At 47.4% G+C, this 126,357-nt stretch overlaps 1 long non-coding RNA gene across 2 annotated transcripts; it reads left to right on the top strand.

Moving 5' to 3' along the window:
• Window positions 1–16,161: 16,161 nt before the first annotated feature.
• LOC116148958 (uncharacterized) lies at window positions 16,162–47,344 on the top strand. Of its 2 annotated transcripts, XR_004132597.2 has the most exons (8): window positions 16,162–16,475; window positions 35,689–35,789; window positions 37,348–38,282; window positions 38,642–38,729; window positions 40,132–40,307; window positions 41,113–41,360; window positions 42,025–43,708; window positions 47,121–47,344. It is a non-coding gene; the product is annotated as an uncharacterized LOC116148958 (long non-coding RNA). The 2 variants fall into 2 exon arrangements; XR_010377008.1 differs by having other exon boundaries at window positions 37,348–38,729.
• The last annotated feature ends 79,013 nt before the right edge of the window (window positions 47,345–126,357 follow it).

The raw sequence follows: 126,357 nt of genomic DNA, 5'->3' as shown, positions 1-126,357 counted from the left end.
AAATGCAGTAGTCTACTTTTTTTGTATATATTTAAATTTTTTAAAATTATGTGCCCTCAATAATGATAAATCCTAGTAATGAACTTTTTTCACCTCACTATGCTCCAAATTAGCAATCCTTTGAGACAGTTCCTTGAGATTAAAGAAAAAAGAAAACTGAAAACATTTCTTTTAATATCATAACTTCAATCTTCATTTTTACTCATTTGTTCAATAGAGTAAGAGCCTATACTAAAAAAAAAATCAATGGCATCATTCAAGCTGTTCCCTCAATTTTTATAATATTCAATTATGCTAAGAGGACTAAAACTGCCTATTATCCCAAAGTTGGACACTCAACCCACATAAAGCAGGAAAATATTTTCTTGCTTTCTCTCTAACGCACGAGAACAAAACAAAAAAACTATTAAAGTCCTCAAAAGATACTCTGAACACTCAAATACGTGCACACTTAGTTTTTCTCCTTTAAATTCCTTCCTTAAAAGTGGGGAGAAGGGGTGTCATCCTTACAAAGCCAGGCATAAACAGCATAACGCAAAGTACATCTGATTATTTATTCTTAAGTTTGTGCCCAATTCCTCCCTTTCCCCTTATCCCAACATAAAGTTTGAGCTAAGCCATAAGCAAGTTCTACTCATACTAACTCAAATTCTTTTTTTTTCCACATCATCAGAGCAAAATCAGAATGAAAACTTCCCAAGTCCTTCATTCAATATCTCCTGTGATGCCAAATAAACCCAACTGCACTAACAAGAAGAGAAGAGATCTCCCTTGGAAGTTTAAAGAATATGCAGATATTCTTTTCTCAAAACAGATTTTTCACAAGTGACCCAAATAGAATTATAGCTTAGGAAAATCAAGCCTTTAATTATGAAGAATAATTTGCACCTACAGAAGAATTCAAGGTAATGCTTTTCACTGCATGTGGACTTTATACCAAATCCATTTATTCTGATTTTGCTGAAGTCTAGGTATAACCACTTGTTGGCCTACACTGCAGGACCTCTGTCCTAGTGAGAGCATCTTAGAACAAGCTGCTTTTGATACCTTAGTAACTACCCTGGATGGGGATCCAGACAAACCTGACCATAATTGGCATTTTAATTAGGTTTCAATGAACCCTGTAAATGGTACAGCACAAATCAGATGGCAATTTTTCCATTGAGTTAAAACACTAACAGGTAGCAGATAAGTGGCACAACTTTGAATTTAGGAAACCCATAAATATTAACTCTACCCCCAAACACTTTGGGGAAAGAGATAACTCAAGGAACACACCGATAAATCTTATTATGCCAAAAATCTGTTCCTAACTTGTCATATGACAACTGACTTCTTACATATCAAATCATATTTGAGAAGTATATAAAAGGGATTATTTGAAGGTACTTTCAGCGAATACTTTTTGTAAAATACAGAATTCTCATATAACATAACCAACCACTACTTGTTTTGTAAGCTTATACCTGTAAATATCAAATGTCTTGAAGTAGAGCACAACTACTTTCACAGGCCAAATTCATGCCAACATCACTGTCCTTCCATTTCTCAAGTTTTAAAAGCATCACCGGAAAAACCAGCTGTCCATCTGCAGTAAAATATACAATACTAGAAAAGTTGGGAAAAAAAATTAAGTGCTTTCTTAAAACTGTAAAATAGAAATACATGTGCTTCCAAAAACAGGTCAATGAATTATTCTTGGCAAAGATCACAATAAATGCCCAATAAAAATGATTTTGTTAAAAAAAAAAATCAAGAGATGCATATTTCAAATCACTTTCCCATGAGCCTTTATCAGCTGGAGGAAACTGTTCAGACTGTTTATCTCCATGAACACATGACCTCCATGATGGCACCAAGGTCAACGAGACATACAGGAGGGGGATACGCTGAGTAAGTGCTGATTTGCCCAGTTCTACAGTTCCCTTTAAAAAGAGAGAAGGAAAAAACAATAAAAACAAAAAATGCATTTCTATAGTACAAGAAATGATGTTTTAGGTTGTAACATTCAAATACCCCATTACAGGATTATATATAGACACATGCCAGTAACAGCCATAGGAGCAAAATGTAAAAGGGCCGTCAGAGCACAGAACGAGGTACAAAACTGCTGCACAGAAAGAATTAGCAAGACGCCAAACTGAGTAATTCTCCCTTACATGTTGTACTGAAAACCTGTGGTACCCTGGCTACATGCTACAATGACTCAAAGTGAGGAGTTCTCTGTTGACAAAACTTTTTGAAAATAACCAAAGATCCGTAAACAACTGAAGAAGCACCCACTTTTCAGAAAGGCTTAGGCAAGTGGTAAGTTTGTATATGCTGAGCCTGGCAGGTAACATGAAGTTCACCAGGTGTCCTAGTGTTTGTTCTCTCCTTTTATCAGACTCTTTCAGACAATACCTCAGCTGTCACAACCCTGCACCTTTCACAAATGGGAAGTTTTCTTGGATGAGATTTAAACTTTAAAACACATTACCCACTTGGTATAATCTGTTTAAGCTAGACTTATACTCAAAAAATCCTTATCATTTGAAATGACTATATTTGAAATTTCCAATTTTCAAATATGAAAAAAGACTAGTAAGTCAGAGCTAGCACCTGGTAACTTAAAAGTGACTTGGTGAAAAGAAGTTTAACTGTGGATAAATTCATTCTAACGTTTGATAAATAGGTTGCAAGTATTGTAACAGTGAGAAATTAAAGAGGGGGAAAAATCAGCAGAAGCACTGGTTATTCACATCAGCAGCGTTCTAGGCTGACAGCCGTCTTCCAAGTTACTTTCCGGGAAGCTCCTGATTGGTAGGTGGCACTGAGTCAATGTGATTACTTAACCCTGGCAGTTATAACTAAACTCACTTTGATGGGCTCCAAAGCTTACTGCAAAAAGAAGACTGCTTGAGCATATCAAATACTTCGGTGCCCTGCTTCTCACAGAACCAGGAGCCTGCCACCTGAAACTCAGCAGACAAACATTCCCTAGATTCCGGGCTTTAGAGTTTTGTATTTATTATTTTTAAAGTCCACTGGGCATAGATTCAGTTGGGGGTGGTAGTGTAAAGATTAACCCATTTCCTGCATTCACAGGGAAGAACGCATGACCATCCAAGCAGTTCCCTCTCTCCCAAGTAACTTTTTTTTTTTCAATCATTTGGTCCTAAAATAACCAAAAGCAACAAACATCTAACATTGGCATGGCAACGTCCACACATCATGCCCTAGTGCTACCCACGGGCAGATCTGTTCATCTCTGGTCCCCACCAGGCGGGTCCTCCCGGTCTCTCCTCCTTCCGTCCGGTCCAGCCAGAATTGCCCCGAGTTTTGCTGTAAAATCCGCCACTTTCACTGGCCCGGGCAAAAGCAAGGCACCTCATCCCCTGGGCAGAGTTTCTCCCAACTGCCCAATAAACACTTCCAGAGAGCTTCCCGCGGGCCCCCCGTGCGCACCTGGCCCGGCCCCTCGCCCCCTCCCCGCACTTTACCAAGCCCCAGAGAGGGGCCCACCTGCCTCCCGTTGCCGGTCCGACGCCCGGGTCGTCCGGCCAACTCCTGCCCGGCGGCAGCACCCACCCGGGTCCCGAGCCCCCCACCACACTGGGGGTCGACTCTGAGGGGCAGGGACGCCAAAAAATGCCCCCCGACCGGCTGACCCCGCGACGCCCCCCAGAGGCCGGGTCCCGCGCGCCTGTCAGCGCCCCCGGAAGGGGTCAGCCAGGGGGATGAGCTCGCCAGGTACCCTGGCTACTCCTGACACCCTCTCCCCACCACCGCACTCACCTGGCGGGCTCTCACCGACGGGCCGGGCCAGGGGGTCGGGGGTCGCTGAGGAGGCCGCCCGCCGCGGCCCCCATCCTCCCGCGCCCGCTCCGGCCGGCGCGCGCCCCGGGCCCGGCGCGCGCCTGGAGCGCCGTGGGGAGGGGGCGCGGGGACGCGCGAGCGCCAGGGGGAGGGGGCGCGAGGGGCGGGGGCAGGGGGCGCGGCGAGAGCAGCGGCTCGGCGGCGTCGGCGGAGAGAAAGCAGCCTCAGCCGCGTCCGTCATGGCGCGCGGCGGGGACGGCGGCGGCTCCGTCCGGCCTCCCGGCTCCCTCGCCTTTAGTTTGACCTTTCCCTCCAGTGTGTCTGAGGGAGAGCGGCGGTGCGCGCGCGTGTGCATGTCTCTGTGAGTGTGCGCGCGCGCGCGTGGGGAAGGGGCCGGGTTCGCTCCCCGACGCCTGACGTCACTGCCATGGCAACGGCGGCCCCGCCCCTCTCCTCCCGTTTCCTGCCCCGCCTCTGAGCACGTTCCGGGGCCTCACGTGCTCACTCACACGCACGCACGCACGCACGCACGCTCGGAGCGCGCGCGCCCAGAGCGTTGCGGGGTTGGGAGGTCGTCTGGGCCTGCTCGTTGCCTCCCTGAGTTCGACCAATCCAGTGGGGAGAAACTGTGGGCGGAGCGGGCTCGGCAGCCAGAACAGCGTGAAAAATTTCCCAAGGCAGGACGAAAAGCCGTCCTGCGTGACTGAGCATGCCCGTTGTTGAAAGGGGCGCGTTGTCCGGGAGTTTAGGGAGGAGGAGGGGGAGGCGGTCCAGTAGTCAAAGGAAGGGAACCCGGGGTCCCAATATAGGGGAGGTTAACTGGTATGGAATTGGGACCGTGTAGCGTTAGAATCGGGCAACCCGGTATTGCAGTCTGGCCCCGCCGCTGTTGCTGTGTGACCTTGGACGAGTTACTTAAACACTCTGAACTGAGTGTCTTGAGTAAAATGGGGTTAGTAACAGCTATCATGGTGGTTGTGAGGATTAAAAGAGAACGTGGAAAACTCTTCACCTAACATAGATCCTAAATACTTAGTATGAAGCCCACAACCTCCTTCTTTTACTAATGGGGACACCGGATGCAGATTAAGAGATTAGGGGACGTGTTCAATGTCAGGTAGTGGCAGAGACTTGGGCTTCAATTCAGTACTCCCTCCTACATGGCCTTACCTCAGGGAGAGGGAAAAACACGGCCGAAAAACATGTAAAGAGTTTCCTTTGTTATCTATGGGTCCCTTCTTAATCTACACCCATCCTTTTCGCATCCCCCAAAAGGTTTAGAACTTGAGACAGAAGGGCTGGACAGTTATTTGGCTCTTGATTTGCTCCTAAACAAGCAACAGAATGGAGCTTTCCTCAGTTTCCTTGGGGAGCCTAAGTTTCTCCCAAAGTTTTGTTTAAAGTGTAAACCCAGTAGCAGGGAGCTCCACATCCTCCATAATTTCTAGCTACCTGAGGAAAGATTAACTCGGTTAACCAACATTTACCCAGTGTCCACTGAGTAGGTAAGAATGCTTTTCCAGCGCACAAGGGGCCTGTGACCTCAGGGCTGTGCAGACATCTTATGATTCAGACACAGCGATGACCTCATCATTCTTCAAATTTGTGCTTCTAGTCCTTTCCTCTGACTTAGCTCTTAATCACTTACTGTCTTGTGATATTTCTTGAATGCTGTAGTAGTATTTAACTCTAGATTTGCTGTCAACTTTTTAAAAAATAAATGTCGGTTTCCCTCCCTGTATTTTGGTCTCCCTGCCCCCGAATACCTAAATCTGTTGTTGGTAAAGGACATCACCCAGCTCCTGAAACATGCCCTTATAGTTCCCACTTTGTTTCCAGGAATAAATTCACTTGAGCCTTTCTAATTCCAACTAAAATATAGTCTCTTTCAAAAAGTCTTGCTGGATCTACTCAGAATGAATTTGTCCTGAGCACGTGGTACACACCTTCCTAGTAGACTTTGTGTTGTGTGATTTATGCACATCACCTAGAGGAAACTTCTCTGAAGCATCCATGTATGGGTTGGCTGTTCCTATTCCTTGTTCCCATAGCATCTTATGATCTAATATATCACTTACTACCCATTTCTTTAAGATTAGATTTATTTGCCTTCTCCATCAGATGTAAAACTCTAATGGCAGGAGACATGTTTAATTGCACTATGCATTCCAGCATCAACTTCAGTACCGCGACATATTGAACAACTAGCTACTGAATGGCTGAATAGGCTCCCTGCCTATTTCATAAAGTTCCTGGGGCAGACTTTACCTTATTTGTATTTATGTCTCAGAGCCAAAGATTTTCTGGGAAGTTATAAATCTTGGACTACTCTGAAATGCACCAGAAATTACATGGTCACACTCATGCAATGAAAGAAGGCTTTGACAGTAGAACAAGATACTGATCAGGGCAAGAAGTAGGAAATCCAGTGGAGAAGAGGTTGAGATTTCATAATAACTACTGCTGTGGACCTGGAATGAAAGATTTTCAGATGCTGTTAAGGATAACAGGCAGGTTCCTCCAAGGTGTATCAGTGATGTTTCTCCCAGAAAAGGGGGAAAATTATGCAAAGAGGAGTCTTGAAAAACAGATCAAGCAGTGTTTGCTTACTCTGAACTGGTAGCATTTGTTCCTTTGCCCGAATGGCTCAATAATCTAGACCTTGTGTGTGGTATTGTTCTCCCTTTAATATGCCATTTAACGCCCTGTGTGTGTGTGTGAGTTAATTCTTACCAAACCTAGTCCTCTTATTCCTGCTCACATTAATGGCACGGCTGAACACCCAGCAGCAGGAGTCGTTCTCAGTTTATCCCCATCTCCATTTGGTCAGTCTTTGAGTCCCATAAAGTCTCCCTATTAAATGGCGGCAGCCACGGACGGCTCCCCGTGCCCTCAGCCACTGCCTTCGTATGAGCTCTCACATCTCTCATCGGGACGAAACCCTCCTAAGTAGTCATTTATCCCATCTTGACTGGCCCAACCCAACTTCCACCACACCCCAGACTCCAGAGGGACCTTTCTGAAAGGCAGAAAATTGAACGTCTGCAAACAGCTTAAAAGTCTCCTGTGGCTCCTCCTTGCCTCCCCTGGAAAAAGACCAAACTTCCTCAATGATTTTTTTATGCGTCATCCTCAACCAACTTCTTCAGTCATGTCTCCCACTCCTTTTGTAAGAACTCTCGCTCTGCGGATGTTGAAAACTTGCACCTTCTTGTACATATCATGTTCTCTGTGCACACAGTTTCCCCTACCGAGAATTCCCTGCTCAGGCCCCCTCTGCCAGGTAAGGTTCATCTCTGCTTTCCAGCTCTATGAGGACAGCTACGCTTTATACCTCTGGCATAGCTCTTTATATTCTGTGCTGCGAGTATGCTCTGTGTGTTTACGTATCTTTCCTTCACTAGAATGTGAGCTCCTTGAGGGCCGGGGTCTTGGCATATTTTGTTCCTGTATGTAACTCTAACACCTACAGCACATAATAACACTCAAATAGTTGTTTATTGAATGAATGAATGTATTAAGCTCCATGAAGGAAAAGCAGCTATTACATGTCTTTGATTCTTCACAAAGCTGTGCCCAGTATTATGGAAGTAGTAAGTAGTTACTTAAAATAACAACAAATGAATGAAAGGGTAGTAATGAAGTATTCAAAACCTACTATATCTCAGGGACTAAACTTAATACTTTCCATTCACTAGCTCAGTTAATCTCCCAATAACCATATCCAGTAGATATTGGTATCTACAGTCTGCAGATAAGGAAATGGAAGCTTAAGGAGGGGACAAGAGTGTGCCAAGGTCACACAGTTGTTGACCAAGCCGGGATTTGATTTCAAGTTCCTCTAAATTGGAAGCATACTATTACGGAACATATTGTGATGGCAGTGGTGCTGCTGGTGAGGCTGACTTTTACATTTCCTCTTGTCTTCCCTGTTTTGTCATAACCAAGGGTTCCTACTTCTTATCAGAGCAATCAGTGCTCCTTTGCTCCAACAGGAAGGAATGTGATTGCCTCGCATGCAGTGAACACACACAAGTCAGGCTAAATGGAGAGGTCGCATTTTTCTTTTACTTTTTTTTTTTCAGAATTATTTTTCCATAACTGAAATAAAGATTACTTAGCTTGAGGATACAAAAATAAGGGTAAAATGTTTAATATTGGCCTTTGGGATGAAGGGCTCAGTTGAGGCCTTTGTGGAGGCTAGAAAATGAAAACTTAAAAAAAATTATTTTTTTTAACCGAAGTGTAGTCAGTTTATAATGTGTCCATTTCTGGTGTACAACATAATACATACATTTGTTTTCATATTCTTTCTTGAAAGCTTAAAAAATGTATTATTACTATTTTTTTAATGGAAGTACTGGGGATTGAACCCAGGACCTCATGTATGCTAAGCATGCACTCTACCACTGAGCTATACCCACCCCTGCAAAAAATGGTTTTGGATTAGTGACACTGTCAGTTCATGAAAAACTTAAGTGAATCTTGGTATTTAAAAAGCAATCTTTAAAAGGTTGGGTTAGAAAAATAGATTTATGCCACTTCACATATGAAGGTGGTCTCCAAATCACCTTTATTTCATAGAGACTCATACGCTAAAACCTAGAGATGACAGCTGGTTCTTGCATTTCAAACAGTACAATATACAAGGATGCCCCAGTGAATATAAAGCTTTTATATAAATTTTTTCTCCTCCTAGCTCTATCAAGAGAAGTGCCAGAAAGTCAAGTTGGCTGCTGTAAAGATCTCCTGGGAGTGTTAGGGAAACCACCTTTAGTAGAGCAGGTCCATGACTCCACTGTCTGGGAAGGAGCGTGTAATCAGGCTTGGATGCCTGGATCACTCTGTGGAAGAATGCTGATCTCCACCTAGATACATTTCATTTGGACTCTTAGATGAACAAGAAATAAATGAAAACTTGGGGTGGGGGGTTCATTTGTTTAAGCAGCAAGCTTTACTCAATGGCATAATTGGAAAAGTAAACAATATGGCCATATTTGCACCCCAAATATGTTGAGCTGCTCATATGAGTAACATTACATTCTTAATTTTGGAACCCAATTAAGTGTGGCTCTGTCTTCAGTCTTTATGAAATTGCTTCCAGGTTTTGATGGCCTAGCTATGTGTGATCATCACTGCTGGAAAATTATGTGCAGTTCCAGAAGCTGATAATTAGTTTTAAAAAAGCCACTTAGAAGGGACCAGCACACATATATATATACATAGAGTCACAAACACACACACACACAACACAGGACAGTACTGTGCAGACTTTCAGGCCACTTTTACCATTTTCACTATTATCATTGTTAGCACCGGCATCTTCCTTATTATTATAATTTTTTTAATCAAGAGATTCAAGTCTGAAATAATAATCTTGAATGTTCTCAGCAGCTCAGGAAGAGTGAATGAGTGAACGTGTGAGTCATCATCACAGTCTCTGTGCTGTTTGTCCTGTGACCTCGTGTGGCACGCAGCACTATGCCAGGCGTCTGTGTCTGAATGGCCCACCAGCTCCTCGGGAATCACTGTGGAGCTGGAGGTAGAATTTCCTCCTGATGTTTTATGTGGCCATCCATCTGAAAGCCTGCGGCACGGTGGAGTGAGCACTGCATTCTCCCTGAGGATGGGGCTCAGGATCCACCCCCTGCAGGCCACAATTTTACCCCGGGGCAAACCGTTCAGTCTTTCTGTTGGACGGGCAATTTGAACCAGGCTGGGGACCGGTAGACAAAATGGACTGAAAATGAGGGAGGTGAGTTTTGTTAAATTACAATAACACCCACGCTTCCAGGGAAGCTGCAAAAGTCATTCCTGTCAGATGTACTCAAAACCAACAGCCAAATTATTCCAGCCAAATGCTCTGAGGCTACTGAGTAGAGCCCTGCGCTATTTTAGTAGTAACTCAAACCTGCTAGTCCCATGCCTCTGCAATAATCATGAAGATTCCAACCAGTACCTCAGCAATGCATGGTAGTGAGTACTGATTGATTGACTACCACTTGCAAGGTACTCTTCTAGGTGCTTTATGTACACCAGATGTTAAAGTCTCATCACAGCCTTGCAAGGTTATGAGGAGCAGCAAGAAATAGGAGTTGTTATCTCATCTTATTGATGGGGAAACAGAAATTCAGGGCATGTGAGCAACTTGCTCAATGTCACCATGACGGTGATGTCAATGTGATTAAAGTGTGTTCTTTGAAAAAGAATAACTTAAGACTTAGGCATGAAAGAGCCAATTCCAAGCTCTGGGACACTTTAAACAATTTTTTACTGGAAAAAAGTTAATAGGGTAAATATTAAAAATAGAGAGATGTACTCATCAAGCAACTCCTATCATGAATAATTTGGAATTAAAGGGTTTTAAGTGATCTCTATGTTATTTTCCTTGGAGGAGAGTCAAGTTCTTAAAAAGAGTTTCTGCAAAAGAGGGACCTAGGGCTGAATCTTGTATATAGAGGCAGAAGATTATTTTTATTTCAGTCTCACATTCTTACTCTCCTCTTGAATTTGCCAGTTAATACAGGAATAGCAAATAATGTGAAGACTTAAGCCTGAGTTGTCTAGGTCCTACTCATCCGTACTGCAGATCTTTAGTTTAGGCTTAACGGCAGGTTTTTGCTGAGTTGTGTAATATGCATCTCCCTTGCTCTAGTCCATAGCAAAATTTCATGTTCATGCTGTGGAACAAGTTTAGCTAATTTATGTCTCATATAGTGGTCCTGCATTACCCCGGGGGATTGATTACAGGACTTTCATGGATGCCAAGATCCGAGAATGCGCAAGTCCCTTATAAAAAATGGTGTATCATTTGCTTATGACCTACACCAATCCTCCCACATACTTTAAATCATCTCTAGATTACTTATAATATCTAATACAATGTAAATGCTATGTAAATAGTTGCAAATACAATGTAAATGCTATGTATATAGTGCAGTGCACAGCAAATTCAACTTTCGCCTTTTGGAACTTTCTGGAATTAAAAAATATATTTTCAATCTGTGGATGGTTGAATCCATGGATTTGGAATCTGTGGATATGGAGATCTGGAGGGCTAACTGTAACTGATTTGATTAAAACGGGGTAGATCCTTTGCTGTGCTGTAGCCTGCTCCTACTCGCTCACAAGAGCTGGCTGCACTCAACACTTCCTAATTCTGCATTTAGTACCATCTCATTGGTATCTTGAAATCAGCCATTGTGGCAGTATTTACCCCATGTAAATGGGAAATGCTGCAAATCAGGGCTTTTATTCCCCAAGAGGCAGTTAAACATTTACCACCACACTATTGGGTAGATTGTATTATTTGTTCAAAAATATCCACCGTCTTCTCTGTGGGTCTGTAAGCTTCCCTTCCCTGTGGGAGGATGATATTTTTCACGCATTGAAGTCAGGCTTGACTATATGACTTGCTTTGGTTGATGGACTGTGACCAGAAGTACAGGTGCCATTTCTAAATAGAGAAACATGTGCCCATTTTTTTCTTTTCTTCTGCCACAAGCTGGCAAGCCCCGTATAGTGCCTGCATCTTTGATCTGAGCCCTGGAATAAAGAGGACTTGGAGAAAAATTACAACCAACCTGTAAAGGATGTGGACATAAGCAAGGAATAAATCTTTCCTGTTATAAAAATTGGGAGCTTTTTGTTACTTTAGCATTACTGAGGTTAAGCTGACTGATATAGCAGATGGGACTTATCATTGAGGCTGCCAGAGCAGAACCTAAATTGTTGGGCATTAACTCTGGGGCTTGGGAGTGAGAAGCAAAAAATATGCATTGAAGGATGGAAAAACAGCAACTCATGTTATCTAGTAGCAACATATTTGTAAAACTGTCTCCTATGATCAGTGGGAAGACAGATGTACTGAATGACCCTGTGACTTTAGAGAAAGAGGTTATGAAACAGAATGTTACTCACATGCCTAAGAAGCTATGGTCTACACATAATGAGGTACTATATGAAAATGTTGAGTTTAGGAAAGAATTGTTCATTTTGGAGAGATTGAAGGGAGTAGAAACGTCCAGAAATTTGAGGACTCACATGACTAGAGGATGTAATTGATTCTGATTTCCAAACAATAAAGGATAGCATTGAGGTCTTTAAGTGACAAAGGCTGATTAAAATTCAACCTTGTACCAAGAACCAATAGAAGGTATGGTCCTTCTATGAAAAACTCTGAATTGATTAAGGTGGCATCAGTTTAATCTTTTCAAATGGATGAAATGGCTCTGGGAAAAGAGATTATTAAGTGTGGTTCTCCCACTCAAGAAAAATAACCTCAAAATATCTGCAATTAAGTCTAGAGAGAATCATAACTAGAAAAGAATTGTGGATGTGACCGTTGGCTCATGACATTTGATTTGAGATTCTATCACTTGTAACTTAGAACATTCTCCAGAATAAACTACATCGCAGGGTTATTGACAAGCTAAACTGAGATTGTATATGTAAAGCATTTAGTAAAAGTTCTTGGCACATAGTAAGTGTTCTAATAAATAGAAAAAATTATGAAGTCTTATGAGCTGAGAGTAGTTCTTTTGACCAACATGGGCCAGAGAGCAGTTAAAATCAAGAAATCTCAGTTAAAAATTTTAATTCTAATAATTTTAGCAAGTAGAAATGATCCTGTACTGGATCAGTGTGGTGTGATGAAAAGAACATGGACATGTAGAATCTCGTAGAGTTGAGTCTGAAATCCACCTCTTCTACTTGACAGCTGAATGGCATTGAACAAATTGCATACAAAAAAATTCTGGGCCTTGGTTCTCTCATCTATAAAATGGGGATACTATTATCTCTTTGTAGTGATTAAACTAAATAAGTAATAAAGCATGATGCATCTTTTTTGGTGTCTAGACATTAAATAAATGCTAGCTACCTCTCTCCTTCTAAAGCACCTGCTAACACCACCAGCACATGCTGACCCTTCCTGACAAATTATAATTTTACCTGCCAAAGGAAAGCATGAGGGTTACTGCCCCAAAGCATCCTCCCCTGTGACGCCTCTGAAGAACAAGAAGGCTATTGAAGAGTTGGAAAGAGGGATTTATTGTTTATACCCAAGGTGCTTTCTAAGGAATATTTTATGATTTTCTTAGTATTTATTATTTTGCCAGGATCCAAACAAATAAAGGAACTTGATTTGCTTTAGAAGAAAAAGGAGAGAGAATCACAACAACTAATCATGGAGCCCATTTGTCCTGGGGGGAACACAGCCTGGTTTGCTGAGCCCACCTCTCACTGCAGGGTTAGCTTAGGTCTGGAGTAATCCATCCCAATCGACTTACAGCATTCTCACTGATGACCTTGGTTGTCTGATGACCTTGGTTGTCTAAGGATGGTCATTTGCCTACATGGGTACAATAAAACTGAGCTAAAGTGTATATATTCCAGTATATTCCATGCTTGGGGTGAAGATTTCTTTCTCTTGCTGGCCGTGAAAAGGAAAGCACCAAGCTTCAGGACTGTTGGCCGCCATCTTGGAACTATGAGGGGAACCCGCCTTAGGATGAATCCAGATACTGAGGACAGTAGCACATGGGAGGGGAAACTGTGTGTAGCTGTGATGCCATCTTTGAGCTGATAATCATGCTGCGCCTTGAGCCCCACTCAACCTCTGGACTTACAGTTATAGGAGGTAATGGATTTCCCTATTTTCATGCCAGGCTATCCATCCATAGAAACTGATTGGTACTGACAATGGGGCAGCACCAAAAGGTCAAGTATTCCAGGGAGGCTGAGGGTCACAGCCCTGGAGTCTAGTCCTGCTAGACTAGACTAGGTTCCTCCCCTGGGTTCCTCCCCTGCTTCCACCTTGTGCTAGCTGTGTGGCCTTGGGAGAATTACTCAGCCTCTCTTTGCTTCCATTTCTGCATCTGAGAAACAATGATAATAATAGCTCTTACCTCACAGAGTTCCTGAGGAGATATATTTGCATAACACACACAATACAGTGCCTGGCACGTAGTAAGTTTTAATATAATCTGATGCATTATCAAGATTACCTCCAGATGCAAAGATCATCCAAGGATTTACGGAGTGACCTTGAACTGGAGCCTCACTTCTCTCCCTCTCTGTCCTTGACTTGGCATATCTTCATTACTTTGGGTTTTGTTCTTATTCCTTTTCCTGATCTTCTCTCCTTCCCCTGTTTCTTTCACTAGCCATAAGTGGCATTGATTTATATCATTATTTGCTGTATTTTAAAATATGCAATTTTACATTTCTTCTTTTTAATTTAGGGAGTCAAAGATAGAACATTTTATATTTCCTTCAATAAAAAAGAACATTTTGGTTTGCTTTTTTTATATCCCTATTACATTCATCTACTTGGCTTTGGTCCAGGGTTCTACTCTGTCAAAATCACTTTAAATCTTGACACTGTCAGTTATTGCCTTTTCCATCTTTCCTGGCTTTGTATCAGCTGCCTTTTAAGCTTTCACCAAGTCCTTGACAAAGCCTGCAATTTAGGACTACTCTCTCAGTTATCAGGTTAGGTGTATGTGGTGGAAATCTCTAAATCAGTGCCTCTCAAGCTTTAGTGAGTATAAGAATCACCTAAGGAGCTTGTTGAAACACAGATTCCTGGGCCCCAGAGTAGCTCTGTAGTGGGGACTGAGAATTTGCATAGAAATGGTGCTGAATAGGGCTGCCCTAAACAGTGACTTAATCAAGTTAGTAGTTTATTTTCTCTTATGTTAAAGAAATTCAATGGCAGGTGGTCCCCGGCTGGTACCAAGGTAGCAGAACCTAGGCTCCTTCTGCCTTCTTTCTGCTGTACATGGCAGGTGATTTCCTATTCCAAAATGGTTGCTTGAGCACCAGCCATCATGTCCACATTCAAGCCAGTAAGAATGAGTAAGAGGGTAGGCTGTCCCTCTTTTAAAGAACATGTCTCAGAAGTTGTATGTAGCACTTCCCTTTATATCTTCTTGGGAAGAACTTGGTCATATAGCCAAATCACACTAGGTGGCAAAAAAAAAAAAAAAATCTGGGAAACTCAGCTCTATTTTGGGTGTCACATGCCCAGCTAAAAATCAGGGTTTTATGATATTAGAGGAGAATGCACTTCTGACATTATTGATTTTCAATGTAGTCCCAGCCTATCTCTTCCCAACTCTCCAGCTAGTGGTTTGTGATCTAAATCCCACTATGTGCTAGGCAGTTAACATCAAATTCTGAATTTCTAGTTCTGATCATCCACTGTTTTAGTCTGCTTAGGCTGCATAACAAAACACCACAGACTGGGTGGCTTAAACAATAGAAATTAATTTCTCACAGTTCCCGAGGTTAAAAATCCAAAAGCAGCAGCTTTCAGTTCCAGGTGAGAATCTGTTCCTGGCTTTTCACTGTCCTCATATGGCAGAAAGAGATAAAGAGAGGGGGAGGGAGGGGAGGGAAAGAAGGGGGAGAGAGGGAGAGAGAGGGAGAGAGATGGAGGGAGAGTAGGGAGAGGGAGTGGGGGGGAGGGAGAGAGGAGAGAAGAGAGAGAGAGAAGATAGATAGAGCACGCTTTGGTTTCTCTTCTTACAAGGACACTAATCCTATCAGATCAGGGCCCCACCCTTACGACTTCATTTAACCTTGATTACCTCCTTGTAGGCCTCGTATCCAAATATAGTCACATGGTGGGGATTAGGGCTTCAGTATGTAAATTTGGGGAGGGGGTCACAATTCAATCCATATAGCATCCCCTTATGGGTAAGTATTATTACTTTAATTTTAGAGTTCAGGAAATCAAGTCTCAGAGAGTTTTAATGATTTTCCTGAGTTCTCAAAGTAACCAAATGCCTAAACTAAGATTCAAATGAAAGTCAAAGTTCAGGATCCTTCTAATGCATCATTCTGCATCACAGGAATTAGACATCCTATACATCTGTTTGTAGGATGAGCCTTGACTCAGCCAACTACTAGTGTGTAATACGCAGCTACAAATAAAAAATCTCAGGGATAAGCATCTATTTCACTCCTGTGTCTGTGCATCGTCTGGGGACTGGCTGATCTAGGCTGCGCAAGACTGGGTGCCTGTAAGCTGGGTCAGGGTCTGCCCCACCAGCCTCTTATCTTCCTTGGACTTGTGAGTTTGTGAGACCATAGCCTTCTCATGCTCAACCATTCAAGCACATTTCAACCCGGGCTTGCAGTAGGTCTGCTTCTGTTTGAGGGCCAAAGAAAATCATATGAGCAAGACAAAAGTAAGCAAGATATTTGTCCCAGGAGGCAGTAAATATTTTTGAATGTTTTCTAATCTAGCCCAAGCCCATAGGCGGATGCACTGGAGTGGAAAGAGCACGAGACGGAGAATCAGGAGTCCCGAGGTCTGGTCCCAGGTCTGCTGCCCGTGGCTTGTGTGACCTTGGACACATTGCTAATCCTTTCCAAATTTCTAAGGCCTATTCAGGCTTTGGCTGTAAGAAGCTACAGCTTGAAAAAACAAATCACTGCCTCTCAAACTTCTAATCTCCTCTCAGTGTAGCTTAGTCTTTACTTATTCTGAGCGAAAAAACCACGGGGCTAATGGTCATGATTCTGTTAATGATCAAACTGGAGCATCGGGCAGCTGGTCCCGCTGGTCACATGAAGGTTCAGAAATAAATGAAGCCATTGGGAAGCCAGTGACACCGTGACCTTCTGCTCCCAGGGCCCCAGCGCAGGCTGAGCCTCTGCTCAGACAGGTGAGCTTTAATTTTGGTGATTTATGATAATGCCTCTGAGTGCGCGGGTAAACACGCCAGGGTTTATTCTGCAGAATTAATGAAGTCTGATTAATCTTTCAGTCCCCAGAAGACTCTGTTCTGAGAAATGAAGCGAGACTGTCAGGCTTTCTGTGTGAATTATGGAGGGAGGATTCGTGGCACGGGAATCATCTGGAATCCTCACAACGTGATCTTCTAAATCCCTTGCGTCTTTGGGTGGATGTTTGCCATTAGAGAGGATGACTGCCGACTAGGGAGAGACCCTTCTACCAGCACAGGGCGCAAGACAACAGCAGCAGTGACAGTTAATTGAGCCACTACCACGTGTCAGGTACTCTGTTTGGTCCTTCACACGCACTGTCCCAGTTATTGGAAGGAGCACACCCTTTGACTTGGATGGCTATGAGTTCAAATTCTGGTCTCACAGTGTACAAGCTGAGTAACCTTGGGGGTGCAGCGTGGGCATGGCTTTTGCCGCTCACCATATCTTCCACCCTCAGGTTCTCTGCCTACCCTAGGCCTACAGCATGCATAGTTTCAGCGTGTTGACACTTTGCTAGGAGAGAAAAATATGTAAACAGTGAATTACATTGAAAATAAAACTGTTGGACCCATGGATGGCTCTATGCTGCAGGCTGAAAAACTCAATTTATCTACAACACTGGGGCTGAACCTCTCTTAGAAAGAATATATATATATTCCAATATATATATATATTATATATATATACACACACACATATATAAAATTGAATCAATATGCGGTACACCAGAAATTAACACAACATTGTAAATCAACTCTACTATAATAAAAAAAAAATAAGAATTAAAAGAATTGGAGGTTATAAGACTTGCCTCGGAATGTATGGTTGCTGTTTTTGAAATACACAAATGGGATGGAGGAGGTTATGATGCAGTGGGAAGAGTGTGGTAATAGCAATTAGGGAGCTGAATCTGAGTCCTGATTCTGCTGAATAAAAACGTGTGATTTGAGGCAAAGTCACTTCTTGCATCTCAGTTTCCTCCCCTGTAAAGTGGGGAGTGTTAAGGCCTGTCCTGCCTGTTACACAGACTTCTTGCAGAGATCATAGGACATAAAAGCTGTCAGTGATTAGTAACTCCATTTTACAGATGGAAAAACAGGGGACAAAAATGCAAGAGATGGAACAGAAGAAACGTGGGTCTCCTAGCATTTCTCCAACTTCATCCTGTACCACTGTTCTTCCCACTCACTCTGCTCCGATTACATTGGCATTTGGTCCTTTTTATGAATAAACCAAGCTCGTTCCCACCTCAGGGCCTTTACCCTTGCTGTTGTCTCTCCCTAGAATGCTCTTCCCCTAATCTTCCGTTCTTTAAGAAGGGGATGTCTCCTTCCGGTCTTTCAGGTCTCAGCTCAAACGTCGCTTGCTCAAAGAAGCCTTCCATAGACACCCATCAAAGGTGGTCCCTCTCCCAGTCGCCCTTTGAGCACATCATCCTACTATATTTTCACATAGTATTTATCCCTTCCTGAGATTATCTTAGTTATTTGTTGGCTTGTTAATTGTCCCCACTACTCTTTCTCCTTGAGAAGAGAGATCCTACTCATTTTCTGCTGCATTTCCAGTGCCAAGAACAGGACTTGGCACATGGTAGACACACAATAGTTTATTTTTTAATAAACGAATTAGCATGTATAGACTTCACTTATTCTTTTTAATAGCTTTATCACACGCCATGGGGCTGTATCACAATTCACATAACCAGACCTTTAGAGGTGGATACTCCATTTGTTTTCTGTCTTTTCCACTTTTGTTTATTTTTATTTTTAATTTTTTTTTTGCTATAACAAACACATGGGTATAATCTGTGTACCTTTCAGGTTGTAGCCATAGAGCACGTCCTCAGCAGTGGGACTGCTGGATCAAAGGGCATGTGCATTTACTAATTGTGAGAGGCAATGACAAATTTCCCCATATAATTTTTCCATCAGTTCACACCCCCATCAACTGTGTATGATGACAGCAGAGTAGAGTTCCAAGTCCCTGCCGATAACACATTCTTACTAAGAAGATGTTATTGCCCCCTGCATGCCCTCCAAAGTGCTCCATCTACTTTACACCTTACCCGAGGAGGGGCTGTGTGCACTGCAACTCAGTGCACAATTTACATTCCCACCACCAAAGTACTTGTTATTTGTGGTCATTTTGATGCTGGTCATTCTGACAGGGGTGAGGCGATATCTCATTGTGGTTTTGATTTACGTTTCCCTGGTGATTAGTGATGTTGAGCATCTTTTCATGTGCCTGTTGGCCATCTGTATGTCTTCTTTGGAAAAATGTCTGTTCAGATCTTCTGCCCATTTTTTAGTTGGGTTGTTTGTTTTGACATTGAGCTGTTGTCAGTTTTTCTTTCTGATAGCTTTCTTCATTCTTTCCATCCCTAAACACCCACATAGAGCTTGGGCCATGGAGCTTGATATGCACAGAATATTTGTGTCCCCTCTCGAATTCATGTTGAAGCCCTAACATCCAGTGGGGCTGTATTTGAAGATGGAGCCCTTAGGGAAGTAATAAAGGTTAAATGAGGTCATAGAGTGGGGCCCTGATATGATAGGATCCATACTGTTTTGATTACAATAGCTTTGTAGTATAGTTTGAAATTAGGACGTGTGATGCCTCCAGCTTTGGTCTTCTTTCTCAGGATTGCTTTGGCTATTTGAGGTCTTTTACAGTTCCACACACATTTTAGGATTTTTTTCTTCTTCTGTGAAAAATTCCATTAGAATTTTGATTAAGTCTCTTGTAGGTAGCATATAGTTAGGTCTTTTTTTTTTTTTTTAATACACCCATCCACTCTATGTCTTTTGATTGGATAATTCAATCTGTTTACATTTAGAGTAATTATTTATAGGGAAGGACTTACTAATTAATGCTACCTTTTTAATTGCTTTCTGGCTATTTTGTAGTTTGCTTGTTCTTCTTGCTGCCTTCCTTTGTGAATTGATGATTTTCTGTAGTGATACGCTTTCATTCTTTTCTTTATCTTTTGTGAATCTACTGTAGATTTTTGCTGTGTGGTTACCTTGAGGCTTACATAAAACTTCTAACAGTTACAATAGTCTATTTTATGCAGATAGCAACTTAACTTCGTTCACACAAAAACTCTACACTTAAAGGGAATTTTTGTACATATACTCAAATGCTTTACATTTCCTACATGAGACTGTTTCAAACAGATTCAAACACTTAATTGTAATGTCTAAAGGGACTGTTTACTTAATTTGAGAGACCAAGAGAGAACTAGGTGACTGAGCGTTTGAAGGCAGAGCTGCCAAGAATTCCATTCTGTTGCAGATAAAATTAGCCCCCCCTCCTAATTTTTGATGGATGTATTTACTTCCTTTTGCAAAGAGATGAAGTGTTTTTCAGGGCAAGACCTATGTCTTTCAATTTTGCATCAACACCAAGTGAAATTCATGGGTAGAGTAAGATGTTTAACTTTATGTTAGTAAGGTATTTATTTAAGTTTATTAATAAGTATTGGACATATTGGGTTCTGTAAGTTTCACTGTTTTCACTGTTTTCAAGGCAGGAGTTCTCATCCTAACTGCACGTTAGAATCTTCCAGGGAGCTTTCTAAAATACTGGTGCTCAAATCTGCATCTCTAGATGTGCTGACTTACCTGTTCTAAGGGAGAGCCTGCATGTGGTGATGGTTATCAGCTCCCTAATGATTCTGAGTGGCCAGAGGTGAGCTCCATTGGAAGGAGGAAGATGTAAGGTTACAATGAGTCAGCAGAACTGAATTCTGGTCTGTGTTCTGTCTCCAACTTGATGTGTAACCTGAAGCAATTTACTCTTTCGACTTGTGTCTTCCTTCTTATCTGTAAAATGTGAGCATTGGAATAGAGTGGTAAGTTTTAATCTTTTTAGTTCAGGAACTCAGTATGAATACTGATCCTGTCTCTAAAATGCCTATGCACATTTGCAGAAAGTTTGCATACTATTTCAAGGAATTCATGAAGTCTCTTGTATTTGTCAGGGTTCTTTTGGTCACAAGTGACAGGGACCCAGCTGAAAATGGAATATTCCAAAAGGCAATGTCATGGTTTATAGTCCTCAAAAGTTTTGAAGAAGCTATAGTGTTAGGCATGGCTGGATCCAGGATCCCAAAAGATGCTCTTAGAGGGTTGGCTCTATCATTTGGCACTACTTTTCTTTTTCAGAAGGTAAATTTTAATAAGACTTTATTATCACTTTTATGAAAATTACATATGCTTGAGGTAAAAAAAATCGAGCAATACAGAGGAATATAAAGAATGAAATAACCCCACTGTCTAGAGATAACCATTTTGGTGACCAGCCTTCCACATATCACTTTCTGATAACATTTATCAGCTGCTTCCCACGTACCAGACACTGTGCTAATCAGTTTGTTTTCACACTACTTTTTGAGTTGTTGGCTTTCTGTTCAGGAAGGGTCTCCCCAAGTGACAGCAACTATGTCTGTCAGCAACGCAGGTTGACGTTCCACCACTTGAGCCATGCCAACATAAAGAGCACATCTTTTTCTCATAGTTCTGTCAAAAGTCCAGCCCAGGCCTGATGCCTTCCCCATGGATAAACGGATGGCTGCTGTATCAGCCACTTGCCTACCACTGTAACATGGGGTGGACGGGCTCCACTTGAACCATGCAGGGAGTGCAATGGTGTGGTCTCCCCCACCCCCTACACTACAAATTAGGGTATTGTTACCATGAGATGATGTGGTCTGGGAAGGCAGACCACATACAACCATCTCACATTTGAAGGCTGTATATCTGTGGAACCCTAGGGGTGCACTGCTCCAAGTTGAACACGTCCAGACTAATGAGCCCTGAGGTCCCTCTCAGCACTAACAATCTATAATGGTAGACAACATGGTGCTCTTAGAGTCCTATTTTTGTGAAAAAAATCTGTATCTAATCAAAGCTATTGATTTTTTTCCATCTGTGTTTAATTTCACATTTCACTTATTTTCCAGAGTGCCATTTTCTGGGGTGCTGGATCTGTTAGCCCTGTGTTTTCAGATGGCAATGATGAAGCTTAAGGAGGGTTGGGAAGTCACAAAAAACCTGTGGAGGAAGTACAAGAGCTTGGGATTTGAATCCTGGCCTCCCAGGTCCAAGCACAATGCTGTTTCCATGAAAATACTGCCTGATGAAAATACCGTCCATGTCACAATTCTGATACTCTTTTGTCTTCGAGGTCTTCAGAGTTCTGGATATTTACTATTCCTGCTCTTTCCATAACAGCTCACACACATTCTCTCCATCAGGGACCTGCGTTTGAGTCCCAGCTCCGGCACTTAGTAGGCTGAGTCAATTAACCGCTGTTAACATCTTGCGATGGTTCCTTCTAGTCTTTGTCTTATACATTTTGCTTTTTTTTAAAGTTTTTTTTTGGCGAGGGGAGGAGGAAGTTAGATTTATTTATTTATTTATTTTTAGAGGAGGTACTGGGGATTGAACCCAGGACCTTGTGCATGCTAAGCATGCACTCTGCCACTTGAGCTGTACCCACCCCTCCTCGTCTCCTACATTTTTAATTATTCAGATATTATTGCATAATTTTGCATCCTGCCTTTCTCACGTAAGTTAAGCTGTTCATTTCCTCATGTTATGAAAGCTTCTCTTTATGTTTTATTTTAAATGACCACTTATTGTACGTGTGTGTGTACATGTCCCTTCCTCTGTTACCAGGAGTTTCACACAGGGAGCGACATGATTAGATTTATGCTGGTAGCTCTCTGGAGGGCAGCTGGGGAAGGGCATTGATTGAGAGGGACCAGGGTAACTGAGAAGTAGTTTTTTTTTTCCACATGCAAAAATATTTATATATATCGATGTCTTGATGTTCAACCAAAAGGGACCAGTTACTCACCTGGTTAACATGTACAATGTAACTATATTCACCCCCTCAAAATAATATAGACCTACTTTTTTAATTTTTAAAATTTATTTATTTTTTGAGAAGTAGTTTCATTAAATGATTATTGAAAGTGGAGTCAGAGCAGCATTGCTGAAGAGGACTTTAAAGGTCTTTTAGTTCAACTCCCTCCTTTTATGGTTGAAGAATCAATCGGAGACTCAGACAGGTCAAATGACCTCACCAGGGTCTCCTAGCCTCACGTGGGGCTCCCTAACACTCAGTCCAGTACCCTTTCTACCCTAGGCCAACTTCTAGCCATGTGATGGCTGAACATCCCCTAAAACCCACTCCCAGGGGAATGTTTCATTAGCAAATAGAGATCTAGTCTTGAAATACATTTTGCAGTTCTTTCTTTTTCTTTTTTTTTTACAAATTATCAGTGTGATTAGTAATTACTGGCTGCTGGCTGCAAATAATTTCCTGCCTACCCAAACAAAGCAAATTAAGGGGAACAGATGATGTAACCCTGTTTAAAAAAAGCCATTGAAATGTTCTCCAAAGAGAAGAAGCTATTATTATCCCAGACTTATAAATGGGAAGATGAGAATAGGAAGGCTGGGCAACTTGTCCAAAGTGATCAGCCCAAATTAGAAGTCAGAATTCCTGATGTCCGCCCGAGGGCGAGAACTCTGCGGGCAGTTTGGCTTTGCTGGCCACAGGGAAGGCCAAGTTAAACAGGACATAATTAGGGACAAAATCCCATGCTTTCTCTTGCTCTGTGACCCCCCGACTAAGCAGCTCTTGCCAAATTTCTTGGCTGCTGTATCCGCTTTCTGACCCTCATGCAGTCAGCGAGATGAAGCCAAGACAATCGAGAGTGGACAGCTCCTCCACTGCCTCCTCTCCGGGCCCCGCTGGGCTGGTGGCTTCATCTCTCGGACCTCAGATGTCCCATCTGAAAAGGGGGATGAGCGCTAATTGCCCGCCCAGCTCAGTGATCCAAGAGGTAAATTGAGAGTACATTTCCAAAAGGCATTTGCTGGCAGGCGATAGAACGCCAGTCCGAAAGAGGTTAGGCAGAGGTTAGGAAAGGGAAATTTACAGCAAGAGCTTGGTGCCAGCAGCGATCACCTTTCCCTGACAAAGTTAGGGTCATAATAATAATAGGCCTTGCTTACAATCCTGACTGGACAGGAAGTCCAAGCCTTGTATGACTTACTAAATCCTTGCAAACTATGAGGTGCCTCATTTTACCAGCCTTGTTTGACATGCTGATGGGGCGGGGGGCAGACCAAGGCTTAAAGACCAGGAAGCCATCAGGCAGAGTTGCAAGGCTGGACTCTCTGAATCCAGACCCCAGGCTCCAGGCCTCCACACTCTGCTGCCTTCTGGGTTTGAGGAAGGAGAGACAGGCATGTGTAAAGTGTTTGTGTCCTGGCATTATGACAGGTTTTGAGGGAGATATAATTATCCCTGATTGGCAGCTGAGAAAAGCGAAGCTGCCTCTGCAAGAGAAAAGTATTTGTCTCACCCTAGGAGCTGGGATTTAAAGGAACAGGTGCCTTATTTATTTATTTTTTCCTTATGGTTTGGGTCCAAACCCAGACAGTGTCTGTGACTAAAAGGAAAGCAACTTGACCTTGGTTGGCTTACGCTGGGATCCTGCAAGCTGAGTACGGTGGCTCCTCCGGCATGAGTGTAACCGTGTGCATAATTAATAAATGAACATGTACTGAGCACGCCCCGGAGTGAGGCCCTGTGCTGATCAGGCACATTTGCACCTCAGTTAGAACTCACAGCAACTCCATGAGATGGTATTAGTTCCATTTTACAGATGAGGAAATTGAGGCTCAGAGAGGTTGTGACATGTCCTGGGTCACTGTAATGGCAGAGACAGAGTTTGGATCCACAAACGTCCGATTCTGGATTGAGGACACTTTCTATCATTCTTCAGTGGTTTCATTTGGAATCAGCACCAAAAAACTTCTAGGTCCCTGGTTAGTGAGAGCAAAACAAACCACAGAGATGCTTTATATCCCACTGAATTTCAGTGGAAGGGCTGTCCAGAGCCAGGAAATGCAGTGGTCCTTGAGTTTTGGTGAGGGAGAGTTCCAAAATTCTTTGACACTTTTCTCCAAAAAATGCACTAGCACAGATACACAAACTCTTGGCTAAAATCTGGGGAAAAAATGACCGTTTCCTTCATTTTCTTGTGCCTTCACATCAAATGTGAATTTAGTATGAAGAAAGGAAGCTATAGTATATTTCACACTAGACCATGAGTTCTTGTATTAGTCATGGTTCTCGAGAGAAACAGAACCAATAAGGTGTGTATGTTTATCAATCTATCCATCTATCTATCTATCCATCTATCTATCCATCTATCTATCTATCTATCTATCTATCTATCTATCTATCTATCTATCTATCTATCATCTATCTATCTAGAGGGAAGAGAGTTATTTTAATGAATTGGCATTTGTGATTGTGGAGGCCGACAAGTCCAAAGTCTGTGGGACAGGCTGGCAGGCTAGAGACCCAGGAAAGGGTCGATATTGTATCTTGAGTCCAAAGGCAGTCTAGAGGGAGAATATTTTCTTCTTCCAGGGACCTCAGTCTTTTCTCTCAAACTCTTCAACTGATTGGATGAAGCCCACCCACTTTATGGAGGGTCATCTGCCTTATTCAAAGTCGACAGATCTGAATAGTAAGCACATCTAAAAAACTACCTTCACAGCAACATCTGGATTGATGTTTCGCCAAACACCTGGGCACTATGGCCCAGCCAAGCTGACATGTGAAATTGATCTTCGCAGCTCTTCAAAGCAGAGCCTGGGTCTCATCTGACTCTGTCTCCCCAGGGCTGAACACTGTGCCCTGTACACTCTGGACGGATAGGTGCATGAATGACCTTAGAGGAAAACTCCCAGAATGACCTTGGAGGAAGTAAGATCAGAGAAAGAACATTGTGCTCATCCCAGAAGATCGGACATGAGTCCATGAAGCAATGGGGAATCACTGGAGGGTTGTGGGTTAGGGAGGTGTACGTGGCAGTGACGTGCAGGGACCTGGGTAAAGGCGTGGCTTTGCTGTGACCTTGCAGATGTGTCTCATCAGAGCAGCCTTGGCAAGGATCCATGCCTGCTGAGACCTGCAGAGCAAGGGCTGGACTGGAGCCTGGCCGTCTGGAGGTCCAGTCTCTGTGCCACTCTGCGACCAGCAAGCTGTGTGCCCTTGGTGGGTTGCCTCACCTCTCTGGATTCAAGTCTTGCTCCCATGGTTTGGTCATAAACTGGCCAGCTATAGGCAGGATCCATGCTCCAATGGGTTTTACAGATGCAAGTGACTTTTAAAAAGCAGTTTAAATAAACTGCCAATGTTAAAAAATGGGTGGGGGGAGGGTATAGATCAGTGGTAGAGTACATGCTTTTAAAAAACACCCAAAACCGAATTTACCACCCATCTCCTCAAAATACCAAACAAACAAACAACCGAATAGATTTCACAGAAAAGTAAGGACCTATGGCTTCTCTGAAGCATTGCAAAGGGCTGACTCCTCTGGGCCTGACATTACCGGGTAGACAGGGCAGCTGCTGCCTCTGGACAAAGCTCTCGGGCTCCCCCCTCCTAGACCCGCATTCCCTCCAGGGTCTCCCCGACACAGAGGCTGCAGGCAGCCGCTAGTCGGCACTGAGCCTGCATGGCTGTTGCCGGTGCTTCTGCATTACCCACCAGGCGTCTGCAGGCCTTGGAGGTTATGATCCTTGCTCTACATGCCCCTGAGGTCTTTCTACACTCATGCCGGTGCACCTGCTGACTGGCCCCACTGCGCGTCAGGCAAGGAGCGAGGCACTTTGTGTGCGTCTCAGAGGCAACACTCCAAGATGCTAAACAAAAGTTGAGCAGGCTGGGTATAGAGCGAGCACAGGGTGGGGCTGGCACGGGATTGGGAGCAAGCAGTGGGATGGACCTTCTCTGGCCAGTTGGATGGCTCACAGCTGGGACAGCGCTGAAATAATTTTCTCTCATTTTCTGACTGCTCTGGGAGTTCTTACATAACGTGATTTTTATTTAAATTTTTTTTAATTCTTATTTTTTAATTAAAGGGTAGTTGATTTACAATGTTAGTTTCAGGTATACAGCAGAGTGATTCAGTTATACATATACATACATATACGTATATTTTCAGATTCTTTTCCATTAAAGCTCATTACGAGAAGTTGAATATAGTTCCCTATGCTATACGGTAGGCCCTTGTTTATCTGTTTTATATACGGTAATGTGTATCTGTTAATCCTGCACAAAATGATTTAAAATTTTTTTTAATTCATTTGGGGGGTAGGTAATTATGTTTATTCATCGGCTTATTTAATGGAAGTACTGGGGCTTGAACCTGAGACCTCGTGCATGCTAGGCATGCAACTCAACCACTGAGTATACCCGCCCCACCTCAAAATGATTTTTAAATCCACATCTTGATACCTTAAAGAGTTTGGGAAAATTTTAGTTATTTCCCCAAATGATCCAAATTTGGGGAATCTGTACAGGAAATTTGCCCGCTTAGTCACAGTTACTCATTCCCCCCTGGGGGATGCCCAGGGTGTAGCCGTGGCTTTTTGAGCCCTGCCCTCAAGCATCTATACTTGCTCAGTGAGAAGTACATGTCCAAACGGCATTGTCTAGGATTCTTTTGGTGACAAGTGACAGAAAGCCAATTTAAAATGGATCAGGCACAGGGAAAATTTATTGGAAAGAGTTTTGCTAATATCCCGCAGGAAGAACTTTGGGGGGCACGGGATTATAAAACAGCCCTTGATCTGAAGGAATGCAGGCTCTTTCCCAAGGGCTAGGGGAGCCCATAAGAAAGATAATAATGTGATTTCTGCCTGGAAAGCACATGGTATTTGGAGCCAGGAAGCCCAGCTTTGTTGTCCACTAGCTTAGCAAATAGAATAAAGTCTCAGTTTCACCACCTCTAAGACAGGGACAGCTCCTTCCTTGCAGAATTGTTTTGAGGGTTAACACGATGCATGTAAAGTGCTTACTTGTGGCACACAGTAAGAGCTCAATTAATGCAACTGTGGTTGTTATTGTTCTAATAGCCAATTGGTTGTTCTGGAGTTGCTGAGATCCCCATGGTCTGGAGGAGGGTTCAGAAAAGAGATGGGCTTCCGCTGGGCCTTGCAGGCTAGGGAGGAGGCGGGTGGGCAGTCAGCAGGGTGGAGTCACCCGGGGAGGGCACAGTGTGCGCACGGGGTGGGGTCAGGAGCCAGCACTGCGTGTTCAGGGGACAGGGCAGGCTGACCTGGCTGGAGAGGAGGGTTCACACAGGGGCAGCTGGTTAGAACAATACTCAGCCCTTGTGACAGCTGGTTAGAACTGCCCGGTAATCCTCTCTGAAACGCCTGCCCCTTTGCCAAGTAGAAATTGGCATCCTTTGCTCTGGCCGGGGACTCTCTCTCCCCTGCCTGCGTCCATGCAGGCTTGGGCAGTGGACCCAATGAACTGTCCTCGTCCCTTGCCAAGTATCCAATTAAGAATTGCATACCTGGCATTTCTGTGGAGCTGGCCTTGGGAGTGTGTCCAGAGAACGGGTCAGCCAGGCTCAAGGAGGGCAAGGTTCAGTGACCACGGAGTGGCCAGGCTGGGGACCCTCTGACTTGGGATGACTTCTGCCCAGGCTCTCTCCCTCTCTCTGTGCAGTTAGGGACGGAAGTATCAGTGCAGGATTTAGACACTGTGGTATCCAGGACATTTTTCTTGGAAGAGCCCAGGGAAGCCACGCAGCCCCTACCAATGCCGAGTTCGACTATCACTGTGGGAAACGCAGCTGCAGCTCCTGTTTGCAAACCTCCCAGGAGGGGCTCACTGCCTCCCACAGCAGCCCTTCACTCTCCTGAAAGCCTTAGCAATTTGCAAGCTTTTCCTTACACTGAATTAGGTACCGACACTTACTCATTTCTTGTACCGATTTTGGTTTCATTTCTATGTGTCACATAGTTGCAAGGGTGGATAACGTGATCTGAATAGCTCTGAACAGGGCCCACAACCTAGAAGAGGAGATGTGTAAATAAACAATGTGATGAAGGGAGTGAGAAGGAAAGGAGGGCCGTAGGTTCTGGCTGAGAACAGAGCCACGCCCACCTCATGGCTCCAAACTGGACACTTGTCCCCAGGGGTCCCTTTGAGGCAAGGCCAAGAGGGAAAAGACCACTCAGGTCTTGGGACAGGAGGCTTGCTGGAGATGGCCCTTCTTAGAATCTCCCCCAGTAACAACCACCCTTTCGATTTTTACTCTCTGCGAAAGGATAAGCGAATCCTCTCATCAGTGACGGCCCTTCATTTCTTCTATGAGTTGAATAAGACAGTCCGTGCCCACAAGGAGATCACAGTTGGTGTAGTTGATTTGCAGTGTTAGTTTCAGGTGTACAGAAAGGTGTTCAGTTACACATATGCATATACATGTATTTTCTTTTCAGATTCTTTTCCATTATATGTTATTTCAAGGAATTGAGTATAGTTCTCCGTGCTATACAGTAGGTCCTTGATAAGTGCTCAGGCATCCGGCCGTGAGAACAACAGGCCTTCAGATGCCAGCCCCTGGCAGGGCCTGGCAGGTCCACACCAGGCTGAGGGATTCTCCCTGGGCTGTCTGGGTCTATCTGTGATCCCAGCGATTGGAAATCGTGGGGTCTGTTATTGACCCTGAGATACAGGAACCTGTGGATTCCTCAGTTCCGGTGCAGCCTCCTGGAAACCCAGGCACCTGTCTGTCTGCCTTTCTCTTTTTCTCAAAGGAAAATGAACCAGGGGAGGTCCCCTTCCAGAAGAGGACACTAGGAGCTTGCTGAAGTCTTTAGAAGGGTCACACACTCAGAAACTCCAGTGTCAGAGATGAATTACCCAGTAACTCAGTCTAGTATCCAATTTTACAGGTGAAACTGTGGTGCAGGGAGCAGACGGGGCTCACCACCCCCTAGAAGGGGCTGCCCCTGACTATGGGTTTAATGCCCTTTCTCCACCTTCTAGTGCTGGGCACTAACTTGTGTCCATCAGCCCTAAACCCACCTTTTCTACCCTGCTCTGAGATGCTTGGACTGATACTCTGAAACCACATTTCCATTCCCCCAACGAACTCTGCATTGATTTCTCCAGCAGCAGGTGTCAGAGGGAGTCTGTGAAGACACGGGGGAGTGCTCACTCTGTTCCTGCTTCGGAGCATGACCCCACAGCTCCTCCCACTGTTCACTACAGTGGACCCCGGCAGTCCTATGGGTTCAGGTGACAGTTTCCACGCCCCAGGATCAGCCTTATTATGCCCCCAACAAAGAAAGACCCCTCCCAGACAACTTCAATCCCTTCCTTAGACGTCTGTGTTCCAACTTCCTGGGGGCCCCTCCTCAGAGGTTCTAAATGTCAGTAATCCCAGCATCTCCTTCCGTTTCCCTGGGCTGGGGGCTGCTTCTGCAGTTGCTACTCTGTAATTTCCTAGCATCTCCCCCCACTTTTTTTTCTTTCCAGTTCTCGCCCACCTGGTAGATGGTTTTTTTTTTTTTTTACTAGCTTTTCTCTGTTCAAGTGACTGGCGGAGTTTCTATCTCCTGATGGGACCCTGACTGACGCACTACTCCTTCATTTCAAGTATAATTTAAAAAGCTCCATCGCATCCTTTTTCTCCTCTGGCCCTCATTTCCTTCTTGTGAAGCAGGGCTTATTCATGTTATTAGGGAAACTGAGGACTGGGTAGCTCAGGCCACGCTTCCAAGGCCCCTCAAGTCATAAGTGGTGGGGCCCAACTCGACTCCGGGTCCCCCTGCCACCAAGGGCATGCGCGTCCTTCCAAAGCCTGGCTGCTTGTTCTGGTTACGAGGGAAGAATCCAAGATCCCCACCTTGGCTGGTAAAGCTGAGGTTACTATGCACTCTGTTACAAGCGTTATAAACCCTGTGCTTTAGGGACTACAGTCCTTGGAAATAAGGAGGCAGGAACTAGGACTTGTTAGTGAGTGCCCATGATAAATTCCAGAAGGAAGAAGGCTTCTCAATAAAATCGGCTTATTGTATGAGGCTTATGCATTCTGAAAGGAAGATACTGTGAAAATGACGTACGTTCTTGCTTAGTTCTCGTTCTTCTCTCCGTGACATTATACTGGCTGCATGTTTTACCACAAGCATTTTGGTCGCACGTTTTTCTGTGGGTCTTGTATTTATGGGAGTTTTGGAGCATGTGAAGAAAATGTGTGTTTATCCATAGTATCAGGGATTAGGGTTTCCCCTTACTGGGGTATTCTGTTGGAGTGACCATAATCCTTACTTTGACTGACCATTTGAAAACAGAATAAGGTGGCAAACACTTGTGTGGTATTTACAAGGTCCCAGGCGCTGTTCTAAGTGCTTTCTGTATATTAACTGACATACTTTCCACAATAACCCTAAGACAGGACTGTTCTGTCTTTTTCATTGATGTCATTATGGCATAGGGAGGTTAAGGAACTTGTCCAGGGCTACACAGCTGGCAGGTATTAGAGCTGGGACTTGAACCCATGATATCTGGTTCCAGAATTCTTGGTCTAATCCAGGACACTGATCCTATTCCTGAGCTCACTCCTTTTTTTCTTTTTTCTTTTTGACATTTCTAGTTGCCAGCAGAGGCAGGTTATATGATCTCAAAAAAAAAAAAAAAAAAAATAGAAAGGCTGACCCAAGCTTGTAGGGTGTGCAGTAGGGTGGTGTAATGTTACTTTGACACAGAGCTGCCAGTGTTGGCCAGACCCCTCGGTGCTGGGGAGGGTGCCGGACTGACTGTGTTCATCATCCCGACTGTTCGTGCCTCTCTGTGCCCCACCCTTTGGAAGCGCTCTGCCTTGCTGAACCTGGGCTGGCTCTGTGACTTGTATTCAATTCCCATGTTGCATAACAAGTGGCCATAACCTTAGCAGCCCCAAACAACATACATTTATTACCTCACAGTGTCTGTGGGCCAAGAATCGGGGCATGGCTTGGATGTGCCCTTTACTTAATGGCTGCAATCAAGGAATTGGCTGGGCTGTCTTCCTTCCTGTAGCTCAGATTCTCTTCCATTCCCAAGGCTATTGGCAGAATTCAGTTCCTTGAGGTTGTAGGACTGAAGTCTCTGTTCTCTTGCTGGCTATCAGCTGGGGGCTACTCTCAGCTCTGAGAAGTCGCTCATGGTTCCCTGCCATGTGGTCCTCTTACAACATGACAACCCGCTTCTTCAAGGTCAGAGGGAGAAACTCTTATTCCAGCTGGCTAACATGTAATCTTGTATCACATAATAAAATCATGAGTATGACTATTGTACCTATGCCATAATCTATTGACCAGAAGCAAGTCACTGGTTCTGTCTGTATCCAGGAGCAGGGGCTTATGCAGGGTATGACTCACTGGGGCTCATCCTAAAATTCTGTCTAGCACAATTGTTTTGCCCAATGGGACAGTAGCAATCTTGACACAAGCAGAAGCTTGGAAATGTGCTTGCATGTTTCTGCTGGGCCCCTGGCATTACTCTGAGTTCATGCCTGGCTAATCTATTGGAAGGAAGAGATGTGTGAAGAAATGCTGAGACATCCCAATTGGAGCTTAGACCAATTTAGAACCAGTCCCACTCCAAGATCCCAGCCAAAATCAGTAGAGTTGCCTGTCAAACTGTAGCTGACTGTAGATGCATGAATGAGCCTAGTTAAGACCAGAACCATCAGCTGGCTGATAAATTCATAAACAATAATAAACAGTTGTGGTTTCAGCTGCTGAACACAGGCAATTTGTTACATAGCCCTGTTGTATCAATGGCTAACCGATACAGAATCACCATTTACTGCATATCCACTCCTTGCCAGATGCTGTGTTAGTTTTTCCATGTCTGTTTTCTCATTTAAGCCTCAAAACAGCCCTGCAGGAGAATTTGGATCTATTCAGTATTTTCATTATTGATGTAGGTGAGGATATCAAGATGATGAGTACTGATGGCCAACACGCACATGAGAAGATGCTCAACATCTCTAGTCATTAGGGAAATGCATATGGATACATTGAGATACCACCTCCCACCCCAGAGGATGGCTACTGTTAAAACAAACCCCATACAAACAGAAAATAACAAATATTGGCAAGGATAGGAAGAAATTGGAACCCTTGTGCACTCTTGGTGGGAATACAAAATGGTGCAGCTGTTATGTAAAACAGGGCGGCAATTCCTCAAAATATTAAACATAGAATTACCGTAAGATCCAGCAATTCCACTTCTGAGTGTGTACCAAAAAGAATTGAAAGCAGGGTCTCAAAGAGCTATTTGCACACCCGTGTTCACAGCAGCAATATTCACAAAAGCGAAAAGGTGAAAACAACCCAAGTGCTCATCAACGGATGAATAGATAAACAAAATTAAAAATATACATATATATACACACATGATAGGTATCCAGCCTTAAAATGGAGGGACATTCTGACACATGCCAAATTCTGCTTATGTAGACTTGCGCATTCTGACACATGCTGTGACCTGGATGGACCTTGAGGACATTATGCTGGGTCAAGTAAGCCAGTTACAAAAGGATGAATACTGTATGATTCCACTTGTATGACCCCTAGAGGGGTCAAATTCATAGAGACAGAAGATAGAATGATGGCTGCCAGGGGCTGGGGAGAGAAGGAAATGGGGAGTTAGTGTTTAATGGAGACAGAGTTTCAGTTCTGGAAGATGAAGAGAGTTCTGGAGATGGAAGGTGGTGATGGCTGCACAACAATGTGAATGTACTTAGCAGCACTGAATTGTACACTTAAAATGGCTAAGATGGTAAATTTTACATTGTGTGTATTTTACCAAAATTTAAGAAAAGATTATGATGACTCTGTCATCTACTTGCAGTGCAGATCCTCCTGTCAAGGGTAAACAATGCATGGAAGCCACCAAGTCCTTAAGCTCGTGGGCTCTGATGGGAGACTAGCTGGGTTCAGGTCTGGACCCTAGCTGTATGACACAGAGGTATGATCTCGGTGATGCTACTTAACCTCCAGATCGGCAGTTACCTCACTTGCAAAAATCAAGATAATAATAGTACCTCGACCCCAGCGTTGCTGGGAGGATTGAGTGATGGGACACAAGGAAGGTGCTGAGCACAGTCCCTGGAAAGAAGGAAGCGCTCAGTAAATGCAGCTGTTTTTGGTACCTGATAAAAGATAACACCTACCCCAGTTATCCTGGAAAAAAAAAAAAACAACACAATAGACACTCATCACAATGCAGAACATAAAGAACATAATTAAAAATCTTGGCAACTGAAAAACAGTGTATGGTTTCATACCTACTGTGTGATCCCAAGAACAAACTTGTTCTTTTCCCTTTGGGTTAGTATTCAAAATTAAGGGAAAATTGCCCACAATCAAGTCTGGGCATGATGAAAATGGGTCACAGTATAAAGGCTTTCAGAGTCAAATGATTCAATTAGTGTTGAAACGGCCTAGCCACAGCACTGGATTCCCTTCCCTGATCTCTCCAGCTTACAGACCCTTCTCCCCTCTGAGGCCCTGAGCCCCTCTTGAAGGTCTTGGTATGTGCTGTCTCAGGCCTTGCTAGCTCAAAACTGGTGGGCTCTTTGAGGGTTGAGGTTGCATCTGATTAACTCTCCAGTGCATCACTGTGCTGCTGACACAAAAAAGGCCTTTCTGAGCACCCAGATGATTGGGTCCATGTTGTTGTGAGCACTCAGGGACATAGTTCGATGTTCCCTAAGAACTTAGAGGTAAATTTACACTTGGAAAGTTCAACTTGAAAGCTCGCACATAATGGATCACAAAAGAGAGGCAAAATTTAAGCATGAAGACACCCAGGCCACCTAAGAACTCAGTATTATCCCCTAAAGAAAAAGTGTGTCTATGGCAGGAAAATAGGGTGTGAGAGGATGGCTGTGTCCCAGGTCCCAGGCGAGTCCCTGTGACGTGCCCTGCCAAGTGAGAGTCCTTGGTTTCATGCAGGAAAGAATTCAAGAGTGAGCCATAGTGGAGTGAAAGCAGATTTATTCAGGGAGATACACATTCCACAGACAGAGTGCGGGCTGCCTCAGAAGGCCAGAGGGAGGGATCGCGAGGTTCAGCGTTGTTAGTTTTTGTGGGCTCGGTAACTTCACGTGCTAACAAGCGGAAGGATTATTCCAACTACTCTGGGGAAGGGGCTGGGATTCCCAAGAATTGGGCCGTTGCCCACTTTTCGACGTCTTATGGTCAGCCTCAGAACTGTCCTGGCACCTGTGGGAGTGCCAATTAACATGCTAATATGTTACAGTGAGCACATAACGAGGCTCCAGGTCTCCTGGAGGTCAAATCTCCTGTCATCTTGGGCCTAGTCAGATTTTAACCAGTTTATATCCGATCTTCAGTTGCTGTGCCATTCTTCTGATGCTTGTACCCTGCCCCTTTCCCTCCCGTCTCATGTCCATGAGAAGGTGACCTTGGTGCCTGGTGGTGGCTGTGGTCACGCAGCCTTGGAGGAATGGAAAAGGGAGTCACAGAGGCAAATATCAGCAGGACCAGCCCAGCTCTCATCAGGGAAGGAGTCATACCTGGGTGCACTGGGTAAGCTGTGTCCACGGTGGAGGTGGGCACGCTGGGCTGTGTAAGCCATTGTGGTCCCGCTGAGCGTGCTGCATAGACCTGTCTACAGGGAAATAATGTGCTGGGTATAGGGACCCAGATATTCTTGTTCCTGTATGGGGGGCAGGATAATCCTCCACCCCACAAATATGTCCATGTCCTAATTCTTAGAACCTGTGACTATGTCATGTTACATGGCAAAGGCAAATTCAGGTTGCAAATGGTATTAAGGTTGCTAATCAGTTGCTCTTAAAACAGGGAGATTATCCTGGATTATCTGGGTGGGCTGCATGTAATCACAAGGGTCCTTAAACGTGGAAGAGGCAGGCGGCAGCAGAGTGAGGTCAGAGTGATGAGCTATGAGGATTCAACCCATGCTGCTGGCTTTGCAGATGGAGGAAGAGGGCAGAGAGCCAAGGAATGCAGCCTCCGCTAGGAGCTGGAAACGGCAAGGGAACAGATTCTCTCTTAGAGCCTCCATGGGAGCCCGGCCTGCCGACAGCTTGATGTTAGCCCAGCGAGACCGGTGCCAGACTTCTGGCCTACTGAACTATGGGATAATAAATTTCTGTTGTTTTAAGCCACTAAATTTGTGATGATTTGTTACAGCAGCCACAGGAAACTAATACAGCCTGGCAGTGATCTCTCAATGCAAATGAACAAATTGGCATTTTGATTTACGTTTCCGTTTCAGGGTATGTGGTTTCAACTCTCCATGGGCTGACAAAAATCAGATTTCTGACTCTGCAAAGCTAAGCCGACTCTGCTCCTGGAAGGCGTCTCCACTAACAGACAGTAAGAATTTCCGTATGTTGAGAACGTCCTTGTGTTGAGTGCTTTACGTGCATTTCCTAGCATTCTCTCCCCAGCCCTGTGAGCTAGGTATGCTTATGTCCATTTTGTAGATGAGGTGACTGTGGCCCAAGCTGTACCAAACCGATTCTTCTGGATTTACATCCCATCTGGGTGTCTCTGTCATTGATTGATTGATTGATTGAGTATAGTCAGTTTACAATGTTGCATCAATTTCTGGTGTACAGCACAGTATTTCAGTCATACTATATACATGCATATATGCCTTTTCATATTCTTTTTCATTATAGGTTACTACAGATACTGAATATAGTTCCCTGTGCTATACAGAAGAAATTTATTTATCCGCTTATTTTTAAAATTTTAATGAATGAGTGAATGAATTTTTTATTGAAGTATAGTCAGTAGTAATGTATCAATTTCTGGTGTCCAGCATAATGTTTCAGTCATACGTGTACATACATATATTCCTTTTCATACTCTTTTTCATTGTAGGGTACTACAAGATACTGAACATAGTTCCCTGTGCTGTACAGTAGGAACTTGTTGTTTATCTGTTTTACATATTGTAGTTAGTATCTGCAAACCTCGAACTCCCGTCTGGGTGTCTCAGTGCTCGTGCCTCACGGCAGTGCTGTCCCAGAAGCTCCATCTCACGGAGAACAGTCCATCTGGTCACGCCCCGTGAGAGCCGGAGCTGGATGGAAGCGGGAGAGCGAGTGTTCCTGCCTTGATGCTCAACTGGGGCTTTTACTAATCTGTAGGGAGAAGGGGCTGGAGTGCAACCCATACACATTCTCAATTATTTGCAAAATGTTGCCTGTATACTTCTGAACCCTCCCTGTTTGTTAACTGTTTTACCCACTATATATGGTTCATCTCACTATGTGTTCTGTTACTCTGAATTATTAATCTTATTATTTCTGTCTTAAGTATTTCTGGGTGAAAGCACTCTCATAGTTAACCTCAGCCAGGAATGTTCAACCTGAACCAGGAGTGGCTGCCCTGCACGCAGGGAAGGCAGCTGACAGACGGTCAGAGGAACCGACGAGGAGCCCAACGTCCTGCACAGCTGAGGGCCTCCTTTTTTTAACATAAATCCCGTGGTGGAAAGCTCAGAGATATAAAACCAGCACCAGCAAATCCATCTGATTTCCCCCGTGCCTCCAGGAATGTGGTTGGTCTGCAGAGCAGAGTTGAGAACAGATGTCATTTGACCACGCTCTGCTCCAGTGGGTCCATATGACCTGGAACATGTGACCACCACTCCCTGGGTCCTCCTGACTCACTGGGTCAAAAAGAGAACTGGCCCTGACGGTTGGGGTGACCTGCCCAAGGTCGTGCAACTGTCAGGTGGCAGGGCTGGGATTCACATCCAGACTCCAGGCTCCGACACTCACGGGTCTGGCTTTATCTCAGCCTCTGCTCTCCCTGCCGCGCTCAGCCTGGTGCCGCATGTCCGAGGAGCCCTGGAGTGCTTCCTGGATGACGCTGACGTCGTGCACGACAGAGCGAACTGGGGCCTCTCTTTGTCTTCCAGGGGTTCTGCTGGGTGGTTGCAGGAAGCACCTGCTCCCATCATTTGCTGACTGGGGATATTCACCTCTGGAAGTGAATCACTTACCTGCTCAACTGGCTCAAGATGTAGGCTGCAAGGGTCTCGCAGCTTTGCTCCAAATTTTCCCTCCAAGCAAGCACATAAGTGGAGAAGCCCCTGATTCCAACCAAACCCTAAATTGCTGCTCTTGTTCCCAAAGGGAAGAAGAAAATGTGTCCTGGAGGAACTCACACTGGGGCCCCAGGTCAGGTGCCTCCCTTGTTATCTGCACCGTCCTCGCTGTTCACCCCTCTGCAGACAGAAATTGAGGCTCAGACAGCGGCCAGACCACGGGAGGTGGCAGGTTCCCCAGGACCTGGTTTCCAACCAGTCCCGCCACCTCCTACTACTGTGACCTTGGGGGCTTTCCCCAGCTTCTCTGAGCCTCTGTTTGGTCGTCTGTAAATGCAAGGTCGTGTAAATGCAAAGTCCAGGAGGCTCAGTGTGAACCGCAGTCTCAGTGCTGGCATCCTCAGTGCTCCCCGGGGTGGGGGGGCAGAGCACAGGTGCTCTCTCCAGCTGTCTCCTAATTTCAAGAGTACATGGGTCCTGTCACCCCAGAGGAAATGCCTGCGTGGATCCCATAGGAATCGGTTTAGAGGCTGTGTTCTTCCTTATTAGCCTCCCTCAACGGATGTCTGCCTTGCCCACCTGGCAGGCTTGGGACTGATGGATGAGAGGAGGAGGGCAGATCCGCCCGATGGGTCTCCCCGCAGGAAGGAGCCTGGCCCTGGGGACAGCCACCCACACAGCTGCGGCCACACAGCTTTCCAGTCTCCTACCCTGCTCACGACTCCCGTCACCCTCACGGGAGGAGGTGGTTGGAAAACTCATTTGCCTGGACTCCAGGACACTGTCTGGTCCTGGGTTCAGGGAAGGTAGCAAGGGGCCCGCACGAGGGGCTATCTGTTGATTCGGTGGCTCTTCTTTTCCTGTCTTGTTGCTCTTATTTTGCTCCAGCAATGGCTTTCTTTGTGCTGCCTCTGAGAAGACCCTTGGGAGAGGCTGGCTCGGGGTCTTCCTCCCAAATGCATGTCTGGCTCAGGGCTGCTTTGATGGATAGAGGCAATTTTCCTTGGAAATCGGCTGCGGTATTGGCAGTTCCGTGGGACATCCGTTACTCTCCTCCCGGAGAGAGATTTTCCAGGGGGCGGCACGATGGAGCGATGCTCTTCATGAGGGGGTGGGGAAGCAGAAATAACCTAAAAGGAAAGGCATCTATTTAAATTTTTTGCAGAGCTGCGCCTCCTGCATGTGGGTCCAGCCCACTCCTGAGAAGCAGCTCCTTTTGGAAAACAAGGGGACTGGCAAACGGCTTGTTAAAGGTAAGGGAATGAAGAGGAGAGGAAAGAGAAGCCTGTGTGAGGAGAACCAGCATCTCCGGCTGGACTGACAGACCGACCCACTGAATCCAAGGACCCTTGGTTTTCAGTGGAGACCAGAGAGAGCGCGCTAATCGTCACAGGACGTGCCGCACAGCGTGGAAAGTGCTGGGTACCCAGGAAGAGGGGGGCAAATCAGCATCCTCACCCTCTCAGAGCTGACAGCTCTGCCAGGGAGACACACACAAAAATAGCCCTCTTGATATAAGAGCGCTAGCATTCCTGATACGTGCTTGCTGTTTGCTGGTGCTTCAGAAGCATCCAGTAATTTAAGTTCACCCAAACCTTGTGATATAGCTGTTATGATGATCATCTCCACTTTCCAGATGAGAAAACTGAGGCACCGGGCAGTGAGGTGACTGGTCCAAGGTCATGTCTAATAAGGGGAGGAGCTGGGATTCAGATCTTGCCTCTCCAGAACCCACGCCCACGCTCCTCACTGCCCCTCCTTTCTGTCTCTTGCCCACCCCAGGAAATACAGACAAATCCGAGAGTTTTAAGCGGTGCGTTTGCTGGCTCTTAAATCCCAGGTCCCGATTTGGTCAGCTCAGTGTGCTTTTCTCCAGATTCACTTCTTGAACCTTGGCCTTCCTGCTTCTTCTTGTGTGACTCACCTCCTTGCAGCTGAAGGGCAGAGTCTGGAGCCTGCAGGGGGCAGGATGGGAAAGCAGAGGGTCTGGGCCCCGGGGAGCTGCGGTCTTCATCCCTGAAGCCTCTGCTTGGCACCTGTGAGCTTGCTCTGTGCTGGGCACCGGGGGTGCGCCTGCTGTGCCTTCGGGATCTTGCTGTCTACCCAGGGAACCAGACATTAACAGATCGACACTAGAAACCCGGGTGAATGCCATGCAGAGCATTATAACCAGCTCGTGAGATGAAGTGTCTATTTTGAGCTAGATGACCAGATGAGGCCTCTCGGAGAAATGACATTGAAACTGAGATTTTAACCTCAAAGTGGAGCTGCCACAGGAGGACAAAAGGAGGGGCATTCCAGGGGGAGGGACCTGCAGGGGCCGGGGGGGGGCTGCCGCGTGGGCAGAGGCTGTGTCGCTGGAGTGTGCTGGGCCGGCAGTGTGGGCGAGGTGGGTCGGGGGCGGTGAGGGGCTGGGATGCGGGCCTCGCGGGTCATGGTGAGGGGTTAGGATTTCATTGAGGTGCGTTAGGAAGCCCTGGAGGCTGTGAGCAGGGGAGGGACATGATCGGAAGAGACACAGTCACTTTGCTGCCAGGTGCTCGTCATTTTAGCACGAATAAGCCTCCGAGGCCAGTAGTGTGGCCTGACGGTCAGAGCTCCGCCCTCGGGATGAGAGCCGCCATTTCACACGCACACTTGTTCTTCCTCTGGCAGATGTTCCCTGGGCACTGACCACGGCCCGGCGCTTTGCGTGGCACTGAGGATACAGAGGGGCCTGGGGCGTATGCCCGGCCTCCAGCATCTCCTGCGTGGGGGCAGAGTCAGCCTCCCAGCTGCGACAGGACTCAGGAAACAGCCCTCTGGTCCTTTGCAAGATGCACCTGAGACAAGTGAGAAACTAAGAGTAATTTTCTGACTCTTAAGAAGTCTTAATTAAAAGAACACAAATACTTACAAAGCAATAGGATAAAATATTAATGGAAACACCGTTTGTCTGGTCACGGCGACTCACGGAGTGGGTGGTCCTTGCAGGGGCGTAGGCGCTTGTCAGCAGGAGAAAGGGTGGGGGGATGCTCAGCAGAGGGACCAGGTTGCTCGGCCCCCCGTGTTCCAGATCCTCCTCCTGGGAGCACAAGGGCCACGAGGTCAAACTCGGGGGGGAAAAACCCTTGTCATCTCTCCTTCCAGTGGCCTCTCATTTCAGCCAACATCCTTTCACGTGCAGGGAGGGGCCTTGGGAAAGCTCAGAACTAGCCAAGTCCCCAGAAGCTAGAAACTCACAAGACCTTGCAGACCACTGGGCCTGGCAAAGAAAAACCAAAACCAAAACCAAAACCACCAAAACCACAACCTACTTTCTTCCCCCTAAATCCCAACGCCTGTTAAACCGCCATCTGGTGGCTCAGTGTGAAATGACAATCCATCCAGTCCCAAACAAACGTTCCGTTGTTCTCCACTCTGTGTTTACTTGGAAATAAATGTATTTACTGTTCTTCACTCCGTGTACCTACCATTCAGAGACCTGGCAAACGTCACCCTGTATTTCCATCCGCAAATAGCTTCTGCCTCCTTAGTAGTTATTCCTCACCCACGTGTTTTTCATTTATCTCTTGAGAAACTGCTATTATATCTGCTGGGCTTTTCAACACCTGCCTTGCATTCGAGGTATCTGTGAGTGTTTCCCTGTCTTCCCAGACACGCCACAAGCTTCCAGAAGGCAGAGAATCAGACTGATCCCCTTCTGGGTTTAACAGAGGGAAAGAGCATTAATTAGGACAAAGCCGATGGTGGCCACTTGTACCTTCGAGAGGAGTGTGTGGGACACAGTTCACACAAAAAGGGACATACATTTCTATTCATCTGTTTCCTTTGCTGAGCTTCGTGAGCGAAGAAGAAAACGTCATGAGTGGAGCCCCCGCTGCTGATGCAAAGCCAGCTAACAGGTACCGAGTGCATGGGAGACCTGCATGCTTAATCTTTCTGCATCTCAATTCCGTCCTCTGTCCGGTGGAGGTGATGGTGCTTACCGTGCAGACAGCGCAGTGAGCATTAGCTGAGTTCCTGCATATGATACGCAAGAAGCTTGCTTTTGGTTTTGGTTTTCTTTACTGGGCCCGGTGGTCTGCAAGGTCTTTTCATTTCCAGTTTCTGGGGAGGCAGCTAGCTCTGAGCTCTCCTGAGGCCCCTGCACACTGTGGGCCGAGCGGCTCTGACAGAGACCGGCTCGTGGGCATGCCGCAGGATGGTGGCCACCATATTGGTTTGTTGTGAAGATGAAGTCTGACAATGCCTGAGAAGTCCTGGCACCCGGCCTGACATCAGGAGGACAGTCAGCCCAGGCCAGTGTTGGGGGGAGAGAGGGAGGGAGAGCAGTTACAGAGTCAGAGACCTAAGAGAGGTGTCCGTCCGCCCGGATGGGGGTCCTGGACTCTGACTTGGACGTAACGACGGTCGAAACGCACTTGGAGACGTTTGGGGTTAACAGACTGCAGACTGGCTGTGAGATGACACGGGGGGAGAGGAAAGCAGCCCGTGACGCCCGGGAGCTGGCCTGGTCCGCCCGGCCTGGCCTGGATGTTGTCGTGATCTGTTCTTGGTCATTTGCAGCCACTGAAGTCTCGCTTGGTTCGCTTGGTGCGGTGCTGACAATCCGACAGATTTCCTGAAATGCCGGGTCCAGTGAGTCGCCCAGACGACGCCAAAGGGCTGTGTGTTGGCGCCTGCCTTCAACCCCCGCTCACACGGTCACAGCTCTGCCTGGGCCCTTCTTCCTGCTTGCACAGACCACACAGGCGGCCCGAGGGGACTGCTCAGGGCTTTCCTGTGGCTTTTCTGGGTGTGGGCACAGCCTTGTGTGGTGTGACCTTCTGGGTTCCTTAGGTCTAGAGGTTTGATCAGATTCGCTTGTACCATTACGGCAACATAAAATGACATTCTTTTCCACTTGGACCCATCCAGGTTTGGCACAGTACACAGCACTACACTGCATAGGGGACTCAGGAGAGAGGCTAGCTGAGGAGATGCTGCTGTGTTGATTACGAGGATGGGTTTGGCACAAGCAGGGGCTGAGGGCTGTCCCAGGCTAGTCATGCAGGGAAAGGCCAGGGCTTGCAGACCTGCCTGTGCAGAGGGAGCAGAATTAACTCATCTTGTTTTTCATCTGTGTCTTCTCATTGGACGTGTCTGCTCGCGGTCCTCTGCAGACTGACTGTACTGGGGAAACAGAGGCACCTTGGAATCCTGCATAGAAATCTCCAGCAATAATCAGGCCTCTGGATGATGACATTTACCCCAGAAGATCGTTCTGATGAAATAAAAGCTGTTACATAGATTCAGGAGCATGTGTTCATCGTCAGCTGAAAGTTCTCTTTGACTTCCTCCCAGTGCAGAGCCCGACCTTGCGTACATGCAGTTTACTTAGGAAAGTGGTCTTGAGGAAGCGGAATGTGGAAGTGAGAAGAGTAAACCAGGGAAGGAGAGGAAACCAAAGCAAGGAGGGAGCGAGCCAGTCGATGCTGCAGGTAATCAGAGCTCAGTTTGGCTGAGGACCCTCAAGACAACTGTGTTGAATGCACTCTGGAACTTTCCACCTGAGAGATGAGAATGAGGGTCTCCCTCCTTGGCTCTCACTCCCGTGCACGGAGAGTGGACACAGGGGATGTCCACGTGCATCTTCCAGGTGTGCGCCTGCATCAGAACGGCTGAGTTAGTCCTCACACGTGTCCGACAAGAAATTCACACGTCGGTGCTGATACAGGAGGTGGGAGTCACATGGTACGGTGGAGGCAATGCACTGTCCAGACGCACCTGTGTGCTGCTGTTTGCTACGGGAGTCAGAAGGCGGGCTAAGAGAATGCAGTGGGTGTGCTGGGGGTTCCCGAGGCCAGCCTTGGGTTTGATGAAACTCAGAAAAGCTGTTAGCGTCGCAGTTATGTTTACGACAGTGAAAGGAAGAATCAGCACAGGAAGGGGTGGAGGGCAGAGTCCAGGAGATGCCAGGCACAAGCTTCCAATGGTCCTCTTCCCGGGGCGTCCCATGGTCAGCATTTCATTCCCCCGGACAACATGTGATGTGTGACAACACACAGGAACTGTTGCAAATCAGAGAAGCTCATCTGAGCCCTGGTGCCCAGGGCATTCACCGGGGGCTCAGCCGGTGCCTGTACATCCGACCTCAGCTGCCCAATATCCAGGCGCCGTAGGCTAACCGGGCTCTGCCTGCTCTCAGATCTTCCTGGGCATCGTCTAGGTTTTCACATATTTTCCTGCTGGGCTGCAAGATGAATGCCAGGTAAGAGGAGACAGAGCCCCACGGTGCCAGGACCAGCCACCAGGCTGGGTGTGGAGGGGCTGCCAGCCCCCAGGGCTTTCCCCTTCCCTTCCAGCCGCTCTCCTCCACTGGCTTCAGAACCGAGGAGATTTGAAACAAGGCACATTCATTTCCCTCTCTTTCCTTTCTCTTCTCCAGCGAGTCACTAAGGCTTGCATTTTCTCTCCAAAATGCCTCCCTAGAGTTTCTCTTCCTCCTCACAGTCCACGTCGGGCCCTGGGGACATCCTCTAGATGGGTCTCCTGCCTCTCTAATCTCTCTTCCCTCAAACCGGCTTCCCTGTGGTCCCCAGGGGATCATTCTAAAACAAAGAGCGTCCTGTGGCCATCTGCATTTCTTCTTTTGGAAATATGTCTGTTCAGTTCTTCTGCTCGTATGTTAAATGGGTTGTTTGTTTGTTCGCTTTTTAATTGAAGTACAGTTGATTTAAAATATTGCATTAGTTTCTGGTGCACAGCGTGGCTGGGCTTGGAGGGCATGATGCTAAGTGCAGTGAGTCAGAGAAAGACAAACACTGTAAGACGTCATTTCCATGTGGAATCTAAAAAAAATACAACAAACTAGTGAATATCACAGAAAAGAAACAGACTCACAGATGTAGAGAAGGAACTAGTGCTTACCAGTGGGGAGGGGGAGGGGGAGGGGCAAGATGGAGGTGGGGGATTAAGAGCTATAAACTATCGGGTATAAAATAAGCTACAAGGATGTGCTGTACAACATGGGGAATGGAGCCCATATTTTATAATAACTATAAATGGAGCATAACCTTTAAAATTTCATGAATCACTATATTGTGTGCCTGCAACATGTAATACTGTACATCAACTATGAGGTCATAAAATAAATACATAGATTTAAAAAGACTTCGAAAAAAAACAACAAAAACAAATGAAAGTACGGCTCCTCTTCAAAAGTTGCAGCTGCCTTCCATGGTCACCACCTAACTTCAAGCTCTGGGGACGGTCCCCAAGCCCCCCGGGATCTGGCCTTACTCTGCATCTGAGGCCTCAGATTCAGTCGCTCTCAAGCGTCAGCTGCAGCAAGCTGCCCGTCATGTAAGGCCCACTCTGTACTGTCTGCACCGCCTCCCTTGACCACCACGTTCTGCAAAGCCTGGTTCAAAGACGGGGCGGTTCCTCTGGTGTCTCCATGTCAAACTAGGTTTCCTCCCGAGTGTCCCAGAAAATGCTAATAGTCTTTCTTTTTAGTACTGAATTTGCACTTAAAAAACAAATCGTCGTTAGTGTGGTTGTCCCCTCCCCAGATGGACCCTGTGCGGTGGGTGGCGTGCAGAGAGCAGAGTCCACTGATTTCACCAGACTCTCAGTATGTGGACTCCGAAAAGCTAAGAACAACTGCTTTAGGCAATTAAAACGGTCTCTATCAAGAATTATCCTGATAGATATGACTTACTCTTCAGAACTGCCAGAGAGAGGAAGTCCTTTTGAGGACGTGGCATAAAGGGGAGGCAGAACTGGTAAAGGGGTATCAACCGGATTCCGAACCTTCGGGCACCGTGGCTCTGTCTGTGAGCTTCTGTCGGATCCTGCTGAATCCTTCACGACTCTTCCCCATGAGACACGGTCTACTCAGCACCGAGTCTATGAAGCGTGGCTTGGTGTCTGGCACACAGCACGACTATGAAGATGTCAGTGGAACTGTGAGGCCTGGGGAGCAATGGGTCTTTCTCTGGAATTCGATTTCCCACCTAAGACGAGGTGGGTCTCTTTGTGAGTTCAGTCTGTGACTATGGGGAGATGAGGTTGCCGTCTTTTAATTTACCACTAGGCGGCGCTATTGGCCCGCCCTTGAGTTTCTCCATTGTCTCCGCCTGCGCGGTGACCATGCATTATTCAAAAGGATGATTGCTACCGACTGTTAGACTTACCGTGTATAACGGCACATAAAAGCGATCCATAACGAACGGGGTGGGGCGGATGATTAGCTACATCCGACTCCCTGGTACCTGCTTTTGCGCGGATGGTACCTGCGGGACCAACACCACCTTGCCTACACGCTCAAAGGTTCACTGGTTTCGTTGTGAAAACCCACAGGTTGCTGTCAATTATTTCAAAGGGATGTGCCTTCCTCGCTCCATGAGGAGGGTGGGAAATGATTCCTCTACTCTCGCCTGCACCTATTTCCAGCCTCAACTTTAGTTTAGCGACATTAAACTGTATACCTTACAGAAGTCCGCTCCCACCCCGAGGGATGTGCAGGAAGTTCTAAGCGTGTGGGCAGCAGTGGGAGGAGGAAGTGTGGCAGCCCCCAGCTAGGCTGGGCAGTAGACGAAAGTTGGAGGCTGCTCCCAGCATCCCTTCTTCCCTGCTGTGGTCCTGCCCTCCTGCCTTCCTCAGGCCCCCTTGCTCTAAGCTCTTGCCTCCAGGCGGCAGCACCCCATAACGCAAAGCCCTGGAGCCCGGGTCAGGGCAGCGGGGTTCTGGCCAGGGCTGGCTTTGCCTAGAACTTCGGCTGTGTGATTCTGGGCAAGTTGCTTCCTGTCCTATGTGCAGCCTTGTTTCCTCGTCTGCAAAATGAAGATGTTAATACCTGCTTTATCGGAGTATGTGAGGGATCTCCATTTACTGGGATATGCTCTCTCAGTGGGAGGCATTTAGAGAATTAGAAAACGCCAGGTTCCAGGTCTTGATTTGTTGTGTGGTCCTGGGCAAATCTCTCTGGGCCTGAAATTACTGATCTGCAACAGACAAGGTTGGAACAGCTGATGCTTAAAGTCTTTTCCATTCCAATCTTTTATAAAATGTACCTATCCTGTGTTCTACACCGTCACAGCCTTGACCTGGAAAGCGATCGGGTAAATTATAAAGAGTTACGGAAGCAAATATATGAATGGGCAATCAGGATGACCTGGTGTATTCCTCTTGCGTGATTCACTTTTTACCAGGGGACGGAAATGTCCAATACTCTCTTTTCCTGGTCTGCTGGTGTTACTGTTGCAGCTCAGAGACGACTCCCCTGCCCCCGAAGCCGTCTCTAACATCCCCAGGTGATGTCAAGGCTTTCTGATGCTGTTCTTGCAAAGCGGACCTCAAAACCCCCAAATTATATTGTTCATGTGTATGTCTTTGAATTGAGTCTTATTTTTTACCCCATTCTTACTGCTTTTGATAGCATGGTACAGATAAAACTTACTTCGTCTTGTGATGATACGCACGTGCTCACCTCTGTATCTGTAAAGCAGGTATCTGTGGTGGGGCGGTCAATAATTTCCGTACTCTCAACAGGTGATGCAGTGCTTGGCACATGGTAATCACTTGAGAAGAGATTTTTAGATGAATGAATGAGTGAAGAGAGTGGATGGGAGACAGAATGGATAAACAAATAAATGAATGACCTGTGTCTCTAATAACAGGTTTCAGGCTCCCTGGATGAGGATGGATTTTGAAGAACACAGATGAGAATAATCCTTTTTACGCTGCCTGAACAGAGGATGTCAAGGTCATACATTTGCAATCCCAGGCTCAGTCTTTTTTTTTTTTTTTTGTATTGTGTGTGTTCAAGTATAGACGTCATGTTCTCTTTTATTTTCCTTGAAGGTTAAACTTTTGCTTTTTTTCTTCTATAAAGATGTTTTAAAATCCCATCTTGAAGCTTTAAAGATTTTTTTTCTCGCAGCAGCTAGATACAGATCTATAAAATCCACCCACCTTACGAATGAAAATGATTGATATACATCAGAAAAGTTATCTGCCCCGGATAATAAAACCCAGCTCATGTCTCTCTTTACAACATCACTCCAGGAACTTAACTGAAAAGGGAGGTTCCTTGGAGACTCAGTGGTGGGGCATTTAGGAACGAGGACAGTCGGTGGTGGGAAGGGAAAGTCCTATTTGTGTAGGAGACACTGCTGAATCCTCCCCACTGGAGAACAGTCAGCATCAGCCCTAGTTTTGCACGGGAGGGAATCTGAGGCTCTGATATCTTAAGTAAATTGTCCAAAGATGCACACGCCAGCTGGTGGTACTGACCTCCAGTCAGATTCCTGGACGTGCAGATCCCACCCTCACAGTCTGACATCGCTGTCGTGAAACTCTGTGAAAAGAGACGTTGGCGGGATTTTTATGCAAAAACTGAGTTCACCTTGTGGCTGTAGGCAACTTCCAGTCCCTCCTTGCCCACGGCGGAGTCCTGGTGTGTTTTTATCATCCACAGAGATTCAGAGTCAGGGCTGGGCAGTCAGGCAGGGACAGTTTCAAATCCCAGCTCTTCCACTTAACTCATGTAATTTTGGAAAAATGACTTAACTAAATCTTGGGGATGATGATGTTGTCTAGTTCATAGGATCGTTTTGAAATTATGTGACATGATGAATACGAAGTACTTAGAGACATGTCTGGACATAGTAGGTGCTCAGTCAGTGTTCCCAGGATGAGGTATTGAGGCATTCATGGTGTTTTGACTTTTCCCCCTTTGCTTTGTGGCAGGTTCCTCTCAGCCCTGCCTCTAGCCCAAGAGAAAGTCCTCCCCTTCCTTAAGATATTTTATTTCAGTCTCCCAGCAGTGGTCTCAATAAATACTGAAATTTATGGTGCCCATTGCGATGAACAGCACCTCTTAGACTAACACAGTGGACAACATGCACACAGTTCCCGGTGGCCCTGGACCTCTTTCGGGGGGTGATGGTGGTGGTGAAGCAGTTTCCCCTTCCTAAGAGAGAGTGGAAGATTTCATGTCTGAGAGGATGGACCTCCCTTGCCCCAGGGAGGAACTGACCAGTGGATGAAGGCACAGTCCTTCAGGGTGGGGCTGGAGCTGGAGGCTGACATTCCAGAGCGTAAAGGAACAGGGGCAGAACCCCAGAGAAGGAAGAGGGAAATTCCTGGGCCACCAAGAAGAGGGGTGAGGGTGTTGCCAAGGTAGCAGGACCTTGAGCTGGGGAACAGTGGGAGGGAGCTGAGTGGACTAGATCCTCCTTTAACGGGGAACTTCGGCTGGAGGGCTCCCCATCAGCCTGGCCACAATTTTCTTAAGTTAACTTTCTCTCCTTTTCAAGTGTCAGACTGGCATGGTGGCTCTCCCTTCTGTCTCTTTCTCCCTTCCTTTACCCTTTACAAGTGCTTCCCCCAGTAAGTAATGGGAACACCTTATAGCATTTCCTGCTCAGAGGACGCGAACTAACACAGACACCATGATGACTTTGTAGATAATTTAAAACATTGAATTAAGTAATGCACTGTATTTTCCTATAATAAAAAAACCATTTCATGTATTTCATTTGTTTACCTTTATAAGGAGCTATGACTTACTTTTCCCCAAGGAACACACCATCACACATGTCCTCAGTCTGTTTTGTTTTCCTGAAGACCTCCCTCCAGGTGCCCTCTGGTCCCTTCCCAGCCTGGAGTGGGCGTCCTCGGGCCTGGACGCTGCTCTGTCTAGATTTCCCTTTGCCCTGTGTTAGATTTCCCATCTTCCTCTTGACTTACTTCCTTGTATCGCCGAAGCACAACCCTCCCAAGAAAGGGCACCCACACGGCAACTTTCTTATTCTGCCAACATCTGTGACCGTCTTTATTTAGCGCCTTTGGTTGGATGGCCTGACGGTGTTCTCATTCCAATTTCTTTGTATGGGGTCTCTTTTTTTTCCTTTCTATCTGGAAGTTGATAGGATCTCATAATAGTGTCTTCGTGTGGGTCTTATTTCCTTTCCCGTGCTGGGCATTCATGGCCCTTTTCCATCTGAAGATTCGAAAGTTATGAGGCGACAAATGATGAGAAGTCAGTCTCCTTCCTCACCCTGTCTGCTGGCCCCGCACTTTCTTTCCTCTGAGCACTGTTGTCATCAGCCGCCCCGTGCCCTCTGGAGATCAGCCATGGCGCAAGGACAGCTTCGTACCCTGACGTTACATTCACGCATTGACATTTCCTCAGTTCGTTCAGAAGTCTTTGAAAACATCTCTTTTAATAGCGTCTCAGGATTCTAATACATGGGTGCCATCAACTTGATTTAACCAATTCACTCTCGTGAAGTGTTAGGCTGTCTGCTTTTTATACTGTCAGTAGTGTTGTGATAAGCATGTCTACGCATCTTTGTGTACATGTCAAATTATTTCCTTGTGTTCTGTTTTATAAAGGCTGTTCCCATGGAGGATCTCAGTTTGGGGTTCAAGTGGATATGGTTTTGTGGGGTTTCATATTCTTTTTCTTCCCTGTGGACAGTTGAGAATGGGACCCCATTTTAACCGGTAATGAAGCATGAATGCCAGTGAACATTTGGTTGTCTGTTGCCCACACGCAGAGGACAGAAATTCCCTTCCTGCAAATCACTTTTTGTTAAAAGGAGGCTTTCTCCCTCATGCCAGATGACATCATCTCCAGGCCCAGCTGTCCACAGAAACTCAAAACTGTGAGCTCTGCAAGTCACGATTTCCCAATCCCTCTTTGAGCTTCTGAAGCAACAAGAAAAAATTGCACACCTATTTCTTCTCCACAAGTTCTGAATGCTTAGAGGATCAGCTGCTTTCAGAATTCTGCTCCCAGTGAGGTCTGACTCACACAGGAGAAGCACCACCTTATATTGGTTGGACAGTTTCCCCCTTGAAAGCATTTTTATATCTGGAAACACACCTGATCCCCCCTCCCACTCTGTAAGGTTTCAGAGCCAGGCTTGTGGCTCCTCCTGGTGATTAAATTGTCTCACAGGGGGTCACGGTCACTTCAGGGCAGATCCGAGTCTTAATCCCTGGCCTTCAAGCCAACCTAGAGCTGATTCCACCAGGCCACATAACTGGGGCGTTTTCAGAAAACAGAAAGAACCACCCGAGATTCAGAGCTGCGGAGTTACTAGTGAAAAGACTTAGGAACTCTTCAGTTGGGAGGACCTGGCTGTAAATCCTCCCGCTCTATCTCTAGTACTTTTGCAAAGTGGGGATAATGCTGCCTGCCTCGCCATGTTGTCACAAGCACTAAAACACGTCTGTGAAAATACTGATCATGGTGCCAGGTGCACAGCAAGTTTCCAAGCATATGAGTAGAATCATTATGTGAGTGATTTGAAATGCAAGTGAAAAACCTGGAGTCAAATTCTTTAGAACCCTGGACTGCCACGGTTAGGATGGACCTCCCAAATGGCCCCAGGAGAGGAAAAGAGACCCCTTAGGGGCAGGGCCAGGAATAGAACCAAGAGTCCAGCTTCCTGTCCATTGTTTTCTTTACCACTCCACTGAGATGGCCCAACCAAGGTCCCCCACGCCCTGCTTGTGGACAAACCCAACAGACACGGCCACCCATGTCTATCTCGAGATGCGTTCTTCCCTTGACGCCTGTGACTCTGCAGTGTAACTTCCCATCCTGCCACTCTGGCTGCTCAACTCAGTCTTTGTTGGATTCCTCTTCCTCAGTCCTCTTGTGATGTTGCCATCTTTGGGGTTGCCAGGTCCCCCATAAGCCTCCACTCTTCTCATCCCAGGTACCCTCCCTGGACGGCCCCATCCACATCCGTGGCTCTGGGTTTTGCAAACTCTGGTCTCTCAGCCTGGAATGCTTTTCCCCAGCCCTTCAAGTTTCAACTTAATTAATGGCCTTGTCCCTGAGAGACCTCCCCTGACCCTCCTATTGAGAAGCTCCATCTCGTCACCTGCTTTATTTCCTGTGTAGCACTTCGCACAATCAAGTCATTTTGATATTTTTGGCCATGCTCTTTTTGTTGTTGTTGCTGCCCCCTTGCTCTTAGAGTGTACACTGGGAGCACAGAAGCCTTGTCTGACCTGTTTGCCAGGGCCTAGCAGGGTCCGTGGCCAAGGTCCAGAGTCCAGCGCTGGGTGAGCTGCCCCCGCCCCACATCAGGTTATCCGCCTTGTCTCCTCCAGGGCATGGCGTCGGGAGCTGCCTAGGTCGGGAATGTAGGAGCACTTTTCAACTCTTAATCCCAGTCATTCACCAAGCCTTGAACATCATAGCATCCCGAGTGAGTGAGCCGGGTGGGAGCCATCCTGTCTACGTCCTGGTCTCGGAAATCAGGCACATGATGGTCGTGTCTCATCCTCCAATAGCCTGGCCTGGCCTGCTTCACTAGATTGGCAGAAGGTTCCTCAGGGTCAAGAAAGAGCAGGTCCCAACGCACATGTCTTTCAGTCTCAGCTTGCCTCACATTTACTAACGTCTTACTGGCAAAGCGAGGCACGTGGCCGTACTCAGCTACAAGGGTGGAGATATGAACCCCAGCGTTTGCCAGGAAGAGTGGCCAAGTCCCACTGCAAAGGGGCACGTGCACAGTGCGGGGAACCTGCGGCCACTTCGCAGTCTACCGTAGCCTGGATAGACAGGCCAAGGGCATTTGGAAGGATGTGGGGAGCAGGACAAGGTGACAGCCACCAATCTGGTCAACTGCAGAGGACAGGGCAGCATGCGTCTCTTTGTTTATCAAGCAGAGATCCAGACCTCACTTTATTCTCTGCTCTCTGCCAAGCACGGTCAATGCAGAGATGCCCATTGCCCTAAGGAGCTCTAGCCCAGTGAGGGAGGCCCAACTCACGCTAGGGAAGCTTTCAGAAACCCCGGAGGAACGGACCAGGGACAGCCAAGAGCTGCTGGGGCAGCAGGCATGTGGGAGGAGTGGACGGAAGGCAGAGCTGATCGGGAGGCCCAGAGATAACTCAGGCAATGGTTCAGCTTTGCCTTGGAGCATATCTGATCAGGGCTCAGAGAATGCTCAGATATTACAGCTCTCCGCCTGGAGGGGAGATTGGATTCCATTCTGTTCAGTCATCTTGTTTTATAGTGTCACAGCTTTTGTGATTTTTATATATTTTTTGAAGATGGTAGTCAGGGTAGGTTGACTGCTGTAACAAGCCAATCCCTGAATCTCAGTGTCTTAGCATGCTAAGTGTTTATTTCTCACTCACGCTGAGTGTGGCGCAGTTGCTCTTGGCCGGCCGTCGGTCTTCTACAGAGCCACTCAGAGGCCCTGGCTCCTCCTGTGTTGTGGCTCTGCCCTTCCCCAGGGCCCGCGAGCCCTCCGTTGGACATGGCAGTCAGCTGGCACCGCAGGATGAGGCTAGGGGAACATTTGTGGCCAGGCCTGGCAGTGGCCCCCATCACAAATATCCACTGGCCAGAACTCACTCATCCAGTTCACACTGCAAAGAAGCCAGGAAACAGATCAGCTCTGTGCTGTGAATGACGTAAGTGGGTCTGGGGACATGTGGCAGAACCGAGTGTGGACACCTCTTTGCCTGGAAAGCATGTTCTTTAGGAGGCTGGGGCTGGGTCACATGTGCCCCGTGGCCGAGGGCCTGGCTCAGTGTCTGCTGTAGGGAAGGTACTTGACGTGTAAGGGTTGAGGGCATGGAACCGTGACTCTGTACTTTGTCCTGACTTCGGGCTCTGTCCTCGCTCATCAGACTCAGTGACTAAACCCAGATTTCTGTCCCCCACCCCCTTCTCTGGGCTTCTGTTCCTGGCTTTTCCTGTTTCTGGCTTCCATCCTGGCCCTGGTCTCTTGGCCACAAACCTCTGCCCACCCATCTCCTGCAAGGGGCAGGAGGACCACAGGGACAGAAGGAACGCCTTCCTCCTGCCCTGCCCCTCAAGCCGCCTTGAATCCTTTAGCCACGCCAGCCTTCCAGTCTCGAACAGGCCCCCCACTTGAAATGACATGTCTGGAAACTTTCTCAGCAAGAAGACAAGCTGGCCCATGTCAGGGCTGTCTGTGTTAGACAAGAGACACACGGGCTGGGAACAGACCACGAGCCTGACCTGCAAAGCTGACAGGGACCCGGGGCCCCTGCGGCTGCACCCCAGGCCTGGGCAGAGAATGCCCGTCCCAGGGCAGCATGCACCAGTGGGCAGCCTCTCCCCGTGTCAGTCCCTTGTTGGCCTCAGACCCAGACAGGGCGAGTCCAGGGAGGAGGAGGAGGAGACAAACAACTCCCAGCACGCCTCCTGATGTTTCTCAGCTTGGGGGGAAGAGAAAAAAAAAACGCCGGTTCAAAGGGCTGCCCCAGTTTCCAGCAACAAGGTTTCCCCTGGGGAGGTAGGAGCCTGCTGCGTTGATGGAGCACGGGGGAATGATCAAAAGAGATGTTCTGGAGACAGAGAGGAGGCAGGCCTTTGAGAAAGAACGTTGGCTTCTTTTCTGAAAAGAGAAATCTGGAATAGAAAAAAAGATCAAGATGGCATTGGGGTAGAAAATCACGACCATTATTTTTGGTCTGCTCTATGCCAGGTACTTTATTTACTTTTTAGACCCTTGAGATAACCCCGTGAGGTGAGTGTATTACCGATTTTTTATAGATGAGGAAACAGAGGCTCAGAGAGCTTGAGTGACCTGATCGGGGTCACACAGCTCTGTGTTTGAGTCAGGAGTAAAGGACTTTTCTGATTCCACAACTGACTTCTCCCCCACTATTTCACTCCCCAGCTTCCAGATTTTCCAGACTATTTCCAGAAAACACTGCTGTTCTAACTTAGAATTTGTCATTTAGGGTATTTGTACCCGTCTTATATCTCAGTTAAGGCTTATAACAGTCCTATGGGAAGCACACTCTTGATTATTCCAGTTTTTTGAGGAGGAAACAAACCCAGAGACCTTGAATGGCTGGTCACGGTCTTGGGGCCAAGAAGCGGAGAGGCCAGACTGGAATGTGGCTGTGTGGCCCCAAACTCAGCGCTCGTTCCTCAGCACCAGGGGTCGGCAAACTCCCACCCCAGGGCCAAACCTGGCTGCCTGTCTTTTTTTGTATGGCCTGTGAGCCCAGTTTTTTAATTTCCTTTTCTTCTTTCCTTCCTTCCTTTCTTCTTTTTAAAAAAAAATGTTTTTACATTTGAAATGGTTGAAAAAAATCAAAACAGGCATACTATTTTGTGACATGTGGAAATTACTCTTATGAATTAAAATTTCAGTGTCTATAAATAAAGTTTTATTGAAACACGCCCATGTCTATTGTTTCGTTATTGTCTGCAGCTGCTTTTAAATGCCAATGGCCATATTGAGTCATCGTGGCAGAGAGTGTGTGGCCCATGAAGCCTAAGATGTTTACTCTCTGAGTCTTTACAAAAAACTTTGCTTTCCCCTGCTGTACAGTATCCTGCCGGGAGCCACTGAATTCAGAGAGGAAGGTGTCTGGCCTTGGGGAAGCAGGGCCAGGCCTGGGGAGCTTGGCCTTTTCTGCTGATGGTGCAGGGCAGGGTCGTCCCCCAGAGAAGCTGCATTAGGGAGCCCAGGTGGGCCAGCTTGGGGTTGCCAGCAGGGCTCAGTGCATGGGGAACGCCCGGATTCAGGTGCCTGGGGACTCAGCAGCCAGCTCGAGGTAAGAAACAAGGCAGTGGGGCGGTGAGAGGAGCTTGCAGGTGGATGTATTGCAGGAGTTGAGGAAGAGGCAGTTTGGAAGAGGTGCTTTGGTCCAGCAGGAGCACCAGACTGGAGCAGGTCCAGCCCAAGAGTCTGATTCGGGTGAGTGATGGGGTTAGGGAGCAGGCATTATACTATACTCTTCAAGGGGGTGGAGGAGAAAAGGCTGGAGATGAAGGTGTTAAGTCCAGGTGAAGAGAGTTTGGGGAAAGCTTTGTCCCTACACCTGCAGGGTTCCACTTGGCCCCACCAGGGCTTGGTGATCTGAACTCGGCCCCACTTCTGAAGGATGGAGGGAGGACCATGCTCATGGCAGGGCGGAGTGCTTGAGCGTCAGGGCTCCATTCTCAGAGGGTCGGCACGTGGTCCTCCCCTGCCCTTCCTCCACGTGCTGGACAGCGGGGCCACACAGAGTTCCCTCACCTCCTAGCAGGGGTGGAGATGACGTGCTCCTCACCCTCTAGGAAGGAGAAAATTTTTCTTTTCCTGTAAAAGGTTTAGGCTCTAGGTATAGCGCGTGATCAAAATCCATCATGAAAAACTAAGAGGGAGACTGGGGCATGAGGGAGGAGAACAGGTTTTGGAGCAGTAGGCAGTGTGGAGGGGATGTCTGCCAACCCAAAGGGCATTCCCCTGGGCAGGGTGGGGCGGGGACAGGAGAGACCTATGGGTCCAGGAGTTTTGAACGCTGGCCCTGTTCCATGGCAGGGCTTGCAGACAGAGTAGAGCAGAACGCCAAGGAAGAGGGCAGGAAGAGGGGCCCTGGGTCTCGGGGTGCAGGTGCTGTCAGAGGCTCCCCAGTGCCCAGGCTGTGTGGGTGCAGCCCCCAGACCATCAGGGGCCACGTGCTCTTGGAGGATGCGGATGACGTCAGCAACCAGGACTGAGTGGAGCCACGGGGGACCCCTGGGATTGCTGCCCCTCGGAAAGTGAAGGGGCCTCAACCACACGATCAAGAGGGAGTTGCCTGCCTGCCCACATGGGATGGGGGCACAAAGTAGAAATTAGGTCGACTGCAAAGACTAGAAGAGACTGACATTTCCTGAGCCTCTAAATCTTTGGGCAGTTGTGTCTGCGGCACATGTGAAGTGCTTACAGCCCGGCACGGGCTAGACACTCAGTGTTAGCGCCTCCCCGCCCTACCTTAGTGTTTCTTATGATTACTGAGACACGGCTGAGGGCTGTGAGCCAGGACCATTGATAGGGACCTCTACCCCTTACTGAACATGCAGAATGTGCCAAACCTGCTTCTAAGAGCTTTCATTCTAATAACTTGTGTTTTCCATGCAACACTACCCCCATTTTACAGAGAGGTAAAGTAAGAGCCGAGGGCTATACAGCCAGGCGTGGTGCCTCCGGGGTCAAACCCGTCGGCCTGTGTTCTTGACTGTTCTGCTCTGTTGCCTCTGGAGTGTTCTGGAAGGGAGCAGAGAGTCTAGGAAGCAAAGAGTCAAAAGGAGTCCTGTTCAGAGGGACTTGGGCCAGTTCTCAGGTGGGAAGGGGATCTCCCAACTGGGAGAAACGTGCCATTAGAACCCCCAGGTCAGCCGTGCCCCTGAGGGGCTGCTCCCAGGTTGCCGTCCTGCAACATACCAGGTGGGGCTCCCAGGGCCCATGAGGAATGCCCGGAAGATTCCGCTGGGTCTCAGAGACCTTCCAGAAATGCAGCAGCCGCCCTGGCCTTTATCATCCTGAGGCCCCGTCTGTCTCCTTCTGCTTCTGACTACTGAAGGCTTTTGCATGAAAACGGGATTTTCTCCGTTCTCCGTTCTCCGTTCTCCGAGGGCTTGGCTTCCTGCTGCTGATTCCCACCTGAAGCCATAATTCTCCATTTGTGGCTCAATAACCATCCTCCCAGGTGACTAATTGTGGACCATATGCTCCTGGGGCTGGTGGGCTGGAAAGGCAGATTGATGTGCTCCAACGTCTGTGTCGTGTTCCCACTTCTCTTTTGGGCTTGCTAGTTCCAAACCCATCCCCCAGCATGTCTCCCCAGGGCCTCAGGAGACTGCTTTCCTCCTCAGGTCAGGTTCTGTTTGGCAGGTGACCCCAGCTGGGCTTAACTGGGCATTCACTCATCTGTCTGCCCGCATCTCAGGGTTGACCAGTTGGCAAAAATCAACCAACGAGCAGATGATGTCTGCTGTTTAAATCCCCTGTGGGTGAAATGCTGGAGCAGGATGAGCTCTGACCTGGGATTCGGGGAAGTTGAGTTCTGCTCCTAGATGCGCTGGGAAATTGCTGTTATGACTTCGGAGACATCTTTTACCTTTCTGGTTCTTAGTTTTGTTTTTTTTAAAATACAACAGAAGAAATTTTGGTTAGATCGATGGTTTCCAAGCTGATTTCTCAATGTCTGAAAAGGTAGTGACGGGCATGGTGGGGAGTGGGGGCTTTCGGACCGCTCTGGACTCCCTTTAGTTGCAAAGTCTTAGAAGAGATTGCTGCCTGTTCAGCTTTGCGTCTCCGTCATCTAGGGGTGTGGGCTACAGAAGTGCCAGCAATGAATGTTTGTTGAAATATGAGGGCTTTTCAGAAAGTCCAACAAAAATTATTCTTTGGCCCTGATGGAGCTGGGCAGACTAACAAAAACCTTTGTTTCTTTAGTAATTAGCATTGCATTAACGATGTCTCTGCATAACTGACTCTGTGTCACTTTAGCAGGAAAGGAATCTTTGCAAAGGGCGCTAGCCAGAGATAAAGGACTTATAAAAAGGCTGGAAACCAGACTGGAAAAAAATGATGGGCCCCTCAGGAGCCAAGGCATTCGGGAACACAGGTGCGATTCCGTGTGGAAGATGGGAGGTCCAGCTGGATGAGCTGAGGCCACGTGACTGCCCAGCTACCCGGGGGGTGGGGGGAGTTGTTTGGCTTTGTCAGGTTTCCACAGACATTGTCCCCCACCGAGACTATCACAGTTTGGGAATTTCTGCCAAACAGGAAGGAAATTTGAGTTCTGGGTAGCCCAAAAAATGACAAAGGGCCACTGCACCTGTTCCTCTGGTCCTGCCGCGCTTACCTGGCGCTCTGCTCAGTAGTTTTGGGGTGGCTTTGGTGAAAGCAGGTGGGAACACAAACTGACACATGTATTTTGATGTAGAAAAACACCTATGTTCCTGGACTCCGTGTGAAAGAAATTATAACAGGATGTTTGTAGATGCTTCCAGCCTACAAAGATGAGACTTTCTACTAAGACGCGTAACGGGGAGTCCCCTGCAGAGAGGCAGGTGCAGGCACCAGGGGAGACTCACCTTCTGTATCCCTAGCTGTTTAGCGGAAGTGCCAGTGAATTGCCTTGTCTGTTCTCTCCATCTCTCTGAGCCACACAACCCCAAGCTGGTTGACTGCATTGGGATTTTGTGAGATCAAATGAGATAATGGATTCCAATAGTTACAACTCTAAGTGTACTCATGTTTCCTGTAACAATTAACAGCGTCGTCAACAATACCAATAACTGACTTGGTGTTTTTCTGGAGGGCGTGGGTGGGCAGCCCTTGATAGAAAACACCTTCCCTTTTCCTTCCCCTCCTTGTTAACGTAGATTCTTTGTGCTCTTGTCGTCTCTGCAGTTGACATATGTCATTTGCAGCTCTCTGGTGTCTTTTGAATAGCCTCTGTGTTTTTGAATTATTTTTCGCATTGTGACTCCTGCCTTCTCAAGGCAGAATCCAGAAAAGTTTTCATCCTGAGGCTTGCTTACAGCCAGGATAATAGCAGAGGACCTAGGTCCTGAGAGTCAGATGAACTTGTCTGAGACCTGGAATCAGAAGTGAGCAATACCAGGCTTCAGTCTGGCAAGGGAAGGCTCTCAACAAGAAAGTGTGGAGCTATTGGGGTCTCTGGGGGAGCAGGGGTGGACTTTCTGTCATCTTGTCCTGGTCATTACAGCTGCTATATAGTGACCACTGGGGTGTTTTTGCTAGAGGATCCCTACAAACGTGTCTGGACTTGGTAGATTCAGAGTCTGTTCTTCTCAAAATACCTTCTCAGAGGTATTTTGAGCTAATAGCCTTCACTATGTTCCGTTTGTGGGTATTACTGTTCTGAAAATATGTAGACAGATTAAAAACTAGTGGAGGAGACACAAGTGACTGAAGAAGAAATAAAGAAGAAGAGAGCAAGGACAATGAGAGACAGACAGAGACACAGAGAGAGACAGAGAGATAGAGAGAGACAGAGAGACAGAGGGACAGAGGGACAGAGAGACAGGAAAGGGCCCTGGCTACCCCCAGAAATGATCCCCAGCGGGTTAGCTTCCATGGTAGCCGGCCCCTGCCGCAGCCCCACCTCTGGTATCCACATCCTGTATAATCCTTTTCTACACTGAATCAGGACTGGCTCGTGCTACCAAAAAAATATGGCGGAGGTAACCATGTGTGATACCCAAGTCTAGGTAATAAAATGCATTGCATTCTCTGCCTTGGCTTCTTGGCCCACTTTCTCTGAAAAAAGCCAGCTTCCATGTTGGAAGGACACTCAAACAGCTCTGCAGAAAGCCCATGTGAAGAGAAACCAGCGTGGCAGCTCCTTGCTAACACTGCCGGACACTACCTGGCTGGCCACGTGAGTGAACCTCCTTGGACGTGGGTCTCGCAGCCTCAGTCCATCCCTCAGGAGACTGGAACTCATCTAACCCCTGACAGCAATCTCCTGCGAGGGACTGGAGCCGGATCTGCCCAACCCAGCTGTGCCTGCGTTCTCAGCCTACGGGGCCGGGAGTGAGAACAGAGCGATTACTGTTGTTTTAAGCCATTAAATGTCAGGTTATTTGTCACACAACATTAAATACTTGACACAGATTCTCCTGCAGCCCTTCCTTCTGGTAAAGACGCTCTGGTCTCTGCGGGCGGGGCGGGCAGTGGAGACGCTGGGACCCCCCGTCTTCTTCTGACGGTGTTACTTTTCTGCTTCATAACCCGCCTCAATTCCCCACTTAGTAGAAACCCCCTCGTGGGATCGGGCAGATAATGAAACATTATTCTGATTTTCAGTATTACTGCACCTTTAATTCTCCTGGGTCTATTTTCGCAAGTCTTTCAGTGGGAAGGTGGATAAGGATGAATCAAGTGCTGTCATCTTGCTGTTCCCCTAACCAGGAAATCAAAGCCTTTTAGCTGCCTCGACATTTGCGGTGATGCTTGCCTCCGTGAGCGTTTTGGAGCCCATGTCTCCAAAATATATTTCCTTCCTTGTTCCTTCATTTACTTGCTGTTTACACGTGCCATTGTGTTGTTTTTATCATATACATGATGACACACAAAAATGTACATTTAGAAAATGTGAGATAAAAATGAATAGAAATTGAAGTTCTAACATTTTCTTTTTCCATCCAAATGGTTCTCTTGGGCCCTGCTGGTACATGTGTCCCCTCTCCCACTTTGGAGACCACCGATCTCCAATACGGGGAGCTTTTCATATTTTCATATGATCTCATGTCTTTTTAAGGGCAGAGGTCGTGCCTCGAGATTATGGGGTTGCTGCTCTGTTTACCCTTCTTATTCTATGGAATGAATGAATGAATGAATACATGAATATATGATTAAATGGAGGAATGACATCTGTATTTTAGCATGATACTAAATGCAAGGAAAACAAAAACTAGTATGTTAATGAAAATAAAATGAAGGAAAAATTTAAACGTAAAATTAATTAAAATTAATGTGTATGTTAAGTAGATGAAACTCACTTTTGGTCTCTTTAGGTCCCTGCATAGTCTCAGTGATCAGGAGTCAAACCTGGGCATGCCTGATTCCAAAACCCCGCTCACCGTTTCAGCTCCCCCAAATTACAGAGACCATCCTTACCACACGCCCTGAGCATCACCTTTGTGCCAGGCACACCCTTGGAGGGAAGTTCCTGGATTTATTACTTAGACAAATTGTGTTCTGTTTTCCCTGCCCATCCCGATCCACACATTGTCACACACTGCCCCCCGTCACAGCCCCACATACAACAGTTTTCTCCTTTTCCTTCAAGCTGTCTTCCGGGCCTGGCTCTCTGGCAAATAGCCAACAGCAGTGAAGACCTTTCTAGCGAGTACATACGCGGGGGAGGACTTTCCTTAACTAGCCTGCCTCGCCAGGACTCAGGCTGTCTGGATTTCTGTCTCCTCGAATTTCCTGGAGCTGAGGACCTGTGGCAGAGATAATCATAGCCAGCTTGTCAAGTCTATTCGTCCAGCTGAGCATCCCTCGTCCCTGTCAGTCGACTTGGCTCTCCATCACCGTCTAGGCTTTGGAGTGACCCAGAGCGTTAGAATCAATGCTGCCGTTTCCCTCTGCAGCCCCATTCTCCACTCCACTGACTTTCCTGGCCTGAGGTTGTGCAAGTAACGGGGGGCCTAGAAGAAGGCAAGGAAGGGGCAGCTTTTCTGAGAATACATAGCTTGGTTCTGTGTGTGTGTGTGCACATGCGTGCAATCAGGGAGTGATGGGAGGAGTGCATTGTGTAGGAACTCACTTCCAACTCTTCGTGTTTCTGTAGCGGGAGGGAAATTCTGCTTTCCCGGAGGGAAGGGCTTGGGAGGAGCACTGTCGACATTTTTCTCCACACCTATGACCTACTTATTCCTCCCCAGGGAAGGAAAAGTGATTCTGATACAAGGAATGAATTTGGGGAAAGGATTTGAGTGGGGACCAGGGTTCGTGATGGGTTGTAGGACCCCCCAAGGAGAACTGGGAACTGATTAGGACCTGAGGTTCAAGGAAGTGAGTGGCTTGGCCTCCTTTGTCCCGTGTGTGGCAGAGACAAGTGGTGCACCCACCTGTCCAGATTCCCCGTGTGCAGGAAGAAGGGACAGGCTGGTGGTCGGGGACAGTTAGCAGCCGTGGTCATGATGGCGAGAGAGGTGGGCACAGACCAGGCAGAGCCCAGGAGATGACGAGGCCTGAGTGGAGGGAAGGCTCTGAGGGGTGATGGACAGGAATTCAGACATGGATCCAACGGGAGACTGAGGGACGAGGTGCTGGGGTGCAGGTTCCCAGCTCGGGTGAAGGTGTGGAGTGACCCTGGCATCTGTGGCCTGAGAGGGAGCCATGATTGCTCAGTTTTGGAGCTGGAGGAGTCACGACGCTGGACTTGGGTTCTCCCTGAGCAGCTGTGGCAACGTCTCACCAGGAGACTCTGGAACAGAATTTACAAAATAGTGGTCTTCGGGCTGAATCCAGCTTTTGTTTAACTGAAACAATTTTTAAAATTGTGAATTAGCTGAAGGAAAAAAAAAGTGGAGGGTTATAAATAAAAATCTGAATTTCAATTTTTTTCCTTAAAAAGAAAAGACTGGGGAAAACTGGGGCCCACGTTCTGGGTTGGCAAGTGTCTCGGAGCTGAGTGGGGCTCGCTCCCTTTTGCAGGGGTAGCTCCCAATTTGCCGCTAACCCCACGGATACATCGTTTCCCAGACTCGCTCAGTCTGCCGACCAGGTGACCTGCCCGGATCCAGTGGGCATTAGAGGCTGCAGCCCTCTGTTCCACCTGGGTGCTGGGTTTGGCCTCTCCTGGGTTTTAATACTTTAATGTAAGAGAAAGGCCTCTGCAGAGAGCTGTACGTTGCCCTGCAAACTTTCAGATACCATTACAGGTGGTTTCTAGACCCCCTAAAGCTGTTTAGAACCTGGATCCCAAGTTAAAAACCCCTGCTTCGAACAAAGGATCCCTGTTTCTTTGAAGCTTCACTTGCAGAAGCACTTTACAGTTTAGGCGCACACCCCTTTCAAACTTGTAGAGTGTGCGGTGTCCTCCCTCATTTCCCGTTGTCCTCCCTCCCACACCCTTGCCTTATACCCTCCGTAGGCAGGCGTGAGGGTCGTCCCCCCTCCTTTCCAGGTGAGAGCTGGGCTTCAGGGCTGCTGGGTGACACGTGCAGCTCTCTGCACAGCCGGGAGGTGGAGGGGCTGGCACTCAGCTCACCCCACGATTCCGGCTTGAGTCTTTCTTCCCTTCCCACTGCCTTCCACTTGCCAGGCGGTTATAAATAGCTCAAAGAAGATTTTATTTCCAGCTTCGAAGTGACATGTGCTGTCAGCAACACCACAAAACACTTCATTGATGTTTTTAAGGGGCAGGGAAGAGGAAATAAGATTGCTTATTTGCCCAAAGCAATGTTCAGTGAAGTGAAATCCACCGACTCCCCGAGGGACTCTCTGCTTTTCCCAAGTGAATGGATTTTCAAATTTGGAACAGGTGGCCTTCAGGCTGAGTGGCTGCAGCCTGCCTCCCTGATTACTTCAGTCAAGGCCGCAGCCCAAGAAGGGCTAGGAGTCGGAACCGCCAGCGCCCCGCCCCGCCAGCCTGGGGAAGACCATGTGAACGGGAGCAGGGGAGCGGGAGGGGATGGCAGCTCCTAGCAGTTTTGGGGGCCTTGTCTGGAGGGGTAAGCGACTGGTTTTCTCTCTTGCTGCACATCAGGGCCAAGCAGGAGGGAGAAGGCAATTCTCTGCATACTGATCCTTCCCAACAGAGGAAATCACAGCCAACCCTTGGCGATCACAGAGGGAAGGGCTTGTGTTAGATGTCAGGGTGACACTGGGGCACTTTTCGATGATATTATGGGCAGAGGATCCAGGAAAAAGCAAATGGAGCTCTGGATAGCAATAGGGGAAGAAGAAGGGCTGTGCTCGGACATAGAAAAGGGAAGGAAAGTACCCCAGGATCATTAGCTGAGCCTTGGACACAAAGCCCAGTGCAGAGGCCAGTGGGTGAAGGATATCTGGGCCTCGTTAATAACCTGAGAAGCTCTTCCTTGGCCTGAACTACTAGAAACCGCCATGAGTTAGTGCTTCGGGCACTCCTCCATCCACCACTGCCCCTGCGCGACCCTTGGGAATGAAAATCATCGTCTTTGCATCCATTTGGTAGATTAGAGAATTGGGGCCCGAAGAGGTCAAGCCATTTGCTTGAGATCACACGGCGGTGTGTGGCTGAGCCCGGTAGTCTGGCCCCAGACTTGATCTCTTTAACCTCTTTGCCTCATTGTCTCAGTGAGCGAAGCCTGAAATAGAGGAAGAGCCAATCCCCAGGGGAAAAGGAACCCGGGGGCGAGGAAGAGGCAGGAAGAGGCTGTCAGCCTCAGCGTCTGGCCGTGAGCGGGCTCGGGTCGCCTGTCTGAGAAGAAGAAACAGACCGCTGGGAACAGGAAGGGGCAGTGAGACCCCGGCTGAGGGCTAATTTTAGCTCTGATCCCTTTGGACTCTCTGAAGGGAGAGAAACAAGAGCTAATTCGTGTCCTGACCTTTTAACACTGCTCTGCAAGCGAGCGGTGACCTTATTTTTCTATTCATGGCTGTGTCCCCAGTGAATGCCTGGCTCCTCACAGGTGCTCAGAAAATCCTTGTGGAAAGGATGTGTAAAGTAACTGGCCCAAAGTCAGGTGCCATCGTTTACACGTAGGTCTGTTTGCACTGAAAAGAGCACGCTGGGTGTACCCATTTCTGTACATTCAAGACGGTGAGAACCCATCAGGTTAAAATATCACCCCCTTTAATGATATGGTTGAGAATTTAATAAATATTGAAAATATTGTCAGGACTGAGTAGGCACTTAGTGAATATTAGATAATACCAGTTCTTAGGTCAGTTTGCAACTGCCAGCAGACACCATGCAGAGAAGGTCTGTCTGACACTGAGGTCAGCACAGGTTCAAGACATGGGAAGACTGAGTCCTGATGTTATCAACTGAGCACCTGGATCCATCCATACCTGAAGCCAGTAATCTCTAGAATTTCTTATTTAAGCTGATTAAAGTTGATTTTGAAAGATTTCCATAAAAAAGACTATTGCTATCACCTTAGAACTTTTTGTGACTCCCCTTCTTTTTGGGGCTAAATTTCCAATTCCTTGGCTAAACCTCTAAGAGTTCATGACTTCACCCCTGCCTAACTCATGGGCCTCCTCCTTCTCTGTACCCACTTGTTCCCTACTTTCCCACCTTTTCAAACTTGCAGAGCCCTATGCCTATTCTGCTCCGTCCTCCTCTGTGACTTTGCATATGCAGTTCCCAGTCCTGGGGATGCCCTTCCCCATTGGGTTGCCTCTTCCCCGGGTGCTCTTGCTTTGAGAAGCTCTCATAAACCCTTCTGAAACTGGGTCAGGCTCCCCTTCTCTGTCTTTGCATGACAGGCACCTGTCCCAGCAAGGATCGTCACCCTTACCCCAACACTGAGATCTCCTTGAGGGCTGGGACCATTTAGATATGAATAATTAGCTCTGCCTCCCAGGGTCTGGCACACAGCCTGCTACATAGAAGGTACTCACTGCGCACTCAGGGTGGACTCAAAAACCACCCTGTGAGTGGGAACGAGAGATGAAAGACAAAAGCAAAGTGACAGCATTCTGGTATGCTAAGAACCCCTAATGTGATTTGTTAAAAAAAAGCAAGCCTTTAGGGTTCCAGAGGAGGCAGCCCGTTTGGAAGCACAGCGCTTGAGGTTCCTGCTGGATGTTTGCTCATGGCTGGTTTGGCCACGTCTCTGACAGTGAAGCCGGCTTCCACCTGGCAGGTGCTTGATTTAATGAAACCCCCAGACTCGTATCAGCCCTGACATGCCTGGGGAATAGGACAGCAAATTAGAGAGATGGAAACTCCACTCTGCTGCAAGCCAAGATTTAAAAGGTCCTAGTAGCCCTTATTTATGGAGTTTGGGTTTCCCTTTAACCCTTCAGTGAGAATGGGATGGCTTGCTGGCCTTAAATACTAATGAATTTTGGGCTGTGTTCTGCCTCCTGGCATGACGTGCTTAATAAATGTTCCCATCTTTCTACAGGGAAATCTCTCTCTCTCTCTGCTAATTGCTGTCAACATCCATCAAGATCACTGAGACAGCGGGTGTCCCAGCCAAAGGGGCCATCAGCAGGAAGCCAGGGGCCCATAAGGGGCTGCACTTGCTGGGCATCTCCACTGGGAGGCGCCAAGGACGGACAGACACACACACACACCCACCCACACACACACACACACACCGGGAGTCTAGACCAGCAGCTCACAGACTGTGTACCTTGGAGCCACACCCCCTTCCCTGGGAGAAATGTGGGGTCTGGGGGTGTCGGAGCTATGGGGTGCCGGATTCCATCAGCCTCTTAATCAGACCAGCCCCCTTTTATCTCTTTTATACCTCAGACCAGCCCTAAAGATTTTGTCAAAATAGTTCTGCTGATTTGAAAACCACAGATCTAGTCCAACCCTCACCTTTAACAGGTGAATAGACACAGTCTGGAGGTCAAGGGTGGAGAGGAGGGAGGCACCACAAGGTCAAAAAGAAAGTCAGGTTCAGACCTGGGGCATGAATCCCCACCTCCTGATTGCAAAGGCAGCATTTCTGAATTTTTGTTTGTTTGTTTTTAATTTCCCACCTCCCACTTCCATCTGTTTTCTGCTTTCACAAACGCGCAGGCAGGCACCACCCTTTGTGTGTCAACCTTAGAGACTGGATGTGAGAAGGGTGAGGGGCCTGAGTATCTGAAGTCAGGGTGACTCCCACCTGCTGGTCATTGGTGGGGAACGTCACAGACTGACTTATTTATTTAGTGGATATTTGCTGATTGCATATTATGTGCTGATAGGTCCTGATCTTGAAGAGCTGATGGGCCAGTGGAGGAAGAAGAAGGAAACAAACAAGCAAACATAGAAGTGAAATAACTACAAGCTTTGTTTAATGCAGTGAGAGAGAGAACCGACATCCTGTGATGGCGAGTGGTGGCGGGCCAGAGTGGTGGGCAGTGTCCTTGACAGGGTGGTCTTGGGAAGACTTTCTCAGAGAAGGGGATGTTTGAGCTGGGATCTGAGAGTCAGAAGTCAAGCAATTCAGAGGCGGGAAAAGTATTCTGGCAGAAGCCTTCTGGCAGATCGGGTGCCATCTAAGAGGAGCACGTGTAACCCACTGGCCTCTGCGTTCCTGGACCTCCTCCCCTCAGGGATGTCCCCCAACCGTCTCGAGCCACCCACCCCAGGGCCATCTCTGAAACCTCCATTGAGAATATCTTCCTTCCTGGCTCCCACTGCCTGTCCATCTAGATCGCCCAGAACCAAAATGGCATCAATCAGAAGCAATCAGTTTGGGAATCTTTCCTCTACCTGCTTCTGCACTCTCTGCGTTTCCTCCTGTTTCAGTGGGCGGTGCTTCCTACGTCCATCAAAGGGACACATCCGCTCGTGGTCTGCATCATGGGGCTTCTATACTGAGATGGTTCATGTTCAGATGCCTCCCACCTTTACCATGGCCCCCACTGGCTTCGGTGGCTTTCCTCTGCCCTCCACCATTGGGTGACGTCTCCAGTGCCTTGTTACTGCCTCATCTCCCATTACCTCTTCTGCCACCACCATTCGAGCTGAATATGACCCGCCACTCACTACAGCAGCTGCTTCGTCAGGTCATCGTCAACCTGCAAGCTGGCGCGGTCGCGGGTCTCTTCTGTGTCATGATGTCTATTTCCTGGTCACATTCCACACGGCTGCTTCCTTTGGATTCTTGACACTGCATTTGGCTTCGCTCACACAGCTCTCCCAGGCTGTTCCCGCACAGTCTTCTCTGCTGGACCCCTCCCCTGCTCTGGGTCTGAGTGTTGATCACCCCAGGCTCAGCTCTGGGCCCTTGTTCTTCATCTATACACTCTCCTTAGGTGACATCATTCATTTCCATGGCTTTAAATACCGTCTTCATGATAATGACTTCCAAATTTATACCTCCAGCACTAACATCCTGCGGCTGCAGATTCATGTATCCTGAGACTTGACATCCCCACTTAGATGACTAATGGGCATCTCAACTTAATACATCAGAAAAAGTCTTAATTTTCTCACCTTACTTCCAAAGTTGTTCCTCCCTTACTTTTCGCCATCTTGGTAAATGTCACCGTCTTCTCCCCCATTGCTCAAGCTCAGGTCCCAGGAATCATCTTTAATTCATCGAAGCACTTCACCCCCACACCCAGCCCACAAGTGAGACCTGTGGGTGCTCTCCTTGAGGGAGGTTCTGAGTCTGTTCGCTTCTCTCCATGTCCCCCGCTGTTGCAGTTGCCCCCAGCTCCACCATTTCTCCCTCCGGCTTTGACAGCAGTCCCCGCCTGGTCTCTGTGTTGCCTGTCCTGCTTCCCGGAATCTGTTCTTTATACAGCAGACTGGGTGCTTTTTGAAAACTATAAATCAGGTCTCATCACTCATCAACTTAAGGACCTTCGAAAGTTCCCAAATGCATTTAAATTTAAGCCATTTACCGTGCCTGACAAGTCTGTGTGTGAGCTGGCGCCCACCTTCCTGTGACTTTAACTAGTACTGCACTGTCTTCTCTCAGTATATCTTGTCCACTTTGGCTTTTCCCCTCCCTCCGTCCCTCCCTCCCTTCCTCTTTTCCTTACTTCCTCCCTCCCTTCTTCCTCTAGACATCAGGTTCATTTCTACTTGACAGCCTGTGTTAGCTTTCTCTTGCTGTGTAACAAATGGGCAGACACTTACCAGCATGTTCAGTGGCTCCATAAAGTTGGCTGCCTCTCCCTTCTTGTTCCCAATTTGTCATAGGGAATCAACTATCTCGGGGAAGGGGAAGGGATGGGGTGGGTGACGGGAGACAGCTTAACAAAGGAGGGAGCAGAATAAAGCCATTCAGAGTCTTTCCTCTGCCCTGGCCTCTTCTGTGACTAATCAGGAGCCGGAAGTCATGAGCCTGCAGAGGACAAAAGGAAATATAAATGTCACATAAGGATAAGAGCACCCATCTGAAAGCTCTGTGGTGAGGAGCCGCTCTTACCCTGTAATTGTCACCAGGCTGCGTCAGCGCCAGAGGCAGGGAGTCACTTTGGAGGGCCTGACAGGAGGACGGATGTTATGTCCCTGGGGCTGCTTGCACACGGGCCAGCCCAGAGATGGAGACAGGGCCGGCTTCTGCTGCAAGCACAGCTCTGTGCCAGCTGCTGGCGGGGCAGGCAACGGTGTGGGGGAGAGCTGGGACGGGAGGCCAGCCTTCACGTGGTGCCTCTGCCCGTCAGGCAGGGTGCTGGGCTTGGCGCGCGACTCTCAGCACCAGCCACGCCGAACAGTCAGTCTGCAGTCCCGACATGTGACCAGCTCTTGCTGACCGTCAGTGTGGAAAGCATTTCTTCTCCCCTTCTCCTTGGATAAGCCCTACGGATTCTTTCAGCCTTGGCTCAGATAATACACCCTCCAGAAAGCTTTTTCTGATTTCTCTGCTTCTCCAGACTGGGAGAATTGTCTGTCCACCCTCCTGTAGCCTCCGGAATGTCCTTCTCTCTTTCTACAGTGTTGTTTGCCGCTTACACTTTCTGAGCCCTCGGAGACCAAGGGCTATGTCATTCTTTTCCCCATCTCTGTTGTACCAACACCAAGCACACTGTTTGGAAATTAGCAAGAGCTCAGTTTGGGCCAATGTAATGAGTCTCTAATGTGACACTCACGGAAATTCTGACACACGGCTTGTGAAATCAACACTCTAACTCTCACGGCTCAAATGAAGACACTGGACAGGACAGCGGTAACACGACTTGCCCAAAGACACAGCGCAAATAAATCATACAACCTGGTTTTGAATCATTATGATTATATTGGTATTTATACCAGTTTTATTCGAGCAGCAACCAAAACTTTGACAGTGAAATTTCAGGTGTGAGCCCGCAGGGGAGACAGAATTTGAGGGGAATTGGGACTATTTGTGCATCCCTGAGAAAAACCATTGAGGCAGTGTGACTATGCTGTGGAGGTGGACCTGGGCCCGGAATCGTAGAGGTTTTCCTGGCTTCTTATGGGCTCTGATGGAGAATGATGTTTTGTAACTTTATAGAACAGTGTGTAACTGCACAGAAAGCCCAAGGATCTGGAGCAGAAAAGAGGTTGCTTCAGATGTGGGGAGAAATGGTCCCATCTGAACGTCCCTCCCTTGTGGTGGGGGTGCGTCCAGCATCCGTGAAACAGCTTTGGGGGCAGGGGGTCTCTTGGGTCGGGTTCCCCAGTCACAGACCTTGAGAGGAGCACACGTGTGTGGGTGGTTCATGAGGGAGGTGCTCTCAGAAGCCCGTGGAGGAGTGGGGACCAGGCAGGCCTGGGAAGGGGAGGAGCCAAGCCAAGGTGCCATTTCAGCCAAGTCCTGAGGACACCGCAGCCTGAGCCCTCAGGGAGCTCTGGAGGGTCACGCCCAGATGCAAGGGGGCTGGGTCACTCTCCAGCACCCGTGGTCACTGGCTGAGGGCCACCAGCAGGGGACATGCACACTCAGGCTCCCTTTGTCCTTGAGCACTGGGCAAAGTGCTCCAGAGCCCTGAGGGAAGTCCTCCTATGAAAAGTTCCAGGCTTGGGGTCGAAGATAAAAAAGTGCCCAGAATCTGGGGAAGAGGGGAGGGTGCGCTCTGAAGAGATCTGAGGGAGGCCGCCACACAGGAGGATCCCTGCTCCTCTTGGTGGGTCAGACAACTGAGAAGGAGAGACACAGCCTGCTCTGCTGGCCGGTGGTGCGAGGGTCGAAATAAAGGCAAAGAAACAACGAGGTGTCACCTCACTCCAGTCTTTCAGTTAAAAACAAAAACAAACTCCAGAGCTGCCCATCAGGCCCCCGGCTGCACCAACTAAGACGTTGGAAGAAGACTAGAGGCCATGGCCAGGGGCGTCAGAGAGGGTCCGGGGGGAGGGGACCCCAGGGGGACAGGGTTCTGTCTTCTCTGGGGCGGTTCTCAGACGTGTGGCTGTCCGCCTGTGTTTGCAGGGGGCGCTCTGTGGACCATTTCTGTGCAGAATGGAGGGTCTGGGGAGTCCAGGCTTTGCTGCTGAAGGCAGTACAGTTGGGAAGAAAGGACCCGGTAGGAGTTTGAGATGCTTGTGCTTTCAACCTGCCTCCCCGCAGGGCACCTGGAGCCCGGCGTCCCTGAAGCCTGAGCCACCCCTGCACATTCCAGGCACGGAGTCAACAAACTCCCTCCCTGTTCACCTTGCTTGCGTTGACTTTGTGTTCTGCGCAGCTGAAATTGTTCTAATCACTCAGACCTGACGAGAGAGACCAGGAGAGTGTGTGAGATGTCCCCGTGGAGGGGGGGGGGGGACACACAGGGCGAGGGACGGGACCATCAGGAGTGCTCACGGAGAGGGTTTGTGCAGGGGCGGGGAGGGAACGTGCAATTCTAGGATGTTGGAGGTGATTTCCAGTCTTCCTCAGTCCCAGTGGGGGCACTCTGAGAAAAACACCGAGAGATCGGAGCCTCAGTTTCCCGTTTTGTGCCGTGGAGGCAATGCTGAAATACCGGTGGAGTCTGCGGGTGCGATGAAGCGCACCGCGGCCGCGGAGGGCTTTCGGGCGCCGTGGTTTGTCTCCGTGCCCCACTCCGCTTCCTTCAACAGTGAAGTGGTGATTACGCTTACACGCTGCAGTTTTACTCGCCTCGACGTGCTGTCACCCGCGGTATCTTGTTTTCCTTCAGTGCGTTTTCCTTCGGGTTCAGGTGGCTGCCGGGCCGAGGGGAAGTGGCTGGGGAGACGGGGAACTGACATTTTAAAATCATTTATCTCTTCCAGGCTTCGAGCGCACTTAACCCCGTTTAATTATCTCAACCGCCCTTTGCGGCTGGGCTTGCTAGCTCCATTTTCAGATGGGAAACTGGGTTCCTGCGAGGTTCGTAACTGGCTTTGGGTCAGGCAGCTGGCAAGCAGTGGAGCCTGGAGTCACAGCCAGGCTGGGAGGGTGGCAAAGCCCCACCTGCAGGCTGGGAGGGAGGGTGAGTGGCGTCGGCTCAGCTTTGTGACTTCCAGGAGCGCCCCTGACCTGGGGAGGCGGGTAGCAGGAGCGGGATGCCCTCCCTCTCTCTCTTCAGCCCACCAGCATCCTCGGGCTGGTGCCTCAGTGCAAGGTTCGCACGACGCATCCTCTTTTTCCCTCGCCTCCACCTGCCTCTCTCCTGCGCCTTCCCTGAGGTGGTGGGACTGGCCCAGTCTCTGGCTAATTAAGGCTTCATTTTCTTGAGCAAAGCCACCTCCTCTTCCTCCCACCTCTCAGGAGGCTGCTCAAAAGCAGTTGAGCTGACAGCTCAGAAGAGAAGGCAACTCAGGTGGCTGCAAACTTTCTCCAGAGGCTTCCCGAGGGAACCCGGAACAGGGGAGCTGTCTGCTCCTGTGAGAACACCAAATACTCTCCAATTGGCTTTTTTTTCTTTTTTAAGAAAAGGGTTTAAACAAGCCTCCACACATCCTCTTCTTAAGTGGAGTAAAATTATAAATGGATATACTTCTCTATGGGAATATGTGGTGGGGTCTTTCCTGCACTGCTCGTATTAGTCCCATTTTTCTAGACTGGGATGCTGCCTCCACCACACACACAGACACACACACACACACAATTAAGTGGGCCACTTTATGCACATACATTTTATAAATATGTATAAGGTCACCCACTGTGTATTGGGCCAGGTACTGGGGACAGGAAGGTGAATAAGATTCAATTCCTGCCTTTAAGGAGGTCGCAGCTCCTGGCGGTGGGGTGCGACGGGAGGACTAGGTAAGTGCGAACTTGTAGTGAAGAGTGCGTGAGGGTCCGTCAGGGTACCGTGGGAGCACAGAGGATGGAGGCTGTCAGCGTGGCTTGGGAGGGAGCCTGGGAGAAGTGGAGTCTAAGTGAGAAGTGCATGAGAAATAGGTAGGAGGGTGCAGGAGAGCTGAGGAGGAGGAGGAGGAAAGAGAATTCTTGTAGAAGAAGCAGCCTGGCCAAAGGCTCAGAGACGAGAAAGAACATTGCTCTGGGGAGACCTGGAAACAGCTTGGTTAGTTCCCAATGCATTACTCTTCCTAAATGGGGATGAGACAGACTCCGGGAACTTTGTGGCTAAGTGTGTCTGTAAAGAAATGGGATGCTGGCAACCAGCAACTTTATGGCATTTGGCAATTTACAAACGCTCTCACAGCTAAACCCACATGTCACTGGCATGTCCCAATGGTCCAGTGACATGTGTGTGCCTAATCTTGTGACAATTCCAGTGTTACACTTGGGAAAACCAAGGCTTAGGAGCTGGTCATAACCCTTCTGAGCTTAAAAGTGTGTTGCCTCACACTTCACATTAGTTTTTTTATTGCTGCATAACAAGTTAGCACACATGTAGCCCCTTTAAACAACACACATTTATTATCTCATAGTTTCCATAGGTCAGGAGTCTGGGGCAGAGCTCAGCCGGGTTCTCTGCTTCAGGATCTCCCCAGGCTGCAGTCGAGGGGTTGGCCGGGCTGCATTCTCGTTGGAAGGCTTGGCTGGAGAAGGGTCTACTTCCAAGCTTTCTCAACTGTTGACGGAATTCGTCTCCTTGAAGCTGTAGGAGTCACAGTAGCTGGCTTGTTCGAAGTCAGCGAGGAGGGTAGGATCCTAGTGCAATCTGCTAGCAAGACAGAATCTTCTGTAATGTAACATAGTCGCGGAGCGATAGCCCACCCCTTTTGCCACGTTTTACTGGTTAGAAGAGGTTCTGCCTCTACTCAGAGGGAGGAACTCACACAATGGCATGACTACCAGGGGGTGGGGATCGTGGGACCACCTTGAAGTCTGTTTGCCACACTCTACCCTTTACTCATGCTGTCGGCCCTCCCCTCAGTCTCCGCGGCAAGTCCCACTCATCCTCCAAATTGCAGCCCGTCCCCTTGGGAAGCTCCCTGACGGCTTCTTGCTCCTTCCACGGTGCAGCTGTCCAGTCCTCTCCCACCTCCGTCACTGTGGTCACTGTCAGGTACTGGACTCTCACCCCTGGTGTGCAGGTCTCTCTCCCTCCAGGTGGGAACAGAGCCTTCTCACGTCTGCATTCCCCAGTGCCCGATGCCTGGTGGGTGCTCAGTAAGTATTTATAACTAACCACACTGAGGAATTGAGTGATTTGCTAAAGTCTCAAGTCTATGCAGGAAATTGAGCCCAATTCCAGGCCTCATTCCATGACCCCACCATCTCTTCAACTTCTCAAAAATCAAAATCGAAACTTGTCAGTGTTGTGGATGCTCTTGTTAGAGCTGATCAGATCTGAAGGAGCAGCTCCTTTAAGACGTAAGGGCAATGGATGATAATACATCATGTTTATTACTTTCCAAAGCACTGTCCTACTCAGTATTACATCTGCTTCCTTCAGTATTCAGTTGGGTTTGGTCTCCTCATATATAGTGTCAGAAACCAAGGCTCGAAGAGATGAAACAATTTGTTTAAAACTATACAGAGGAAAAAAAACCCGCCAAGCTGCGGCTCAGTCCAGGGCCGCTAATTCCAGTCCCCGGCCCACGGGCACAGCGCACCCATTCTGCGCTGGACGGCGCTGCGAGTGGAGACACAGCCGGGATGAGCGTCTTACCCACAGAGGGTTCACGCTCTCGTGACGGAAACGTTGCCAAGACTGTAAACATAAAACGAACTGGCAAGCGCAGTGAAGGAGTTATGGAGTCATGCACAGAAGGTTTTAAGGTTTAAGAGGAGAAATACATCACCCAGGTGGGAAGAGGGGAGTCTTCAAAGTGTGTGCAGAAAGTCACCAGGGGCAGGCAGGCACAGGAGGAAGGAAGGGCCTGTGACAGGGCAGAGCCTAAGCGAAAGCCGGCCGCTCTGAGGCATGGGGCTGAATCGTGGGAAGGTCCGTGTGAGGCCTGAGATACATGGCAGGTGAGGCATCTCAAAGCTCCCCCTCTTTCTCTCCTACTCTTGTTTCTAGAGCATCTTCCTCTCGTCCAGGGCCGCTCCCTCTGCCTGTTCTCTGGAATCCACCCTCCCCTGCCTTCTCACAACTGCAGTCTGTTGGTTTCCCTTTCCTCCTCATCTTCGGCCTGTCCCTTCCACTTGGTTCTCACTGAATGTCTCTGACATTCACCCCCCCGGCTGGCCTGGACCCCCATCTCTCTAGCACTGCTCCCAAGAAGACCCCCAGCGACCTCGCGTCGTGTTGAGTTGTTGAACACTTGTGGGCCTTGTCTCACATGAGCTGCCACCAGGCCACGGAGTCCACCAGTCTCTCCTGAGACGGTCTCCTCACCCGAATTCCTGCACCACTCTCGGGTTACTGTCTCGGATCTCCAGCTGCTCATCGCTGGTTTCCTGGACTTAGGCCTCCTTCAGGGTTTTGTCTTCAGCTGTCTTCTCTCCTCATCTCCAAGGCAGGGAGGCCTGCAGGTGCAGAGGCTCTGAGGGGCAGCAGATCTTGCCGAGTTTGATGAGTTGGAGGAAGCCTGTGTGATGAGTGCTTAGCCGGGGAAAGAGCCTGTCCCAGCTGATGGCAGAGATGCAGGGAGAAGCTGGGTCATGATGGGTCTTGTAGGTCATTGATAAGAATGGCATTTATTTGATATCATTGGGGGTCTTTGAAGAACAAGAAGGAGTAAATGACATGATTCTCTATATATTTAAAAGACTGTCCTGGATCCTCTAGGAAACTACATGGGGGGGGGTGCCAAGAGTAGAGGAGGAGAGCCCAGATGGTCTATTTTAAAGGCAGAAATGATAGTATTTGCTGATGGATCAAATGTGGGACCTCTTGTGGACTCTCCCCTGTTATTTATTTATTTATTTTTTTAATTCTACTACCATTTTGTTTCCTTTTCTGTTTGTTTAGTTTGGGGGGTGAAGGGAGAAGTAATGAGGTTTATTTACTGATTTGTTTTTCACCAGAGGGACTGGGGATTGAACCCAGGACCTCGTGCATCTAAGCCTGCACTTTCCCACTGAGCTCGACCCTCCCCCCAGTTATTGTGTTAATTGCATGAAACTCTTTCCTTCTCTTTGTTCAGCACAAGGCCAAGGCCAAAGCCTGACAGATTTGTCCAGTAAAAATACAGCAATCCATGTTTAGGCAGAGACAGTTTGTTACTCACATGGCCAGAGGAAGGGAGAGGAGTCAAAGCTGCCAGCTCCTGGGGTCCTTTCCCACACCCCAAAAGGAGAACGCCAAAGCCACGGGGGCCAGGTGACAGTGCAGCACAGGATGTGGGACACCCCCTGCCGAGTGTGTGGTTTATAGTCTCTCATACCCTCCGGGAGAGGGTGATGAGAAACCACCTCCTGACAGCCTCCTGGGGGTGTGGGGAGGCAAGCGGAGGTGAATTTGTAGTGTCTCCTTATAAGCTTCCCATCCTCTCATGTTCTTCAAAGATGGCAGAGTTGTGCCAAGACTCAGACTGGCTGCGGTTTGAGGCTCTGTCTGCCTGGTTTATGTGGATAGGTGTAAGGTCACCAGGGTACCAGTCCAGGCCCTTTAGTATCTCTCATTACAATCATCATTCACATCACAGCAGACACACATGGCACTAGGAACTCTCACTGCGTTCTAAGTACACACATTAACTCATGTATTTGATCTTCATAGCAATCCTATGAGGCAGGCGTTATTTCTTGAGGTTGACGTAAAAACATTTTTAATTGTGGTGAAAAAGACATAATACACAATTTATCATCTTAACCATTTCAGAGTATGCAGTTCCATGCTCTTAAGTATATTCACGTTGTTCTGCAACACAGCTCTACAACTTTGTCTTGCAAATCTGAAAATCTACACCCATTAAATAGCACCTCCCCAGACCCCCCTTCTCCCAGCCCCTGGCAGACACCTTTCTACTCCCTAGTTCTATGAGTTTGACTACGTTAGGTACCTCATCTAAGTGGAATCGACAATATTTGCCCTGTTTTTCTATGGCTCATGTCATGTGGCATAATTCAAAATTCATCCACATTGTAGCACATGCCAGGATTTCCTTCCTTTTTAAGGGTGAATAGTATTCCATCATATGTGTATACTAGTTTATTTATTATACCAAAAGTAGGCACTATTTTATCTCCATTTTTTTTTTTTCAGATGAGGACCCTAAATTAAAAAGAGGATAAACCACTTGCCAGACTCGTAAGGGATGGGGCTGGATTTGAACCCATGGACACAGGCATTATGTCCATTTTGTCCACCGTGGTATCTCTGGAGCTAGAAGAAAGTATGGCATACACAAGGGATTTGACAAATATCATGGAATCAACTGAGCACTAAGGCTGAAACTTACCTGACTGAGGGCTGATGGACACAGGGCATGGAGGAGTGGGAGGGGTCAAGGGCAGCTCCTCCCTTCTCACCTGGTGATTAGGGTGTTTGCAGCACCATCAATTGAGGTGGGGTGTGAGGAGGAAGGACTAATCTGAGGGGCAGGTGAGGAGCTCACTGTTAGACATTTTGATTTAAGGATGTCTGTGGACCACCTGTGGGGAGATGTTCAGTAAATTTTTGAGTAAATAAAGAAAAACGAGGTGCAATTTTCTCCCTTCAGGATGCTCACAGAAGTATCGGAGACATAATCACAATTCAACGGCGAAATAAAACTGGGAAGAGAAGAGGGGAAAGGATAGGTGTTAACAGCCAGAACAGGCCTCACCTTTTGTGTGATCTTTTATCATCCTACCCTGAAGCCCTTCCACGGTGTTGGGGAGGAAGCGGAATCATCGATCAGACTTTGGGAAGCTATTCTTGTCTTGACACTTCAGCAGCGGGGTGTCTGGAACTGAATCTGTTCTGGTTAATAGCTCTTCCCAGTTGTTTTCCCAGCGAGGTGCTGTTTCAGCTCTCTGTCATTCTGGATTTCCTTACTTTTTTCTTTTTTGAATAAGGCCTCCCGGTAATAGCCTGCTTTAATTACATTGAAATGCTACCCACCCACTTCCTGGCTGATGTCGACGTGACTGTGGTAGTCTTGTCTCCAGTTATGGTGGACACGGGGGAGGACCCGAGATGTGTACTGAGACACAGATTCAAATGGTCCTTTAGGGACACATGGGGAGGCGATGGTTATCACAAGAGATTCAGAGCTCCTAAGAGAAGAAAAACCTCTGAGGAGAAACAGTTCTGAAATGAGGGTGAAGGTCGTGGTGGTGTGTTTACTCCTATCATTTCTGACCACATTCTCCTCCACCCTTGTCCAGGGAGGTGGGTTTCTATGATGGAGACTTTAGAATTGGGAGAGGACTAGGGACGGTAACAATGGAAGGCTTTTGGTGAACGTGGACTGTTCCTATGAACCAGGCTTGAGGAACTCGTATTTCCACTGCTGTGTTAGCTCCTTGCGTCTGGGAAGATGGCAGATTCTCCCGACGTACCACAAGCCTGATGAGGGTCCATCTTCCTGTATCGCCCTCCCAATCCGAGGAACATCTGCTCATACGCAGACGGGGACAACACTTCCACGAGTACACGCGGTTCCCATTTTAGTCACCCAGCAACCCTGTGGGGTCTAAACTGTTACTTACCTTGTTTTATTGAATAAGAAACTGGATGTTCCCAGGGCTCAGGCTTCTCCAGGATCGTCCAGCTGGTGGTGGCAGAATCAGAACTGGTTCCTCGATTCCTGGATTCTTGGTCCAAAGCTTGTTTCTACCACACCACGGTGCTTGGGGAGGGGGTCACTGACAAAGCCCTCCATCCCGGCTTACCTTCACTTCCCCCTTCCTTTACCTTAGTGGCTGATCGGCCTAAATAGATAGGTCGCATGTCTGACGCTCACTCAGCGTGGAGCAGGACAGCCACACGAATCCCTTCCCACGCCCTCTCAAAATTCCACCTGATGCAAAGACAAGCCTGAAACGTAGGTAGGTCACATGAACTTGCATGATGACTGGGAGATGAAGACACGTTTCCGGGATGCCCCGGCAGCTGGGTGGAAAGGGGGAAAGGGAGAACGCTGGAAAGGAAATCAGAAGACCAGAACCCTGGGCTTGCTTCTTCCTCGTTGTAACTCTGTTTGCAAACCAGGTAATCTCCCCAGGGCTCAATGTCCTTGTCTGTCAGTGAGGAAAACCGCCCTGCCCGTCCCTGTAAGGCATGTGAGTAAACTGGGGGATCTGCCAGGCCCTATACAGCTCTGAAGTCGTGCTGTCATTATCCTGGAGGCAAATGAACCTGAAACCTCATGTATAATTGCTTCTCTCCATACACGAAATACGATGAGACACTTGCTCGTTTCTTTCCCCTGCTAGGGAATAGCAGTTATCTAAGGGGCATTTGGTTTGGTTTTTAATCATGCACAGGTGTTGTAAGATTCTGGCAGAACTGAGTGTCTTTAGGTGCCCCTCCACAATCTCTGCATGTAGAGACAGATAAGATTATTTACACCCCATTCCATTATTCACAGCCTCTTGGAATGTAGCGTTAAATAATTCAGGGACCATACAAGCTTGGGGATTGATGGCGGGGCTGACACTTTCTGCAGATACAGCAGGCAGCAGCTACAGAGCAGCCGTGGTTCTAGTGCGAATGCACGTGGGGGCAATTCCCGGGTACCCAGTGCTCGTCAGGACCTTGGAGAAAGGCCTTCTCTCTGGTCTAAAATGACTGTGGATGGCAGGGGTGGGGAGCTTTGTCTCTGGGTGTGAAATGCCCACCCTCCAGCGACCTTCTAATCTAAAACCTTGAAAGCCACTCGTGTTAGAATTACCCGCCGCCTCTGACATAGGTCCAGTACCACAGTAAGTGTTTGATGAGCTTACACGCAGTGAACAGTCCTCATCTCTTAGCTGCTTGCTGTCCAAACTATGACAGATGGGGAACGAGCAGAGCCCCGGGGTGGCGGGAGACCGGTGGGTGTCCGAGTTCCTCCGCTTACTAGTCTGGTGACCCTCCCGGCCATGGGGAGTCATGAGGAAGAAGAGGGGAGGGCATGAAGACTGAGTCCAGAGAAGCAGCAGAGAGCTGGGAGGATGCCGAAGAGGGGAGAGTCACAGGTAGGAGGTGGTCTGGAGGATCAAGGGGCGTGTCATTTGAGGAGGAAGAGTCCTGGGAGGTGACCACCGGATTTGACAGCAAGGAAGTTGCCCACCTCATCTCTGACCTCATGTCCAAAGCCTTCTTTCTGCAACACCAAGGCGGACACGTGGCCAGCAGGCCTGTTCGGACCCACCAGCCACTTGGCTTTCTGGCCTTTGGCTCCTTGCATTTGGCTCCTGAGTTCCCAGCCCCACCTCTGGCTCTGATGTCTCCTGGCCTTGCCTTCAGCTTTTGAGCTGGCCAGGCTCTCCTCTGGCGCTTGGAGCTCTGGTCCACTCTCTTGCCAGACTCTGAATTGACTCTTGATTTCAGAGCCACCTGCAACTCTGGACAAGAGGCCCTGCTTCTCTGTCAGTCCCCCGGCACCATGGAATCTTCCACGGCTGGGATGGTTCCTTGTTTCATGGTTCAGATGAATATCCCTGGTGAACTCCCAAAGGGAAATTTAGGCGAATCCTTAGTTAACATGCTAGATTTTAAGTAATCAGGAGCACAATCCCCGGCACGCTTAGGTCTCCAGTGGAAGCCGTTCAGTGATGGAGCTGGGTCCCAGATGGAGCCGGGGAGCTGGCAGAGCTCTCCTCCCAGGGGAGCAGGGCCAAGGCACTGTTGAATGTGTGTATTGGGCAGTGAGCAGGGCAGGCCTGTGACTTCCTGCAGCCAGAAAGAATTTGAGCATTGTGGCCGGGATGAAGGGGAGAGACATAAAGGAAAAGCGTGGAGATCCAAGCCCAAGGAGTTAGAGGAATTAGGCTGAGAGGCAAGAAGCAGGTTCTGTAATTAGCAATGAGCGAGCTGCGATGGAGGAGCTTAGGGGGTGGAAGGAAACACCCTGAGGCTGGTTAGGCGGAGGGAGGGGCCTTTCAGAGGGTGTGGCTGCCTCGCTGGAGAGTGAGGAAGGACCAGAGAGGACGTGGAAACAGTTTGGACAGGTAGGGCCTGAGGTTGTGGGTTGAGGGGCTGCTTTTAGACAGGAGAAGGTAAACCCTTCCCTGAGATGGGAAAGGAGGAGGCTGAGGGGCCAGCCATTGATGGAGTTAGCTTTCAGGATGCTGGCAGAATCTCAAAGAACAACTACCTCAGAGAAGAGCATGACTGCAGAACAAGCGCTTGGCTCTGTGCGATCACTAAGGAGCTGGGAAGTCAGGCTTCCAGAGGGGCAGCGGGGAAGTTAACACTGCTCACCTGGGTCCGCAGGTTAATGGAGATCCTACGATATTTCAGGCACTGGACATGGGCCCTTTGCCTCCTCAGAACACTCTGCTCTGGAGAATGAATTGCTCTTCCCCATTTTGCAGATGAAGTAATGGAGGCTCAGAGAGGTTGATTAACAGCACCAAGGTCACACAGCTGGAAGTGACTGAGATGGGACTCTCATCCCGGTCTTTCTGATTATGATGCCCATGATCCTTCTATTGTGCCCAGGGAGTGGGAGTGGGAGTGGCTTTTTTCCATCAGCACATCATCACCGTGATTTATCATAAACTCCATTTAAGAAGGTGGCTCAGCTTCTGCACAACAGTAATCACGACAGCTCTGAGGGCATTAATCGGTCCCACCTGGATGGCTTTCCACTGCTTGTAATTTACTTGTTTCATCAGATTCTGATCTTTAGGCCATTAATTACCCTGGGATGATTGGTGTAGATACTACTGTCCTGTTGGCAGGTGAAAATAAAATTGAGCAGAGAGGCCCAGGGCCACATAGGAGGTTGGTCCCCTGGTTGTGGCTGGAGCCAGATTTCTTCTGTGTTTTTATACAGGCGTCTTTGCTCCTCACCCGGCTTTGTGCACATTTTTGGGTTTCCTACAATGATAAGGGACTGATTAAAAGAGGAAAGAGTGACTCAGTGATCACCTGTGTCCCGATATGACCCTAAACTCAGGCCTTGCGTGGCCATCGCTGTCGTCTGCACTCCAGGCACAGAGGACAGGACTGACTAGGGTTGAAAATCTACCTACTATGTGCCAGATTTGGAACAGATGTTATCACGTTTAATTCTAAAGAAAAAAAAGGAACAAACAGGAGCAGTAGGTCTTCTAATATACCCATTTTATAGATGAGGAAAATTGTGTCCAGTAAACAGTGGCACGTGATCTTGTCTGAACCTAAAGCCTCTCTTCTTTCCATGGCCTCCTGATCTTGCCCACACTTCTTCCGAAGTGCTCCCAGGCACTGGATATAAATCTGCTTCCAACCACCTGGATGAAAATTGGAAATATCACCCTCTTGGCTCCAAGAACCGTTTCCTCTGACTGCATGCTTCTCAAATTGATCGCAATGGTTGATTTCATTGCTTTTCTTTCCTGCCTGATTGTAGATTCTACGAGGCAGGGATAGGTTCGTTTTGCTGACCGGGAATTCTATGCACACTAGAGGTCCCTGATAAATACGTGTTGAATGGATAAATCCCAATTTATAGCCAAGGGATCTCCACTCCCGAGATGTGAATAAAATGCAAAGCTGGGATTCAGATTCACTCTCTGCTTCTGAGTTGGCCCACCTCCCGCCTTTAAGAGATTTAGACATGGGTGGCGTCAGTGTGTGTAAAGAGGGGAGAATGAAGCCGAGGTTCGGAATAAATAACTTGATGACAACGTCCCAGTGAAACTATGCGTCAGGGCGCGTCTGAGGGCGGCTCTAATCCGCTGACAAGGAGATTTCCACCAGTGCTGCTGCGCTGGTTGCTATGTGCTCCCCAGGCCCGTGCGCAGGGAAGAAGGGAGAGCTGGTGATTTGAAGTCACAGGACTGGCACCATCTGACACTGATTGGCCTAAACTCTTGCTCTCCATGGAGATTGCGAGGGTTTTGCTGGAAACTGGTCACCTCGGGCCACAGGTGGAGTAGAGAGAGCCGGAATGCTGGAGGGGAAGACCCAGCCCCCAGTTCAGTCCCTGCCTTTCGGTTCCCTGCGCCTTTTGTGGTTAGTTATTAACCACCCGCAGCACGTGGGCAGCGCATGCGTGATGGAGAGCCTGGCCCTTGGAGCAAGACGGCCTGGTCTGAATCCCATCTCTCCTGCTCTGTGACCTGGGGCAGGCACCTAGGGACCCGATGACTTGGGCTCTGGTTTGCAAAATGTGGATAGGAAGGCTTTCCCCAGCAAAGTCCTGATAATGAGGATTAAATCAAATTATAAATGCAAAGTACCCACCCAAGTGCCTGGCTCTTTACAAGTCCTGGTTTCATGGGCTTTGGGCTGTTTTAAGGATCAAATGAAATAATAAAATGAAAGCACTTTGCAGAAAATCACAGGTGCTACCCTCCATCCTGTGCACCAGAGGACCCCATCATCAATTACACAGGGTCCCCTGAAGGATTTTCACACCTGTCACCATATATCACTTGTCTTCTCTGATGACAATCTACTACCTTGTTTCTCCGGCAAACTCCTATTCATCCTTCAATGTCCATTGATATCATCTCTTCCATGCAGCCTTCCTTGACTGCCAGATACTGCTATTGTTCCTTCCTCTGCTTCCACAGTGTAGACTTGGTGTAGACGTTCAGACTCACATGTGTTGCATTGTGCTGTGATGAGCTGGTTTGGTGTCAGCTTCTCCACCCCTAGGCTCTGAGCTCAGAAGACTGAACTCCTTGAGGGCTTGCCCATCAGTCCTGCTCAACTCTGGACCCGGTTCATGGACGATCTGAAATCCATTCATGCTGTCTTGAGCTGAAGGTCTGGTGATTCACAGGAGACAATAAGTCATTTGTGAAATTTGAAAAGGATGATCTGATCTTTTTACAGGCCTTGATACAGAAATACAACTGGGCTATAAATAGAGATTTAAATTACTTGCTTTCTTCCATCTTTTAAAAAAACCTTTTAATAATGGAAGAAAAGCCACCAACGGGTTGTGTGGATAGACGCAATTATTTTTCCTCCAAGAATTTGTTTTCTGCCTCATTAATAGAAACTCTCCCACACGTTGCAAGAAGCATCTTTTCCTCTCCTTTGCTAGGAAGTACAGTTAAGAAATGACTTGTGCTTTATTTTTCCTGGGTGTGGAGTAGATAATTGCTTAAAGCTGAGTTTTGGGCTGCTAATCATGCAGTCAGGGTCTTGGGCATAATTGTTTCTGCGTAACCTGAGCCTTTCTTCTCCACGGTTCTGACTTCTGAAGCTGGTTCTCTTGGCAACAGCCTGTCTTTCTGGGGGGGAAAGAAGTACAGCCACTTGGGGGTATTTTTGCTCAATAGTTAGGAGATAACAAATGAGGAAATAGAGAAGCGACGGTGGGCATTATTAGAAAAAACGATGGAGACTCCATGAATATGCAGATACATCAATGTCTGAAAGAGAATGAAGTTTCTCCGAACCTTGATGTGAGCCCAGTGTTTCTTTCCTCGCAGTCAGAAGACGAGGAGGCAGATCGTCTCTTCTGTGCCTTGTGCTCTGGCCGAATGACCTTGCCGGGGCGGAGGGGGTGGGACCTTTTGCTGCTGTGTTGAATTTGGCATCTTCTTTTTTCAGTCCACTCTGGAGAGTCAGAGGAGGAGCAGCAGGTGCTACGGAAGAGGGTGGAAGGACACTTGGGTCTGGCCCTGGTGATGACAGGCCACTCCATTCACCTCACAGAAAGTCAGTGTCCTTGCCTGGGATGGGAGAGAGGTGGGTTAGACTCAAAGGTCATGAACCATCAGCCCAAGGAACAAATCTAGCCCTCAGAAATGTCTGTCTGGCCTATATGGTACCTGAAATAATTTGAGCTAATTACCAGCAATTAAAACTCAGAATGGGTTTCACTAAAAAAAATGAAATTTCTGTCCCCCGTTGATAATAGGAGAAATCTAGAGTTCCTGAGTCCACATCTCCGCACAAAGCTGGACTCCAACTGTTCTTTCAAGGAGAATTCTTACTTCACCACCGCCCCCATGTCTCCCAGTTGTCCGAGTCTGTGTCACTCACTGTATCATCTGCCCAGCACCTATGGGCGTTTGCGTGTGTGACCCCTGGACTGGGGGATCTTGAATTTCCCATTTAAATTTGATCAGTATCTGGCTAACACACATGCAACAATACTATTTTGTTCTAATTTGAATATGGGTTCCCATTTTACGGATGCAGAAATGGAGGTTCAGCACAGTCAGGTACTATGTCCTTGGTCATGAGGGTTATAAGTGGTGGGGTCAGCAATAGGATCGTGGGATTCCTGACTTGGAGTCCGGTGGTTGCCTCTGAGAGTTACATTTTCTGCTTCATACACAGGACCATGTTGGTCCTGTATGTGCTTATCCCAAGGCAATCAGATGATCTGGATTTTATATATATAATCAAATGACCTTCAGAAACCACATGAAATGAGCCTGAGTTATCACTTAGCAAAACCTTCCAGAGACGAAACCGCTGATTCAGATCCATTCTGAATCTGAGAATAACCCCAGCCACGCTGGATATTTAGGAAGAATGGTAGTTCCTTAAATTCTAAGCACCTGGCAGGTTTGTAATGCTTTCACTACTGATTTAAAAGTCTGAAGTAGTAGGACTTACTGAGGCGAACAGTATAATAGTATTTAATAGCTTCAATTCCTGATTTTGTGAATTGTGTATGAATATTGACGGCCACTTTGTAGCTTGGCGACTTGGCCTTCTTAGTCTGCAACAAAGGATGGTAGTGGTCACTTTCAAACTCACAGTCAACGTGCAGTGATGTGTGACACATGTGTGTCATGTGCTTTGTACAGTGTGTGGCTAATATTGAGACCTGACCGTATGTCCAGCCCTTGTCCAGTGTTTTCCAGACATTCACTCAGTGGGCAATATCATCCCCATTTACATTTGTGGAGTTGAGTCCCTCAGTGGCAATAAGACATTTATTGAAGGCTACATGGCTAAGAAATATTGGAATTTTACTTAATTTCAAATCGTATAATATTTTTTACCACGTCCCAGCTGTTCTTCCTGATTCTTGTCTTTGTAGTATTTCCTTGACTAAATTCTGAATCAACCCCAAACTGAGCCTCAGTTTCCCTTCTACAAAAATGAAAGGGTTGGTGCAGAGGAACTTGTGGGCGTCTCCAGCCCTGAAATTTTATGATTCAACCAATGAATGAAGAGGAGGGGGGGTAACATTAAACAACACAAAAACAAGCCTTAACTCCATTTTGGTTTGTTGCTTCAGCAGGATCAGATCATTAAAATACTTAGCTGGAGTATAAAGAAAATAGTTTTCCCCTCACACTTACAGAGAGAATTTTCCTTTTCTCTCTCTGTCCCCCTTTGAAGTTTGTTTGCACAGGACAAACACTGGGGTCTAATCAGAAATACTCCTCTTCCACTTCCCCTGGTTTTGATTCAAAATATAGTTCTGACAGCCCGTCACTGATGAGGACAAGCCTGGGGTCACAGGAACAAGGGCCCCGCTCTTTGTATCAGCGCGCAGCTGGCGGGAGACAAAAGGGGAGTGACTGTAACAGGGAATTTGAACACATCCTCTGATTTTTAAAATCAGTCACAGGACCTGTTCTTTTCCCCTTTTTTCTGGGGAGATTATTACAGGGGCAGCAACGAACAGTCCTCAGTGACTTCCTTCTCCTTCTTTGTCTTTGTTTGGAGATGCCAAAGCCAGGTCAGATGATCCCAGTTTTGGTGGTAACGTCCCAAGCGTCATAGTCAGGGGCCAGTCGAACGTCCTCCTCTTCACTCCATCAGACCCAACTAAGGGGTTGGGTTGGTGGGCCAAGGTCAACCTGCATCACAACTTGTTTGATCTGGTGCTTGTCGGCCTGGATGTCCGCAAAGAACATGACCGTGTAGTTGTCTTTGGTCTTGTTCACAGCGGACTCCATCGCCAGGGAGTTTGATGATGGAATAGTGGTTGAACTTGTCCCTCCCGGCAGTGCTCTTTTAGACTTGGGCTGCCTTGAGAGCCGCCAGGTCTCACCTGCTGGAATGTGAGTAACATGTGGGTTTTTTTGTTTTTTTTTTGAGTGGACGCCTTCCCCACTGCTTTCTTGGCCTGCAGAGCTTTGGCTTTGGCTTCTGTTTTGAGGAGGAAGGGCATCTTTCTTCTCTTTCAGCATCATCTTGGTGAAAATGTCTTTTTCTTTCTAAAAATAACTTTTTTTTTTCCTGAATAAAAAGAAATAAAAGAGAAATAAGGAAATGAAATCCTATTCATGGTAAAAATTTTAGGGAATCTGAAAGTTTAAAAAAATTATAAGCATATCACAGCCCTAAACACTACCATATTTATAATATATTTGTGTGTTTGTGTGCGTGTATGTCCTTTCAATTATTTTTCCTGTAGTGAGTGTGTATGTCTGTGTCCTGCCGAATGTACAGACTTGTATCTAGATCTTTCACTTAACTTTATGCGTGAGCTCTTCTCCCACGTTCTTGTGTATTTTTAAAAATGACTTTGCAGCTGCCTCCTTCACGCATGGATCTGCTGCTATGGACTCACTCTCTTGTCCCACATTTAGCTTCTTTGTCGTTTGTTGCCATCATGGATGATGCTACCCTGAATATCCTGGTACGTTTATCTTGGCTCACAGCTGTGTGTTCGAGCTGGCAGGCATTCCTCAAGACTTTTGAAGTGTTGGGACCAAGTGTCCCATCTGCTTAAACCAAAATCCTGACCACCTTCTTGGCTCTGTCCCTTCCCTGATGCTCTGCCCTCAGAAGTCCCAAGCTGTCTGGCAAGCGTTTGAAGGCTTGCATGATGTGGTCCCTTCCAAAGCGTCCAGACCCATTCCCACAATGTCCCCAATGTCTAGTTTACGATTCCACCAGTTTAAACTGCCTGTAGCGTTCACCTGCCCCGAGCTGTTTCACACCTCCCTGCCTTTACTTAATGCTTCCCAAACTCCAGGTACTCAAATAGCACCTCCACAACTTTGCCATGTTCACATGCCACCAGTGCCTTTATTTTGTTAATATTTATTTTTAAGACTAGTTGTCACTTAAAGTAGGTTTTAGTGGGGAGGGTATCGCTCAAGTGGCAGAGCGCATGCTTAGCATGCAGGAGGTCCTGGGTCCAATCCCCAGTATTTCCTCTAAAAATAAATAAAACTAATTACTGCCCCCCACAAAAAAAGTAGGTTTTAACTTAGCTACAGTAGGTGCAAAATCATGTATTTAACATACTGGACATGTGTATGTGTGCATGTGTGTGTACGTATGATTTTTCTTCTAATTCACATGAAAATAAATTTATAACTATTGAAATGAAAAATAAAGGTGCTCCCCACATTAACTAAAATCTTCTGTAGTAACGCACACTCCCTATTTTGGGAAACACTACATTAGATCCGTCTTCCTAGTGTGTTATCCCCTCTTTCCCGATAGACTAACTCCTATTCATCCGCTGAGCCCTAGGAAGGCTGCCCTGACCCCAAGTCTGAGTTGGACCCATCTTTCCCTGGGGTCCTTCAGTGCCTTGGGCTTTTCCATCTTAGCACTGAGCACACACAATTGTAATTACCTATTTACTTATAATCTTTCCCCCTAACTAAGCATTTATTGAAGTCCTTTATGTGCCAGGCTCCGTGTGAGAACGTAGTGATGGCAAAAAAAAAATTGCTGCCCTCAAGGAGCTGACAGCCCAGAGCTGTCTCTGCTTTGGCTGTGGGAACCCAGAAAACGGGTTCCCAACTCAGTCAGGGGCATGCGCTAGACTGACGACAGGGTGACGAAGAGCTTCCATGTGGAGGTAACCCCGAGCTGAATTCTAAGGAAGAACAGGTTAGAAAATACCTATTTAACACAAAAGAAGGCAGTAAAGACGGATAAATCAGACAAAACTGAGTGAATTTCATCTCTGCCTCCACTGCATAATCCTGGATAAGTCGTTTTGCTCCCTACACTCTAGCCGCCTCACCAAGAAAGTGGAAATAATAGATTTACAACACAAGGTTCATCCATTCACTTACGTGTTTATTTGTTCATTCAGCACATGTTAATTGAGCACGATGATGATCATGTTTAAGGGCCTGGCTGAATGTCAGGTGCCTTAACTTCGCTCCATGAAGAGATTTTCCCTGTCTTTGGTCCTTGGCTGTCTTTCCTTCTTACGCTGCATCCTTTCCTAGTGTGACGTCATCTCCCCCTTGCGTGTTCTGGGCCTGCCTACGCTTGGGTGGCTCCCTCAGTCACTGCATCCCAGAACACTTTCACTCTGAGCGCCAGAGTCTTGCCTCTGTCACCGCCTGGCCACCTCCCCTGAGATGCTCAACTCAGGATGCCCGCAAGGCACCTCCTTATCTCTTTCCAGCCACTTTATCTGTTCCTCCTCCCCTGCTTGTCCCTTCTTTCAGAGAATAAAGCCACAGATTCTCCAAGAGCCAGAAACTCTTCCTGAAAATCTTCCACTCCATACGAAGAGTAGCCCCTCCAAGGTTCTGCTCAGAGGGGCCTGCTAGACAGGATCCCCCTACAATTTCAGGTTTACCTCATACAGTTCTGGTCACAATCAATATTGATGGAATTAAATGCATATAAACTAATGGTGAGAATTTCATGCACCATAATGGGATTGGAGGGGAGCTATTTTGGGGCATGGAGTGAGTTATTGATTTCCATGAAATCACATCACTTAGACAACTATACATTTTATTATTCCTGAGCTGAGAGCTGAGGCTGAATAAACAATGAGATAGGCTTGAAGTTGATTGATCGACTGACCGATTGATTCTTTAATCAGGCATACATATTTTGAATACCCACTTGGTATCAGACACTCTTCTAGCTTCTGAGGATCCTGAGATGAACAGAACAGGACTCCAAGGATCTCATTACCTGGCTGGGAGGAGGACTTGGAAACTGCATATGTAATTAAGCGTGCGCTCTGACGGAGGATCGAACCGACTGTTCCGTGTGACAGGCTCTCCCTCTGAGAACCAGGGTGGGCTGTGTGGAGGTGGTGACAGTTGTTGGGGGCCTTTATGGGGAGGAAGTGTTTGCCAGTTGGAGGGAGAAGTGGGGGTGGAGGAGGAGAAGGAAACCCTCGGCGGGAGGACAGCACATGTGGAATAAGGAGCCGGGAAAAGAAGTGGCGTTAGGGCACTGGGGAGAATGTCTCTGCAGCCGACAGATGTGACGTGTGAGGGTGAGTGTGCGCAACGAGGCAGGGCGGCCCACTGGGACCAAGGGCTGGATGTGTCCAGGCGGGCACTTCTCAGTGCAGGCGTGGATCAGAGTCACCTGGACGTCGTCTAAAAAGGTGGACTCCCAGGCCCCACCCGGACCCAAGGAATCGCAATCATTGGGCTGGTACCCGGAATCATGATGCAGAAACTCTCCAGAGGGGAATCAAATGCAGAGACGGGCTGGAGCGCCTGTCAGCAAGGTCAGCGACCTGTCCATGGTCCCACAGAAAGCGGCAGAAGCAGATTTCCCACTCAGGTCCCTTGGGTGATTATTAGAAACACCGAGGTCCAGGGCTATTGGTCCCAGCTGCCTGCTGGACTCCACAAACTGTCACAAATCCTGATTTTCTTGGAAAGGCAGTTACTTCCCTTGTCTGCCTCGAGCTAAGGGCTGCAGCTGAGTCCAGAAATTGGCATCCTCCCCAGCCTCATCGGTTCCTCAGATAATGACAAATTCCTTTTGGTTGCTCCCCATTATTTCACTGTAAATGAGAAAGTAATAAAGCGAAGCTGCATCTAGACTAATTAAATCAGCCGTTTCTAATCCTATCGATCCAGGGAAAGAGAGCTGTGGAGGGCTGGAAGGGAGAGAGGCTTTTGATTCAGAATAAGCCACATATATTTCTGTCACCATGTGGGGGCCGAGGAGCAAGAAAGAAACAGCACAGGATCTGGGATCTGAGCTCTCCTGGGGGAGGGGGACACGCTGTGGATGGAGGGGAGACCCCACCCCCCCCTGGGAGGCTGCTGGTGGAATGGAGACAAAAAGCCATAGCTTCCTTCTCGGGACAGAGGCAGGGTGCTGGAGAAAAGGCTGTGGGAGTGAGGATCTCAGTCTTTGTTCTGGGGAATGAGTGATGGGGGGTGAACCTCAGTGACCAGTGGTGGCAAAAATAAATACATGTGTAAGTAAGTAAAAATTTAAAAAGGGATCTGCAGAAGTGCAGCTGGTGTGGCTTTATGGACTGACTGGACCGCACTGGTCAGCCCTGAGGTTGGAGGGGTCAGAGGTAGCACTTGTATTCTTTTCTGCAGACGGTCACTTTTGTCGGCCGTGAGGATGAGCCCCGGTCCTCTGCAGCCGTGGTCTCCAGCCTCACCTCCTCGCCTCCCATTCTGAACTGCTTGCAATTCCTTGAAGGCAGCGGAGTGATTCCCGCACCTTTGCCTTCATCCATGCCGTACCCGGCCCCTCCTCCAGAATTTTTCAATGTGTGATCTGTGCACTGTTTGTCTTGGACAGCCTTGGGGACTTTTCTGGAAGTGTGCAAGGCCGACCCCAGCCCATCCCTGCTGAGTCACTCTCTGTGGGCCGCAGGAGTCGAGATTTTAGCAAGAACGATGGAGGCGTCTTAGCAACCCTGGGGTTTAAGATGTGATGACCGCCCTGTTCTCTCTGGGCCGGAAGACCTGTTCATCTGTCCTTCGTGGGCCCAGCGTGTTGAAACATGCACAGGGCTCCCTGTTGCTTTAGGTTTAGAAATGGCCAAAAGCATTTCTTGCTTCCTTATCAGCATATCCTAAAATATTCTCCAGCCCAGAATCTGAATAACAAAGTACTTTTAATCCAAGGAGCCACATAGATTCCTTTTAATTAAAAGCTGATTCTCTTCCTAGAGGAAGACACACTTCTGATGACTCTTTTGCTTCCTCAAGGAGGGGGCTGACGTTATCCCACAACCACAGAGCATCGCCTGCTCGAAGACGCTTTCTGACCACCTCCAGTGGGTTGAACACCTCCTCCCTGAGCTCCTAATCTGTTACTGTTGTGATGTCTCAGGGCACCTTGATATTTGCCTGTGGACCGCTAGACTGTCACACGTTGCGAACAGGGAATTTGCCTCCGTCACTTCTGTCCTATGTTTTTTTCCTGTACGTACACACCTACTGACAAAGTTCAGTTTATAAATTAGGCACAATATTAATAAAATACAATTACAAAATTTATAGACTGTAATAAAATGTATGTGAATGTGGTCTCTCTCTCTCTCTCTTAAAATATCTGATTGTACTCTACTCACCCTTCTTCTGATGATTATGTGAGATGATAAAATGCCTCTGTGATGAGATGAGGGGAATGACACAGGCACCGTGTGAAGTGTTAGGCTGCTACTGACCTTCTGATGTATCTGCTTCAGGTGATCCTGGCTCACGGGGCCCCGATGATATCAGTGCTTGGATGTGGGGAACAGACAATGTCCGTGGGTGGGGACCAGGTAAGGCAGAGTGGGGACACATAAAATTTCATCACGTTGCTCAGAATGGCATGCACTTTAAAGCTTATGAATTGCTTACTTCTGGACTTTTCCATTTAATATCTTATGACCTCAACCATGAAAAGCAAAACTGGTTAAGTGGGGGGAAACGGCTGTATTGTCAGTACCTGGGACAGTCCCTCCATGGATTAAGTGCTCCATGGACGTTTGTTCAATCAAATAGTCTATGGAAGGAGGTAGAACTGTGGCAAGTTCTGGTGTGGCCCATGAGAGCAAGTCCTTGGAAGTCACTTAGAAGAGTAGGTCCCCTCAGCTCTGGGTGCTTTTATCTCCTATGGAGATTTATGCAGGGAAGTGCCATGGTTGTGCTTAGGTTTTAGGCAGCATCTCTTTGGCAGCCCCGGAGGAAGGTTGAGGAGGGGCAAGACAACAGGCAGGGAGCCCCACAGGGTGGATACAGCAATAGTCCAAGTACCAGATGGAGAAGCAAGAGATATTTTAGAAGGTAACAAAAATGCAACAACTCATCAATGGTCTCCTCTTGTATACACTGTTGTTCATAACAGCCCTGAACTGCCTTGCCTCATAAGGAGATGGAAGTTGCTAGCTTTGTCTACAAACCCAGAGCTAGTGAGGGCAGAGCCAGTGTGCTGATGTGAGGGTATCTGTCATTCAAGCCTGTGCACGTTCCCGTGAGCCTCACGCCTGACCTGGATGCTGCTCTGATGGCTTCACTTGTGCCTCTGAAAACTCCCATGTGGCAGTAACAGAACAGACACAGCTTTGCCAGGCCAGTGGGTGTTGGGTCAGTTTGCAGAAGGGCAAGAGGCAGGTTGCAATTTATACGTGTGCTGCTGCTGAGCGAGGGGGTGCCAGGGACAGGGTCTGGGATATTACATTCATAGGACGGCAGCTGGGGTCGAGGATCTCTGCTCTCTGTCTTGTCTGCCCCGGTCGAGGGCAGGCTGTACGATCTGAAATTAAGTGTTTGCTGCCAGTCCAGATGAACGCTGTGAGCAGGGGTGGAACCTGGGGTTCTTCACCCCGAGACTAGTGCAGGCTTCAACAAAAGAAAAAGAAGAGACAGACTAGCTAGAGCTCCTGTATTTTATCATCATACGGGGCAGAGGTGCTGTGAAAGGCGAGCCGGCAGTTTTCTATTCCATCGCACCGTGGTTCTCTGCCTACTGGACCGCAGGGCTGGGGCTAGAGTCCCAGGGCACGCAGGCACGTGGTTATAGCAGGTGTGTGCTCTCAGGGCGGGGCGCCTGGTGGCCCTCACTTGTCCAGGCCCTGCTGGACCTCTTGGTAATCTGTGCAACAGGGCAGGGGCAGGAATGGACATGCTGTGTGGCCCCTGCTAGTTGAAATTCTCTAATTCTACAAATCTCCTCCAAGTCTTCCTCATCGTTTTCCACTGTGTTGCTTCTTTTTCTTCCAATGTTAATTAATATTTCAGGAAACCTTGGTGTTTGAAACTTAACCTTGTGATTCTGACTATTTGGCAGAGCCTCTGAAGAGCCATGTCGTATGATAATTTGTCACTCTGTGGAGGCCAAACTTGAATTTCAAGGGCGGCGAGGCCCGCTTGCCGGAGCGGGGGCTGAGCTGGCGCCCGAGCCGCGGGCGGCCCCACCGCCGCTGGCTGCGTGGCATCTAGGCACCGTCATGTGATGATCAGGAAGCGCTGCTGTCAGTTCTCAAGTGTGGATTCTGGGCCAGACGCTGTGTGAGATGTGCCACGTGCCTTATCTCACTTATTCCTCTGAAAAACCGTGTGAACGAATGTCTCCTTTTGCAGAGACGTGGTTGCTCAGAGGTAACAGGTACCTAGACAGCAAGTGCCGGACTCGGCATTCGAACCCGGCTCCCCTTCCTTTCAGAGCCTGCTTCCCGTTGCTGGAGAGCCTGCAGGGTGCTTCCTTCTCAGGCTCAGGTTCGTGGTTAAGGCGACTGCCATGAGGGTGTCACGGAATTCTCTGCTTCAGTAAATGTTCACTGAGCTCCTCCTGTGTGCCAGGGCCCTGTTCTGTCATCAGCGTTGTTACACAGTGACCAGCAAAGGACAAACGACTCTGTCCTCATCAAGCTTTTGTTCAAGCGGGCAGAGACAGGTGACAAACTACACAGTAGATGTCGTCTGTATTGGACAGTGACAAACGCTACGGAGAAAAATAACGCAGAGAAGGGGTAAGGCATACAGGGCAGGGCTGGTTGTGGGCGGTCATTCAATTTTAAGTAAGGAGGGCAGGCATCCCCCACCGGGAAGGCAACATATGTGCAGAGACTCAGAGGTGAGTGTGGGTACCATGCACCGGGCAGGATGGGACAGAAAGAGGAATGGACGCATTGGCCAGACACTGGCAGGGCAGTGTCTAGAGTGTTCAAGCACCACCAGGACCCCGGGGTGGCTGGCGTGTGAGACTGAGAGGAGGGTGTCAGGAGAGGAGGCCACACAGGCCACAGGGACAGACCACGAGAGGCCAGTGGGACATTCTATGGACAGCAGCTTCCATTCTGAGGGGGATGGAAACCACTGGAGGTTTGCAGCAGAAAAAATGACTTGCTCTGACTGTGTTTTGAATCAATGTGGAGAATTGATGGAAGGGAACCAAAGTTAAGGAGTCCCCTGGAGACATGACGGTGGCCTGGACCCGTGGTTTGCTGGGGAGCTGAGACGTGGTCAGACCATGGATGCATTTTGAAGGCAGAGCCAATAGAATCTTCTGAGGGAGGCAGGATGCAAACCTGAGTTTATTTCAGTCCCAGAATTTACTTAAATAGCTTTTTAAGTGTCCTTCATGCTATCCTAAAAGCATCACCGAAGTCTAACTGGCGTTCCTTAGATATTCTGATTATCCTTGACGACAGTTACAGGAGGAAGCAATTTGCCACCACACATGTGGATATTAGCCAAGATCTTGGCTTGTAACCCTCGCAAATGTCTGAAGTGTGGGTGACTGTTACCTGGTCTGGACTTGGATCAGGGACAGAGATCAGGAAGACACTGCCAGGATCTGAGGACGTGAAGTGGTGGCTTGTCTCTGAGGAGGTGAGAAGCCAGAAACCACACTGGGAACAAGCTGAAGCAGTGACAGCGGCCTTCTGTGCTGGGAAACCCATGGTTCCAAAAAGAATGTGCCTGTGGAGGGGGTGGGGGCCCCTCCTGGCAGCACAGACCTGCAGATGTCTGGAAGTTTCAGAGCAGCAGATTGAAGGAGACTTGAACGCCTCAGAACAGTAAGGACAGGGCTGGGGAGCCCACATTCTCTGTCCTGCTGGCCAGTCTGGCTGGAAGGAAACGTCTCTTGATGGGCACCGTGGTCACCAATCTGCTCAGGTGGCCAGCACGCGGAGCCCAGTGTGTGCAGGAAGCGTGCGGCTCTCCTTGGGTGTCTGCTATAGCATTTCCAAGCCCGGTAGGCATTTCAGTGCATCTCCATTCATAGCGGAAAGTGCTCTAGACTTAGAGTTGGAAACCCTGATTCCAAATCCCTGCTCTGCCACCTCCTAGCTGAGTGACCTCAAACGTATCATGTAACTCTTTAAACCTCGTTTTTGCATCTGTGCAATGGGATGGTAGAATATATCACTGATCACCCATATTTGATGCCCCTTCCTGCAGGGGGATTGCACTTGTGATGATGTAACTTGCTTTGACCAGTGGACCTGTGGAAAAGTGACACTGACACTTCTGGATGAAAGCTTTAAAGAGTCAGTGCATGGCTTGTCATGTTTTCTTTCCCTTGTCTCTGTGGTTGTGAAGAATGGATTTGGATGGAGCCTCCATCAGCCTGGGTTCCTGAGGAATTACAAGGTGCAGAACCCCCAACCACCTGTGATGGATATGTAAGAAATTGACTTTTTTTTTGCTTTAAACTTTTAAAGATTTCTGGATTGTTTGTTACCATGGCATACCCTAGCCTATACTGACTGATACTGGAAATGCTAATCTCTCTTCATGTCTTATAGCACAAGATTGTCCTGAGGATTGAATGTAAGTCTCCCCTCTCTCTGGAACTTTCTGTTCCCTTATCTACTCCAGGATAACTCTTGTTTACTCTCTAGCTTTCGGCTGAAATGCTGCTTCCTCAGGGAGGCTCTTCCTGACTTTCTCAATGAGGTGGCTCTTTCTGCTGTTAGAGCTTCTATACAGCACCTTGCTTCATCTCTTGTAACCTTCATCTCATCTATAATCCTTTCTTGAATAGCCTGTCACAACACTGTTCTTAGACCCCATGAGGGCAAGCCCTTGCCTGTCTTGCCCATTGCTGCCCCGCCACCTTGCACGGTGCTGGGCACAGAGTAAGTGCTCAAAGATGAGTGCGTAAGACCAACGCATAAGACCAACAAACAGAGTAGCCGGCACGGTACTCCCTGTCTTTCACCACTGAAGATTCCTTTATAACATTTCTCTTCTTCCTTCAGGGGCTCCATATTTAGAAAGATTTCTGTCTGCCAAGCAAACTGCATTTATTACAAAGCAATTCATTTCACCATTTAGTATTAATCAAAGGCACATGCAGCTACTGATAAGAGGTTCTGATCAGCAAGAGATAATCACCATGACCACATCAATGGATGGAATTCTGGCCCCAGGCAAAGCAAACAGCTGTTTGAATTTGTGCAGCTTTACAGAATCCTTAACTAACAGTTGCTTCAGCCAAAAGGATCTATAATGTTTGTTTAACAAGAGGTCCTGAGGGAGGCATTTCTGGGGTTGGTCAGGCAGGTCCACACGTCATGAAGAACTCAGGCCCCCCTAACTTTCAGTCCTGCCATCCTTACTCTTCTCTCAGTGCTTGTTGCTTCCTGGACTTCCCAAGATGTCTGCGGTGCTCCAGGGATCACGGGTACACTTAAGGCAGGGGGAAGGGACAGAGCCAGCAAGCTCTCTTCTCTTTCGCTTTCCCCAGGAAATCAAAACCTGCCTCAGAAACTCCTCGTCAGACTTCACTTTATGTTTCTTTCATCAGAACTGGATTCCATGACTACCTCTAGCTGCAAGGGATTCTGGGAAAGTGGACATCTGGCAAAAGATCCTGGGAGTCATCCTGGGCCATCGCCTGGCACACAGTCATCCTGGGGATAGTGTGGGTCCATTAGCAAGAGGGACACTGGGGAGAGCGGCTTCTGGGTGAGCAGCAGAGTGTCTGCTGTGTCTGCCATTGGTGACGAGAGCTCATGGCCCCGTTACTTCTTTCTCGTTCATGCAGGCAAACACTCATTTAGCAAATGAAGAAAATAAATACCCAAAGAGGAGAAATGTTCAAGGTCTCTTCTTGATTTTGCGGCAGATAAGGGTTAAAATATTAGCCCTCAAGGTCTCTTCAGTCTTTTGAAGGAATAATCTAAAGAGCCCCGGAACCCAGGCAAGTTGCTTAGCACAAGCAGTTGGGCGTCCCCGAGTGTCCCTCGGGGGAATAGCGTGAGCAGGTGACCGGGATTTCCGCCCCAGTTCTGCTTCTAACTAGCTCTACCTTTGGGCAAGTTATGTAACCCACGTACGTCTTGTACTAGCCATGTTTATCTAATTTGATTTTCCAGATGAGGAAACTGAGACCCAGGGCAGTGAAATGACTTGTCCAAGCTCATGAGTGGCAGGACAAGGACTAGAGAAAATTGGAAAGTCTCCCAATTTCCTGAGTGGTATTCTGTCCCAGACAGACGTGTCTGGAAGAGTTTCAAGTCCTACCTGAGTAAGGGGTTGTTTAGGGCCGCACGCCCTCTCTGTTGCCGAGGGCATGACAATAATTGTGGCCGGAGGAATGGTTGGCCAGGTTCGGCTGTGTTAGGGGGACCTGGCCAGTTCTAGCTGTTCAGACATGGACTTGTAACACTTGGCTTTCAGGTTACATTTATAAAGTGGCTCTTTGAGCGAATAAATCTGGACAGCATGCCTGAGTGCAGAAAATGCCCATGCTGCTCTGTGCATCGGTGAATTGCCCACTGCTGCAGTGACGGGGGCAGTAAGAAAAGAACAGAACCATTTTGATTTTTAATAAGAACAAAGAATGCCGGCTTTGGCAGTGACTCATACCCCTGTCTAATCAGCACCATCTCCTGTAGAGAGATATTTAAAAAAAATATCTTGGAAAGCCCAGGCAGGACTTACAAATATGTATCTTGACAAAGTTTTTTCAGGAGATTCTGAAAATCGGCCTTGTATTTCAGTCACTCAGTGGACCGGATGGGACTTCTCGAAGCAGCCTTTGGACATCTTTGCATTTGTTCATTAGCTTTGCTTTCAAACAAGATGTGCATTGCTGGGCGGATGGATGCGACTCAGGGATGACCAGATGGGAGAAGCTGCAGAACTCCTCTGAAGCCCTGTTAACTACGGGAGCAATTTGCTTTATAATTTGAAAAATACGTAACTTCCCTTTTTAGGGGAACTGAATGTGAACACTGAGTACTAATCCAGGCAAATAGAGGACGCCAAAAAAACAACACTTAAAAAAATACTAAGGCCAAACCTATGAGTTGCTATCAATCATTATTTAGATCAGTGGTTTTCAACAGAGGTGGGTGCATCTGACAATGTCTGGACACACGTTTGGTTGTCACGGCTGGCAGGGGTGGGGGAGCTGGCTCCTAGTGGGTAGAGATCAGCATGTTGCTATGCACCCTGCGACGCACGTGGCAGATCCCGCAACAAAGAATCGTCTGGCCCCCAGTGTTGATCCTGCTGAGATTGAGAAATTCTGCTCCACAGGCTGGAATATAATTCTCTCATTGCCAATCTTTGAGCTTGGCATATGTGTGTGTGTGTGTGTGTGTGTGTGTGTGTGTGTGTGTGTGTGTGTGTGTGTATGATGAGAATCACACCATCCATGACTCTAGGACATTCTTGCATGAATTTATGTGTGAAGTCTGCCATCTTTAGACTCTGCTGAGGAAGACTTTCGGGCACTTATTTCTCTTTCATTTATATGCTGTCATCACCAGGTAAACAGGGGTCTCCTCTTTGGTTCCTGGGGCTCCTGAGACCTCCTGGGACTGCTGTAATTCCACAGGGGTGGGCCTTGGGCTGCTGGTTCCCAGGCTGAATCTCTAACTCTCCCTGATTATTATTCTTTCTTAATCTGCTAAGAGACGTCATGCCCACCTCTCCTTCTCTCTGGTGTGTGTTACCATCCACTTCTAGTTTCTTGCCAATCAATGTTTACCAGAAAATGCTTTCTTCCGTTTTTGAAGGACTTAGAAAAAAACCTATAAATTTGAAAAAAAAATCCAACCAAACACAGGAGGTGTTTCAGGCACAGGCACTAAGAAGTGCATATTCCAGAAGCTGCAAGGCGGAGTCAAGGGTTCCGCCTGGGGAGCCTAGAGTCCTGGGTTAGGACTCACCGTTCACCACCAACTTGCTGTGTGGCCTTGGGCAAGTTACTTCCCTTCTCTGGTCCTCATTTTACCCTCTGTGCAATAGATGGCTGGTTGAAGAGAGTTCTCTGGTTCCTTCCTGGTCTGACACTGAACACTCTGAAGCTGGCAGAAGTTTCTCCTGGACAAGGACCCACAGATGGACCAAGAACAGCACATCCCGTGAGCCACAACCTGCTCTCCTGTTTTCCTCCGAAATACTAAGAGGAATGTTCAGGCTTATCATCCTGCAGACTCCTACACCCACACTGACGGCTGTCAATTCTGACATTTATTACAGTGCCAGTAAATCTTGAAAACAATAAATATCTCATTACTTTGCTGATGATGTGTCTTTAAGTGCTACTTCAAAATGCCTGTCTCTGTTATGCGTGATTTATAACAAGAACTTGGTTTCATCCTGCAATCTTTCATCGTTTGCAAGTACCTTGTTGGCCCCTAATCAGATTTCTTTAAGTCCCTGAGAGCAACAGGTGAGGAGGCAGAAGTGGATGGTGTGGCACTAAGTCCTGGCCGGTCTGGAATCTGATCTCCCTGACCTGTGACTGTCAGTTGAAATGAGGCCGACTTCAGGGTCACAGAGACCTGGATTAGTACCCCACACCCTCTTCTGTCACAGGCCAGCTGGGTCATCTTGGACAAACTACCTTAAACCTCTCTGAGCCTCAGTCTCCTCACCACAAAATGCAGATTCAGATCACAGCTTCTTTTCGGAGTTCAGATTCAGGGGAAACCAGTTGACACGCACTTGCACAGCAGCTGTCCTGATGCCTGGAATGGAGTAGACGCCCGGAAAATGGTGACCTATTAAAATGATTATTACTCTGAGGACGGAATTGAGAGCTTCTACCCAGAAAGCCCCAGAGGCTGATGTCAGAGGCTGTAAATCAACTCCTTTTCTGTTTTAATACTGAATTAACAACCAGGCAGGGGGAAAAATGGAACATTTAAATATTTAAACCAAACATTTAATTTTTAAACATGAATATTCTTTTTATAACTTGGACTCCTCTTCCAGGCCCGTGGAAAATTCCCCGAGCCCACACTGTCTGCCCTCCTTCAGGGTGTGTGCTAAAGAAGGCTGCTAACCTTGGGTGCCTCTGCATTTGGCATTGGCTAATACATTTGTTTTATTCAGAAGAAAGCACATTTGTGTCCTAATAAAGATATTTCTGACAGGTTTCTGCAAAGGAAGCGGAGTAAATCCCTGTATAATAAAAATGAAACTACATCTAAAAGAAAGGAAATGATTTCATGTGATTCTGGACTCCTGCTCTCTGCCAGACACGGTCCCAGGCTTTGTGTGTTACTTCTTTCAAAGTGCACAAAAACCTCAGCAAGGTTTCACTGTAATCATTTTTTTTTTTTTTTTTTTTTTTTTTTTGGCCACAGGAAGCTGAGGTTCCGTGAGGCTGGTTGAGTCACCCAGCATCATGCTCGTCTGGGCAGTGGGCATTTATGCATTGCCTTTGCTTATACCCTCTACTTCCTGCGAGGACCTCTGAGTTTTGCTTGGAGATGCACTGCTTCCTCGCCTTCTTTGTTGCTGTTTCTTGTGGAGCTAAATCCACCTGTAGCTTACCAATGTTTGACAGGTAAAGAAACTGAAGCTAGGATGGTTTAAAGGGGACCAGAAGGGGATACAGCACAGTGTGACACACGCAGTTTCCTGTGTGAGCATCTTGTGCACATTGCCCTGCACAACTTGCATTTTTTTTAGACAGGACTTTTGTGCTTAAAGTTAAACAGAGGTCTTGGGAGAGACGTGGTGGGTCCACCTGCCTTCCCTGTCCTGAGCCTCCGCTCCCCAGTGCCTACTCCTCTGTAGTGTTCATGGAGACATGGCAGCGGTGTTTGCATTAGGCAATGTGCCTGTTCCCCCCCCAGTGTGCTGGTGATCACTGATTGCCTTTCCTGGGAACTTCATGCTGTGACCCTGAAGGACAGTTGCCAGTGCCTAGAACACCTTGATATCGGCTGGGAGTTTTTCAGGAAGTAGGGGGAAGCTATTGCAGTCTCCTTCAGACCCTCCCTGTGTGGGAGGCAGCACTAGACTTCAGAAGTGGGAGGCTCCGAGTGGAGGAGCCTGGGTGCGCTGCTGGCCCCATCTCTAATAAGCTCTTTGGTCTTGCAGATCATTTTCCCCTCCCTTGGCCTCAGGAACATGATGGCCTGCCTTCACACAGCATTTGGACAAGAGCTGTAAATATGTTCATAGCCTTTGACACCATAACTCCTTTTCTGGGAATTTACCCCAAGGAGATAATCCTAAATATAGAAGGGGTTTTCTGCAGACAGAGGAGAAGGAGACCAACAGAGTCCAGGAGAGCAGAGGCCACAGCAGTCTTGGTGAGAGGGTCCTGGTGCAGTGGACAGTGAGTAGGACCTGGGGTCAGACTGACGTGGGTCCGAATTTCACTTTTGCCGCTGATAATACCTGTGAGCCCTTGGGCAGGTCACTTGACCTCACGGAGACTGTTTACTGTATGTGAAAAATGGAGATAATGATGCCTTTTTCTAGGGTTGTTGGAAAGATAAATGGGATTATTGATTGATTAATATGTATCTTTATATCACAAAGTATTTAAAGTATTCTATCAGAATTTATATAATAAAAGAAAACAAAGAAAAAAGTGAGATGAGGTTGAAAGAAAGGACATAAACATGCGAACACAGGAATCGCAAGTAGTCATGAAGCTGGGTGAGTCTTGGGTCATTTGCCTTCTGCCGGCCAGTGCAAATGGGACAGAGCCATCAGCGACATGCCTGGCGCACTTCTGGCACCGATTGTAAGTTTTCTTCCCTTTCCCTTACTTGGCTTATAAATACTTTGTGACCACTGGCCTTTTCATAGTAGGCTCGGGTTCTGTGGCTCAGAGCTGGTGCGGACACAGTGGAGCAGGCGGACTTGGGAGTTCCCCCATGGTCTGTTTTGTCAGGTGACCCACCTGCAAAGGATGCTCAACAGAGAAGCTGGTCTCCCCTCCCACCAAGGAGACTGGGATGCGGCGCTGTATTTGTTTCTGCGCATTGCGCTTCCATTGGTGGACCGCCCCCAACCCCCCTGCCAACCCGGTGTCAAGCACTGAGCTGAACACGCATCCCTGCTCCCCTGTGTTACTGACACCGACCCTTTGAAAGAGACACTTTTACCATTCTCATTCTATAGACGGAAAAAGGAACCTCAAGGAAAATAAATAGCACACTTAAAATCACATGCTCATGGATGGTAGAGCTGGGGTTCCTATCCAAGGCTCTCTGGTCTAAGGCCACTGCGCTTAGGACATGAGTCTCCCTGCCTGCCTTCTTTATGTGCTGATTTGATGAAGGTGGGAGAGACTTACTGATGAAGCATCTTTTGAGTTTCTGTCCTACCCCCTGGAGGGAAAGGACTGCATTTGCACAATCCCTTACTCCAGGGACCTAAGAAAAATCCATTCATTGACTAAACAAATGGAACACAGCAATGAATAAAATGGACCAAGTTTCTGCTCTTAATGGAACTCACATTCCACTCGCAAGAGCGAATGGAATTTCATGAAAAGTCATTCCTGTCCATCATTATTTAGAAAATATCTGCAGCTTCTGCTTCCCACGACTAGCTCAGCCCCCACACTGGCTGCATGAATGACGTAACAGTTATCTTCTGTTGAGCACCTGCCATGTGCCAGGAAGCCTGGTAGACACTTTATAGATGTTATCTCATTTCAGTACCATAGTGACCTGACAAAAAAGGTAAACCATGCCTTTTAAAAAGATGAACAAACTGAGGCACAGAGAGGTTGAGTATTTGCCTAAGGTCACACAGCGTAATTGGTAGAGCTGTGACTGAAATTTAGATCAGGCTGAATCTAAAGACTATGCCTCCTCTATTACACTATAGTACCTTCATCCAGGTTCTAGCCGTGGTTCTGCTGCCCACTAAATCTATAGCTTTGGATAAATAGCCTTTCTTCTTGTGACTTCAGCTGTCCCTTCTATAATAGGATAGGATTGGACAAGATGACTAATCAGGTCCCTCTGAGTCACATGCTCTCTGATGGTAGGTCTCTGAGAGAGGCAAAGATGGGAGTTTCAAGGGATGCCCAAAACTTACAAAGAGGTCTGTCTGTCTGGAGAAGTGGAGAACCTTGCTCCTTTAAATATCAACTTGGGCCACTCACTCCCAGAAAGTGAAGGAGATTACACCCCCTTCTACAAAGACGTCCAAGGCCCCCTGAAAGCAGGAAGGAAGGTTGCTACCTTTCTGCCAAGATCAGCCTGCATTTGGTATTCAAGGTCAGCCACCTGACAGCTCAGGTGGAGGCAGAATCGCCGTCTCCCAGGTAACCATGAAGGTGATCTTGTTGCCACTGACTTTTGAATCATTCTTAAATGACTCACCTCTTGGGTTTGTTGTAACCTAATATGAACCATGCATCTAATTAGAACTAATTAGGGAAGTGACTCCGCATCTGAAGAATGAATCCTGGAAAGTAACAAAATGAAGCTGTTTCCACCCCTTCAGCAGCCTGGAAGATGCCTTGGATAATGAGGGGGAAGAACAGACATTTTCTATCCATTTGCAGACTTTAGGAAGTTTGCATGAAGATGTTATTATTGGTTTCTTCAAAGCTGTTTTTGTTTTCCTTAAAGTGGTGTTATGTTATCTTAAAAAGGGCTCCGGTTTTGACGTTAGTCAGGTCTGGAACTGAATCCCGGTTCTGTCATCACCATCTGTTTGTGACAGTACTAGTTAAGATGACACTAGTGGCTATGCTGAAGGTTGCTTGTAAAAGTGGCCCCAATTTTTGACCTCTCACAATGCGATCTTGCTGCTTCTCCCGTCAAGAGATGGGCGATACTTCCTCACTCCGTGCACGTGGCTGCCCTTGTGACTTGCTTTGGTCAGTAGACTGTTGGTCCACCCCAAGCCTAGGCATCAAGAGGCCATGCATGCTTCCACGATGTCTTTTGGGCCCCTGTCACCACCTGAGAACCACCTGGGCTACCCTGCTGGAGTGAGAGCCATCACAGGGTATAAAGTGGAAATATCCCGGCCTAATCCACTCTAGAGCATCCAGCCCATAGCTGGGCGTTTACAACGTCTGTATAAAGCAGGCATTGCTTCCGTTTTATAGACATTGAGACTGAGGCAAAGAGAACTTAAAATAACTAGGTGAGGGTCTACAGTTACCAGCCAGACCACAAATCTGCCTGATTTCCAAAGCCTCGCACCACTGTCTCTCTCTCTTTAAACATAGGTTGACGAGGCTTTGGTCTCCATACTGTGTAACTCAAAGAAAGAAGGCAGAAAAGTGCTGGGTTTTCCCTGCCTTTCTCCCATAAGCCGGTAAGGAGGAGTTGTCTGACTTGTGTTTACAGGACCAGAAGACTTTGAATCTGTAATGCCTTCTGCAGATAGTACGTGAGAAGACATTGCTATCAGCTGCTGCTCATTCCTAAGGAAGACACGGAGGTGAACTCAGTGACCACGTGTGCTTCTGATCAGGTGAACTGCACCAGGGACCACCAGAGCCACAGCCTGCAATCCCAGCAGGGACAGTTGATCTTTACTTGGGTGGAAAAAAATAATCTTTGTGCACGGAGCACACAGCTGGCCTGGGACAGGGTCAGGGTTCAACCCCACACCTGCCTGACCCCACGCCTTTGCTCTTTTCACTCCACTGGACTTTCACCAGCCTGTGCCCTGAGAAACGGGGGTTTGTCTCTTGCAATAGCTGTCCTGGGGCTTCAAAGTCATCTAGCTTTGCTCTCTTGTCTCCTTAACTCTCTCTAACTGAGCAAGGGACAGGTGGAGAGAAAGACACTTCAGAAGAGCTGTCATTGATTTTCCGAATGACAGTGTGAATGACGTGTAAAATGATCTGAAAGTTGAAGGAATCTGGGTCACCTTAGTAATAGAAAGGGGGCTGGTGATTTGTTGTGAGAATCGTAACTCCCAAATGTTTAATGAATTCAGGCGTGTAGCCAGGGAAGGGCAAATAGCCTGCTCTGAGTTTTCTTCTTTCCTTTTCTCATTTCCCTTCTTTCTGAATCTTCCACTCAGAGGACAATCACATCTACCATAGTCAGTTGGGGCTGGAAGTGAGAGTGGGAGGAATAAACTAGAAAGTTTCTCTCCGCATGTTGCCCTAAATTTAGTCTCCACTGTAGTTCTTACTCTCCAGTAATGTTCCTGGTAAGAAGCAAGTTTGCAGAAACTTACTGCTCTGCTTTGCAGATACAAACACAGGGAAAGCGTTGCTCAGGGTTAGGGTGGTTTTATAAATTTTTCATCCAAACAGGAACTCTTTTGAAAATAAAAAGGCACTGTTACTAATTATATGAGGACACAGGTATAGACTAGGACTGGTCTGGACAAAGCAGGACAAATGTATTCTACTCACCGTGCGCTTCCGTGGGCTTCCATGGGGCCAGAGCTGAGCTACACTGTTGATACGCTGATTCGAAATTAGCCCTACTGGGATGGACTGGAAACAGCTCAGGATTTGGAGTCAGTCCCAATGCCTAGTTAGGTACTTGGCAAGTCACGTATTCCCTGTGAACCTTGGTTTCTTGATCTGTAAAGTGGGGTGATGATAATCCTTACATTGTTAAGATGAGGAGAGAGGAACCCAGAAAAGATTTTGCAAATGTACTTACTCTCCAAATGCTCTACCGTGAAGTTCTCTCTGATAAATTTTATGGCTCTTTTTACTTTCCTAAATTCCTGCAGCTTCTTCCAACTGGACTCCGGAGTTGAGGACTGCATACTGGCTCGTGTTTTTCCCTGTCGACTCTCATAGGCTTTGGTTTCAATAATAACTCTACATATGTGACAACCCCCTTTTAAAGTTTATACAGTATCTTAAACCCTATTATTCTGTTTAATACTCTCTGCTACATATTAGCTGTGTGGCTTTTAAGAAGTTACTTTGTGCCTTAGTTCCTTCACAGTGGAGATAACAGTACCTTTTAGGTTTACAGTAACCTCATAGGGTTACAGTGAGGATTAAATAAATGAGTAGGCATAAAGCATTTAGCACAGTGCCTCCCACGAGAGTCTCACTCTGTAGACCTTCTAGCTGTGGTGGTTGCTGTGAAATGAATGTTCTCACCTAAATAATGTTTACCCCATGACATCCAAGATCCCCCTAGAAAGCCACCATGTATCTCCAAAAGTTCTCAGTATGAGAAGGGTCATTCTATGCCATGCCTATGCACTGCCTAACTCCCTAGTTATCTGCATTCACCCTGGGGAGGAGGTCATTTCTCACCAGGAAAAATGCCACTGGAAACAAGTGGCAGAGAGACGTCTGTGAAGTCCGTTGCCTCCTCACAAGCCTGCCTTCTTTGTGAGGCTCCAAGTTTTTGAATAAGGAAAGCTGAACTGGTGAAGGTCATGACGATGGAAGACCGGGTGGGACCTCTCGGGAGCGATCTGGTCACCAGCAGTTTGGGAGGGAGGTTGTGATTGTTTGGATACCAAGGCTCGGTAGAGGGACTCATTTGGCTGGTTAATTACCCTTGAAAGTGTAAGAAGGTCAGAGGAGGACATGAATGACAAAGTCCATTGAACCTGCTGGATGGAGGCCAAATCTAGTCGGCACTGACCTCTTCTTTCTCCTCTGGAGGTTGCAGTGGCTGCTTAGGGGATGGGTACCAAACAAACATTCTGATACCTTGGAGAAGGCTGGTTTATGGGGGAGGCCTCTGAGCTTGGAGCCAGGAGACCCTGGTCCTGATTCTTTCTTTTCTACTACCATGGTGTGTGACTTTGAGCAAGTCCAGTTGTTTTTTGACCTTACCCTTCTCCCTCAAAAGTGAGGGGTTCATCTCAAATGATGCTCCGGGTGGGGGGTTTCCTGCTGCAACACTCCTTGGCTATTAATTTGGGGAAAGAAGAAGCTGCTCATTGTCAACCAATTCATCTCTTAGAAATCTGCCAAGAAACAAGACTGACCTTATGTTGAAAATTGTTGAAGCAGGATGATGGTACATGGAGGTTCATCATGCCTTTTGCTTTATTTTCACACATGTTTGAAACTTTGTATTTACAAAGAAAGTTTTAAGAATTTGCTAAAACCTTTCAAGATTAATGGCAAGAATGCTCAGATCTAATTCATTTGCAAATGACCAGAATTTCTCATACATCAACTCTGGTAGAATGTGGTATAATTCAAGGAGAGGCGACTTGATGAAAACTATGTTTACCACCCAATTCCATACATGCCTGCTCAGCTCCCAACATCTCTTCCTTCAAGAGAGAGGGTAGCATAGTGGGAAAAATATTGAATCTGGTTATTTAGATGGGGATGCATTTGAATCCTGAGCTTCAGTTTTTTATCTGTAAAATGGTAAGTGTTGTAACTGACTTGGTCAGTTTTTAGTGAGAATCAGGAGTGGTATATAAAGTGCTAAGAAAATGGTAGCTCTAGTTATGATATCTTGGTTTCCAGGAGATTATTTAAAATGCAAACACTGCAGGGAAATGCCCACCTTTGTCACTGAATTTAAAGGAATTCATTTGCAAGCCATAAAGCAGCATATCTTAGCAGGGTTGGGTTTGCTGATTTCTAGGGATGGGAGGGAAAAGGGAAACAGGCAAGAGGCAGAAACAGGTGGTGGGTAAGAGGGTGAGAGATGCTGCTTGGACATTCCCCAGCATTCCTGTTCTCTCCCATGAGTCCTTACAGCAATGTCTGTTTCCATGCTGCACCTGGATGTGCCTCTATTACTTTCATCCTGAAAGAGCCCCCAAATAGCATGATGTGGTGTCAAAAAGAGCATGGATGTTGGTATTAAAAGAAGTTGTGGTATATTTATACAATGGAATACTACTCAGCAATAAAAAAGAATAAAACAATGCCATTTGCAGCAACATAGATAGACCCAGAGATTGTCATTCTAAGTGAAGTAAGCCAGAAAGAGAAAGAAAAATACTATATGGTATCGCTTATATGTGGAATCTAAAAAAAAGTAAGAAAGAAAGAAAGAAAGAAAGAAAGAAAGAAAGAAAGAAAGAAAGAAAGAAAGAAAGAAAGTAAGAAAAAAGAAAGAAAGAAAGAAAGAAAGAAAGAAAGAAAGAAAGAAAGAAAGAAAGAAAGAAAGAAAGAAAGAAAGAAAGAAAGAAAGAAAGAAGAGGACACTAATGAACTTATCTACAAAATAGAAACAGACTTGTTGACTACAGTCAACAATCTCATGGTTACTGGGAGGAAGAGGGTGGGAAGGGATAATTTTGCGAGTTCAAGATTTGCAAATGTTAACCACTATATATAAAAATAGATAAAAATACAAATTTCTTCTGTATGGTACAGGGAACTATATTCAATATCTTGTAATAACCTTTAAAGAAAAAGAATATGAAAATGAATATATGTATATATATGCATGACTGGGACATTTTGCTGTACACCATAAACTGACACATTGTAACTGACTGTACTTCAATAATAATAATAATAAAAAAAAGGGATTTGAGTTCAAATCCTAAATCTGCCAAGTCTTAGCTCTGTAAACTTGATCAAAGTCACTTAACCCCTCTGAGACCTACTTCCTCATTTCTAAAATATGGACAGAAATGTGTTTTTGAGAGCATTTTAAAATAAATTACCTGATTCATGGTAGCTGCTCAATGTCTGACCCCTTCCTTATTATCTACATGAGAAGCTGTGACGATTCAACGTCCTTCCTTTTGCATTGTGTGACTTGTGCCACTAAATCATAATATTTCCATATGAACCTATTCAGAACAAATGTACTTCTTCTAATCTGTGATGTCTCTCTAAACACTTCGAAGTGGTGGTCATCCCATCAAGTTCTTCCCATTGAGAAGTGTGAACCTGGACCTGGAAGTGTGAACCCTTGAACCTGGAGTGGCCATATGATTTCTTTGGCTGATGGGACAATAGCAACCATGAGACTTGAAAAGTGGTCATTGGCACCTACTCTTATGACATTCCTGTGACCAATATCTGAAAAATCCTGGGTGATGGTCCATGACAGACCATGTGGAGCTAAGAGGAGCCACCACAGCTTAACCCCTGTGGATGAGAGAGTCCAACCAAGACCAGAAAAACCATCTGGTTACCCTGACCCATTTGCTGACTCACAGAATAGTGAGCTAAATAAATGGTTATTGATTCAAGCCACTAAGTTTTTCAGTGGTTTATTCTGAAGAAAATGTGACACATCAGACTTTCATAACATACATTCTTCTCTGCCTCATTGGATATGCCCATTCTGCCCCCAATTGTTTTTATGGCATTTTTAAACCATTCATTTTCTTGGAACTTTCTAAATTACTGGGTGCTTGGCACAAGCAGCTCATTCTGTCTGTTCCTGACTTCTTCCTACTAAATTCAAACCATATGGCATAAAAGTACAGATCAATGTCCAAAAAGTCTTTAGAGCCTCTTTGGAAGCTTAAAAAAATCCCACCCAAAACTTTTGCAAGGAAATCGTGCTTGGCCAAGGAGAAGGGAACTTGAACAGCTTGAATTCTGCTCAGCTCTTCCTGCGAATGATAAATAATTCTATACTTAGGAGAATTTCTTTTCTAGGTTTGAATTAATAAGGTGGCCTCTGCACGACACTCAATGGGCCTGCATAGAATTTTGGAGCTGGAAGAAGCCTCAGGTTTTCTTTGGTCCAAGTCTATCTTTTTACATGTGGAGAAACGAAGATTATGATAGTAGATTATTGGAAGCGACACTGTAATGAAAGGACCCCAGATTCCTTGAGTCAAAGGTTGGTGCTTGTAATGGTCATATTCGGGTTTGTATGGACATAGATTCCTGCTTTCTGGAGTATTAGATGCAAGTGTATATCTACAAGTCTGAGGATAAAGGCTTGGAGGCAGGAATGTGGAGTTGGAGGCCTCCTGGTGGCCATTCAGGAAGCCACTGTGCCCAACCATGAGCTGTTTGAGAGCAGGGTGTGGCTTATTCCTCACTGCACCTCCCAGCCTGGCATGGTGTTTGGCATAGTGTAGACACTCAGAGTGTTGAAGGAAAACACAGGTTATGGGTTCAATTCCAAGGGTCAGAATCTTCAATAGGTCTTGGCAATTCTTAGATCAATAGCTCCTTTTCATTAGTTTTGCCATAGGTCTTTTATAGGCAGGCACAGACTCATTCCAAATGCAATTACGCCATGGATGAAGAGATGAATAAGACTTGACTCTTGCCGTGGAGGAGCTCGTGGTCTACTAGGGAAGACAGATGCATAAACAAATAATTAAGAGGGATCCTTGACAGAGGTACTAACATTTGAAAACTTGAGAATAAGAATCTTCTTCTCAATTAAACGAGTAATCAGTGAAGAGTTTTTTTAGCTCCCCGCTTTACTGTATATAGCTGCTCCTATCCTGTCACTGAAACAGAGGAGGGATTTTGTACCTGGCTGAAGCCACCATAGGCTGAGGCAGCATGAAAAGGAGAATGGATTAACTCAAAGGCAATCATAATCCCATGACTGTCCTTAAATTCCTATTCCCATAAAAGGTTATAACGTTTCTGAATTTATTTAAATAAGTGCTAGTCTTTGAGACAAACTAGTCTGTTTAAACCTGGACTTTGGCATCATTCTCCATCTGGGTTTTCTGAATCTTGAGTCCTTCTTCTCTAAAGTCGATGTTGAGGGTTGGCTTATATCAGTTCTTTAAAAATGTCATTAATAAACCACCACCTATATGTTTTAAAATCCAAATTACTGGGCAATATCTGAGAGTTAATTTTTTAAAAAAAAGCTCCTCAGAGCACATTAAAGATTAAAAAGTATTTATTGTTTGGTAATGGTTTTATTGGCTGAAAGAGAGAGGATAAAGATGGGCTAGGCAAGAATGTTTGTTTACAAAGGAAAAGACAACTGGAAGAAGAGGGGAAAAGCTAATGGAAGAATTACTGATTATATCATGATTAACTGTGGTGGGATGGGGGTACATCACCAGGCTATGAACATGAGAGGGACAGAGTGATATTTACACTTTAGAGAGAGTATAGGAAGGGAATGCTGATGTGCATCAAATATTCATGAGCTGCTCTATATTTCCTAGCCATCTGTGAAACTAGGTTGGGGCCATGCAATGGGATTCTGGCCAAATGGATGTAGGCAGAGAATTATAAGACACTCTTAATGCTTACAGTTCTAAAATCCTCCACATCTTCCTCTTCTGTGAAGAGCCTGGGGGGTTACCTGTTCCAGAGGGTACAGACAAAAGGTGAAAGAAGTCAACCTGCCTCACATCAGATGGTGGCTCAACTGAGAATGCTTAATAGCGGCAGGAAGTCACTGGCATCCCAGTATTTGTCCCTTGTTGCAGCAGAGCCTCTCCTATCCTGACTAACTCAGGGGACTAGACTAGAAACAGAGAGACCAGTTAAGAAGCTATCGTATGTCTGTGTGTCTGCTTCTGTTTTGTGAATAAGTTCGTTCTTTTTTTTTAATTCCACATATAAGTGATATCATATGGTATTTTTCTTTCTTTTTCTGACTTACTTCACTTAGAATGATAAACTTATGGTTACTGGAGGGGAAGTGGGTGGGAAAGGATAGATCAGGAGTTTGAGATTTGCAGATACTAACTAATATATATAAAATGGATAAACAACAAGTTTATACTGTATAGCACAAGGAACTATATTCAATATCTTGTAGTAACTTATGGTGAAAAAGAATATGAAAATGATATATATGTGCATTCATGTATGACTGAAGCACTATGCTGTACCCCAGAAATTGACACAACATTGTAAACTGATTATATTTCAATAAAATACACATACACATACACACACACACACACAAAGAAGCTATTGTATAGCCAAGAGACTGAAACAACCTAAATGCCCATCAACAGATGACTGGATAAAGAAGATGTGGTATATATATACAGTGGAATACTACTCAGCCATTTAAAATAATAAAATAGTGCCATTTGCACCAACATGGATGGACCTGGAGATTGTCATTCTAAGTGAAATAAGCCAGAAAGAGAAAGAAAAATACCATATGATATTGCTTATATGTGGAATCTAAAAATAAAAAAAGGATACAAATGAACTTAGCTACAAAACAAAACAGTCACAAACATAGAGAACAAACTTATGGTCACCAGGGGGTAAAGGGGGTGGGAAGGGTTAATTGGGAGTTAGAAATTTGTGCTTCTTGGGGAGTGAAGGAAATGTTAGCTATCTTGATTGTGGTGGCTTTATAGGTGCATGTATCTATCAAAATTCATCATATGTGTAGTTTACTGTACAGAAATGATACCACAATAAAGGTTTTTTTTTTTTAAGAAGCTATTGTAATAGAAAGGTGGGTGATGATAAAGGGCTGAATTATGACAGAGGCAGTGTAGATAATGGAGAAGAAACCAAGTCCAAAACCTCATGGAACGAGCAGAGCCAGGCTCCAATCTCCCAGGCCACCTGCCCGGATTAACAAAGTAGCCCTTGGCTTGGACCCTGATTCTGCCTGTTCTCTCTTACAGTCTATTTTTAATTCAACCTTAAGAAATATCTGGTGAAAATGCCAGTCAGATTACACCACTCTCCTGCCCAAAACACAATTGCTTCCCAAGTCTCTCAGAGTAAAAGCTGAGAAAGGCCTATGGGCCAACATGACCCGTCCTTTGGTTGCTTTTCTGGCCCAGTCTCCTATCACTGCCCTTTTATCTCGTGAACTACACTTAGCCCACACTGACCTCCTGCTCCTCCTTGAGCCCCCAGGCATGCTCAGACCTCAGGACCTATGCACATCCTGTTCTCTTTGCCTGAAATGCTGTTCCTTCAGATTTTTTTCTTGGCTTGCTTACTTTCTTTAAGTTATTGTTCAAATGCCACATTTTCAATGAAGGCTTCTGAGTGTTCAATTTAAAGTTACACCCTACCTCCTTCCAGCACTCTGAACTTCCCTTCCTTGATTAATTTTTCTCCAATACATTTCACACGTCCTTAAATAGTATATGTTTTACTTACGGTTTTCTTTAACGTCTGTCTCTGTCCACTAGAATGTAAGCTTGGGTTACATTCACAGCGGGACAGGGTTTCTTGTTATTTCTTTGTAATCTTCTATATTCCTAATGCCTACAACAGTGCCTGGTGCACAGCAGACACCCAGTCAATGCCTATTAAGGGAATGTTAACTAAATGAATAAGCTAAACCCAAAGGATGTTATTGGCATTGAAGCATAGGTGGAAGAAATATTCTGTATTAATACATGGTATGTAGTGGGTAGTAAGATTACAGAGTAGGACTGGGAAGGCTTGGTTTGCCTTCAAGGAGACTATGCTTCACAGTTTGTGTCACTCAGCAGAACTTCTTCTCTTGGCCATTCTGGGCCAAGTGGCCAAGAGATCAAATATGTTACTCCCTTAAATGTCTTTTATGTCTTTTTTATCCTGTTGGCCCCAGAAAGATCATTACTAATTGGTGGTGGTGGTGGATCGCTCTGAGAGTTATGCAGAAGCTCATGCGTGTAATGACATATCATATACAGCAGGTGACAAATTAACCTCCATTTCCTCCCTCACACCTTTTTCTTCGTCATTTCTTCCTCCCCTTCTACTTTGCCTCTTCCTTCCTCTGCTTATTTCCGCCACGTCAGTAGTAAGTGGATTGAAGACAATGCTTATTCCCCGGTTAAGAATGGAGGCTGAGAGTTAGGGAAACCAAGAAGGAGCGAGGAAGGGGAGAAGAAAGGGTGGGAGGGGTTCTGGGAGCATTGCTCATGATTAACAGTTATTTGAGTGTTATTTCAATGGATTTAGCTGAATGTTAGGCCATATAATCATGGTTTAAAAGCTTTAATTCTCAACTTGAGAAGGATGGTTGAATACTCCCCAGTCACCGTGACACTCAGCCTGCAGACTATTGAAAAACCCCACTGCAGCGTTCATTGAATTATTCCAGTATGATAAATTCTGCCGCCTCCATCCCAGATTCAATTTGGGCGTTGCAGATGTAGAAAAGATGATGAATGTGGGGATGAACCTAATATCATTAACTGAAGCCTCCATATTCCACATTTCCAATAAATATCGACCTAGGGTGTGATGAAAATGCATGTTGCCGGTGGCATTCCTCTAGCCTTATCTTGCCAGCGTTGTATACAGAAGCCAAAAAAGGAGTCAAGTTCAAGAAGCCTTGGGTTCAAGTCCAGGCTCTGTCAGTTATTGGCTGGATGACTCTGTGACAGAGACTTAATTTTTCCACCTGCAAAATGGTTGTGATATCCGTTCTTCAGAAGATCCAGTGGAAGAGAGAGAGTGTACAAAGTGCCTGGCTCGTTGCATATGGCGTTTTTAAGGCATGTGACCTCCCTTTCTCTTTCACCCTAAAGATGTTTAGACCATCCAGTTATCTGGCCCACATTCCCAGTGAAACTGATTTCATATTACTCAGGTCCAAGGATCATCAGCCTTTGTGGGGCTGCCTCCTACCACTGCTACTCCATTGGGGATATCATGTGTCTTCGTAGGACATCCACTGTCAGAGATAAAATTTTGCTTTTTTTTCCCCTGAGGAGTAAGGGTGGACTGTTCTGAGCCAACTGCAACTCTGTCAGATGCTGCTGTGGCCTTTGGTATCAGTCAGAATGGGCTCTGTAATGCTGGGTTAACAACCAGCCCCCAGTCTCAGTGGCTTACGAGAATAAACACTTGTTTCTCCCTCCTGCTTCATGCCCAGCGTGGCTTGGTGGGCGCCCTGTTCCACGCCATCTTCAATCCAGATCCAGACAAATGGGGCAGGCGCCCTGTGGAGCATTGCTTGTCCCATGGAAGAGCGGAGGAAGACCTGGCAAACTACACAACGGGTCTTCAAGTTTCCTCCTGTAAATGAAACATGCTACTCTGCCCACATTCCACTGGCCAAAACCTCATGTGACGATTCTTGAGTGCATCAGGGTAGGGCTGTACAATCCTCACCTATGGTAAGGCATCTTGAGGAGAAAAAAAAATGAAAAATTTGGTTAAAAAGTAACACAATACCATGTTCTTCTTTTTCTAAACTTCAATCTTTATGCCCACTTTCATAATTTCAATGTACTTGTTTGATAGCTGTCTTATTATTTACTTCTCATTTTTCTCTAAAAACTAGTATCACTTAAAGAGGTTACCATAAAAAGTAAAGCTTGGGATAACAAAACAATGGTATTCAGCTCTCCCTGGAGAGCTTTTGAAGGCTCTGCACCTAAGGCAAGTTTTCTCTCTGTCTCTCTCTATGTTTTGTTTTGTTTTGTTTTTCTCTATGTCTCTATCTCTCTGATTCTTTCTCTCTTTCTGTTAGAAGGGAAGGAAGTTGGCAAGTTTTAAGATGTTAACAACATATGGTACCAAACAGATTTTCTTCTCAAAATAATCAGGGGAGTTGGGAAGAAAATGAAAAAGGGAATGGCTTTCATACTATGTAATTCAGTGATTTAATGTCTGATCTATTTACAAATAAACATTCTCTCTGTAGAATTTTTAAAAATTAAAATCATGTGGACCCACTCGTGGTAAGCCTTACGCATTTAGAAACATTGTGTCATGAGGACAATGGGATGGCCCAGACTCTAGGCTCATTCATGTTTGTATCTCCGCACAGTACCCGACAAGGGTGTGCCCTGTAAGGTTTCTTGAATGAAGCAATGACTAATTCTTATTCTGGTATATATTCTTGCACATAAAATAATAGCTCAAAGAGAAATGTTTGTTAAATTAATAAATGAAAAGGCCTAGGGTCCCCTCTTTTTGTTTCTGCCCAAGGTCCAGGCCCTCCTGACATCACTTTTTGGCTTCTTTCTGCCCAGCTAAGCAGCTTAGAGCAGTTGAGTTTTGAGATGGGTTTAGATCATCACCTGCCATAGAGACATGGACTGGTTGTGTCACGCCCCCAGGAGAGTCCTTGACAATGAGTCATGTCCAGGTTAATATCTGAAGTTCAACCATGGGGGCCCAGGTCGCTAAGTGGGGCTGTCCTTGAAGACACTCCGAATACCTGGGTTGGTAAGCCTGTGTTTGGAATCGTGGTGGTCTTATCACCCATCTTCCTGCCCATTTCCAAGGTGACTCCTCCTGTTGCTCAGTCCAGGGGGCATAAGGGGGCACAGAAGTTGGTGGGGTGCCTGGCTGGCTGCCCCTCAGAAGGCCTCATGGGTGGCACTGCCTCCATAGATGTAACCCAACAGGGTCTTTTGCAGATTCTCAAACAAGAGTTTCTGAGCACTGCAGAGGAAAATGTCAATGATAGACTGACATGAACAACACACACACACACACACACACACACACACACTGAACTAGATACCAAAACACCCATTTATAAAGAGCGATGTAGTTTTCAGTGAGAAATGTGAGTGTCCTCTGCCAGAAGCTTGCGAGCTTGTGGCTTCTTCCATCTGGGATATGCCCAGATTGTATAAAACCGCTAGTAAATTCTTCCCTCAATGGGCCTCATTAGAGGCAGTGGGGCTGAGTTTTTAGTTTGTGTCAATTTCTTGAATTCCAGGGCCCTAGGGTTCACCTGCCCAAGCTTATCTTGTTCACAAGCAGAGGGTGTGGAGCTTGAACGCACTTCTATTTGGCCCCAAAGCACGTGCTCTCGGGCAGGCCACTGAATTGCCTCTTCAGGGACAGGAATGGTCACGTCCCCAGCAGTTGTTATCTCTGCACTGGACAGTGGCAGGTGTGACCCACAAAGACAGTTTTTCTTTACCATGTTGCACGCGGAAGTAAAATGCTTAAACGTGGATGACCAAACGACCATCAGTATATTTTTCCTCTTGGGCTTGACAGATACATTGTCTCTATCTAATATGTATTCTTTATTTTAACTCTTGGGGTAATAGCTGAAGCATTTTTGGTTGTAATTAAGAGAAAATCCAGCCCAGACTGGAAATGTACTGTAATTTAGCTGAGAAGCATGGAGGCAGGCTGTGTCAGAGAGGCCTGTTCAACAGCTCAGTGACGTCACCAAGTAACTGGCCTCATTCTCTCTCTCCTCCCTGCCCTGGATGGTGCTACTGCATCCGCATGTTAGCCCTGTTCGTGGTCCTGGATGGCTGCTCCCACATCTTAGGACTTCCATTCTTCCTTAGAGACAACTAGCAGGAAAGCGGGATTGTCATTTCCCAGAACTCCAAGGAGAGGTCATGTAGTCAAATTGGACTTACGTCAAAAACCTGTTGTGTTTCCAGGAGGATGGAATATTCTGATTGGCTTAGCTTAGCTTCACTTGTATCCTCCAGCCCTGGAGCTGGAGTCAGCCTCCTCAAATCTGTCGTAAAAGAGGGTGAGAAACCGGATGCTGGGAAGGCCACCAGGAAGTCTCCACTGAAGACATTAACATCATTTCCTCATCCCTAAGTACCTGGCTGGGGCAGGAGGTGAGAAGACTCAATGCCCTTCTCCATCCCCTCCATCTCTTCCCTCCCCTTCCGCTCTGTCTGCCAGATAGTGAGGTCCAGGCACTAAGCTTTATGGGAAGTGGGGGAGGCTGACTGCACGAACTGCTTCAGTGGGCTCACTTGGCCTTGGACTTCTGGTTGAGTTTGGCCAGTAGGGAGCTGGCAGGAGATCAGTGAGGTGGGGGCACTCACTCCCAGGTGCTCTCCCTGTCAGGCCTGCACTCTTACTGAGGACCACCTGCTGGGAGATCCTCTCCGTGTCATTCTGGTAACTTCTCCCCTTCTTTGCCTCTTTGGACCCGGGGGATGGCACGTGGCCCTGCTTCTGCTAGCACACAGGTCCTGCCCTGTCCCTTACTGGCTTCCCTCCTGCACGGAGCTGCACTGTTGAGCACTCATACATCCAGGCTGTACGTGCCATGCTTCTGTGCCAGGGCCCTGCCTGATGCACACCTTTGTTATTCACGCAGGGGTATTTCAGAGCAGGTGCCACCCAGTGGCTGCCTCCTCCCTCTGTCTCAGGCTCTTCCTCTTCTTCCACTTAGCCCATCACCTTTTCATCATCGGAACCTTAACGATGTTACAGTCCTAACAACACGGTGTTTTAAATCACACAGCTGCAAAGACACCACATTTAGAGACTATGCTAGTCACCTTGCTCTAATTACTGGACCCTGGGCAGTTATTCGTGGCTGACTTTCAAGGGTCCGGCGGGCTCTGTGGTGCGAATGGGTTGGCTGAGCTGAAAGGATCAGTGACCAAGGGGCAAAGAAACGTACTTTGATATTTTAAGTGTTGAGACAGCACTATAGCTAGAGCTTAAAGGAAAAGTGAGAAGATAGCCCAAGTCAAGGATGGAACCTCTAGTTTCAAGCCTCCAGGGGCCTCCTGCTTTAACTGTTTCAACTGTAAAATGCACATTTAAAAGAGCAAGGCTCCCCGGGCGGGGGCAGGGGGGCTGGGAAGTGGTGAGAGGGTGATGCCAGGGAAGCTGTCAGACTCACTCAGCCTCCATCCCACGGACGAGCCCCGTGGGCCCACGGCCTCGTCCTGGGAGAGGTGGAACTTCTCCCTTTGATGCTTGGTCTCCTGTCACCAGGGCTCATTATCTGCTCAGTGTGAGTCACCGTGTCCTGCTTGGCTGCCCCCATACCTTGTAGCTGGAGGAGGCTCTGTGAGGCTTCCAGGTGGGAGGACTTGGAGCAGGGAGGGCCCCAGGCCCAAACCTCCCGGGACCCAAGGAGAACTTTGCCTTTCTCTCTTCTCCTTTTTAGAGAGACTTGTGGAACAAAGGAGGGGAGAGGAAGGCACAGCAGAGCGGGAGGGGAGAGCTTTGTGTAACACCTGGGCCTCTGAGTCCCGGCTGTCGGAGCGGAGAGGACCTGGGAGATTCTCCGTCTCACAGGGGAGAAAGTCCAGCCCTGTCTAGACCCCTTCACACTGTGTCGTCACAGCCACAGCCCCGCTGTCCATTCCTTGTGCTCAGTCAGGTCCCGCTTAGCTGGTGTCCAGTGTCCTCCAGCCTGCTGTCCCTCATTCCTGCCCACCCTGCCTCGGGAACTTTCCCCAGCCTGTCCCCTCCTGTCCATCCACGCACGTCCACGGCCCGGCTCAGGCCCATGCCCTCTGTCACTCAGACCGTGGCCACCTCCTAACTGAGCTTCTTACCCACCACCCCCTGCAGGCTGGTCGAGCACTCCGTCTGACACTCGGTTTACCCACTGCCAGCGGCTCCCAGCTCGCACACCTGCCTAATGGAAGAGGGTCCTCATGTCTGTGTCGCTAGACTGGGAGTCCCGGGGGGAGGCCTTGTCCTGTTCAGTACTATATCCCAGTACCTGGCATAATGTTAAACCAGAGCTGCTTACCTGGGGCAATGTGCCCCCCAGGGCCGCTGGGCAATGTCTGAAAACATTTTTGGTGTCAGAACCTGGGGTAATACTGGCATGTAGTGGGTAGCGTCCAGGATGTGTCTAAACACCCTGCAGTGCACAGGATAGTGCCCCACCCCCCGAAAACAAAGAATTGCACTGCCCGGATGTCAACAGTGCCAAGGTCGAGAAGCCCTGCTTAATCCCACGGCAGACACTCAAGCAATGTCTGCTGGGTGAAACCATGATAAGACGCATGACCTGCCGGGTGCTTACGTCTGCCATGTGCTGTGCTGAGGGCTTTTCCCGTCTTGTCTTGAATCTTCCCTTCGACCTCCCGTGAGGATGTCCATGTGTCTTCTTTACGCCCTGGCACCCCTGCATCTAACATCACGCCTGGCGCCCAGAAGGGCTTCATAGATGTTTGTAGAAAGTGCAGCCCAGACAGGTCATCTGACTTGGGAGCAGCCCAGCTGGGACTCCGACACTGTCCACGTGCTTCGTGCGGCTCTACGTCAAGTCAGAACTGCCTGTAATCTCCAGCAGCTTTTACACTCACAAGTTCACCTACCTTTGAAAATGTGGGTGACGTAAGTTTCATTCAGCCCCCTTTAAACGTGGGGCAGTTGAAATACAGGATCCTCGGTGACTCAGCTCAAGCCTTCCAGGAAGTCAATCTTAGAGGAAATTACAGGTGGATGGTTGCGGGGAGGGGCGTGGGGTCTCTGTCTTTGGATGCTGAGATGAGTAGCATTTTCTTTGTCTGCTACAGCCCTTGACTAGAATCTAAAGTAACCATGTCAGAGTCCAGGTATGTGGCTTTATCCAGTTATTCGGGGTTTTATCGCCATTTTAAGCCTCAGAAGTGAGTTAGGAAGACCCCTGAATTTGAGTCAGAAGGTCTGTGGACAGAGGCTCTGGCTCTGTCACTGTTTGGGTGGTCTTGGCTAAATTTCTTACACTTGTCTCATCTTCCTCATTGGTCAAGTGGAGAGAATGTTGTTGGGAGACATAAAAAAGACAAGGGGCGGGGAAACTTGCATCATGTCTAGAGTTCTATTCCAACACGCGAGATCTGTGCAATGGGTTGATCTTTGCACTGAAAAGCAACTTTGGTTATGTTGTGTCTGGTTAAACAAGCCAGACACAGAAGGGCAAAAACTACGTGATTCCACTTACGTGAAGTACCTAGAGTAGTCATATTCACAGAGACGGGAGGCGGAACAGAAGGCACCGGGGCTGGGGGAGGCAGGGCTGGGGAGTCCACGTTTAATGGGTGAAGAGTGTCTGTTTGGGGTGATGAAGGTGTTCTGGAAATTGATAGTGGTGATGGTTTCACAGTGTTTTGAATATACTTAATGCCACTGAATCATACACTTAAAATGGTTAAAATGGTACATTTTATGTTATTACATTACCACAATAAAAAATAAACAAAGAATTGATTCTTGGTTTTTCAAAAGGATTTATGTGCTTGGTCTCCTCAAAGTTTTGAGGTTTTTTTGGTATATGTATTTTTTAGTTGAAATAAAGTCAATTACAGTGTTGTGTCAATTTCTGGTGCACAGCATAATGCTTCCGTCTCCTCAAATAAAGTTCTTAATCCAACTTTCCATTTTATGAATGAAGTTACCAAGGTGAAGAGAAACCAAGGGAACAGCTCATGGACCAGCTCATGGACCCTCCAGAGGTTGGACCACGAGGAACGCAGGACCCAGGTCATGTGACCTCCAGCTTGCCACCTTTCCCATGGTCCCATCAAAGCTTCCTCAGCTAGGGGCAGGCTGCTGGCCGTCAGAGAAGCTGTCCACAAAGATGCTGGGACACTCTTTTTATGAAATAGGAATCCAAGACAAAGGTAAAGAATACTCACAAAGATCAGAAACCAAGCAAATACACGTGTTGGAGCATCAGTGCACTTGCTGCACGAACCCAGGGCATCTGTTTTGTTTCATGCAGCCGCATCTACCTAGGGGTGTTTGGATCAGATGAGTGACAGCCGCACGAGCGGGTATAGTAATCCCAGAACCCACACGTCTGTCCACCCACGTGATCTGTGGGCTTGGCGCCCATGTGTTTGCTAAGTGAATGCATAAATAAGCAAACACACTGAGTAGCAGGAGCTGGAGTCTCACCCAGTGTTGGGTCTCAGATTTGCCCCTTACTGACTGAGGCCTGCATTCAAGTCACTTCCCTTTCTAAGGCCCAGTTTCCTCATTTGTAAAATGGGGGTCATAAGAGTGCTTAATTCATAGGCTCGTCACGAGGAGTAAGTATAGATGTCATACGCTTGCAGTAACTTACTGATTAATCTATTTTAATAGGCAGTAATGATGGATTAAGCATGGATTTATACTCAAGAGTCTTCTCCGTTAAACGTAGCACCAAAGATCCACGTCTTCAAGGGCTTCCAGCCTAAGGGGGATGAAGGAACGGGCAGAGGAAGGTCCAAGACCGCATTTGACCACAGCTGTCCGAAGTGGTGCTGAGAGCAGTCTCTGCCTCTGTGACTTCAAGGAAGTCTCTCATAATTCTGCCCACCTTCAGTGTGTCCTCAACTGTCCAGCTGGCATGCTGTTCCTCTCATTGCTCAGCCTGCCCATCAGAATTGCTGCAGTTTGCACAGGAGATAAAATCTGCAAAAGTGCTTTGTGAACAGCGAAGTGCTGTCTGTGTGAGCCGCCATCACGTCAGGTGCTGAGTGAGGGGTCCGCCCACGAACTGGTGCCTTTGTGCCTCTGCTGCTTCCCATTTGCCATGGGAATGGGGGTCCACTCCCCCAGTGGCCAGGGGGCCCAGGTGAGCTTGGTCCCCATGAGATGCTGTCCCCAGAATAGCAATGTTTCCGAACTTCTCAGCAGAGAGGCCCTGCCTGCTTGCAAGACAAGTCTATAATTATAATTTCTGATTTGGAAATAGCATGACTCAAGCTTGAAGTGGCGGGCAGTGTGGGTGGTCACGCCTTGGTTTCTTTCCCAGAAAGTTCTCAGCTAGGTACAACACACCTTTGATGAATGTACCATAGAATGTTTTCTTTGCTTGATTTTGAAGACCTCATTAATGCATTCAGGATATTAATTAGTTCTATTTTCAGCCCCAGAGCTTGAACCTGAGGCTGAAACGTTTCTGGATTTTTCCCACTCCACGGGACTTTCTTTACCAGCCATCCTCGGCTCTGGTCGTATTAACACAGGCCAGGAGATATGAGCAGGGAGGGGAGTGAAGGCCTACTGTGCACGTGGTTCTCTACAAACGTCATTTCTTAAACTCACAGACACCCTGGAAGGTCGCCACTTCCATCACTGGTTAAAGTCAGGCACCAGAACGCAGGGGAGGGAAGTGCCTTGACCAAGGTCACCTGGATGGCGACAGACTAGCCTGAGAGGTGGGGAGTGTCAGACACAGGCTGGAGGCCTGGCCCCCACAGCTGGGAGGGGTGGGTGGGGGGAGGGTGGGAGTGGAGAGGACGCATAACAAAGTGAGATGATCTAAATGAATGGATGGCAGGCAACAGAGACAAAGTTGAAAAGCACCCCAGACAGTCTGGGTTCAGCTGCTTAAAATAGGCAAAGAAATTCTCTGGCTAATGCATAATCACTGCTGGGATTAATGCAGCTCTGCTCCTTGGGGTTAATTTATACTCCATGAGCCCCTATTAGATGAGATTTCTAAAATGCATAAAAGCACAAGGCTCGTTAGGGACTTTCATAAAAGCTCGGGACAGGAGAAGAAAGGGAGGCTGGTCCCGCGATGCCCGCCCAGAATAACCCGGGCCCGGCTGCCTTGGGGGCAGGTGTAGACGTCACTGCTGACCTGCGGGCCCCGCCGGCCAGCGGAGCTTCATGCCTCCTGGCCCCATTTAACATCAAAGGAGGGCTGCAGGGGTGGAGAGCAGAGAAGCTGGGTTCTCCTCAAATCCCAGAAGAGCAGAGCTGGAACGGACTTTGTAGATCCATCTGGTCCAGTCCTCCTTTGCCGCCCACTGCTGGAGAGATGGGGAAACTGAGGCCCAGAGAGGCGAAAGCTCACTGTCAGGTATGTTTCTTCTTTCCCACTTCTGGGCACAATCAATTGCCCTTCGGTTCCGTCCAGTCTTCCTGACAATGTCTCTCACTCATGTCTTCATCCCTCAATCAGGGTGGATCCCAAGTTCTCCCTCTGGAAAGGAAGAGGCGGCCCACTCATTCACTTACTCAGGTTGAGCATACTGACCACTTCTGACCAGGGGCTGTGTTCGGCTCTGGAAAACACAGTCGGATATCACACTGCATTCTTCCCCCAGAGACCTCGGTCTGGTGTGCAAGGAACAATTATAAAGGGTGATTTTTAAGTTTTCTTCCAGCTCTAGCTGTCCAGGGACCTCCTGATTAGTCTGCCTTCTCCAGGCATCTGGAGAAATGAGTGCTTTCAGATGAATCTGGAAAACAGCTCTGATCACTCAGCATCCTCAGTGGCTCCCCACTGCCCTGACAAACTCCCAACTCTGAACCCCATTTAGATCGCACATCCCTCACATCTGGATGACGCAGAACCCTGGGCTGGTTCTGGAGCACGTGCTCTGTGCTCAGCCTTCCCCAGGAGCAGTGGTTCTTGTTGGTCCATCTGGAAGGACTTCCTTCCCCAGGGCCACCTATGGGAATTATACTCTTCAAGGCTCACGTGTCATGGCATCTCTTCTGGGAAGACCTTTCTGAACATTTTCAACAGAGGCAATCCCTCACATCTTGGAACTCTTCGGAACTCTTAACTCTTGCTTTTATAATTCCTAGATTCTTAAGCTCACACGTAAGCCCCATGTACCTCAGTTTCCCCACCTGTAAAATGGGAAGATAGCAATACCCATCTCATTCATTGTGAAGACTGAAAAAATAGGTATGTAAATTGTAGCAGATCAACTCAAGAAATGTTATTCATTATAATGATCGCATCTATTATGTTCTGGCATTTTGGAAGAGAGTGTCATATCCACTTACTGTTACACTTTGCAGCCCCCATAGGCCATGCCTTCTGTGTCAGAGACACCTGGTACCTGACCGCTCAATGAATAGTATTATTTAAGATATTCATCCCATCGTTCATTGAACAGAAGTGTCCTGGTTGCCTGCAAGGTGCTGGGGGCTGAGAATACAGAGGAGACGGAGGCACAGGCCTGCTCTCCAGCAGCTCCTGGTCCAGAGAGGGAGAAACACTCAGAATAAACCAGGCCGCACTGGGATAGAGGTCGCAGAAGGGACGGGTGCTGAGGGCCCTGCAAGTTGGAGCTGAGGGAGTTTCATTCTGCTCAGGAATAATAAAAATAATGGCTAACCTTATGGGAACTTAAATGGCATCTTTCTTGTTACCTACATTTTGGCTCAGCCTCCAAAGTTGAGAACACGTGGTACTGGGTAGTCACAGATTCTAAACAAGGAAGAGAGATAATCTATGAAGAACTGCTAAGGGGTGGCCCCCGTCAGTCCAAAGCCCTGGCCCTTAGAAAAGAATCTGCAGGGTTTTTTTGGCTGAGTAATATTCCACTGTATAAATATACCACATCTTCTTTATCCAGTCATCCGTTGGACATTTAGGCTGTTTCCATGATGCACCTGGAGAATGTCATTCTGAAGTAAGCCAGAAAGAGAAAGAAAAATACCATATGAGATCGCTCATATGTGGAATGTAAAAACAAAACAAAACAAAACAAAACAAAAAAACCCCAACAAAAACAAAGCATAAATACAAAACAGAAATAGACTCATAGACATAGAATACAAACTTGTGGTTGCAAGGGGGTAGAGGGTGGGAAGGGATAGACGGGATTTCAAAGTTGTAGAATAAATAAACAAGATTATACTGTAAAGCACAGGGAAACATACACAAGATCTTATGGTAGCTCACAGAGAAAAAAATGTGACAATGAATATGTATATGTTCATGTATAACTGAAAAATTGTGCTCTACACTGGAATTTGACACAACATTGTAAAATGATTATAAATCAATACAAAATTTAAAAAGAAAAAGAAAAGAACCTGCAGGGAAGTCAATGGAAGGGGCAGGAAGTAGGGTTCCCTTCAGAAGGAGCAGGGTAGGGGTTGGCGGGGCAAGTGAGGGAGGGCCAACTTCCTTGGTACCATTTGGAGAGCTTGTCCCTGGGCAGTGACGGGACAGGAGTGGTCCAGGGGAGTGGAAGGAGGGATGTGTGGAACGTGCAGGGCAGGAAGCCAGCCATGAGCCATCTGGCCATGGGCCTAGGGTGTGTCCTGGGATGGGCAGCCAGAAGCCGGGCGCTCAGGGTCCTCATAGAGCACAAGCCAGTGGTGACATCAGCCGGGTTAGGGGACTGCAGCCAGAGGTCCCCACTGGACTTACTTCCGAGAGGCTCCCAGAAGAGCTCCAGGAGGAAAGAAGAGAGAGACTGCTGAGCACTGCTCCTTCCCCAGAATGGGGATCTCAGCCCAGGACCGGCAGATGTTGGGGAAGAGAGGTTTCAAACAGGGTGAGGCTTTGAGGCTTTGGTGTGACTGGACTGGACGGTTTAATACTGCAAAATGGAACTATTTCCTAGCACCTAAGAGCTATCTGGAAAGCCAGAGTCCTTCCCTCCCCCGGGCAGAGGAAGGGAGATGCAGTCCAGCAGGGACGAGAGGCATTGTG

The sequence above is a fragment of the Camelus dromedarius genome, chromosome 20 (assembly GCF_036321535.1).
Source record: "Camelus dromedarius isolate mCamDro1 chromosome 20, mCamDro1.pat, whole genome shotgun sequence".
NCBI classification, from domain to species: Eukaryota; Metazoa; Chordata; class Mammalia; order Artiodactyla; family Camelidae; genus Camelus; species Camelus dromedarius.
The sequence above is the reverse complement of the archived record's forward strand: the minus strand, read 5'-3'. Positions and strand labels throughout refer to the sequence as shown.